General features: G+C 42.5%; 2 protein-coding genes across 5 annotated transcripts in view; both read left to right on the plus strand.

The window, feature by feature from the left end:
* Window positions 1-3,231: 3,231 nt before the first annotated feature.
* On the plus strand, window positions 3,232-95,566 carry LOC129815643 (vitamin D3 receptor B-like). Of its 4 annotated transcripts, none has more exons than XM_055869628.1 (11): window positions 3,232-3,461; window positions 4,054-4,133; window positions 44,719-44,866; window positions 53,844-53,974; window positions 56,127-56,323; window positions 57,267-57,366; window positions 64,640-64,823; window positions 76,321-76,472; window positions 79,310-79,426; window positions 80,130-80,374; window positions 93,673-95,566. In XM_055869628.1, the coding sequence occupies exons 1-11, from the start codon at window positions 3,451-3,453 to the stop codon at window positions 93,694-93,696; spliced, it is 1,389 nt and encodes a 462-aa protein (XP_055725603.1). In that variant the 5' UTR covers window positions 3,232-3,450; the 3' UTR covers window positions 93,697-95,566. The 4 variants fall into 4 exon arrangements, with proteins under 4 accessions (XP_055725603.1, XP_055725604.1, XP_055725605.1 ...); XM_055869630.1 differs by having other exon boundaries at window positions 3,233-3,807; XM_055869629.1 differs by lacking the exon at window positions 93,673-95,566 and having other exon boundaries at window positions 80,130-80,383.
* A 43,848-nt stretch (window positions 95,567-139,414) lies between these two features.
* The window catches only part of LOC129815644 (histone deacetylase 7-like), a 67,715-nt gene continuing 62,950 nt past the window's right edge, over window positions 139,415-144,179 (plus strand). Inside the window, exons 1-2 of the mRNA XM_055869632.1 lie at window positions 139,415-139,819; window positions 140,124-140,192. The gene's annotated coding sequence lies outside the window, so the exon portion shown is untranslated. The remainder of the gene's footprint in view (window positions 139,820-140,123; window positions 140,193-144,179) is intronic.

Genomic DNA, 144,179 nt, shown 5'->3' on the forward strand with positions numbered 1-144,179 from the left:
GCAGAACGAGCGAGAGAGCGCAATGATGTGGTGCAAATATCTGCACATATGTGACGTAGTACCACTTTTGGCTTGTGAGCCGCTATTTTCTGAAATACTGGCTAAAATGTATACAAAAGTACCGGAGAATCTCTTTAAGGATGTTTTCCCTGAAAAGACAGATATCCATATATCATAATGATATTACCATAGAGAGATACCTAACTTTAGAAATGTGTCATGTGGTCATGTTTTCGCAGACCAATGCATGTCTACATATTGGTGCTTATAGGGGTATACAGATCTTTAATTCATACAGTTCATTAATGTAATATCATTCCCCTCTCCTGAGGTTTTGATAATGTCCAATGCAAGACAGAGATTGTACTGTAGTATCCTAATTTTGTATGATTGATAAACCTAGAGATAATGACTCAACATACAGAGCTATATATTTTCATACTAATTTATTTGAATAGGGACAGATACAATTAAAACGCTGACACATGGAAACAAGATGCATAACACCATAATGCTTTTGTAGTAATTCCCAGTCAGACCCTACATTAAAATTACTTTGAAAATAAATTGATGGTACCCTAGATGGGATTTAAAATATTTTTATTTAACCTTTATTTAAACAGGGAGTCACATTGAGATTCAAATCTTTTTTTCAAGAGAGCACTGTACACATGACAATAAAAACATAATATTAAAACATACACGTGTATAAAACAATAAAATTGATCACAATAAAAAAAAAAAAATCATCACATTCAACTACATACACAATCAATAATTTAAACTGCCTAAGTGGCACCAGCACATCTAATTGCAGTGAATTTTGCAGATTATTCCACACATTTGTGGCAAAAGAAGAAAAGAAAACAGCATGTTATCAAATGGTTCACAGTGGCACATATGCTTACCATTCTTTAAAACCAGTTTTGTTCCCACTTTCTGTGAAAAATGTATCTAACTCTCGTAGAAGTTTGAAGTGATCTGGAAGGGATTTCCAGAAACAGACTCGATTTATATTTCCTTTCACACGTGTCCCAGCATTAGCCCCACCCATTAAACTCTGGCAAGCTAGAGCTTATTTCGTCACTCCATGCCACGTTAGGTTACTCCCTGCCAACCTGCTTAACGGCCAACCTGGCTACTGGGTATTTGAGGACACAAAATGGCTGTGCCAGAAAATATGTCTGACTGAGGTGGCATGGAGACAAATAAATCCCCATTAACAGAAAAGCTTGATCCTGAGCTGGTGCCAGTTTGAAGGCAACCCAAGCCCCAGGACAAGGATCAACTCTCCACTACACACTTTCCAAGGCTTCTAAACTTCAACACTCATAGTTATTAGATAAACCCTAATGTATTAACATACTCACTCAAATCCAGATCCAGTATTTCTAAAGTTTAGGATGAGATTAAAAATAATGAATTAATAGATCATTCTAAACATGTACTTATAGGCCTAGTAGGTTGGCGTTGCACGTCACATACGATCAATTATATCTATGGATGAAGTGATTCCATTTTATGATTTGAATTGACGTGATGTCCCTTCACTTTAAACCACACAGATGTCAGGCTGAGAATGTGGAATCTAATGGAATTTGTTATGTTGCAGAAAATGGCCCAGGTTCCAGATGCAAGTGGAACCTTCAATCAGTGGTGCCCGAAGCAGCAGGGGGGACATATAGCCCCCAGCATTGTGCTGAGGATCAATACTATCTGGGGTCCTTGGGACGTGCCTGCCCTTAAACCCTTACCCAAACCTTAACCCTTTACCTTTACCTTAACCAAAACCCATACCTAACCTTAACCTTAATCATTTTACATTTCAACTTCAATGGAGTAGTAATGTCCCTAGGATAGCACGGACCTTGTGCTGATGGTTGGATCGTTCCTGAGATAAGTGGGAAGGTGATGAGGCTGCAATATACTTGATGGGTGTTGGAGAAACACAATATGGCACAAGTAGATTTGAAAGAAGATATCGCTGCATTTGGTCCTCTTTGGAGTACATGGTGCATTAATAAACACACAATATGAAGACACTATCTTATTTGATTAGGTGAATATGTCATCAAAATAGACCCCAGAATAAAAAATATTAACCAGTTTGATTAGGCTATGAAAGCTTCAATGTATTACTGTATTGTTACATTGACCTGGCATTTAAATGTAATAACATTTAATTGAAAGACACAATTCCCAACATTCCTTAAATATGTAGCCCCCTATTCCTTAACAAATCATACCTTCTAGTAGCACCTATTCCGTGCCCTGCCTTTAATTCCGTTGACTTTGTAGGGACTAGGGAGTTTAGATTCGAAGGGTATGTATGGGCCGATGGGGCCCCTCTCCTTTCTTTATGTCGCATTTGCTGTGTTTACACAGTCGACACACCCTAGACTTTCAATCCCCCCCCCCCCCCCCCAATCCTGTCACACACACTACGTGTATGTCACTGACACAATAAATCAATAAACTCTATAATCAATCATGACGATGCAAGTGAACCGAACTGAAACCACCTAGAAATATAAATTGCAGGATGTAACGTCGTATTTGAGTCCTTACCCTCCTTCCGTGGGTATCCTGGTCTGTCCGAAAGGAGAGGGAGAAAATATCAAGGTAAACTATAGTTTTAACCATTTACATAACAATCTTGGCATCAAAGCATGTTTCTGCTACTTTAGGCAGCTGACACGACATCCGCAGCACACTGCAGACACACCCCTCTTGCTCTCATGCGCACACGCTTCTGCATACGCACAATGCTGAGTAAGATTAAAATAATAATACATACACAGAGACAATGTAATGATCGGTGTCTTGCTCTCATGCGCACACGCTTCTGCATACGCACAATGCTGAGTAAGATTAAAATAATAATACATACACAGAGACAATGTAATGATCACTACTATGTTCAATTCCTAGCATGTAACGCAATACTTTATTACAATGCTGCCACCTCACAAAACATGTGGCCACATAACAAATAATAGTGCATAGCACATATTTGTGGCAGATAATCATATCGTTTTCTTTTCAATGCATATATTATCATATTGTTACAATGTTATAGTAGCACTGTAGCAGATCAGTGCTTGCGGTGAAACAATGTTGCTTAAAAGCTCACGCGGTCAAAGTTGTTTACCTCTTCGTTACCTCTGACGTCATGACACACCCCTGGGTTTGGGGGAAGGGGACTTGCTCGCACACGTTACGAACATTTGGCTCGACCAAGCATAGCAGGGCTGGTGTAAAATGCCACCAACCAAAACACGGGATTAACGCAGATTGCACCTTTGATTGGCTATTGGAGAGTTTTACGGAACATATTATATACTGTGGACGTCCAGGGGCGGGGCATAACAAAAGTAATGGCCATTTATTTAGGGTCTGGCAAGACAGTGGATTTCACAGTTATTCTATAGAATTCGCCGTTTGTAGAGCATGACAAAAAGGTAAATACCTAACCTTTATTATTAGGCGTTTTCGTTCATAGCAGTCGCGTTTTGTCTGAATACAATTCATACATCGCCTAAACTTGATTGCGCAATTAGGGTTAACCAGCCAGCTACACGCTAACGACCAGTATCAGCTCTCGAGCCAGCATTTAGAGCCTTCGTTTGGGCGTGATAGTTTTGACATTTCGAGTCGATCACATACGGGTCTTTGTAATACGCAGTTATTACACAGTATCGAACATATTTACTGCAATTCAACATGGAGAGGATTTTTTTCTCTAGATATTGACGACGAAAAACGGATTATTAAGGGCAACTTGGTCTTGGGAAAAGTTGTACACAGGTATGAAACTCGCATGCAGAGAAGGAATGTGAAAGCTAAAACTATTCTGCTGCTCGAGCTCAAAATGAACGCAGTGTTACAAGGATGTCAGTGTACCAAAATAATCTTTACAATCCAACCATTGCACGCTTGTTGCTCAAATAATTGTCTTACATTTTCTTTACAGAGATACAAATTGTATTATTCAAGTAACCAAACTGTCTGAAACAAAGTCTGAATTGATTAAGCCAATTTCTACTTTTTCAGGATTAGAGATATATTAATGGTTAAGAGAGTTGTCAAGTCTTTATCCGCCATCTACAAACAAGGGCATGCCAAAATCTCAGGTAAGGTACTTTGATCTGATTTAAATCCATGCATTCATATATATTCATGCAATACATATATCCATTCATGCAATTAAGCTCAGCTCGACATTCCCGAAATATTTATTATCTGTCATAGCTTTGAAAAAATTTAGCTAGATAAGCTCTTTTTAATTTAAAAGCTGGAGTGTATTGCAGACACCCTTGCCCCAAATATGCCAGACTACTACTATTTGACATAACATGAGTTACATTTTAGGCTTCTGTTACTAGACCTTCAAAATGGGCCTCTCGTGTCTCACACGGGCAACTTTTTTTTCCTGATTTAACGTCAACCATGTTCTTAATGGGTTCAATACGTAGGTTAAATCAAATCCTCAATCCCTCGATAGAGATGATCAAAAAATACTGTATAAAATAAATAATACAAATACTGAGCTATATTGTATGCTCCAAAAGCGAAAACAATTATATTATTTTATACTAATACAATTGTGCTGAAAAATAGGTGTTGTTTAACAATTAATACAAAAAAACCCTAAGAAGGTAGGGGTCAAAATGATTGGATCCCCTGTTTCCACCATCCGCTAGCGAGGATAACAACATTGAGCCTTTTTCTAAAATGTTTTATGAGATTGGAGAATATTTTGGGAGGGATCTTAGACCATTCCTCCATACAGAATATTTCCAGATCCTTGATATCATTTGTCTGCGCTTATGGACTGCCCTCTTCAATTCAAACCACAGGTTTTCAATGGGGTTCAAGTCTGGAGACTGAGATGACAATTGCAAAATGGAAGGAAACGGGTAAACCTACCTGAATTTGTCCACTAGAAACTCTCGTTTGCAACTGTTTGGACATCCTAGATCAGCTAGATGCAGGCAAGAGTGTTCAAAGCAATATTGAATGTGTCACTATCTGTCACCTTGATTAATCCAATTTGTCTCTCGATTTGTTTCTACCTTATAAACTTCCATTCGTAGGCTAGGTTGTAGCAACCTCATGATGGGTATAGGGAACATTTGAGTATCATGTAGTAGCCTAAACCTATTGATGCTACATTGAGCTGGGTGAATGGAATATGAATGACAGTCATTCAAATGCTTTAATAGAAATAAGGCCATGCTGATAAAACAAAAATGTTTTCCTCCCAAACATTAAACAGCACTGACTGCCACTGATGTGTAAATAAAAACAGTAAGGGCTTATATTTGTTTTTCTTGTCAAATGTATCACCATATGCCTAAAACTATCCTGGAAATAGATGACGTGTAAGTAACCTTACCTCACATTTGTTTTTTTCTGTCATAGTTGTGTTTTTAGTCATAGTAAGACACAATGTCGGAAAACGATTTCAAACTGAAAACAAATCATTGCTCTTATTGGACACGTTCACATGCAGCACCTTTTCTGTTTCAAAACGTTTTGTCCCATTTGCTCCTACTGAACATGGCCCCGGTTTCCATTTAGAAGTGGGTAGTGTCGTTTGTTTTCCTTCTACGCAGCCTTTGTAGCCAAATGTGTTGACGAGTGATGCCGTATAAGTATTCACTATTTGAAATGATGAGAATTCAAAATACTGCCTCTCTCTAAGGGAATTGAGTCAACTGACCCAACAGGTCATGTTATTGTAGGTAGCACACTTTCGTTGGCACTAATGAATCCAACGAAAATGTGAATTTATATTTCCACCGAGCTATTAAGATTAGTGAAGCGATATCAGGGTACCGTTTTTGTGCTTGAGCTCTCTGATTTTGATATGTTATTTCTCTCATGCTGACTCTGAAAGATCTTTACTCAGGCCTAGAAGATTGAAAAGGTTTAGACCAATAAACCTCTTCAACCAGATTAGAATATCCTCGTTTATTAACACTTTAAATAACCATGTTCTTATTCCTGTGTAAATATTTCTGTAAGTACAGTAAAGAGCATCAGGCCTACTCATTGTTCTACTGTATTACAACAGTATACCTAATCTAAACCTTAGCCCTACCCCAACCCCATACCTTAATCCTACGAACAGTACGAGTACATTGTAACAATAAGTCATGACAATAGCATTTACCCTGTACTCTGTGTACACTTACTGTTAGTAATTACAGCGAGTCCTAAGAGCACTGTAATGTAAAGTGTGGCCCCCTTGTTTTCTTGATGATGCACAATATGACATCAGCATCATCAATTCAAGGGATAGGCCTACTGCTGGCTAAAGTTCTATGTTACCCCCTAGAGATACATCTCTATGATGTGTATGACGGGTAACACCTTGACCAAACCGGGCCGGCACGTGCGGTATCGTGTGCATGTTGATTGAAGCAAATGTGAACCAACTATGTTCATTTGGGGACAGGTTGAAACGCACATTAAACATTCATGGACATTTGGCTAGCTTGCTGTTGCTAACTAATTTGTCCTGGGAGGTGAACGTTGGGTTGTTATTTTACCTTAACCTGTGTGTCATGAATGGACCTTTTGGGTGTTGGATCTTTGTAGAATTTTGACCTCGAGTCTCTACTCTGACAATGAATCCACAGTTAAAGGGGAAACCTAGTAAGTAAGTTTCTAGTTAGTTTCTAGTTCATTTTCTATGAATAAGCTCTCACCCAGGTGGGTTTGTATTCTCCTGAAAACCAATGAGTAAATGGGAGAGGCAGGACTTGCAGCACGTCTAGCGTCTCAAATATAAGTAAAATGTTTTATTTTAGCGCCTGGCTATGCAGACGCCCGTGAGCAGTTTGGATGAAATGATGGAATAACATGTATGTTTACATTTATTTTGCAATGATCGCGCACACGACGTGGCTGGTCTAGTCAGGGTGTAACATGCAATATAGGCTTGCGTTATGTATATGTCAAGTGTGGGATGTACAGAGTGGCATGTTATAGACACTTTGAATGAATTAGGCTGTTTGAAAAGGTTTGAATTATGAGTGTGCTGATTAGTCGGACAAAACAAGTAACGGATATGGGCAATTTTGTGGATCTGTTTATGAGCCGAGTATTGTTTGTATTCGGGTGCCAGCAAGCATCTTTCTCATGTCAGTCACGGCGTTTCTAAACCATACTGTACTGTCTTTGCGTCAATCATGTGTGAGGTTCTACGTGGTCGAAATTAGAGGTCGACCGATTAATCGGAATGGCCGATCTGCAGGTTTTTTGCAGTGAGAATGTGCGGTGAGTAATTTTGCCAGCATCTAATTAGGCATATTAGAACACTTATGTATCATCCGATCCGACTATCAACTGTCAACTTGCGGATACGATTCCGAATACGAGTATGGCCATGTCGGCACACCCAGAGTTTGAATCCTAAGCAGCCTGCCTACACATAGTTTGAAGTACAATAGACCAACATAGCTGCTGTAGTAGGTCAAAGCTGTGTGCTGGAAAACCTTGGTAGAGCATGGGTGGAGTAGTTATTGTGGTGCACGCGAATTTCCTTTCTTTTTCGACCAATGCCTACCTCTCACTTTAAATATATATTTTTGTTTTGAATAGTGTTTATGTTTTATACAGCAGTAATCTGTGTCCAAGACAGTTTCTCCCTCGGGGACAATAACGTTTTATCCTATCCTATGTAACCCATTTTGGAGGTGGAAATTGCCATAATGTAATGGTTCTACTGCCAGTGCCATCGGCTGCCATCACTATCACCTCATAATGCCCTCGAGAGCATTTATAAGCGTATGATAACGTACTGACAAGATGCACCATACACTGCGGCACGCCCCTAATTAAGTCGGTGGCACACAGCAAAACTTGGAACCGCCACTGTTGTTGTAGAACGTGCAGTTCCTGGTTGCTATGTACAAGACCGTGTAATAAGATTATCTGAACCTAGTCGGGATGCCACATTTCTCCCCAACACACTCCCTCACTCCCTCGCTCAACCACATTTCTCCCCAACACATTCCCTCACTCCCTCGCTCAACCATATTTCTCCCCAACACACTCCCTCACTCCCTCGCTCAACCACATTTCTCCCCAACACACTCCCTCGCTCAACCACATTTCTCCCCAACACACTCCCTCACTCCCTCGCTCAACCACATTTCTCCCCAACACACTCCCTCACTCCCTCGCTCAACCACATTTCTCCCCAACACACTCCCTCACTCCCTCGCTCAATCACATTTCCTCTGCCAAAGAGGTGATGAGGGAAGTAGAGAAGTCAAGTCGTCAAGTGTTTGGAGGCCTGTAGGATCAATGTATGATACATGCAGACCTAGTCTAGAGAATGGGAGATCTTGGATAAACATGATACGATCGAAAGAAAGCAGGATGAACAAAAACAGCTCTTTGGCCTATTCCCTTCCCCTAGGTCCCACGTCTTCAGTTTTTTCAGATCTGACTGAGTGGATAAGTGTAAAGGCATCCGGTTGATTCCCAGTCAAAACAGTTCGGAAGAGTTTGCATATATAATGTAGACATTTTGTGATGTTTTTGTTCGTTATGTACTTTGGTAAGGATTTTTTGGGCTCTTCAGGCACACATTTTTTCTTGAGGCAAGTCTAAGTCACTAGCTAAAGTCTATGCCCTTTTGTTGGTGACTGGTCAATAGTATGGATTTTTCAATAAAGACTTTGTTGTCATTCAATGAGAGACAAGTCATTTCCATTCACAATTTTTCATTGAGAAATACTACACCAAACTAAGATCTCCTCGGCAAAAACTCTGAACAGTTCATTTTGAGATGTGTCTGTTACTTGAGCTCTGTGAAGCATTTATTTGAGCTGCAATTTCTGAGGCTGGTAACTAATGAACTTATCCTCTGCAGCAGAGGTAACTCTGGGTCTTTGTTTCCTGTGGCGGTCCTCATGAGAGCCGGTTTCATCATAGCGCTTGATGGTTTTTGCGACTGCACTTGAATGTCACGACCGTTTAAAGGAGTGGACCAAGGCGCAGCGTTTTGAGCGTACATATTTATTTATTTACCGATGTCGCCAACAAAAACAATAAATATCAAACTGACACGTGAAGCCAACGTAGTGCATCCAGGAAACTAACAAGGACAACTACCCACAAAACCAACTTGGAAAAATGGCAACCTAAATAGGCTCCCCAATCAGAGACAACAATAAACAGCTGTCTCTGATTGGGAACCCATCCAGGCCACCATCAACCTAATTACCTCTAGACAACAAAAACCCTAGACAAGACAAAAACCCATAGACAATACAAAAACTAAACAAACCACCCTTGTCACACCCTGACCTAACCAAATAATAAAGAAACCAAATATAACTAAAGTCAGGGCGTGGCATTGAAGAAACGGACAAAGTAATGATGGACTGTCCTTTCTCTTTGCATTTTTGAGCTGTTCTTGCCATAATATGGACTTTTACCAAATAGGGCTATCTTCTGTCACCTTATCCCATATCACAACACAACTGATTGTCTCAAACACATTAAGAGGGAAATAAATTCCACAAATTAACTTTTAACAACCTGTTAATTGAAATGCATTCCAGGTGACTACCGCATGAAGCTGGTTGAGAGAATGCCAAGAGTGTGCAAAACTGTCATTAACCTGTTGAGGACATAGGGCGCTGTTTTCACTTTGGGGGAAAATCGTGCCCAATTTAAACGGCCTCGTACTCAATTCTTGCTCGTACAATATGCATATTATTATTACTATTGGATAGAAAACACTCTCTAGTTTCTAAGAACTAGTGTATCTATCATTTCCTATACAACATGTATTTTTTAGTTATGTTTATGAATAGTTATTTGGTTAGAATATGTGTGTCAGAAAAAGTGTCAGAAAAATATCCGGACGTTGTGGGAAAAAGATGCTACGTTAGCACAATGTATAACCACTGATTTCAGCTCTAAATATGCACATTTTCGAACAAAACATAAGTGTATGTATAACCTGATGTTATAGGACTGTCATCTGATGAAGCTTATCAAGGTTAGTCAAAAATTATATATCTTGTTTATTCGCTAACGTGCCTATTGCTATCGCTAACGTGCCTTGATGAATGAATGCGGTAGTGTGGTAGGCTATTGTAGTAAGCTAATATAATGCTATTGTAATGAAACAGGCAGGGAGCAGGTCTCGAACCCTCGACCTTCTAGCCCGAAGTCCGGCGCGCTATCAACTGTGCCGCAAAAGCATGCTCAAGCGGCAGAGTCGATTTCCGCGCTTATAAACCCAGGGTCGTTACACTACTCCCTCCTTTCAAAGAGCGCGTCCTCGCGCTAGCTTGCGACTTTACGTCTTACAGGAACGCGCTCACCGGCCAAGCACGCGCACTGTCGTGGATGCGAGGTCCGATCACTTCCGACACCAGTGTAATGAAACAGCAGGGAGCAGGTCTCGAACCCTCGACCTTCTAGCCCGAAGTCCGGCGCGCTATCAACTGTGCCGCAAAAGCATGCTCAAGTGGCAGAGTCGATTTCATCGCTTATAAACCCAGGGTCGTTACACTATATTGTGTTTTCGCTGTAAAACACTTAAAAAATCTGAAATATTGGCTGGATTCACAAGATGTTTGTCTTTAATTTGCTGTACACCATCGATTTTTCAGAAATGTTTTATGATGAGTATTTAGGTATTTGACGTTGGTGTCTGTAATTACTCTGGCTGCTTCGGTTCTATTTCTGACGGTAGCTGTGATTGTAGCTGCAATGTAAAACTGATTTATACCTCAAATATGCACATTTTTGGAACAAAACATAGATTTATTGTATAACATGTTATAAGACTGTCATCTGATGAAGTTGTTTCTTGGTTAGTTTGGTTGGTTCTTGGCTAGTTATGTTGGCTTTGTGCATGCTACCTGTGCTGTGAAAAATGTCTGTCCTTTTTTGTATTTGGTGGTGAGCTAACATAAATATATGTGGTGTTTTGGCTGTAAAACATTTTAAAAATCGGACATGTTGACTGGATTCCCGAGATGTGTATCTTTCATTTGCTGTATTGGACTTGTTAATGTGTGAAAGTTAAATATTTCTAAAAAATATATTTTGAATTTCGCGCTCTGCCTTTTCAGTGGAATGTGGGAGGAGTTCTGCTAGCGGAACGCCAGAGCCAGACAGGTTAAGGCAAAGGGTGGCTACTTTGAAGAATCGCAAATAGAAAATATATTTTGATATGTTTAACACATTTTTGGTTACTACATGATTCCATATGTGTTATTTCATATTTTTTGATGTCTTCACTATTATTCTACCACGTAGAAAATAGTCAAAATAAAGAGAAACCCTTGAATGAGCAGGTGTGTCCAAACTTTTGACTGGTACTGTAAGTAAGTGGGTGAAGGAATAAGATCACGGCGCATCATATTGTTTTAGCTTGCTGCCGTGTTTGAGAGGTCAAAGACCTTTGGATGAGTTATCTGTACAGCTGCCACTGCAGCTTGATTTCCTTGTGTTTTCTCCTCTCAGTTCTGGGCCCATATGCTCCTCCCCTATCTTCTCCGAGCAGAGCAGGCAGGCCCTTTGTTCTAGCGACTCCCAGACTCCAAACAGAAACAATGTGTACCCAGTACTGTTCTTCCTTCAGACAAGCTTGCCTCAAAACTTTGTTAATTTTCACAATGTATCTCATTCACACTCACCAAAAATGACATTTGGTAGCTCCTACCTATATATGTAAAATCTATCTATAATGTATAGCTGGATTGCCTGTCTTTGCAATTTGTTTATTTTCGTCTATGCTCGTTAACATATTTAGCTAGCAGCCTCCATGGAAATTCCCCATTTACTTGTGCACATTTTGTTAGCATTCTTGTAGTAGCCTGCCAATGGGATTTTTTTCGGAGAGTTTTGGAGCCCCTTGTGTACTAAGCCGGTAATACCGTAAATCTCGGAGTGAGAGAAGGATGGTATGAGGATATGAACGTCTGGTTACCGCCCAACCCTACTTTGGGAACTACTTCCCAATCCATTTGACTGTGATCCTGGCTCAATTGAACATGCCGGCAAGTGAAATCAAACAGCTGGTCGAGCTGTCATGTGACCGAACGCATTCACGTGTCACTACGGAGTTTTGGTTCCTGACTCAAAGGGAATATACCCTGGCATCTCCCTCTAATCATTAATGCCACGTTCAAGACAACTGGGAACTCTGAAAAAAACAGACTAAGACTGGGAAAAATCATTTTTTGAACGGTCATCCAACTGAATTCCAACTCGGGAACTCTGGCCTCTTTCTGGAGCCCTGACTTTCTGACTTTCTGACCTGAAGACCACTGATGTCATGATTTGATCTCGTATTTTTCAGAGTACCCAGTTGTTTTGAAAGCACCATCAGTGCTCTCGTCTGCATTAAAACCAAATATCGAACCAGGTTGGATGTGACTGCAGAGATGAAGTGCGCACTGTTGACCACACACGCCCCTTGACTTTTAGAAGCTCCGACGTGACATGCATCAAGCATACCCATCTCAGCACACCCATCTCAGCACACCCATCTCAGCACACCCATCTCATTAGTGGTGGTGAGATAAGATACATTATGTCAGACTCATTTGTAATTGACTGTCGTAGCCCCACATTAAAAGTATGTGATGGTGAGTCGAGAAGACAATCGGAAATACTGTTAGAATGTTTTTCAATTGACTGCGCTAGCCCCAAATAAAAAAGTACACATTGGTTGTTAATTGCATAATTTCCAGATGTCAAAATGGGGTCGTAGGCCAAAAAGCTGGACAACCAGAGCTGAACCTAGAACAGTAGCCGAGGGCATTGTAATGCAGGCTCACGTTCCAGCCAGTCACAGCCACAACAATGGCAGGTTGTGTACGAGGGTCGAGCAGTCGTGTTGGTACAGTCTATTAGCTTTCTGTCCACCCTGCGACAGCAGTACAGTGATCCAACCCACCCCCCCATGACCACTGTAATTGGTTGCTTCCTCCTCTCCCATATGTAACAGTTTAGGCCTCCTATAGAGCTACCCTTTATTTGACACAGAAAGCTGGGCTTTTGTGTGGGTGTATGCCGTATGCTGTATATAGTGCACGTGTTAAGTTGTTGTTGGGAGTAATGACGCGTTAAGTTCCACCTATTAGTGTTGGGCACACATTGAAATGTCCAGTGGTTGATGGTTCGAACACTCGACACGTCACAGGTAAAGCATACTTGTGTGTAAGTATATCCGGGTTAGTCATGTAGAATAATGCGACTTCTTGGAAACTTGTTGTATGCAGGGCCCACCAGTGGGTTGAGAAAAAGGAGAAACCCACTTGGTTTGGTCCCTGTATGAGTTAGAATGAGTGAGTTAGTTACATTGTAAATAGTATGAGTTAGTGGAAATAGAATGCTTTAGTATGCGGCCATAATGATGATACAAAGAAGGTGTTACGACATCATTACCTGCAGGTGATTGAGGCATAGTACACGTTGCCGAGGTTTGTACTTTTTGGGTTTTGGTTATGTAACTGGGACCAGAGCTAAGTGCTTACACACCCACATCAACCACATGTCTGTTGTCTGTCCGGTCATCTCCTTGCTAGTTCAGAGTGTGTGTGTGCTAGTGTGTGTGTTTGCGAGAGAGCGATAGCACTTAATCGCTCCCAAGCTCTGGAGAGACAGGGCTGTGTGTGTGTGTCCAAGCGGGCCTCTTCGTCTTTCCCCTCTCCAGAGTCCAGCGAGGGACCCAGCAAAAGGACAGGCCGCCCCTGCCTCTCTCGCTTCGCGCTGTGGCCTGGAGAGGGTTGTGTGTGTGTGGAGACCAAGGTTATTATAGTAAATGTAAACTGAAACAAATCATTTTTGGGGGGGCTTAAACATTCTAGTAAAATAAATTAAAATAATGAAGAAAAACATTTGAAAAACTATTATCTTCAAAAACTAAATAAAATAAAAAACATAATTTCTGTTTAGTTGTGGTGAAATCTAATAGGCTTTTCAAGCATTTTTTTATTATGGTTTTTTTTACCTTCTGAATCTGGCGGGTAAATTCTACCAGTAGATGGTGATGTTTCAAGTAGGCCTAGCTTGTGCATCACTATCACTAGCTAGTAGTAATTCATTGGGTGAGCGAGGAGCATGAGCGTGAACCATAGGCCTGAACAATGGCAGCAAATGATTTTCTCGCTCGTTGGAATAATGTGTAGAATTGCAGGAAATTAGCTTTTAAAACGGCAAAATATGACACGGGAGGTTGTATGACAGAGGGAAATGAAGGCGAGAGGGAGAGGGGAATCACCAAGTACTCTTTTATTCCGATTGCAATTATGCAATTTAACAAATGTTGGACTAATTGCACTTAGCACTTGTACTATGAAATTGCACTTACCCTTTCTATTTTTTTGTAAATATCCTTTGCTATTTATTTTACATTTTTCAATGTTATATGTTTTATGACTGCTGCAAGATGAATTGCGGACATTTGAGGACATTCAAGTTTTCTGAATCTGAATCGCTGGTGTCTATCCAGGCCTATTCTGTTGTTCCAGTTTCTCTTTCTATTGTTCTTTTTTCTCTCTTTTCCCCCATCAGTCGATCACTGTCTTTTTAGGGTTTCTTTACTGCATCCTCTCCCTCTTTCTGACACTTCTATCACTGTTTTTATGTATTCCTTTCTTATTTTCTCTCTGTTTGCTTCTGTTTCTGACTCGCTTTCTTTCTCGCCGTTCCTCCCCCTCCCCCCACATCTCTTCGCCTTGTAAAGTTGCTTATTTCTCTCTCTCTCTCTCTCTCTCTGTCTCTCTCTCTATCCCTCTCTCTCCCCTCTCTCTTTCCATGGAGAGGGTCATTCCAGGTCTGATTTGTTTTATGTTTGTTCTGTACTTGTAGTGACCCAGCCAGAGTATGCAGTAAAACACATCTCTCTTACTCTGTCTCTCGCTCTCTCTCTTTCCTTTTGGGAATATCTTGGCAGTCGGGAGCCATTTCTGAGCCATTTTTGGTATTGCGTCATGTGATGTGATAGGGATCCAGCCGCTCATTGGGCTCCGTCGTTTCGTAGAATGACCCCTTCTCTCTCACTCCACCAGCATTCCGGCCCCTCTCATTTTTCCAGCTCTGTTATAGGTCTGGACGTGATTCCGGCTCTGACTTTTGTGTGTCGGGATGTGGTCCGTAAGCTCATTGCTGACATTCTTGAGACATGATGCCGTGAAGTTTTTTGTTCCTTCTCTTTCCTGCTTGTCTGTGAGCAGTTAAGGCAAATGATCACTTTTAGAAAATCCTCTCTGCATCCTTCTACCTCTTCCCCTTCTTCTTTAGTTAAAGGAAAGGGTGCACAATATATATTTCACAAATTACACTGCTCAAAAAAATAAAGGGAACACTTAAACAACACAATGTAACTCCAAGTCAATCACACTTCTGTGAAATCAAACTGTCCACTTAGGAAGCAACACTGATTGACAATACATTTCACATGCTGTTGTGCAAATGGAATAGACAACAGGTGGAAATTAGAGGCAATTAGCAAGACGCCCCCAATAAAGGAGTGGTTCTGCAGGTGGTGACCACAGACCACTTCTCAGTTCCTATGCTTCCTGGCTGATGTTTTGGTCACTTTTGAATGCTGGCGGTGCGTTCACTCTAGTGGTAGCATGAGACGGAGTCTACAACCCACACAAGTGGCTCAGGTAGTGCAGCTCATCCAGGATGGCACATCAATGCGAGCTGTGGCAAGAAGGTTTGCTGTGTCTGTCAGCGTAGTGTCCAGAGCATGGAGGCGCTACCAGGAGACAGGCCAGTACATCAGGAGACGTGGAGGAGGCCGTAGGAGGGCAACAACCAGGCAGCAGGACCGCTACCTCCGCCTTTGTGCAAGGAGGTGCACTGCCAGAGCCCTGCAAAATGACCTCCATCAGGCCACAAATGTGCATGTGTCTGCTCAAACGGTCAGAAACAGACTCCATGAGGGTGGTATGAGGGCCCGACGTCCACAGGTGGGGGTTGTGCTTACAGCCCAACACCGTGCAGGACGTTTGGCATTTGCCAGAGAACACCAAGATTGGCAAATTCGCCACTGGCGCCCTGTGCTCTTCACAGATGAAAGCAGGTTCACACTGAGCACATGAGCACATGTGACAGACGTGACAGTCTGGAGACGCCGTGGAGAACGTTCTGCTGCCTGCAACATCCTCCAGCATGACCGGTTTGGCGGTGGGTCAGTCGTGGGGTGGCATTTCTTTGGGGGGCCGCACAGCCCTCCATGTGCTCGCCAGAGGTAGCCTGACTGCCATTAGGTACCGAGATGAGATCCTCAGACCCCTTGTGAGACCATATCCTGGTGCGGTTGGCCCTGGGTTCCTACTAATGCAAGACAATGCTAGACCTCATGTGGCTGGAGTGTGTCAGCAGTTCCTGCAAGAGGAAGGCATTGATGCTATGGACTGGCCCGCCCGTTCCCCAGACCTGAATCCAATTGAGCACATCTGGGACATCATGTCTCGCTCCATCCACCAATGCCACGTTGCACCACAGACTGTCCAGGAGTTGGTGGATGCTTTAGTCCAGGTCTGGGAGGAGATCCCTCAGGAGACCATCCGCCACCTCATCAGGAGCATGCCCAGGCGTTGTAGGGAGGTCATACAGGCACATTGAGGCCACACACACTACTGAGCCTCATTTTGACTTGTTTTAAGGACATTACATCAAAGTTGGATCAGCCTGTAGTGTGGTTTTCCACTTTAATTTTGAGTGTGACTCCAAATCCAGACCTCCATGGGTTGATAAATTTGATTTCCATTGATAATTTGTGTGTGATTTTGTTGTCAGCACATTCAACTATGTAAAGAAAAAAGTATTTAATAAGAATATTTCATTCATTCAGATTTAGGATGTGTTATTTTAGTGTTCCGTTTATTTTTTTGAGCAGTGTATATTCCATCTAAAAAATGTCAAAAGTTTAACATTTTTAAAATAATTATACACTTCTATTTTCGCATTTTGAATGACATTTATGAAAAACTCATATACAGTACCAACAATACATTGTGGCTTTGACATGAAGAAAGAAACAGCCTGCTGGTGGCTTTGGTGATGGAGTGAATTGGATAAGTAGGTACTAAAGTACCCAAAAAGTTTTGTTATGTTGCTAGTTGATGATAAAAATCAAAGATAGCCAGCTATCTAATTGCACCGGTCCATGCAAAATGAAGTGGCAAACTCGGATCTAGCATGCTAGCAAGCTACAACAACTCCATCAACATTGCACTTTTTGCAGAAATGAATGGTCAAATACAAATCTGATTAATGTAATTGTTTATTTCAAGGTATGTCTTTATTTTAGTTGAACTGCCTGATCTTCATTGGCCAATATAACTTGTAGGATATCATGGTTGCCAATGTTTGTGTTAGCCATTATACCTGGATTTACGATTACTGCTGCTAGTAACATTAGCACTCAGGTTAGCATGTGGGTAGCTATAGCTACCATCAGCTAACAACAGAGTTTTAGCCAGTTTGGTCATAAGCGTTCAATGTCTACTATGATGATAAAGGTTTAGGAGAAATGCTGATGTGCTGAACTGCTAATAAGTGATGTGTTTCAAGGCTTCTAGGGGTAAGCCAGCAGGGGTGTGAAAGGGGCCAAGCTAAAAGCCTGTGCGCTGTATAAGTGAAACCAATATTTTTAGCAGATACAGAATAAAGAAATCCCAGGATACGGTCATTCAGAGTGCCCCTTCCTTGCTTCCTTGTCTCCTTTATTGCTTGACCACAAGCCTGAAACGACTGGATAGGTGAAACCAATGGCTAGTTTCCCTTTACCTGTCCATTTTTATATGCTCAGTAACAATAAAGAGACAAGGAAATGAGGTGTTTTGTGAGGGTTGGAACACTGCCATGGTCAGTTTTGAGCCTGCCCACAACTACACCGCTCTCCTCTTTGCAATAGGAGCTTGCAACAGTGCCAATGGCTAGAAGATACAGCGAACAGCAACAATGTTTGGAAATGTATACACCTCCGTACAAGATTCAAACCACCATGCACTCCTGATTTATTGACCGTGTTAAATTGGTCGGAATTGTGGGAGTGCTTCTACCATTTTCATTGAATGTCTTCAGGTGTTTGATATACTACTTTTCAGTTTTAGCATAAATCCAGCACCTAGACTAAAGCCTATTAGTTGACCATTTTAAAGGAATTGCATGAGTTTTAAAGGGATAGTTCATCCGTTAGTCAAAGTTTGCCAGATGTTTACAAAAGTGGTCCTAGGTGTAGCTGAACGCTTAACCTGTTATTGCCATCTGTTGTGTAGGCCTATATGATCCTGCTATTTGTATTAGGAGACATGGAAACTAAAGAAATTATAAAGGTTGGCCTAATTTCATCTAATTTCATCTAATTAGATGGTGTCAAACTTTCTCTTTCATTTTGTAATGAGATATGCATGTAGCAGAACCTACATAACTGATTGTGCAACAAACATACGTTCCTGGACCTTTTCTTGAGGTATGAAAACATCAAAGATTTCCATTTTTTTTTAATGAACAATCCCTTTACTTCCTCCAAGAGTAGAATTCTCGCCTACAAACACCACCACTGCCTGGTGTTGTTCAATAATTCAGTACGATAGTTAGGCTCTATAGTAATATGGCTTACATAATGTAATAAATTATTGGTTCTCACAATCCCAGTTGCTGCTAATGAACAGCGTTTAAGTGCTGGTCTAGGTTCAGCTGTCCCGTGAGTCCCATGTCCTCCAAAGCTCAAAGTATCAGAGCAGAGTGCTTATCTAGGATCAGTATTTTAGAACATAATTCAGTAAATTAGGCTATAGGGACCTGGAGGACCTGATCCTAGATCAGCACTTCTACTCTGTCACTGTTTTTCAATACCAGCCCAGATCATCTTTGAAAACATCCAACTGATCCAGATACAGTTCATAATATGCTTCCGGATACCATTCCTTAGTCTTGGCCATAGATAATTATGCATCATTATGGTTGTGACGCATGCATGTTATTTCAGTAATCTGAATGAAGAAATCAGAAGCGGAGAGGATGAGTCACTCTGTCGCAAGCTAAGCTCTTTACTGTCGACTAGTCAGTCGGTGCTGCCAGATGGACTACCTGGGCCTGGGGTGTATTCAACTGACTTCAAGCGTTCAGAATGTTGCAGATGGGTATGTCTTATTTTGTTGCTTTCACCACTCACTCCAAATGGAACGTTGTGGTCAAATTTACAGAAGGGAAAGGGAAAACCCAGCCAGTTGCACAACAATGCATTCAACTGAAATGTGTCTTTCAGGTGGCTGCCTTCATTTATGTCCATGTCATCGGCGCCCAAGTAGCAGTTGTTGTTTCGTGTTAAATAGTGGTGGAAAAAGTTGTTGTTTGGTGTTAAATAGTGGTGGAATTAGTACCCACATATCATACTTGAGTAAAAGTAAAGATACCTTAATAGATAATGACTCAAGTAAGGGTGAAAGTCACCCATTAAAATGCAACTTGAGTAAAAGTCGAAAAGTATTTGGTTTAAACTATACTTAAGTATCAAAGGTAAATGTAATTGCTAAAATATACTTAAATATCAAAAGTAAAAGTAGAAATCATTTAAAATTCCTTATATTAAGCAAACCAGACGTGTCACGATCGTGTGGAGGATTGATGGACCAAAACGCAGCATTAGGAAAATAAGCCATCTCCTTTTATTGACGAAGAAGGCAAAAACGAAACAAACACACTTACGAACTAATCAAAACAATAAACGATCGTGAAGCTAAATAAACGATGTGCACACACAGGCTACAAACGTTTAACATAGACAACTACTCACAACAAATGAAAGCCTATGGCTACCCTAAATATGGCTCCCAATCAGAGACAACCGAAATCAGCTGTCTCTAATTGGGAACTCATTCAGGCAACCATAGACTCTCCTAGACAACTAAACATACATAGACAACGCTAGACACATGTACTCAACACAAACCCATATACTACACCCAACAACCCCTTTACCATAGAATCACCCAAAACCAACAAAACACAAACATTCCCCATGTCACACCCTGACCTAACTAAAATAATAAAGAAAACAAAGAATACTAAGGCCAGGGCGTGACAAGACGGCAACTTTTATTTAAAAAATGTAAAAATGATTGACGGATAGCCGGGGCACATTCCCAACACTCAGACATAATTTACAAACAAAGCAGATCAGAGGCAGTAGAGATTAACAGGGAAGTTCTCTTGATAAGTGTTACGCCCTGACTTATGTCTCTTTTTGGTTTGGTCAGGGTGTGATTTGGGGTGGGCATTCTATGTTTTGTTTTTCTATGATTTTCTATGTTTTGGCCGGGTATGGTTCTCAATCAGGGACAGCTGTCTATCGTTGTCTCTGATTGGGAACCATACTTAGGTAACTCTTTTTTCCACCAGTGTTTGTGGGAAGTTGACTTTGTTTAGGGCGCATAGCCTTTGAGCTTCACGGTTTGGTTTTGTTGTGTTTATTGTTTTTGTACTGCATTTAATAAAGGAACATGTTATAATAAATAAAGGAACACGCTATACCTTGGTCCTCATCTTTCAACAGCTGTGACAATAAGTGCGTGAAATTGACAATTTTCCTGTACTACTTTTGGGTGTCAGGGAAAATGTATGAAGTAAATGATTTTCTTTCGGAATATAGTGAAGTAAAAGTTGTCAAAAATATAAATAGTCAAGTATCGATGTTCCCGAACAGATTTCAGAAGGAATGTTTTGCAGGACCAGGGTTGGAGAACCCATGGCATACAACATTTGGGGCGTAATATCACTTGTTGCGCAATGAGAGCATGCTCCTCAAAAAGTGGTTGATGTGTGGAGTGAAATAAGTATAATATTTATTTCTCAGCTGCTCATATTAAACAAATGTTCCACTATAAAACCCAAGTAGCTTGGTTGGAAAGCGCACAGCACCATGTCTTTTCCCCCCTGCACATATTCCTTCCCATTTGATAATGGACCATTCTAAATCAAAACTAATTTGGCATATTAGTAAAGACAAGATTAAATTGAAAAAAAGTCTGATGGGTGAAAATATGATCACTTGATGAGAGAACAGGATGGAAGAACAGATCCCAAGCTTTTTTTGCTACTTTCTCAAATCATCAATCGCCTATAGTCACATCATGCAGCTCATATATGTTTTGATTTCTAAGACATTCTAAGGTTTTTATCATTCACAACTAAAGTTTCCAAATAAGTCTAAATCTAGCATATAGGAGCTGTTTCAAATGATCACGTATGCTCAACATAGCGACTCATATGCGTACTCACTCCGGAATGGGAAAAATATCCTTTCTATTTTATTCAGCTTTATTCAAGTTCAATTCTAATCTTCTTACTATAAAATCATATAATATAAAATAATGGCACGGCACTAAATCAACAAGCCTTCAGCCTATGACAGGAGCACAGCCAGATAACATACAGTAGACCAACTCATATTCTGTTCTTCTGAAATACCTTTTCTTTATATCATAATGTTTCTTAGACCTGACTACAATAAATAAGGGATTTATTGTGAAGGTGTATATTAAATAGATTTATTAGACTTTTTAAAATGTAGATGTTCCAAAGGCCCGTATCAGCAGCTTGTGCCTGGAGATGATAAACATGTTTATGTTAATTAATGGTCAATTACCGTGAGACCAGAAGTATTTTGCATGACAGTAACCGACTGACAAAATTTCATGGCCCCTGTGTGCCCTAGATCGGCCAGCTCCTTCCTGTACAGTCCTTCCTGTACAGTCAATGTACACAATGGCCGGATTGGCCAGGGTGTGGAAGAAAAGAGGCCTCTGTCTGCATCGCATTCCGTCAACTCACATCGCACACATTAGACACACAGCACAAGACCAGTCCCATCACATCACACACACATCACACACACCACAAGACTAGTCCCATCACATCACACACACATCACACACACCACAAGACCAGTCCCATCACACACACACATCACACACACTGCAAGACAAGTCCCATCACATCACACACACATTACACACACTGCAAGACAAATCACATCACACACACATCACACACACTGCAAGACAAGTCCCATCACATCACACACACATTACACAAACATTACACACACTGAAAGACAAATCACAGACACATCACACACACATTACACACACCACAAGACAAATCACATCACACACACATCACACACACTGCAAGACAAGTCCCATCACATCACACATTACACACACTGAAAGACAAATCACACACACATCACACACACATTACACACACTGCAAGACAAATCACATCACACACACATTACACACACTGCAAGAAGAAGAGGTCAGATACAGAGGGAGCTAGAGAGAGGTCAGATACAGAGGGAGCTAGAGAGAGGTCAGATACAGAGGGAGCTAGAGAGAGGTCAGATACAGAGGGAGCTAGAGAGAGGTCAGATACAGAGGGAGCTAGAGAGAGGTCAGATACAGAGGGAGCTAGAGAGAGGTCAGATACAGAGGGAGCTAGAGAGAGGTCAGATACAGAGGGAGCTAGAGAGAGGTCAGATACAGAGGGAGCTAGAGAGAGGTCAGATACAGAGGGAGCTAAAGAGAGGTCAGATACAGAGGGAGCTAGAGAGAGGTCAGATACAGAGGGAGCTAGAGAGAGGTCAGATACAGAGGGAGCTAGAGAGAGGTCAGATACAGAGGGAGCTAGAGAGAGGTCAGATACAGAGGGAGCTAGAGAAAGGTCAGATACAGAGGGAGGCTAGAGAGAGGTCAGACACAGAGGGAACTAGAGAGACGTCAGATACAGCTAGCTAGCTGCCTCTAGCTTCTGCTCTGTATCTGCTTTGGGGACACTGGGGCTTTGTGACACACAATGTCCCTGAGACAAGGAGGTCACCACCGCTCCCTCTCCGTTTCTCTCTTTGATTTGGAATTTCTCTATCTTTTTTCCCTCTATCTATCCGACTCAATCTCTGTTTCACTCTGTTTGCCTTCAACACCTGTCTTTCTCTTTGTTTCTAAATCGGATTTGTTTTATGCCCTTCACTCTCTCACTCTGTGATTCGGACTATCTTTTGTTCCATCCCTTGTTCTTACTCCCTTTCTGACGTCTCTCTAGTTCTCTCTGTATCTGACCTCTCTCTAGCTCCCCCCGTCCTACTCTGTATCTGACGTCTCTCTAGCTCTCTCTGTGTCTGAACTCTCTCTAGTTCCCTCTGTATCTGATCTCTCTCCAGTTCCCTCTGTGTCTGATCTCTCTCCAGTTCCCTCTGTGAATGATCTCTCTCCAGTTCCCTCTGTGTCTGATCTCTCTCCAGTTCCCTCTGTGTCTGATCTCTCTCCAGTTCCCTCTGTGTCTGATCTCTCTCCAGTTCCTTCTGTGTCTGATCTCTCTCCAGTTCCCTCTGTGTCTGATCTCTCTCCAGTTCCCTCTGTGTCTGATCTCTCTCCAGTTCCCTCTGTGTCTGATCTCTCTCCAGTTCCCTCTGTGTCTGATCTCTCTCCAGTTCCCTCTGTGTCTGATCTCTCTCCAGTTCCCTCTGTGTCTGATCTCTCTCCAGTTCCCTCTGTGTCTGATCTCTCTCCAGTTCCCTCTGTGTCTGATCTCTCTCCAGTTCCCTCTGTGTCTGATCTCTCTCCAGTTCCCTCTGTGTCTGATCTCTCTCCAGTTCCCTCTGTGTCTGATCTCTCTCCAGTTCCCTCTGTGTCTGATCTCTCTCCAGTTCCCTCTGTGTCTGATCTCTCTCCAGTTCCCTCTGTGTCTGATCTCTCTCCAGTTCCCTCTGTGTCTGATCTCTCTCCAGTTCCCTCTGTGTCTGATCTCTCTCCAGTTCCCTCCGTGTCTGATCTCTCTCCAGCTCCCTCTGTATCTGACCTCTCTCTAGTTCCCTCTGTATCTGACCTCTCTCTAGTTCCCTCTGTATCTGACCTCTCTCCTTCACTCTGTATCTGAACTCTCTCTAGTTCCCTCCATCCTGCTCTGTATCTGATCTCTCTCTAGTGCTCTCTGTATCTGACCTCTCTCTAGTTCTCTCTGTATCTGACCTCTCTCTAGCTCCCTCTGTATCTGATCTCTCTCTAGTTCCCTCTGTATCTGACCTCTCTCTAGTTCCCTCTGTACCTGACCTCTCTCTAGTTCTCTCTGTATCTGACCTCTCTCTAGTTCCCTCTGTATCTGACCTCTCTCTAGCTCCCTCTGTATCTGACCTCTCTCTAGCTCTCTCTGTCCTACTCTGTATCTGACCTCTCTCTAGCTCCATCTGTGTCTGACCTCTCTCTAGTTCCTTCTGTATCTGATCTCTCTCTAGTTCCCTCTGTGTCTGATCTCTCTCCAGTTCCCTCTGTGTCTGATCTCTCTCCAGTTCCCTCTGTATCTGACGTCTCTCTAGTTCCCTCTGTATCTGACCTCTCTCTAGCTCCCTCTGTATCTGACCTCTCTCTAGCTCCCTCTGTATCTGACCTCTCTCTAGCTCCCTCTGTATCTGACCTCTCTCTAGTTCCTTCTCTATCTGACCTCTTTCTAGTTCCCTCTGTATCTGACCTTTCTCTAGTTCCCTCTGTATCTGACCTCTCTCTAGCTCCCTCTGTGTCTGACCTCTCTCTAGCTCCCTCTGTATCTGACCTCTCTCTAGCTCCCTCTGTATCTGACCTCTCTCTAGCTGCCTCTGTATCTGACCTCTCTCTAGCTCCCTCTGTATCTGACCTTTCTCTAGTTCCCTCTGTATCTGACCTCTCTCTAGCTCCCTCTGTATCTGACCTCTCTCTAGCTCCCTCTGTATCTGACCTCTCTCTAGCTCCCTCTGTATCTGACCTCTCTCTAGCTCCCTCTGTATCTGACCTCTCTCTAGCTCCCTCTGTATCTGACCTCTCTCTAGCTCCCTCTGTATCTGACCTCTCTCTAGCTCCCTCTGTATCTGACCTCTCTCTAGCTCCCTCTGTATCTGACCTCTCTCTAGCTCCCTCTGTATCTGACCTCTCTCTACTTCCCTCTGTATCTGACCTCTCTCTAGTTCCCTCTGTATCTGACCTCTTTCTAGTTCCCTCTGTATCTGACCTCTCTCTACTTCCCTCTGTATCTGACCTCTCTCTAGCTCCCTCTGTATCTGACCTCTCTCTAGTTCCCTCTGTCTTAATCTATTACTGTTGTTTTCTCTCTCTCTCGCTCTCGCTCTCGCTCTCTCTCTCTCTCTCTCTCTCTCAAGTCAATACATTGGGCTTTGTTGGCATGTTAACGTTGCCAAAGCAAGTGAAATAGATTATAAACAAAAGTGAAATAGACAATTAATAATGAACAGTAAACATTACACTCACAAAAGTTTCAAAAGAATAGAGACATGTTATATTATGGCTATGTACAGTATTGTACCAATGGCAAGATGGCTCCGACAAATATGGTAGCCTCGCCTCAAACTCATACAAAACGCTATAGGCTTCTTTTCATAGTGTTTTTTCCCAGTGTTTTTCTCTAATTGTCTTACTCCGTTTGTTTTTGTTCATTACTTCATACATCCGGGTAGAACTATTGGTATATGAATCGCTATGTACTCACCTTCCACCCGACCTTCCCTAATTCCGGAGACGGCGGAACAATGGTCTTGCCTCTTTGGTGAGGCACCGTTTAGCCTGGGAGTCTTACCTGAGAGAAGGAAACAAAGTCGCCGACACTGACCATGCTATTTGCCAATGTTCAATCATTAGTGAATAAACTTGACAAACTCAGAGTGAGGATCTCCTTCCAGAGGGACATCAGATTCTGCAACATACTCTGTTTTTCTGAGACTTGGCTTTCCTCCAACATCCAAACAGATTCTATACAACCAATGGGTTTTATAATTCATCGAGTGGATAGGAAGCAGGCACTCTGGCAAGAACAATGGTGTATGGCTTTGCTTTATGACCAATAGGTGGTGTGATGGGGGAAACTTACAGGAACTTGCAAGCTTATGCTCTTCCGACTTGGAATACTTGGTCATCAGATGTCACCCTTTTTTACCTTCCGAGAGAGTTCTCAGAGATTTTCCCCACAGTTGTGTATATCCTGCCCCAAGCTGACACCAAAAATGCTCTCATGGATCTTCATTGGATCTATCAACACATTGACTGTCCAACACATTGACTGTCCAACAAAACTACTCATGAGCAATTCTACACTGCATTTTTTCGACATGGGTATAAGGCCCTCTCCCGTCTTTCTTTTGGCAAATCGGACCACGACTATTTTGCTCCTCCTGCAAATAAAGACTTGAGGAAAGTTCCGGTGCCAAAGATAGGGAATGTAACTGAACTGAATGACTAGGCTTCCTGGGCGGCAGGCTGGACTAGTAACTGAAAGGTTGCAAGATTGAATCCCCGAGCTGACAAGGTAAAAATCTGTTGTTCTTCCCCTGAACAAGGCAGTTAACCCAGTGTTCCTAGCCCGTCATTGTAAATAAGAATTTGTTCTTAACTGAATTGTTAAATAAAGGTAAAATAAAAAATATAATTATTGACCAGCAGCACTCACTTCGGTCATCATAAAGTGCTTTGAGAGGCTAGTCAAAGACCACATTACCTCCTCCCTCCCCGACACACTCGACCCTCTTCAATTTGCTCACCGCCCCGACAGATCCACGGATGACGCAATCGACACTGACCTGCACACTGTCCTCACCCACCTGGACAAGAGGAATGCATATGAGAGGATACTGTTCATCGACTACAGCTCGTCCTTCAATACAATAGTGCCCTCTAAGCTCACCACAAAGCTCACAGCCCTGGGACTGAACTCCTCCCTATGCAACTGCGTCCTGGACCTCCTGATGGGCCGTCCCCGGGTGGTGAAGGTAAGCGACATCACTTCTTCCACACTGGTCCTCAACACGGGGGCCCCACAAGGATGCATCCTCAGCCCCCTCCTGTACTCCCTGTCTACCCATAACTGCGTGGCCTTACACAGGCCTTACACATAGGCCTGATTACCAACAACGACGAGACGGCCTACAGAGAGGGGGTTAGCACTCTGACGGCGTGGTGCCAAGTAAACAATCTCTCCCTCAATGTCAGGAAAACAAAGGAGCTGAATGTGGACTTGTGGAGGAACCAGGCTGGGCACACCCCCATCCTCATCAACGGGCCACCATGGAGACGGTCAAAAAGTCCCCCCCTTCAATGGACATTTATTTACCCTGCCACCACCCCCCAATGGACATTTATTTACCCTGCCACCACCCCCCAATGGACATGTATTTACCCTGCCACCACCCCCCAATGGACATTTATTTACCCTGCCACCACCCCCCAATGGACATTTATTTACCCTGCCACCACCCCCCAATGGACATTTATTTACCCTAATATTTAAAATTAGGAACAGCTGCTCTTTCCATGACAGACTTACCAGGTGAATCCAGGTGAAAGCTGTGATCCCTTATTGATGTCACTTGTTAATTCCACTTCAATCAGTGTAGATGAAGGTGAAGAGACAGGTTAAAAAAAATATTTTTAAGCCTTGAGACAATTGAGACATGGATTGTGTATGTGTGTCATTCATAGGGTGAATGGGCAAGACAAAATATTGAAGTGCCTTTGAACGGGGTATGGTAGTAGGTGCCAGGCGCACCGGTTTGAGTGTGTCAAGAACTGCAACGCTGCTGTGTTTTTCACGCTCAACAGTTTCCTGTGTGTATCAAGAATGGTCCACCACCCAAAGGACATCCAGCTAACTTGACACAACTGTGGGAAGCATTGGAGTCAACATGGGTCAGCATCCCTGTGGAATGCTTTCAACACCTTGTAGAGTCCATGCCTCAACATATTGAGGCTGTTCTGAGGGAAAAGGAGGGGAGGGAAACTCAATATTAGGAAGGTGTTCATATATTATTATTATTTTGTATTATTGTTTCATTCACTTCCCTTTGACCTGCCCTGCTTCAGAAGGTCATTGTACCATGCTATTACGTCTCAGACCCTGTGCATGTGACTAATAAACTCTAATCTAATCTAAATAGTTGAAGTACAAAAGAGAAAATAAATACATAGATAAATATTAGTTTTGTTTGTGCTTCACTGGTTGCCCTTTGCTTGTGGCAACAGGTCACACATCTTGATGCTGTGATGACACACTGTGGTATTTCACCTAATAGATATAAAATATTATTTTGTTTTCAAATTCTTTGTGGGTCTCTCTTTCTCTCTCGGTCGCTCTCTTTTTCTATCTCTCTCTCTTCAGTTTTCTCTTTCCCCCCTCTCTTTCTTTCACTCTCACTCTCCTTCCTATGCTAGCTCTGCCCTGGCTGCAGTCCATGGGCCGCCACTTTCTCTCCCTGGCTGTCAACAGTGAGAGGCCATTTGGAGGGCAGCAGCTTAGGTGGAGGGCTAAGGCCAATAGTCCCTGTAGAGAGGCAACGGTCCCTGGCTGGTCAAAAGTAGTACACTATTCAGGAAAAAGGGTGCCATTTGGGACGGAGACCCTGAAGTCCTGACTCGTATCTCATTGAAGCATTAGTAGAGTTGTTAGGAGGAGCACTGTGTCCCTGTGTCTCATTCGCAATTCATTTATAATGTGATGAAGGGATTCTAAAGAAATGAGGTATGAATTAACGTTTGAATCAATGCAGTTTATGTGTGGGAGGAATTCCTAGTGTTTAAACTCAAGGGGTGCAAGAGATGGAATACGTCCTAAATGGCACTTTGTTCCCCATATAGTGCACTACCTTTGAACAGAACCCTATGGGCCGTGGTCAAAAGTAGTGCACTATAAAGGGAATGCGATGTCATTTGGGACACAACTATGTTATCTTGAATTCTCCACTGGGCTGTGAAATGATACATTCACCGCTCCACTTTGACCACAGCAGTGAGATACAGAGGTATTCATGAGAGTGAATATTCACGGCAACGGAATTGATTGATTCCACGATGTGGTCTACATTTATTGCTTAACATAAAACTATCACAGCTGTTTTTCAAATTGGGTTCTTCTAGTACGTTCAGAGATCCAACCACCTACTGCAAGTCTATCAGGCAGAAATGATACAGATGTTTTTGTTATTACGAATGCATCTTGGAATATTGTTCCATTCTTTATGTTTTTGTTGGTGGACTCTGGCCCAATTCTTCTGTGGTAATCAAATCCTACAGAGTGTATCTTTAACACTGTTATCACACTGTCTTAGTGTCAGTCCAGTCTCCAACAGACCAAGTATCCACCTGCTGTAGAGATACCTGAGCTAACTCAGAGTAGCTCGCCAATCAAATAGAAAATGTGTAACACTAAGTGACCGGGACACACTTTATATAGATGACCGTAAGGCTGCATTATCTTTCGTAGCTCTTTGGCCTAGATTCAAGCCAAGATCCCAGGCAGTCACTCTAAGTGTGTCACTTTCTGTGCATCTCTGCAATGTAACGTTCAAGAGCACAATTACGCAATGCTTCGCTAACTCAAACCAAAGACACACTCTCGTCTCCATCCTTGGACGGTGGATCTCCACGACGTGTAGTTGTGTATTTTCATCGCTATCCCTGACCTATACCTGAGCTGGATTAGCTCTGCTTATGATGGCCATTGATGGTCAATTAGCTGTAGGTATCATCCAATTACATGTGATAACGCAGTAGAAACCAGTAGGGACTTTCCACCAGGCAGCACTAAGTAGCCTCAGGACTCCATGATAAAACACTACATATCAATAATTATGCAGACAGCACATGAACATCCCGACCAAGATTCCAACAGATTTGCAGTGAATTCCCATGAATAAAAACAGAACAGTCAAATATTGCAGGATGTCCGCGGATATGCAGTAACAACAACCAGTATTTCAGTTCTCAATCATCCACATCTCCTGCGCCTCATTTATAAATCAGTTGGAACTGGGAGCATAACAGAGTTAAAGCCATAGGCTCCATTCCCTTATCTGTCCAGAATCGGATCCAGTGAGATGTGCTGTTTCATTGGCATAAACATGCCCGTTCTTCTTCCAAGGGAAATCCCAGAAGGCTTTGTATTGTAAACAGAGCAGGTAGACTCCTATTACAGTTAGACTACATGGCATACAGTAGTACTACAACCTGTTTGTGAGTTGGCAGTAGTTGTTTAAGCAAAGCCCCTGCATAAACATACACTGAGTACACAAAACATTAAGGACACTGAGTTCACAAAACATTAAGGACACTGAGTACATAAAACATTAAGGACACTGAGTTCACAAAACATTAAGGACACTGAGTTCACAAAACATTAAGGACACTGAGTTCACAAAACATTAAAGACACTGAGTTCACAAAACATTAAGGACACTGAGTACATAAAACATTAAGGACACTGAGTTCACAAAACATTAAGGACACTGAGTTCACAAAACATTAAGGACACTGAGTTCACAAAACATTAAGGACACTGAGTTCACAAAACATTAAAGACACTGAGTTCACAAAACATTAAAGACACCTGCACTTTCCATGGCATAGACTGACCAGGTGAATCCAGGTGAAAGTTATGATCCCTTATCGATGTCACTTGTTAAATCCATTTCAATCAGTGTAGATGTAGAGGAGAAGACAGCTTAAAGAAGCCTTGAGACAATAGAGACATGGATTGTGTATGTGTGCCATTCAGAAAATGTCCATATACACAAAAACGAATTTCTCTAAAATTTTATGCACAGATTTGTTTACATTTATGTTTGAGCATTTTTCCTTCGCCAACATAATCCATCCACCTGACAGGTGTGGCATATCAAGAAGCTGATTAAACAGCATGATCATTACACAGGAGCACATTGTGCTGGGGACAATAAAAGGCCCACTCTAAAATAGTGCTGGGCGATATGGCCAAAATATTATATCACGGTATTGAATAAATATATATATTTAGTTTTTGAATAATAAAAGTTGTACATTTGCTTTATGAGTAGTGAGTGATCCTAGGGTGGCAACACACTAAGTGATTTCAATGAGTCTTTCTTCATTCTGATTGTTTTATACTGTTCAATTCAACCACAACCCAAAATGATTTATTTGGAAATCTAGGCCTTATTTTTTAACCAAATGTTGCAATTGCGATTTGACTTGCGCTTTAGAGCAAAACACTTGGGAGAACTTTCGGAATCATGGAAATAGATTGTTTATTCTAATAGTTAGACTATAATAGTGGGCACTTTGAATACAGTGTTGTTTGACATGACAACGAATGAAAATGCCAGGGAGGAGTTATTGTGACAGGGTAGGAACTAAAGTGTTGATAAGTTTTCCCTAAGGGACACTATAATCTTTGGCTACATTGTAGTGATGGGCATTCTGGCTATTCTGCTGGGGCTATCCCTCCCTGATGCTAAGGTTATTCTTTGAAGAGCCTGATCAATCGCTCTGGCATCACTGAAGGCTAACTTCTTAAACCTGGGGTCAAGTGCAGCGGTTTCTGATAGCACGTGATTATATTCCATTCTGTGGAACTTTCTGTCCATTGATGGGTGTCCATCAACTCTGTCACATGTCCTGTAGTTACATTTGCTTCTCTCTGGCGGCTGTCTGTGATTCGCTGCAGACCCTTACACAGGAGTATCATTTTTGAGGCTGGCACATAGCTGAAAAGAGAGAACAGTAACTTATTAGTTCAGGTTCATGTTTTGTCTACTGATACTACATTCTAATCTACTGCTCATATACATATATAATACTGGATTAAATAATATGTAGTAATAACTACTTACTGTACCTCTCTCCACTGATCTCCACAGTGACCTGCTCAAAGTGTTCAAGGACTCTGCACTTCTCCTCCACCACCTCCCATTCCTTTTGGGTCAGAGCATCAACAGGTGCATTGACAATGGCCAGGGTAGAGATGATGGCATCCTTTGACTCAAGAAACCACTTCAACATATAAAATGTTGAATTCCACCTTGTAGTGCAGTCTTGTTTAGGCCTCAGCTCAGGCATCCTCATCTGGCTTTGTGTAGACTTTAGTTTTTCAGCACCTACTGTGCTCCTGTGGAAGTATTCTACAGCTGCTTTCACTTTGTCCACAGTGGGCTTCATCGCCTTCAGAGCGTCTCTTACAATCAGGTTGATTGTGTGGGCAAGACATGGATGATGAGTCCATTTTAAAATGTTCATGGCTTTGGTTGTTAGCTGCATTGTCGTTAACACAACAGACCACTTTTCCATCTACTTGCCATTCTCTGGCCACTCTGGCCTCTGCCAAGTTCACTGAGGTGTGTCTGTCGCTGAACTCAAAGCAGTCCAGAAAACAGCTAGACATTGAAAAATCTTCAATGAAGTGACATGTAACTGACATGTAAGATGTCCAGTAGTCAGTGGTAAGACAAACTGCAGTAGTTTTTTGGACTCTTTCCCACACTGAAGCCTGTGTGCTCTTGTACAGTTGTGGAATACGTGATTTGAAAGGGTTTTTCTGCTTGGTATTGTGTACATTGGATTTAGACCATTGCTCTAATTTCTAAAACCTCTGTCCTCCACGATCGAAAATGGCTGGAAATCGGTGGCAATCATTTTAGCCAATGCAATATCAATTTGGCCTTGTTTTGCTACAGACATAGACTTTGGCATAAACTGGTCCATAGAAGACTGCGTTGCTGTGGGTGGCAGAGTAGGCCTACTTGACTGAGTGGATACATCTCCACGTGTGGAGGTGCTGGCTCCACCACTATCACTAGCAGGCCCGCTAGTTTCTCAAAGCTCTGCTACAGCTAGCTTCACAGTTGGATACACAGTTCGCATATGCCGGTGTTGGTTGTGCGTAGAACCGGCTTTATATTAGATTTTGTTTTGGCAAATTCTACACTGTGCTCTAACATTGTCTACATTATTAAAATGCATCCAAATGCTACTGTGCTGCCGACTCATTTTCCAGCTGTTGTTTTCACAGCTGTCCTTCCTCTCTCTCCTCCTCTGCTAAGTGTGTGACTGAGTGAGTGGGCTCGGCCCTCCCTCATGCATCTTTGGTTCATTGGTTGACACTGTGTGTCTGATTGACCGGAACAACAGGCGCGGCTGTTAGTCTGAGCAGACAGTCAGAACAAATGTGTGCGCTTGATCATTTAGGCCTATATTATTTTATTTATTTTTCTTTCTTTGAATTAGTTAATTGTATTCATTTAAATCTTTTGATTATTCAAATCTTAATTATTTTATATTTTTATAAATAGATTCGGCTCTTCTGATATGCGAGCCGGCTCCCAACGTTCACCTGCAAGAGCCGGCTCTTAGAGCCGACTCGTTCGCGATTGACCAATCACTACTACGTTGAATGTTTCTCTTAGCTACTTCATGGAGCAAACATATTCTTGGTTCGCGTGTGCCTCTTTGATTTAGAAGATACTGTTACACAAACAGCATGCTGATTCAGGTCTACACCATCACTGGTATTTTCAGGCTGTATAGTTTGCCCTGACTCAATATATTTATTAGCTAGTTAGCGATTAGCATTAGCGTCTAACAAATTTAGGCCCAACTTGCTAAGAAAAGACAAGCTAGCTGTTTGCCGATGTAAGAAACACAAACTAATTATAGAACACTTGTGGATTTATATTAAAACTTCTTATGGCTCAAATCCCGTTAACGGGATCGATTTGACAACATCCTGTGAAATGGCAGAGCGCCAAATTCAAATTTAATTATTAGAAATATTTAACTTTCATACAATCACAAGTGCAATACACCAAATTAAAGCTTTACTTCTTCTTAATCCAGCCACCGTGTCAGATTTCAAAAAAGCTTTACGGCGAAAGCAAACCATGCTATTATCTGAGGACAGCACCCCATCAATCAAACACAGAAAATTATATTTCATCCTGCCAGGCACGACACAAAACTCAGAAATAACGATATAATTCATGCCTTACCTTTGACGAGCTTCTTCTGTTGGCACTCCAATATGTACCATAAACATCACAAATGGTCCTTTTGTTCGATTAATTCCGTCGTTATATATCCAAAATGTCCATTTATTTGGCACATTTGATCCAGAAAAACATCGGTTCCAACTCGCGCAACATGACTACAAAATATCTAATAAGTTACCTGTAATCTTTGTCCAAACATTTCAAACAACTTTCCTAATACAACTTTAGGTATTTTTTAACGTAAATAATCAATACAATTAAAATAAAATTTAAGACGGGATAAACTGCGTTCAATAACGGATAAAAACAAAATGGAGCGAGCTTTCAGGTCCTAACAAACAGTACACTAGACTCGACCCTCGTTCTGAACAGCCCTACTTCTTTATTACACAAAGGAAAGACATCAATCAATTTCCACAGACTGTTGACATCCAGTGGAAGCGATAGGAACTGCAAGCAACTGCCTTAGAAATCTAGATCCCCATAGAAACCCCTCCAAAATTTTTTTTCCTGGATGGTTTGTCCTCGGGGTTTCGCCTGCCAAATAAGTTCTGTTATACTCACAGACATCATTCAAACAGTTTTAGAAACGTCAGTGTTTTCTATCCAAATCTACTAATAATATGCATATCCTAGCTTCTGGGCCTGAGTAGCAGGCAGTTTACTTTGGGCACGCTTTTCATCCAGATGTGAAAATACCGCCCCCTTGCCTAGAGAGGTTAAGAAGCAAAGTGAAAACAGCATTGTTGTAATCAACATTGTTGCATGTGCTGCATTGACCATGCAGACTGAACACAAGTGTCTCGTGGTTGAGCAGCAATAAATTCGCTCCTTGAGTCACAGGAGGCAGAGCTAGGTCTGTGTGGAGAGCGGCAAGGAGAGAGAGCGGAGAGAGATGACTCAAGTAGTGAAGTGAACTATAAAAATGTACGTTAAACGCGATATATCACATTTAACAAACCAAACATTCAAATACCAGTATAGAAGGTAAAGTAAAAACCCAAACCGGTCTGTGCATAAATACCGGTATATTCTAAAATACGGTATACCGCCCAGTCCTACTTTAAAATGTGCAATTTTGTCACAACACTATGCCGTAGTTCAATTGGCATGCTGACTGCAGGATTGTCCACCAGAGCTGTTGCCAGAGAACTGAATGTTTATTTCTCTAGCAACATTGTTTTAGAGAATTTGGTAGTAAGTCCAACCAGCCTCAGAACCAACGACCACGTGTAACCACGCCAGCCCAGGACCTCCACATCCGGCTTCTTCACCTGCTGGATCATCTGAGATCAGCCACCCATACAGCTGATGAAACTGTGGGTTTGCACAAATCTGAGAATTTCTGCACAAACGGTCAGAAACCGTCTCAGGGAAGCTCGTCTGCATGCTCGTCGTCTTGACCTGACTGCAGTTCAACGTCGTAAACGACTTCAGTGGTCAAATGCTCACCTTCGATGTCCACTGGCACGCTGGAGAAGTGTGCTCTTCTCGGATGAATCCCAGTGTCAACTGTACCGTGTATGGTGTTGTGTGGGCGAGCTGTTTGCTGATGGCCCATTGTCATGCCATTTATCTGCCGCCATCATCTCATGTGATCACCCCATGGTAATGCACGGCCACATGTTGCAAGGAACTGTACACAATTCCTGGAAGCTGAAAATGTCCCAGTTCTTCCATGGCCTGCATACTCACCAGACAGGTCACCCATTGAGCATGTTTGGGATGCTCTGGATCAATGTGTACAATAGCGTGTACCAGTTCCTGCCAATATCCAGCAACTTCAAACAGCCATTGAAGAGGAGTATTCCACAGGCCACAATCAACAGCTTGTTCAAATATATGTGAAGGAGATGTGTCGTACTGCATGAGGCAAATGGTGGTCACCCTAGATACAGACTGATCTTCTGATCCACGCCCCTACCTTTTAAGGTATCTGTGACCAACAGATGCATATCTGTATTCCCATTCATGTGAAATCCATAGATTAGGGCCTAATGGATTTTTTTTAATTGACTGATTTCCTTATGTAAACTAACTCAGTAAAATCTTTGAGATTGCTGCATATTCCATTTATATTTTTGTTCAGTGTAGGTGCCAGGCTCACTGGTTTGTGTCAAGCACTGCAACGTGGTTTTTCCACACTCAACAGTCTCCTGTGTGTATCAAGAATGGTCCACCACCCAAAGGAATTACAGCCAACTTGACACAACACGGCATTGGAGTCAACGTGGGCCAGCATCCCTGTGCAACGTTTTCGACTCCTTGTAGAGGCCATCTCTCAACAAATTAAGGCTGTCCTAACGGCAAAAGAGGGTGTAACTCAGTAGTAGGAAGGTGTTCCTAATGTTTGGTATAGTCAGTTTATATTAGGAACTTTTTTGATACTGCTCCAATGTCCGGCCAGACCAATCATCATATGCATATTAATTCATCTATACTGGGAAAGTTACAATGGGGGCACCGGTTTTCTTAATATTATTCACAGTTTCCTGTGTTCCGTGTGTCCACTCGAATGGCAGTGGATTCGCTCTAATAGTGCACTCATTCATTATTTAGAGCTCCTCTGTTTGCTATTGTGAGTTTAGTGTAATAGGTTGTCAAAGCCGAATGTAATCGCAATTTATCAACTTTCTCTGATAGAGTAGAATGATATTTAGTAATATTTTCATAATTGGTGTCTGTTCACTGATTTGGGGGTCAGTCAGAAAGTTAGACCTAAGTATGTGCTGTGTGTATGTGTGGTTGTTGCCTACGTGTTGCTAACCTAATGTTAGGTTGTGGTTGTGCAAGTATATAGGATATGTTCAAATGGCGAACCATTCCAAAACTCAGCAGGACTCCGGATGACCTCCCGCTTTGCATTGTACGTGAGACAGTTTCTGATGTCAACTGTTTATTGTAACTAGATAAAAGGCCTAAGTCTTTAAACTATTTTGTTATAGGTCTAAACACTAGGCTACACTTGACTATATTACTGTGTAGTTTTCCATGATATGGTTTGATTGTTGTTCTTTCGTAATATCCATGGAAACGATCATATTGTAGGCTAAATACTGTCCTTATCTATATTTGGCCACAGATAAGCCATATTATAAAGTTACCATATAGACATAGTGCTCTTTAAACATATTAATGTTTAATGTATGATTGATAGGCTTTGATTCCACTATTTGCCAATTAGTCACCTGCCCTAAAATGGCCTCCCGGTGGCTTGGTGCACCCAGCGTGTTGTTGTTCTCTGTGACCATTAACCCTTTGTGTGTACTTTTAACTCTGCACTCGTGGAAGGTGAGGGTTACGTGGGAGTTGAGCTGGGGTGGGGGGCAAGCAACAGATGACGAGAATCACAATATCTGTACGGTAAAATAATCTGGGAAAAATAGAAGATATAACCTTGACTTGTCCACCATAAGGCCCAGTCCTGTCACCACCGTAACACAACCTTGACTTGTCCACCATAAGGCCCAGTCCTGTCACCACCGTAACACAACCTTGACTTGTCCACCATAAGGCCCAGTCCTGTCACCACCGTAACACAACCTTGACTTGTCCACCATAAGGCCCAGTCCTGTCACCACCGTAACACAACCTTGACTTGTCCACCATAAGGCCCAGTCCTGTCACCACCGTAACACAACCTTGACTTGTCCACCATAAGGCCCAGTCCTGTCACCACCGTAACACAACCTTGACTTGTCCACCATAAGGCCCAGTCCTGTCACCACCGTAACACAACCTTGACTTGTCCACCATAAGGCCCAGTCCTGTCACCACCGTAACACAACCTTGACTTGTCCACCATAAGGCCCAGTCCTGTCACCACCGTAACACAACCTTGACTTGTCCACCATAAGGCCCAGTCCTGTCACCACCGTAACACAACCTTGCGCAGCAACACCACCTGATGGGGAGCTGCGCACTGTGAGTGGAGTGCTGAACGATTTGTTTTTAGAAGCAATGCGCACAGGTATGAAAGTTGGTCAAATTTACTCAAGTCTTCTAAAGTAAAACTTTGTCTTCATGTTTCTTGGCTATTTACATTGTTTAGGTAGGTTGATTTTCAAAGTTTGAGTTTGCTTCCACTGCTAGCAAAGATACATCATCGGCCTCTACTAGTGAGATTGTCACAGGCACAAATGAGGATTAGAGGCGCCCCATTACCAAGTTAACCTTAAAGGGGCAGCTGAATTTGTTTTTCTCATCTGTGATATTTTGGTTAAAAGACAAAAGTCACAGAATATTACATTAAATTGAGTAATATATCACATTACTTCTTACTAGTAATACATTTCTTGTTTTAGAAGCATTACTAAGCGTTCTCATCTGTTTTTGTTGTGATTTTTGTTGTAATTATGGCAAAAAAATATATTTTGTTTGGTAAATAATCTGAGTGGCTGGTAGATTTTTAAATACAACAAAGATAGTTTCTGGCCCTGGTGGTGTTGATGAGTAGAAGTCTCATGCTGTGTCATGGTAGTAGAAGTCTCATGCTGTGTCATGGTATTGATTATTGCTCACTATCTGGGCCATGATATTGACTGACTCTTCCAATCGGTGTTACAGTGTTGAGTAGAGCTGTCATTCTGCATTACGGTGTTGAGTCAAGCTTCTAGCTCTTCTGTCGTTATTCGTTGTAAAAACAATCTGCCTCATCGTTGTGGTTCTGTAAAGTGTTTCCTCGTCAACATCGGGTCTTTCCTTGCCAAGGTTTGCATAGCAAAGGCTAGTTCAGACCATCTTTTAGCCATATTCCCACAAATATGTGTTTATTTTTCTGAGGATGCATCTTTCCCTCATACAGCCTACACCCAGTCTGTATTTATCAGAGTGATTCCCTTTTCATCTGAGCATGTTTTTATGCAGTAACACTAATTATGCAGTTCCGCTGGCTTAGTGGTCAAATTCTGTAAACGTAGGCTGCATCATCTTTTTAAACCTAAGTGCCTTGTATTTGGTACAAATCATTCCAGAAGTTCTAAACTTCAGCTGAATCTGGTAATAAATGGTTTGGCTGTTGAACAAGTTGATGATCTGGCTTTTTTATGGCGGTTTTGGAGCAGTGGCTTCTTCCTTGCTGAGCGGCCTTTCAGGTTATGTCGATATAGGACTCGTTTTACTTTGGATATAGATACTTTTGTACCGGTTTCCTCCAGCATCTTCACAAGGTCCTTTGCTGTTGTTCTGAGATTGGTGCAAAAAGTGCAAATCAAAGTACGTTCATCTCTAGGAGACAGAACGCATCTCCTTCCTGAGCAGTATGACGGCTGTGTGGTCCCATGGTGTTTATACTTGCATACTATTGTTTGTACAGATGAACGTGGTACCTTCAAGCGTTTGGAAATTGCTCCCATTGATGAACCAGACTTGTGGAGGTAGACAATTTGTTTTCTGAGGTCTTGGCTGATTTTTTTGTTTTTTCGCATGATGTCAAGCAAAGAGGCACTGAGTCTGAAGGTAGGCCTTGAAATACATCCACAGGTACACCTCCAATTAACTCAAATGATGTAAATTAGCCTATCAGAAGCTTCTAAAGCCATGACATAATTTTCTGGAATTTTCCAAGCTGTTTAAAGGCACAGTCAACTTAGTGTATGTAAACTTCTGACCCACTGGAATTGTGATACAGTGAATTATAAGTGAAATAATCTGTTTGTAAACAATTGTTGGAAAAGTTACTTGTGTCATGAACAAAGTCGATGTCCTAACCTACTTGCCGAAACTATAGTTTGTTAACAAGAAATGTATGGAGTTTTAATGACTCCAACCTAAGTGTAAACTTCTGACTTCAACTGTACCTGAGGCGTATAATGTATTAGCATAGCCTATGTGTATGTTACGTTTGCTATGACATGCTGTGGCTGTGGTTTTTGAGTGTCTTATTGCCTATTGGTCCAAATTTTCATTACAGTGATTGTGTTCCCCATACACTTACATACAAACATATATATCATATAGAGTATGTAAACTTCCGACTTCAACTGTATATGGGTAGGAGCTACCGAATGTGATTTTAGTTTCTGGGGAACTACGGTAAGCTTCATAATGTCAAATAATGAGACAGGTCAAATGAAGAATGCAATCTGCTTCATCTTCTAACATATTGCACAAGTTGACTCCAGATATTTACTTAAAGAGTTGCTACAAATATTAAAATGTATTTAAAAACTTTACAAAAAGAAATAGTTTTGATGGTATTGAAAAACCATCCTGTGGCTTTTTCCAAATTCCCCGGTATACAGTATATATGGGATAGTGCCCAAGTCTAACACTTACGCTGTCACGTTCTGACCATAGTTCCTGTGTGTTTTGCTTGTTTTAGTGTTGGTCAGGACGTGAGCTGGGTGGGCATTCTATGTTGTTTGTCTGTTTCTATGTTTGGCCTAATATGGTTCTCAATCAGAGGCAGATGTTTTGTGTTGTCTCTGACTGGGAATCATATATAGGTGGCTTGTTTTGTGTTGGGGTTTGTGGGTAGTTGTTTCCTGTCTTTGTGTTTTCTCTGCACCAGCTAGGACTGTATCGGTTTGCCACATTTATTATTTTGTTATTTGTAAGTGTTCACAGTTTTCGTAATGAAACATGTTGAGCACTGGCTACGCTGCGTGTTGGTCCGATCCTTGCTACACCTTCTCTTCTCGTGAAGAGGAGGAAGGCTGCCGTTACATACGCCACCAAACATACCACCAGGGGTCTTTTCACAGTCCCCAGTAAGACTAGCTGTTGCCATTGGCGTTGGCTAATGGGGATCCCCAGTAAGACTAGCTGTTGCCATTGGCGTTGGCTAATGGGGATCTTAATAAATCTAAGCTTCAATGGATGTTTCTCAAATATCTTTATCAAACACATATTATCACCCTTTACATTTGTATGTATAGAGCATCCATGTAATCTTATTGTTTGTGATCTAAAAGGCAAACCTGATCCTGCTCTGTCATGCTTGATACATATAGCCCCATATGTGTTTTGGAGGAGTTTAGCACCCAGGCTTTCAGACACCTCTGGCGTATTCACTTTGCTGCAAGTGGTGATGGAGAGCTCTGTCAAAACAGCTTACATTATTCAGCTTGCCTCCTTACCTCATTGCTCGTGATTTGTAAGCGTGTTTATATTCACATCAGTACAGTATTGAGATTGTCTCCCCTCTATCCCTCCTTCCTCCATCCCCCCATCTCTGCCTCTGCTTTATTTTCACTCTGAGGTGGTGGTGGAGGAAACGCTACCCCTGCGTTGGGGATACTACCCCTGCTACTCTTGCTGCGGTGGAGATGCTACTCTTGCTGCGGTGGAGATGCTACTCTTGCTGCGGTGGAGATGCTACTCTTGCTGCGGTGGGGATGCTACTCTTGCTGCGGTGGGGGATGCTACTCTTGCTGCGGTGGAGATGCTACTCTTGCTGCGGTGGAGATGCTACTCTTGCTGCGGTGGGGGATGCTACTCTTGCTGCGGTGGGGATGCTACTCTTGCTGCGGTGGGGGATGCTACTCTTGCTGCGGTGGGGATGCTACTCTTGCTGCGGTGGGGGATGCTACTCTTGCTGCGGTGGGGGATGCTACTCTTGCGATGGGGGATGCTACTCTTTCGGTGACATGCTTTTTTTCCCCCTCCCGGAGATTCTTAAGTGAAGTAGATACTCTGTGCACTATGTAATCAAATGTAACTCTTTGTCGTGTAATCCGTTGGGTAATATTCTAAGCCCCCAGGCAGACGAAGACACTGGAGTTCACCTCTCCACTGTGTCAATCGACGACTCCATGATAATGGCAGTATAGATACAGGCCGTTTTACTGACAAAATGTCAACACAGCCTACATAAAGTGGCCTCTCACCTTCCTACCCTGTTTTTAGTCGTTATTTGGAGGACAAAGATTTGGCCTTTGAAAAATGTTTGCATCATGTCCCTCTACACACATAGTTAAGCTGGAAATGACATTTGTTCAGAAATGTGAGTGGAGGTCCATGGTATTGAGGGTTAGGCCATCAGAAACATGTTATACAAAATGTGGATCTGGGTTTTGAGTCACCACGTTCTAACAAGTCAATTACTGCGTTCTGAAGGTATCGAACCACCTCAGAGGTCTAAATTCAATTCAATTTTTTTTCTGTAGTCTTTGATTTAATCAGGAGAAAAACAACTCTCACACTGTTGCTGAAAAGGTTTCTGGCAAACGTGACTTGCCTGTGGGATATTGGCAACTGGTGGCCTGTGACACTGTTCTGCGTTGACTATAAGATTTTGGGCAAGAAATAAGACTCGTTACGTCAAACAATTTGCACCTGGAAATGTACTACCTTCTTCTCTGACACACACACACACACACACACACACACACACACACACACACACACACACACACACACACACACACACACACACACACACACCAGTGGCATAGCCAGAAATATAGGTAAAGCAGCGAATTGCTGCAATTTGACACATTTTGCCATGGGGCAATGACAAAAAATGTGTAGTTTTATAGCTAATCTCATGCTATTCTACACATTCTGCTATTAGGCTGATAGAACATTTTGCTGTTTTGAAGCTAATTGAAGCTATAAATATACATCTGTTGAATGATAAAAGCTCTGGATTATGAGCTATCTTGTTTGCTAAATTAACAAATGAAATTTGCAGTGGCATGGTGCATATAGCCATAGAAGCACAGTGACATATGCTTCAATGTAGTCATATTCATGAATTATTGGTGGTATGGCTTTCAGTTAGTTATTTGTGGCAACCCATCTCGTGAGAGTGAATGTTATTCCAGTTCACCTGTTTTGATATGACAAACCAGTGCACTGCTTGCTATACATTCAATCCTAAGGTGTTTGCATGTTTAGTTAAAAATACAAGTAATGTCCCCTTTGGAACATAAACAAATAAAGAGCATAAAAAAATATAGCTCCCATGCCTACATCCCTGACACACACACACACACACACACACAACCTTTGATATTCTTGTCTGTTTGTGCTACAAGCTTGGCACACCTGATTTGGGGTGTTTCTCCCATTCTTCTCTGCAGATCCTCAAGCTCTTTCAGGTTGGCTGGGTAGTGTTGCTGCACATCTATTTTCAGGTCTCTCCAGAGATGTTCGATCGGGTTCAAGTCCAGGATCTGGCTGGGCCATTCAAGGACATTCAGAGACTTGTCCCGAAGCCACTCCAGTGTTGTCTTGGCTATGTGCTTAGGGTCATTGTCCTGTTGGAAGGTGAACCTTCACCCCAGTCTGAGGTCCTGAGAGCTCTGGAGCAGGTTTTCATCAAGGATCTCTCTGTACTTTGCTCTGTTCATCTTTCCCTCAATCCTGACTAGTCTCCAAGTCTCTGCCGCAGAAAAACATCCCCAGAGCATGATGTTGCCACCACCATGCTTCACAGTAGGGATGGTGCCAGGTTTCCTCCAGACATGACGCTTGGCAGTCAGGCCGAAGAATTCAATCTTGGTTTCATCAGACCAGAGAATCTTGTTTCTCATGGTCTGAGAGTCTTTAGGTGCCTTTTGGCAAGCTCCAAGCGGGCTGTCATGTGCCTTTTACTGAGGAGTGTCATTCGTCTGGCCACTCTACCATAAAGACCTGATTGGTGGAGTGCTGAAGATGGGAGAACCTTCCAGAAGGACAATTATCTCCACAGAGGAACTCTAGAGCTCAGTCAGAGTGACCATTGGGTTCTTGGTCACCTTCCTGACCAAGGCCCTTCTACCCTGATTGCTAAGTTTGGCCGGGCGGCCAGGCCAGGTCTAGGAAGAGTCTTGGCGGTTTCAAACTTCTTCCATTTAAGAATGTTGGACGCCACTGTGTTCTTGGGGACCATCAATGCAGCTGAAATTTACCCTTCCCCATATCTATGACTCGACACAATCCTGTCTCGCAGCTCTACGGACAATTCCTTCCACCTCATGCGTTGGTTTTTGCTCTGATATGTGTGTGCCGTTCCAAATCATGTCCAATCAATTGAATTTACCACAGATGGACTCCAATCAAGTTGTAGAAACTTCTCAAGGATGATCAAAGGAAACAGGATGCACCTGAGCTCAATTTTGAGTCTCATCGCAATACATTTGCAAACATTTCTAAAAATCTGTTTTTGCTTTTGTCATTATGGGGTTTTGTGTGTAGATTTCTGAGGATTTATTTAATATATTTTAGAATAAGACTGTAACGTAACAAAATGTGGGAAAAGTCAAGGGGTCTGAATACTATCCAAAGGCACTGTGTATACAGGAGCCACAATGCATCCACCGGAGGTCATAGGACAGATCACATTCTGACTAATCCACCGGAGGTCATTGGACAGATCACATTCTGACTAATCCACCGGAGGTCATTGGACAGATCACATTCTGACTAATCCACCGGAGGTCATTGGACAGATCACATTCTGACTAATCCACCGGAGGTCATTGGACAGATCACATTCTGACTAATCCACCGGAGGTCATAGGACAGATCACATACTGACAAATCCATCTAAGGACAGATCACATTCTGACTAATCCCCCGGAGGTCATAGGACAGATCACATACTGTCTAATCCACCGGAGGTCATAGGACAGATCACATTCTGACTAATCCATCTAAGGTCATTGGACAGATCACATTCTGACTAATCCACCGAAGGTCATAGAACAGATCACATACTGTCTAATCCACCGGAGGTCATAGGACAGATCACATTCTGACTAATCCACCGGAGGTCATTGGACAGATCACATTCTGACTAATCCACCGGAGGTCATAGAACAGATCACATACTGACTAATCCACCGGAGGTCATAGAACAGATCACATACTGACTAATCCCACTGTGTGCTTTTCAGGTCAATGGTCACAAATGTTCCTTTTTCTCTCTTTCCATCTCTCTCTCTCTTTCTCTGTAGTGATGGAAAATACGGCTGTGAGTACCTCCACTCTGGCCAATGAAGAGTTTGACAGAAACATACCGCGGATCTGCGGTGTGTGCGGGGACAAGGCCACCGGTTTCCACTTCAATGCCATGACCTGCGAGGGCTGCAAGGGTTTCTTCAGGTACGGACACACAACACACACACACACACACACACACACTCCTGGCAACAACAAACCATTTTGTTGTGGGTATACACAGCATTATCTCGCTCTCGCTTTTTCTTTCCCTACCCCTCACACACACACACACACACACACACACACACACACACACACACACACACACACACACACACACACACACACACACACACACACACACACACACACACACACAGACAGACAGAAAGCTACTTTACGCCCAGTCGTCCACGCTTACATAAGAGCACGCACAAACATACTGTGTCATACTATGCATGCTTGTTCAAGCGCCCAGACATGCATACATTTACAGTTCATCACACACTGAAGTACACACACTCAAGTACATACACGTACTGTACACTCAATTATTTAAAGTAATATGCACCAAATGACCTCTCCTCTATGTGTGTGAATGTGTGCATGTCTGTTTTCCTGCATGGGTACATTTTGCCACAGCTCATGTGTAACACCTCTTCTCAGAGTAGAGCAGGCAGGCCCGTTGCCCTAGCGACTCCAGACTCCACACAGCCACAGCTTGTAAACATGCTGCTGGAGAGCCATTAATGTTCTTCCTTCAGACAAGCCTGCGTCAACACAGTTCATGTATAAAGACAAAGAGTGAAAAATAAGTATTCTTTCCATACTTAGTGGGGCGAAAAAGTATTTAGTCAGCAACCAATTGTGCAAGTTCTCCCACTTAAAAAGATGAGAGAGGCCTGTAATTCTCATCATAGGTACACTTCAACTATGACAGACAAAATGAGGAAAAAAAATCCAGAAAATCACATTGTAGGATTTTTTATGAATTTATTTGCAAATTATGGTGGAAAATAAGTATTTGGTCACCTACAAACAAGCAAGATTTCTGGCTCTCACAGACCTGTAACTTCTTCTTTAAGAGGCTCCTCTGTCCTCCACTCGTTACCTGTATTAATGGCACCTGTTTGAACTTGTTATCAGTATAAAAGACACTTGTCCACAACTCCAAACAGTCCCACTCCAAACTCCACTATGGCCAAGACCAAAGAGCTGTCAAAGGACACCAGAAACAAAATTGTAGACCTGCACCAGGCTGGGAAGACTGAATCTGCAATAGGTAAGCAGCTTGGTTTGAAGAAATCAACTGTGGGAGCAATTATTAGGAAATGGAAGACATACAAGACCACTGATAATCTCCCTCGATCTGGGGCTTCACGCAAGATCTCACCCCGTGGGGTCAAAATGATCACAAGGACGGTGAGCAAAAATCCCAGAACCACACGGGGGGACCTAGTGAATGACCTGCAGAGAGCTGGGACCAAAGTAACAAAGCCTACCATCAGTAACACACTACGCCGCCAGGGACTCAAATCCTGCAGTGCCAGACGTGTCCCCCTGCTTAAGCCAGTACATGTCCAGGCCCGTCTGAAGTTTGCTAGAGAGCATTTGGATGATCCAGAAGAAGATTGGGAGAATGTCATATGGTCAGATGAAACCAAAATAGAACTTTTTGGTAAAAACTCAACTCGTTGTGTTTGGAGGACAAAGAATGCTGAGTTGCATCCAAAGAACACCACAACTACTGTGAAGCATGGGGGTGGAAACATCATGCTTTGGGGCTGTTTTTCTGCAAAGGGACCAGGACGACTGATCCGTGTAAAGGAAAGAATGAATGGGGCCATGTATCGGGAGATTTTGAGTGAAAACCTCCTTCCATCAGCAAGGGCATTGAAGATAAAACGTGGCTGGGTCTTTCAGCATGACAATGATCCCAAACACACCACCCGGGCAACGAAGGAGTGGCTTCGTAAGAAGCATTTCAAGGTCCTGGAGTGGCCTAGCCAGTCTCCAGATCTCAACCCCATAGAAAATCTTTGGAGGGAGTTGTAAGTCCGTGTTGCCCAGCAACAGCCCCAAAACATCACTGCTCTAGAGGAGATCTGCATGGAGGAATGGGCCAAAATACCAGCAACAGTGTGTGAAAACCTTGTGAAGACTTACAGAAAACGTTTGACCTCTGTCATTGCCAACAAAGGGTATATAACAAAGTATTGAGATAAACTTTTGTTACTGACCAAATACTTATTTTCCACCATAATTTACAAATATATTCATTAAAAATCCTACAATGTGATTTTCTGGATTTTTTCCCCTCATTTTGTCTGTCATAGTTGAAGTGTACCTATGATGAAAATTACAGGCCTCTCTCATCTTTTTAAGTGGGAGAACTTGCACAATTGGTAGCTGACTAAATACTTTTTTGCCCCACTGTATGTCCCAGCAACCCTTGGCTTACACTTTGTTTTCAGGCAGGTGTGTGTGTGCGCGTGTTTACAGATGTAGGATATTAATTTGATCACCCTATTGCAGGAGAATGTTCCTACAATGCAGGAAATGTAAAACGTGTGTTGTATTTGAGATTTAAAAAGGCTTCTAAACTTTTTAATTTCCACTTTGACATTTCAGACTTGATTTTCCCTTACGAAAAATGTATCAACCTCTACAAAAATGTCCATTATCTATTTTCCACATAATAATTCACATTTCCTTAATGCTGCAGGATTATTTTCCTGCCGTAGCGAACTGGCTCAAATTAAGATCCTACATCTGTCTGTGTGTCAGAGAAGGAGGAAGCAGATATTTCTTAACATATTTACAGTAATTAATGTGTGTGTGGGGGGGATATATGCGGTGGGGTCCGTGTGCACGTCCGTGTTTGTGTGTGTGTGTGTGTGGGGGGGGATATATGCGGTGGGGTCCGTGTGCATGTCCGTGTTTGTGTGTGGGGGGGGATATATGCGGTGGGGTCCGTGTGCATGTCCGTGTTTGTGTGTGGGGGGGGATATATGCGGTGGGGTCCGTGTGCATGTCCGTGTTTGTGTGTGGGGGGGGATATATGCGGTGGGGTCCGTGTGCATGTCCGTGTGTTTGTGTGTGTGTGGGGGGGGGGGGGGGGGGGGATATATGCGGTGGGGTGCGTGTGCATATCCGTGTGTTTGTGTCTGTGTGTGTGTGGGGGGGGGGGGGGGGATATATGCGGTGGGGTGCGTGTGCATGTCCGTGTGTGTGTGTGTGTGTGTGTGGGGCGGGGGGGGGGGGATATATGCGGTGGGGTGCGTGTGCATATGCATGTGTTTGTGTGTGTGTGTATGTGTGTGTGTGTGTGTGTGTGTGGGGGGGGGGGATATGCGGTGGGGTGCGTGTGCATATCCGTGTGCACGCCCGTGTGTTTGTGTGTATGTGTGTGTGTGTGGGGGGGGGGGATATGCGGTGGGGTGCGTGTGCATATCCGTGTGTTTGTGTGTGTGTGTGTGTGTGTGGAGGGGGGATATATGCGGTGGGGTGCGTGTGCATATCCGTGTGCACGCCCGTGTGTTTGTGTGTGTGTGTGTGTGGGGGGGGGATATATGCGGTGGGGTGCGTGTGCATATGCGTGTGTTTGTGTGTGTGTGGGGGGGGGGATATATGCGGTGAGGTGCGTGTGCATATCCGTGTGCACGCCCGTGTGTTTGTGTGTGTGTGTGTGGGGGGGGGGGGTTAGGGTTAGGGTTTGACTTTTTCCACTTGTGGTGTTACAGCCTGAATTGAAAATGTATTACATTTAGATTTTTTGGTCGCTGGCATCCACACCATACCCTATAATACCAAAGTGGAATTATGTTTTTTCGACATTTTGCACACAAAGCTGAAAAGTCGTCAGTCAATAAATATTCAACCCCTTCGTTATAGCAAGCCTAGATAAGTTCAGGAGTAAAAATGTGCTTAAGTTACATAATAAGTTGCATGGCATCACTGTGTGCAATAATAGTGTTTAACATGATATTTGAATGACTACCTCATCTCTGTACCCCACACATACAATGATCTGTAAGGTCCCTCAGTCCAGCAGTGATTTTCAAACATAGATTCAACCACAAAGACCAGGGAGGTTTTCCAATGCCTCGCAAAAAAGGGCACTTATTGGTACATGGGTAAAACATTGAATATCCCTTTGAGCTTGGGGAAGTTATTCATTACTCTTTGGATGGTGTATCAATACACCCAGTCACTACAAAGATACAGGCGTTCTTCCTAACTCAGTTGCCGGAGCAGTAGGAAACCGCGCAGGGATTTCACTATGAGGCCGATGGTGACTGTAAAACAGTTACAGAATGTAATGGCTATGATGGGAGGAAACTGAGAATGGATCAACAACATTGTAGTTACTCCACAATACCAATCTAAATGACAGAGTGAAAAGAAGGAATCTTGTACAGAATACAATTATTCCAAAACTTGCATCCTGTTTGCAACAAGGCACTAAAGTAATACTGCAAAAAATGGGGCAAAGCAATTAACATTTTGTCCTGAATACAAAGTGTTATGTTTGGGACTAATCCAATAAAACACATTACTGAGTACCACTCTCCATATTTGTAAGCATATTGGTGGCTGCATCATGTTTTGGGTATTAGTATGTATTAGGGATTCCCATTAGATGTTGCCAAGGCAGCAGCTACTCTTACTGGGATCCAAGCACATTAGGTCACTTACACTACATATATAAAAAGATAAAACAGTATCATATAACAGTATTACACATCTACATACAGTTGAAGTCGGAAGTTTACATACACTTAGGTTGGAGTCATTCAAATTTGTTTTTCAACCACTCCACAAATTTATTGTTAACAAACTATAGTTTTGGCAAGTCGGTTAGGACATTTACTTTGTGCATGACACAAGTAATTTTTCCAAAAATTGTTTACAAACAGATTATTTCACTTATAATTCACTGTATCACAATTCAAGTGGGTCAGAAGTTTACATACACTAAGTTGATGGTGCCTTTAAACAGCTTAGAACATTCCAGAAAATGATGTCATGGCTTTAGCTTCTGATAGGCTAATTGACATCATTTGAGTTAATTGGAGGTGTACCTGTGGATGTATTTCAAGGCCTACCTTCAAGCTCAGTGACTCTTTGCTTGACATCATGGGAAAATCAGAAGAAATCAGCCAAGACCTCAGAAAAAAAAATGCCGACCTGGTCGGCATTCTGGTCTGGTTCATCCTTAGGAGCAATTTCCAAATGCCCGAAGGTACCACGTTCATCTGTACAAACAATAGTATGCAAGTATAAACACCATGGGACCATGCAGCCGTCATACCGCTCAGGAAGGAGACGCGTTCTTCTGTCTCCTAGAGATTAACGTACTTTGGTGCGAAAAGTGCAAATCAATCCCAGAACAACAGCAAAGGACCTTGTGAAGATGCTGGAGGAAACAGGTACAAAAGTATCTATATCCACAGTAATATAGAACATTTGTGGGTAGAACTGAAAAAGTGTGTGCGAGCAAGGAGGCCTACAAACCTGACTCAGTTGCACTAGCTCTGTCAGGAGGAATGGGCCAAAATTCACCCAACTTATTGTGGGAAGCTTGTGGAAGGCTACCCGAAACGTTTGACCCAAGTTAAACAATTTAAAGGCAATGCTACCAAATACTAATTGAGTGTATGTAAACTTCTGACCCACTGGGAATGTGATGAAAGAAATAAAATCTGAAATCATTATCTACTATTATTCTGACATTTCACATTCTTAAAATAAAGTGGTGATCCTGAATTCCTCATTCTACCTGGATTATGTTGGAGAGGCTTCCATTGAAAAAACACCCTCTGTGTTCTGTTAGACAGGTAACTCTTTATCCACAATATAGCAGGGTGTGTAAAGCCATAACCTGTTTTTCCAGCAGCAGACTATGATCGATAATGTCAAAAGCCGCACTGAAGTCTAACAAATCAGCCCCCACAATCGTTTTATCAATCTCTCGGCCTATCATTAGACATTTGTGTAAGTGCTGTGCTTATTGAATATCCTTCCCTATAAGGATGCTGAAAGTATGTCACTTTGTTTACTGTAAAATAGCATTGTATCTGGTCAAACACAATTTTTTCCAAAACAGGCTGACTGGTCAGCTATTTGAGCCAGTGAAGGGGGCTTTACTATTCTTTTATATATATATATATATATATATATATATATATATATATATATATATATATATATATATATATATATATATATATATATTTTATCCCCTTTTCTCCCCAATTTTTGTGGTATCCAATCGCTAGTAATTACTATCTTGTCTCATCGCTACAACTCCCGTACGGGCTCGGGAGAGACGAAGGTCGAAAGTCATGCGTCCTCCGAAGCACAACCCAACCAAGCCGCACTGCTTCTTAACACAGCGCACCTCCAACCCGGAAGCCAGTCGCACCAATGTGTCGGAGGAAACACCATGCACCCGCCCCCCTCGGTTAGCGCGCACTGCGCCCGGCCCGCCACAGGAGTCGCTGGAGCGCGATGAGACAAGGATATCCCTACCGGCCAAACCCTCCCTAACCCGGACGACGCTATGCCAATTGTGCGTCGCCCCACGGACATCCCGGTCGCGGCTGCGACAGAGCCTGGGCGCGGACCCAGAGACTCTGGTGGCTCAGCTAGCATTGCGATGCAGTGCTCTAGACCACTGCGCCACCCGGGAGGCCCGGCTTTACTATTCTTAGGTAGAGGAATGACTTTAGCTTCCCTCCAGGCCTGAGGGCGCACACTTTCTAGTAGGCTTAAATTGAAGATGTGGCAATATTGTCCGCTATTATCCTCAGTAATTTTCCATTCAAGTTGTCAGACCCCGGTGGCTTGTCATTGTTGATAGATGAAAAAATTCTCTTCCACACTCACTTTACAGAATTCAAAAGTACAATGCCTGTCTTTCATAATTTGGTCAGATACACTTGGATGTGTAGTGTCAGAATTTGTTGCCAATTAATATATTTTTTTTAAACATTCAATAAATGTGCAAAAATATTTCAATGAATTTGCTTTGTACTTAAGGGTTATTGTGTAGATGGGAGGGGGAAAATTTATATTTAATTGATTTCAGGCTGTAACACTACAAAATGTATAATAAGTCAAGGGTTATGAATACTGTCTGAAGGCACTGTATGTCCTAACATATTTACGGTAATATATGTGTGTGTTGCACTGATCATTGTAATGCCTTGAATATCTTTGTAGCATGACTCTCTCTCTCGCTCTTTCCCTCTGCATGCATGTGTGCATGTTTGTGCTTCTTTGAGTAGGAACCAGAGAAGAGGTGAAGGACATCAATATTTATGGAATGACACCGTGATTACACATTTTGGTCACTAACTGATTGATAGTAGTGCCGGGACGATAAACCGTAAATAACCCACACCAACCGAACAGACCACTTATCGAGCACCTTATGCTGATATTGTTAAATATAAGTAGCCTATACAAGAGAAATGTGAAGTTTTGAAATGAAATACGTCTGCTAATACAGTGGCTTGTGAAAGTTTTCACCCCCTTTGGCATTTTTCCTATTTTGTTGCCTTACAACCTGGAATTAAAATAGATTTTGGTGGGTATTGTATCATTTGATTTACACAACATGCCTACCACTTTGAAGATTAAAAATATTTTTTATTGTGAAACAAGAAATAAGACAAAAAAAAACAGAACTTAAGTGTGCATAACTATTCACCCCTAAAGTCAATACTTTGTAGAACCACCTTTTGCAGCAATTACAGCTGCAAGTCGCTTGGGGTATGTCTCTATAAACTTGGCACATCTACCCACTGGGATTTTTGCCCATTCTTCAAGGCAAAACTGCTCCAGCTACTTCAAGTTGGATGGGTTCCTCTGGTGTACAACAATCTTTAAGTGATACCACAGATTCTCAATTGGATTGAGGTCTGGGCTTTGACTAGGCCATTCCCCTTAAACCACTCAAGTGTTGCTTTAGCAGCATGCTTAGGGTCATTTGTCCTGCTGGAAGGTGAACCTCCACCCCAGTCTCAAATCTCTGGAAGACTGAAGCAGGTGTCCCTCAAGAATTTCCCTGTATTTAGCTCTATCCATCCTTTTAGTCTCATCTGACCCGAGTACATTCTTCCATATGTTTGGGGAGTCTCCCACATACCTTTTGGCGAACACCAAATATGTTTGCTTCTTTTTTTCTTTAAGCAATGTCTTTTTTCTTAAAGTGGTCCTATGGACAGATACTCTAATCTCTGCTGTGGAGCTTTGCAGCTCCTTCAGGGTTATCTTTGAACTCTTTGTTGCCTCCCTGATTAATGCCCTCCTTGCCTGTTCCGTGAGTTTTTGTGGGCGGCCTTCTCTTGGCAGCTTTGTTGCAGTGTCATATTCTTTCCATTTTTTTAATAATGGATTTAATGGTGCTCCGTGGGATGTTCAAAGTTTCTGATATTTTTTAATAACCCAACCCTGATCTGTACTTATCCACAGCTTTGTCTCTGACCTGTTTGGAGAGCTCCTTGGTCTTCATGGTGCCACTTGCTTAGTGGTGTTGCAGACTCTGTGGCCTTTCAGAACAAGTCTATATATACTGAGATCATGTGACACTTAGATTGCACACAGGTGCACTTTATTTAACTAATTTTGTGACGTCTGAAGGTAGTTGGTTGCAACAGATCTTATTTAGTGGCTTCATAGCAAAAGGGTGAATACAAATGCAATTTTTTCGTTCTACTTCACCAATTTGGACTATTTTGTGTTTGTCCATTACATGTAATCCAAATAAAAATCAATTTAAATTACAGATTGTAATGAAACAAAATAGGAAATACGCCAAGGGGGATGAATACTTTTGCAAGGCACTGTATGTGCTTGCTGTCAAATGATAGGTATAACATTTGAAGTAGGAGTTTTGAGTAACTGTGATGCACATGAATGTTATAAATGTATTGTTCTATTTGTCATTATTGTAATAATTCAGCTCAGATAGTCACAAGGAAGGTCATAGGTCATCCAGTATAACATGTGGCAAAAGGGTCACACTGCTTTCAGCACCATATTTATGGACATTCATCACATTCCTCCATCTCTCTCTTTCTTCTTCTCTCCCCCCGCCCCCACTCTCTATCTTTCCTCTCCCCCTCTACAGACGCAGTATGAAGCGTAAGGCTAGCTTCACATGCCCCTTCAACGGCAGTTGCACCATCACCAAGGATAACCGCCGCCACTGCCAGGCCTGCCGGCTCAAACGCTGCGTGGACATCGGCATGATGAAGGAGTGTGAGTGTCCGTTCTGCACAGATGTAGGATTAGGTTCCCCTTCCCCAAATCCTAATGTCAGAAACTAAGGGGGAACAATGCAAAACTGACCTTAGATCAGTACCTAGAGGCAATGTCATTCCCACTCCTCCTTCCTACTCAACTCTTCTGTCAGAAATGCTTTTTCGTTTTGACTGTCAGAGGATAGCCTTGCAGGCTAGATCAGTGTTTCTTTAATCCTGGTCCTGGGGACCCGAAGGGATGCACATTTCATTTTTTGCCATAGCACTACACCCCTAATTTAAATAATCAACTCATCATTAAACCTTTGACCAGTAGAATCAGGTGTTTAGTACTAATCTGGTGTGTAGACCCCTTGGTTCTAGGACCAGGATTAAGAAACACATTATTAGAGGTGTAAGATCACACATAATATGATCACGCACACACAAAGGAAAATATCATTTGACTCTGAAGAGCACTACAGGGAGAAATGTATTTTCATCCCATTGTTAGGCAACTGTTCTTAATAAGAAATGCACTAATTTCTCTCCCATGAGTGTCTGAATGATCTCTTGAATTTTGTAATGATGTTTTGAACCATGGAAGATGTGTGTGTTGAGCAGAGAAATTATCTTCTATCAGTCTGCTGTTAGGTAACTGTTAATGGGGTGTACTGGCACACTGATAATAACAGGAGATAATTCATCTCATGGAGGAAATGGAATTTCAGTCAAAATAACTCCTTTGTTATTAGAAGTCAGTACATGTCAGCTTTAAAACACAAATTAGCCTGCCAATAGCAATGACAAACAAACACACGCACACATGCACACATGCACACACACACACACACACACACACACACACACACACACACACACACACACACACACACACACACACACACACACACACACACACACACACACACACACACACACACAGAAAAAAACCACGGAATTTTGAACAAACAGGGCTCGTATCACCTCACTGTCTAACCCAGGGGTCAAACATCCGGCCCGCGGGAGGGTCCAATCCGTACTGCGGGTGAGTCTAATCCCGCCCCCGGGTGGTTTGAGTAAAAAACTAAACGAAGAGGAAACCTAACCAATTATTTGTGCGGCCCCACGGATCTCATTGAAGACCGAATGGGGCATCTGGGGAAAAATTAGTTTGACACCCCTGATCTAACCCCTCCCCCCTTCTTTTGTACCCATAGAGAGCAAGGCACACACCATATTTACCAATAGAAGCATTTGGACCCGGTCAAGACCTTCTAGGTCATTTCCCTCATAAGAATGTTTATAACATCCACCAGGAGTACTAGAGCATTCTGGGAGAGCCTGTACATCATGCTCCCTTTTGAACTTTAGACACCTGCGGATGTTTTCGCCACACTTCAAATGGACTCTGTTTTCAGTCTGTTAATAGAAGGTTTGGTTGTTCTTTTGTTTTCCCCATGAAATCCCGGTGGGTGTTTGAATTTGTATTTGAAGCAGTGAATTCCCAGAGAGTGAATTCACAGTCCTCCCAACACTGTACATGAATAGGAGCCAGTGCATTTATGCTGCTGCTGCTATGACAACAATCTGTTTTAGTGCGGAGAAGAGTGTGAGCTAATTCAGTAGCTGGAACAACAACAGGGGGAACAGAGTGGAGATAATGCTTTGTGTGTTGACGACAGGACGATGCATGTGCCGCGCAACCTAGTCACGTTGTAGAACACACGCTGGCTCGCGCTTGTGTACACACACTGCCACACACACATTTAAATACGCTCACTTTATCAAACACACACACACAACTTAAATACGCTCATTTTCTCAAACACACACACAGACACACACAACTTAAATATGCTCATTTTCTTAAACACACACACACTTACATATGCTAGTTCAAACACACACACACAGCATCTGCATTAACCTCTATTTTGCCTATGTCCCAATCATTTCAGTCTCAAATAGTCTGTGTGGTATCTGCATTTCTCTCTGTCGCACCACTTCTTTCTTTAGCGTTCCTCCCTCTGAAGCCTTCTTTCTGCTAATTCAATTAAACATGTTCTCTTTCTTTAACCCCTCTCTCTCCATCTCTCTCCCTTTCTCTCTCTCCCTCTTTCTTTCTCTCTCCCTCTTTCTTTCTCTCTCTGTCTCTCTCTACCTCCCAGTCATTCTGACAGATGAGGAGGTGCAGCGGAAGAAAGATCTGATCCAGCGGAGGAAGGATGAGGAGGCGCAGCGAGAGGCACAGAGGGAGGCGCAGCGACCCCGGCTGAGCGAGGACCAGAGCCAGGTCATCGCCACACTGGTGGAGGCACACCACAAGACCTATGACGACTCCTACTCCGACTTCAACCGCTTCAGGGTCCGTGTCCACTCCGTTACACAAGTTTCCACTCAATAATACCAGTGTTCAGTCTGTAACACCAGTCTCCACTCCGTAACACCAGTCTCTACTCCGTAACACCAACCTCCAATTTGTAACACTAGTCTCTACTCCGTTACACCAGTATACACTCTGTAACACCAGTGCCAACTCCATAACATACTCACTCCATACACTAATCTCTAATATTGTATTTAACACCAGTCTCCACCCTGTAACACCAGTCTCCACCCTGTAACACCAGTGCCAAGCTCGTAACATACTCCACTCAATCCAACTGGGCACAGGCATCAGTTCAACTTTTAGTTTCAATTTAGACTGGATTGCGTTGTCAACTAACGTGTGTGCCTTTTGTCCAATGGGATATCTGAACTTGAAGTTAAAGTATGCACTGTACATAAAGTTAGATTTAAGTTTATTGTCCTAGAACAGGAACATCTTAGCACACCTCATACATTACATACACAAACCACAAGGCAAACACAGCAGTAAACAAACAACAGTAAGAGTCAGACATGAATAGTTCCCCACACCGACACCTAAAGGAGGACACTACATACAGTTGTTCCTAATGGTGATAGGCCCTGATGTGACACTCCTCCCAAAGTGCGAAGCGCTGCATTTAATTGTCCGATCCTAATGATGTAGACTATATTGAGTACACGTGGTCCTGTATGGCTCAGTAGGGATAGCATGGCGCTTGCAACGCCAGGATTCTTTTTGTAGGGGTTGTTACAATTTTCATTAGGGAAAGTCAAGTCTGACATATCAAGCTTCAGAAGCCTTTTTAGTACTCAAATACACTGCAAGTTTGCATTTCCGCTGTGCAGGACAATTCTTACCAACAAACAAATTAAGATCCCACATCTGTAAATGGCATATATTACTATATATATTATATTACATGTATGTTTTCCTTTAGCCTCCAGTTCGTGAAGGCCCAGTGACACGCAGTGCAAGCAGAGCTGCTTCTCTCCACTCTCTGTCTGATGCCTCATCTGACTCCTTCAGCCACTCTCCAGGTAAACCACGCTCACAAAGTGAAACCCACGTCAGTGTGCTGCTAACAGCTCCTCTTCCTCCAATGTCCCTGTCCTCTTACTAGGCTCAAAACCGGTGGTCCTCTGATCGCAAACACAGGTGACCGCCCTCCTTGACAACATACCGATAGTTGTATTATAGGAAAGGATCCAATTCGAGAGCGCCATTTCAAGCTAGCTGTGGAGTGAGTTTTATGGCACATTCTTACCTCTGTTACGCACGCACGCACGCACACACAGACAGAAACATTTGCAAAATGTGAGAAATACAGAATCAAAGGGTAAAGCTGACACACATAGAGGTGGTGAAGGAGATCTCACAGGGAGGGAATGAAGGAGATCTCACAGGGAGGGAATGAAGGAGATCTCACAGAGGAGGGAATGAAGGAGATCTCACAGAGGAGGGAATGAAGGAGATCTCACAGGGAGGGAATGAAGGAGATCTCACAGGGAGGGAATGAAGGAGATCTCACAGAGGAGGGAATGAAGGAGATCTCACAGAGGGGGGAATGAAGGAGATCTCACAGAGGGGGGAATGAAGGAGATCTCACAGAGGGGGGAATGAAGGAGATCTCACAGAGGGGGGAATGAAGGAGATCTCACAGAGGGGGGAATGAAGGAGATCTCACAGAGGGGGGAATGAAGGAGATCTCACAGAGGGGGGAATGAAGGAGATCTCACAGAGGGGGGAATGAAGGAGATCTCACAGAGGGGGGAATGAAGGAGATCTCACAGAGGGGGGAATGAAGGAGATCTCACAGAGGGGGGAATGAAGGAGATCTCACAGAGGGGGGAATGAAGGAGATCTCACAGAGGGGGGAATGAAGGAGATCTCACAGAGGGGGGAATGAAGGAGATCTCACAGAGGGGGAATGAAGGAGATCTCACAGAGGAGGGAATGAAGGAGATCTCACAGAGGAGGGAATGAAGGAGATCTCACAGAGGAGGGAATGAAGGAGATCTCACAGGGAGGGAATGAAGGAGATCTCACAGGGAGGGAATGAAGGAGATCTCACAGAGGAGGGAATGAAGGAGATCTCACAGAGGGGGGAATGAAGGAGATCTCACAGAGGGGGGAATGAAGGAGATCTCACAGAGGGGGGAATGAAGGAGATCTCACAGAGGGGGGAATGAAGGAGATCTCACAGAGGGGGGAATGAAGGAGATCTCACAGAGGGGGGAATGAAGGAGATCTCACAGAGGGGGGAATGAAGGAGATCTCACAGAGGGGGGAATGAAGGAGATCTCACAGAGGGGGGAATGAAGGAGATCTCACAGAGGGGGGAATGAAGGAGATCTCACAGAGGGGGGAATGAAGGAGATCTCACAGAGGGGGGAATGAAGGAGATCTCACAGAGGGGGGAATGAAGGAGATCTCACAGAGGGGGGAATGAAGGAGATCTCACAGAGGGGGGAATGAAGGAGCTCACACAGAGGGGGGAATGAAGGAGATCTCACAGGGAGGGGATGAAGGAGCTCACACAGAGAGGGGATGAAGGAGTTCTCACACACTTATTGGTTATTTGCCATCAGTGACTGCTTCCTGTGTACTCATATGTGTGTGTGTGTGTGTGTGTGCGTGTGTCAATCCTTCATGCTGTTTTACTCAGAATCCCCAGAGGTTTCTCTGGACCCCCTGCAGACCTTTCAGACCACTGTCTGCCAGGAGTTAACAAGAGATCATTAAGACAACCACTCATAATGGAGCCACCACACAGAGAGTCACGGCCCTCCCAGCCTGCATCATGTCATTTTCTACCGTTTCTTCCCCCCCCCCCCTCTATCATTCTTTCTTTTTTTCTCTCCCTCCCTTTCTCTCACTATTTATTTCTCTCTCTCATCTAAGTTGTTTTCGACGGTCATCGTGATCTCTTCCTCCACGAACAAACCTTGCTCATTCATTAGATTTAAGTGTGTGGGTGTGTGTGTGTGTGTGGTTTACCACATGTAAGTTTGTCTCTGACCGACAGGGATGTCTTTCTTGTGTTTTCATGTTTTCACTCCCTAGCCTTCTCTCTCTCTCTCCATGTTTTCACTCCCTAGCCTTCTCTCTGTCTCCATGTTTTCACTCCCTAGCCTCTCTGTCTCCATGTTTTCACTCCCTAGCCTTCTCTCTCTCTCCTTGTTTTCACTCCCTAGCCTTCTCTCTCTCTCCTTGTTTTCACTCCCTAGCCTTCTCTCTCTCTCCATGTTTTCACTCCCTAGCCTTCTCTCTGTCTCTATGTTTTCACTCCCTAGCCTTCTCTCTGTCTCCATGTTTTCACTCCATAGCCTTCTCTCTCTCTCCTTGTTTTCACTCCATAGCCTTCTCTCTCTCTCTCCTTGTTTTCACTCCCTAGCCTTCTCTCTCTCTCCTTGTTTTCACTCCCTAGCCTTCTCTCTGTCTCCATGTTTTCACTCCCTAGCCTTCTCTCTGTCTCCATGTTTTCACTCCCTAGCCTTCTCTCTCTCTCCTTGTTTTCACTCCCTAGCCTTCTCTCTCTCTCCTTGTTTTCACTCCCTAGCCTTCTCTCTCTCTCCTTGTTTTCACTCCCTAGCCTTCTCTCTCTCTCCTTGTTTTCACTCCCTAGCCTTCTCTCTCTCTCCTTGTTTTCACTCCCTAGCCTTCTCTCTCTCTCCATGTTTTCACTCCCTAGCCTTCTCTCTCTCTCCATGTTTTCACTCCCTAGCCTTCTCTCTGTCTCTCTATGTTTTCACTCTCTAGCCTTCTCTCTCTCTCCATGTTTTCACTCCCTAGCCTTCTCTCTCTCTCCATGTGTTCACTCCCTAGCCTTTTCTCTCTCTCCATGTTTTCACTCCCTAGCCTTCTCTCTGTCTCCATGTTTTCACTCCCTAGCCTTCTCTCTGTCTCCATGTTTTCACTCCCTAGCCTTCTCTCTCTCTCCTTGTTTTCACTCCCTAGCCTTCTCTCTCTCTCCTTGTTTTCACTCCCTAGCCTTCTCTCTCTCTCCATGTTTTCACTCCCTAGCCTTCTCTCTGTCTCTATGTTTTCACTCCCTAGCCTTCTCTCTGTCTCCATGTTTTCACTCCATAGCCTTCTCTCTCTCTCCTTGTTTTCACTCTCTAGCCTTCTCTCTCTCTCCTTGTTTTCACTCCCTAGCCTTCTCTCTCTCTCCTTGTTTTCACTCCCTAGCCTTCTCTCTGTCTCCATGTTTTCACTCCCTAGCCTTCTCTCTGTCTCCATGTTTTCACTCCCTAGCCTTCTCTCTCTCTCCTTGTTTTCACTCCCTAGCCTTCTCTCTCTCTCCTTGTTTTCACTCCCTAGCCTTCTCTCTCTCTCCTTGTTTTCACTCCCTAGCCTTCTCTCTCTCTCCTTGTTTTCACTCCCTAGCCTTCTCTCTCTCTCCTTGTTTTCACTCCCTAGCCTTCTCTCTCTCTCCTTGTTTTCACTCCCTAGCCTTCTCTCTCTCTCCATGTTTTCACTCCCTAGCCTTCTCTCTCTCTCCATGTTTTCACTCCCTAGCCTTCTCTCTGTCTCTCTATGTTTTCACTCTCTAGCCTTCTCTCTCTCTCCATGTTTTCACTCCCTAGCCTTCTCTCTCTCTCCATGTTTTCACTCCCTAGCCTTCTCTCTGTCTCTCTATGTTTTCACTCTCTAGCCTTCTCTCTCTCTCCATGTTTTCACTCCCTAGCCTTCTCTCTCTCCATGTTTTCACTCCCTAGCCTTCTCTCTCTCCATGTTTTCACTCCCTAGCCTTCTCTCTCTCCATGTTTTCACTCCCTAGCCTCCTCTCTCTCCATGTTTTCACTCCCTAGCCTTCTCTCTGTCTCCATGTTTTCACTCCCTAGCCTTCTCTCTGTCTCCATGTTTTCACTCTCTAGCCTTCTCTCTCTCTCCATGTTTTCACTCTCTAGCCTTCTCTCTCTCTATGTTTTCACTCTCTAGCCTTCTCTCTCTCTCCATGTTTTCACTCCCTAGCCTCCTCTCTCTCTCCATGTTTTCACTCTCTAGCCTTCTCTTTGTCTCTATGTTTTCACTCTCTAGCCTTCTCTCTGTCTCTATGTTTTCACTCTCTAGCCTTCTCTCTGTCTCTATGTTTTCACTCTCTAGCCTTCTCTCTGTCTCTATGTTTTCACTCTCTAGCCTTCTCTCTCTCTCTCCATGTTTTCACTCTCTAGCCTTCTCTCTCTCTCTCCATGTTTTCACTCTCTAGCCTTCTCTCTGTCTCCATGTTTTCACTCTCTAGCCTTCTCTCTCTCTCCATGTTTTCACTCTCTAGCCTTCTCTCTCTCTCCATGTTTTCACTCTCTAGCCTTCTCTCTCTCTCTCCATGTTTTCACTCTCTAGCCTTCTCTCTCTCTCTCCATGTTTTCACTCTCTAGCCTTCTCTCTCTCTCTCCATGTTTTCACTCTCTAGCCTTCTCTCTCTCTCTCCATGTTTTCACTCTCTAGCCTTCTCTCTCTCTCTCCATGTTTTCACTCTCTAGCCTTCTCTCTCTCTCTCCATGTTTTCACTCTCTAGCCTTCTCTCTCTCTCTCCATGTTTTCACTCTCTAGCCTCCTCTCTCTCTTCATGCTTTCACTCCCTAGCCTTCTCTCTCTCCATGTTTTCACTCCCTAGCCTCCTCTCTCTCCATGTTTTCACTCTCTAGCCTTCTCTCTCTCTCTCCATGTTTTCACTCTCTAGCCTCCTCTCTCTCTTCATGCTTTCACTCCCTAGCCTTCTCTCTCTCCATGTTTTCACTCCCTAGCCTCCTCTCTCTCCATGTTTTCACTCTCTAGCCTTCTCTCTGTCTCTATGTTTTCACTCTAGCCTTCTCTCTGTCTCTATGTTTTCACTCTCTAGCCTTCTCTCTGTCTCTATGTTTTCACTCTCTAGCCTTCTCTCTGTCTCTATGTTTTCACTCTCTAGCCTTCTCTCTCTCTCTCCATGTTTTCACTCTCTAGCCTTCTCGCTCTCTCTCCATGTTTTCACTCTCTAGCCTTCTCTCTCTCCATGTTTTCACTCTCTAGCCTTCTCTCTCTCTCTCCATGTTTTCACTCTCTAGCCTTCTCTCTCTCTCTCCATGTTTTCACTCTCTAGCCTTCTCTCTCTCTCCATGTTTTCACTCTCTAGCCTTCTCTCTCCATGTTTTCACTCTCTAGCCTTCTCTCTCCATGTTTTCACTCTCTAGCCTTCTCTCTCTCTCTCCATGTTTTCACTCTAGCCTTCTCTCTCTCTCTCCATGTTTTCACTCTCTAGCCTTCTCTCTCTCTCTCCATGTTTTCACTCTCTAGCCTTCTCTCTCTCTCTCCATGTTTTCACTCTCTAGCCTTCTCTCTCTCTCTCCATGTTTTCACTCTCTAGCCTTCTCTCTCTCTCTCCATGTTTTCACTCCCTAGCCTTCTCTCTGTCTCCATGCTTTCACTCTCTAGCCTTCTCTCTCTCCATGTTTTCACTCCCTAGCCTTCTCTCTGTCTCCATGCTTTCACTCTCTAGCCTTCTCTCTGTCTCCATGCTTTCACTCTCTAGCCTTCTCTCTGTCTCCATGTTTTCACTCTCTAGCCTTCTCTCTCTCTCCATGTTTTCACTCTCTAGCCTTCTCTCTCTCTCTCCATGTTTTCACTCTCTAGCCTTCTCTCTCTCTCCATGTTTTCACTCTCTAGCCTTCTCTCTCTCTCCATGTTTTCACTCTCTAGCTTTCTCTCTGTCTCTGTTTTCACTCTCTAGCCTTCTCTCTCTCTCCATGTTTTCACTCTCTAGCCTTCTCTCTGTCTCCATGTTTTCACTCCCTAGCCTTCTCTCTGTCTCTATGTTTTCACTCTCTTGCCTTCTCTCTGTCTCCATGTTTTCACTCTCTAGCCTTCTCTCTCTCTCTCCATGTTTTCACTCTCTAGCCTTCTCTCTGTCTCCATGTTTTCACTCTCTAGCCTTCTCTCTGTCTCCATGTTTTCACTCTCTAGCCTTCTCTCTGTCTCCATGTTTTCACTCTCTAGCCTTCTCTCTCTCTCTCCATGTTTTCACTCTCTAGCCTTCTCTCTCTCTCCATGTTTTCACTCTCTAGCTTTCTCTCTGTCTCTGTTTTCACTCTCTAGCCTTCTCTCTCTCTCCATGTTTTCACTCTCTAGCCTTCTCTCTCTCTCCATGTTTTCACTCTCTTGCCTTCTCTCTGTCTCCATGTTTTCACTCTCTAGCCTTCTCTCTCTCTCTCCATGTTTTCACTCTCTAGCCTTCTCTCTGTCTCCATGTTTTCACTCTCTAGCCTTCTCTCTGTCTCCATGTTTTCACTCTCTAGCCTTCTCTCTGTCTCCATGTTTTCACTCTCTAGCCTTCTCTCTGTCTCCATGTTTTCACTCCCTAGCCTCCTCTCTCTCTCCATGTTTTCACTCTCTAGCCTTCTCTCTCTCTCTCCATGTTTTCACTCTCTAGCCTTCTCTCTCTCTCCATGTTTTCACTCTCTAGCTTTCTCTCTGTCTCTGTTTTCACTCTCTAGCCTTCTCTCTCTCTCCATGTTTTCACTCTCTAGCCTTCTCTCTGTCTCCATGTTTTCACTCCCTAGCCTTCTCTCTGTCTCTATGTTTTCACTCTCTTGCCTTCTCTCTGTCTCCATGTTTTCACTCTCTAGCCTTCTCTCTCTCTCTCCATGTTTTCACTCTCTAGCCTTCTCTCTGTCTCCATGTTTTCACTCTCTAGCCTTCTCTCTGTCTCCATGTTTTCACTCTCTAGCCTTCTCTCTGTCTCCATGTTTTCACTCTCTAGCCTTCTCTCTCTCTCCATGTTTTCACTCTCTAGCCTTCTCTCTGTCTCCATGTTTTCACTCCCTAGCCTTCTCTCTGTCTCCATGTTTTCACTCTCTAGCCTTCTCTCTCTCTCCATGTTTTCACTCTCTAGCCTTCTCTCTCTCTCCATGTTTTCACTCTCTAGCCTTCTCTCTGTCTCCATGTTTTCACTCTCTAGCCTTCTCTCTGTCTCTATGTTTTCACTCTCTAGCCTTCTCTCTGTCTCCATGTTTTCACTCTCTAGCCTTCTCTCTGTCTCTATGTTTTCACTCTCTAGCCTTCTCTCTGTCTCTATGTTTTCACTCTCTAGCCTTCTCTCTGTCTCTATGTTTTCACTCTCTAGCGTTCTCTCTGTCTCCATGTTTTCACTCTCTAGCCTTCTCTCTGTCTCCATGTTTTCACTCTCTAGCCTTCTCTCTGTCTCCATGTTTTCACTCTCTAGCCTTCTCTGTCCGTGTCCCTTTCTCCTTTTTCAGAAGAATCAATGGATACTAATCTGATGGGAATGTTGTTTTTCTCCTATGAGTTTCTAACTCCCTTCCTCCCTCCATATAGAGTCTGTGGACACTAAGCTGATGAACTTCAGTAACCTGCTGATGATGTACCAGGACCAGGGTGGCAGCCCGGACTCTAACGACGACGACGGCTCCACGCTCTCCATGTTGCCCCACTTGGCCGACCTGGTCAGCTACAGCATCCAGAAGGTCATCGGTTTCGCTAAGATGATCCCCGGTTTCAGGTGAGTGTGTGTGGGGTAATGGGTGGTTTGTGTGGGTGGGTGGGGTGAGGGGGGTAAAGGGTGAGTCTGTGTGGGATAATGGGATGTTTTGTGTGGGTGGGGTGAGGGGGATAAAGGGTGAGTGTGGGTGGGATAATGGGTGGTTTGGGTGGGTGGGTGGGGTGAGGGGGGTAAAGGGTGAGTGTGTGTGTGTGTTTAGTTACAGTATGATTTTTTTAAATGTGTTGAACTCTAAATTTACAGCACATTTAAATACCAAAAATGTAATATATACACTGCTCAAAAAAATAAAGGGAACACTTAAACAACACAATGTAACTCCAAGTCAATCACACTTCTGTAAAATCAAACTGTCCACTTAGGTAGCAACACTGACTAACAATAAATTTCACATGCTGTTGTGCAAATGGAATAGACAAAAGGTGGAAATTATAGGCAATTAGTAAGACACCCCCAAAAAAGGAATGGTTCTGCAGGTGGTGACCACACACCACTTCTCAGTTCCTATGCTTCCTGGCTGATGTTTTGGTCACTTTTGAATGCTGGCGGTGCTTTCACTCTAGTGGTAGCATGAGACGGAGTCTACAACCCACACAAGTGGCTCAGGTAGTGCAGTTCATCCAGGATGGCACATCATTACGAGCTGTGGCAAAAAGGTTTGTTTTGTCTGTCAGCGTAGTGTCCAGAGCATGGAGGCGCTACCAGGAGACAGGCCAGTACATCAGGAGACGTGGAGGAGGCCGTAGGAGGGCAACAACCCAGCAGCAGGACCGCTACCTCCGCCTTTGTGCAAGGAGGTGCGCCTGCAAAATGACCTCCAGCAGGCCCCAAATGTGCATGTGTCAGCATATGGTCTCACAAGGGGTCTGAGGATCTCATCTCGGTACCTAATGACAGTCAGGCTACCTCTGGCGAGCACATGGAGGGCTGTGCGGCCCCACAAAGAAATACCACCCCACACCATGACTGACCCACCGCCAAACCGGTCATGCTGGAGGATGTTGCAGGCAGCAGAACGTTCTCCATGGCGTCTCCAGACTCTGTCACATGTGCTCATGTGCTCAGTGTGAACCTGCTTTCATCTGTGAAGAGCACAGGGCGCCAGTGGCGAATTTGCCAATCTTGGTGTTCTCTGGCAAATGCCAAACGTCCTGCACGGTGTTGGGCTGTCAGCACAACCCCCACCTGTGGACGTCGGGCCCTCATACCACCCTCATGGAGTCTGTTTCTGACCGTTTGAGCAGACACATGCACATTTGTGGCCTGCTGGAGGTCATTTTGCAGGGCTCTGGCAGTGCACCTCCTTGCACAAAGGCGGAGGTAGCGGTCCTGCGGCTGGGTTGTTGCCCTCCTACGGCCTCCTCCACGTCTCCTGATGTACTGGCCTGTCTCCTGGTAGCGCCTCCATGCTCTGGACACTACGCTGACAGACACAGCAAACCTTTTTGCCACAGCTCGCATTGATGTGCCATCCTGGATGAGCTGCACTACCTGAGCCACTTGTGTGGGTTGTAGACTCCGTCTCATGCTACCACTAGAGTGAAAGCACCGCCAGCATTCAAAGTGACCAAAACATCAGCCAGGAAGCATAGGAACTGAGAAGTGGTGTGTGTGGTCACCACCTGTAGAACCATTCCTTTTTTGGGGGTGTCTTACTAATTGCCTATAATTTCCACCTTTTGTCTATTCCATTTGCACAACAGCATGTGAAATTTATTGTCAATCAGTGTTGCTTCCTAAGTGGACAGTTTGATTTCACAGAAGTGTGATTGACTTGGAGTTACATTGTGTTGTTTAAGTGTTCCCTTTTATTTTTTTTGAGCAGTGTATTAGTTTGCGTTTGTGTGTTTGTGTGGGCCTGTGTGTGTTTGTTTGTGCGGGCCTGTGAGTGTGTGTTTGTTTGTGCGGGCCTGTGTGTGTGTGTGTGTGAGTGTGTGTTTGTTTGTGTGGGCCTGTGTGTGTGTGTGTGTGTGTGTGTGTGTGTGTGCCTGCATGTGAGTTTGTATGTGTGTTTGTGCGGGCCGGGATGTGTTTGTGTGTGCCTGCTGGTGTGTGTATTTGTTTGTGCGGGCCTGTGTGTGTGTTTGTGCGGGCCTGCATGTGTGTGTGTGTGTTTGTGCGGGCCTGCGTGTGTGTGTATGTGTTTGTGTGTGCCTGCTGGTGTGTGTATTTGTTTGTGCGGGCCTGCGTGTGTGTGTGTGTGTGTGTGTGTGTTTGTGTGTGCCTGCTGGTGTGGGTATTTGTTTGTGCGGGCCTGCGTGTGTGTGTTTGTGTGTGCCTGCTGGTGTGTGTGTTTGTTTGTGCGGGCCTGTATGTGTTTGTGTGTGCCTGCTGGTGTGTGTGTATTTGTTTGTGTGTGCCTGCTGGTGTGTGTATTTGTTTGTGTGTGCCTGTATGTGTTTGTGCGGGCCTGCTGGTGTGTGTGTGTGTGTTTGTGTGTGCCTGCTGGTGTGTGTGTGTGTTTGTGTTTGCCTGCTGGTGTGTGTTTGTGTTTGTGCATGTATGAAGTTTCCCCTGAATTACAGGATTTCCAATAATGGATTCATAAAGTCTATTTGTCACGAATATAAACCAGGCCTTATTTGTGGGTTTACTCGTTTAACACTAGAAGTGCCGAGGCAGTAATTTTGACTGCATTGGCAGGTTCAAATTTAAATATATCAGCATTTTTTTAAGTCATGCCCCCCTCCGTTCTTGACTTTAACCGGATAAGTCTATTTAACAGAGATATGCTGTTAGAATTTCTGTATCACAAATATAATTTTTTTTAACTTCTTATGGCTGCATTCCGCTACCGGGATCGATATGACAACAGCCAGTGAAAGTGCAGGGCGCCAAATTTAAACAACAGAAATCTCATAATTAAAATTCCTCAAACATACATGTGTTATATCATTTTGAAGGTAATCTTGTTGTTAATCCCACCAAAGTGTCCGATTTCAAATATGCTTTTCAGCGAAAGCACTACAAACGATTATGTTAGGTCACCATAAAACCACAATAAGCACAGACGTTTTTCCAGCGAAAGATAGCAGTCAGAAAAAGCAGAAATAGAGATAAAATTAATGATTTGATTATCTTTGATTATCTTCATCAGATGACACTCATAGGACTTCATGTTACACAATACATACATGTTTTGTTTGATAAATTTCATATTTATAACAAAAAATCTGAGTTTACATTGGCACGTTACATTCACTAGTTCCAAAAACATCAAGTGATTTTGCATAGCCACATTGTTTCAACAAAAATACTCATCATAAATGTAGATGATAATACAAGTTATACACATGGAATTATAGATATACACTGCTCAAAAAAATTAAGGGAACACTTAAACAACACAATGTAACTCCAAATCACACTTCTGTGAAATCAAACTGTCCACTTAGGAAGCAACACTGATTGACAATAAATTTCACATGCTGTTGTGCAAATGGAATAGACAAAAGGTGGAAATTATAGGCAATTAGCAAGACACCCCCCAAAACAGGAGTGGTTCTGCAGGTGGTGACCACAGACCACTTCTCAGTTCCTATGCTTCCTGGCTGATGTTTTGGTCACTTTTGAATGCTGGCGGTGCTTTCACTCTAGTGGTAGCATGAAACGGAGTCTACAACCCACACAAGTGGCTCAGGTAGTGCAGCTCATCCAGGATGGCACATCAATGCGAGCTGTGGCAAGAAGGTTTGCTGTGTCTGTCAGCGTAGTGTCCAGAGCATGGAGGCGCTACCAGGAGACAGGCCAGTACATCAGGAGATGTGGAGGAAGCCGTAGGAGGGCAACAACCCAGCAGCAGGACCGCTACCTCCGCCTTTGTGCAAGGAGGTGCACTGCCAGAGACCTGCAAAATGATCTTCAATAAGAGCTTGGTTGAAAATCTGCCACCTCAGAAAAAATTCAAACAGGAAGTGGAACTTCTCAGGTCTTTGCCTGCCATATGAGTTCTGTTATACTCACAGACATAATTCAAACAGTTTTAGAAACTTCAGAGTGTTTTCTATCCAATACTAATAATAATATGCATATATTAGCAACTGTGACCGAGGAGCAGGCAGTTTACTATGGGCACCTCTGTGCACCTTTCATCCAAGCTACTGCCCCTGCAAGTTAACACACTTAGGTTGGTGTCATTAAAACTCGTTTTTCAACAACTCCACAAATTTCTTGTTAATTAACTATAGTTTTGGCAAGTCAGGTAGGACATCTACTTTGTGCATGACACAAGTCATTTTTCCAACAACTGTTTACAGACAGATTATTTCACTTATAATTCACTGTATCACAATTCCAGTGGGTCAGAAGTTTACATACACTAAGTTGACTGTCCCTTTAAACAGCCTGGAAAATTCCAGAAAATGATGTCATGGCTTTAGAAACCTCTGACAGGCTAATTGACATAATTTGAGTCAATTGGAGGTGTACCTGTGGATGTATTTCAAGGCCTACCTTCAAACTCTTTTTTTGCTTGACATCATGGGAAAATCCCCAAAAATCAGCCAAGACCTCAGAAAAGAAATTGTAGACCTCCACAAGTCTGGTTCATCCTTGGGAGCAATTTCCAAGAGCCTGAAGGTACCACTTTCATCTGTACAAACAATAGAATGCAAGTATAAACACCATGGGACCACACAGCCGTCATACCGCTCAGGAAGGAGACGCGTTCTGTCTCCTAGAGATGAACGTACTTTGGCGTGAAAAGTGCAAATCAATCCCAGAACAACAGCAAAGGACCTTGTGAAGATGCTGGAGGAAACAGGTACAAAAGTATCTATCCACAGTAAAACGAGTCCTATATCGACATAACCTGAATGGCCGCTCATCAAGGAAGAAGCCACTGCTCCAGAACCGCCATAAAAAAGCCAGACTACGGTTTTCAACTGCACATGGTGATGAAGATCGTACTTTTTGGAGAAATGTCCTCTGGTCTGATGAAACAAAAATAGAACTGTTTGGCAATAATGACCATCATTATGTTTGGAGGAAAAGGGGGGAGACTTGCAAGCTGAAGAACACCATCCCAACCGTGAAGCACGTGGGTGGCAGCATCATGTTGTGGGGGTGCTTTGCTGTTGGAGGGACTGGTGCACTTCACAAAATAGATGGCATCATGAGGCAGGAAAATTATGTGGATATATTGAAGCAACTTCTTAAGACATCAGTCAGGAAGTTAAATCTTGGTTGCAAATGGGTCCTCCAAATGGACAATGACCTCAAGCATAATTCCAAAGTTTGGGCCCAAATTGGTTTAAGGACGTCAAAGTCAGGGTATTGGAGCGGCCATCATACAGCCTTGACCTCAATTCTATAGAAATTATATGGTTAGATCTGAAAAAGTGTGTGCGAGCAAGGAGGCCTACAAACCTGACTCAGTTACACCAGCTCTGTCAGGAGGAATGGGCCAAAATTCACCCAACATATTGTGGGAAGCTTGTGGAAGGCTACCCGAAACGTTTGACCCAAGTTCAACAATTTAAAGGCAATTCTACCAAATACTAATTGAGTGTATTGTTAGTTCTGACCCACTGGGAATGTGATGAAAGAAATACAAGCTGAAATTAATAATTCTCTCTACTATTCTGACATTTCACATTCTTAAAATAAAGTGGTGATCTTAACTGACATAAGACCAGGAATTTTTACGAGGATTAAATGTTAGGAATTGTGAAACTGAGTTTAAATGTATTTGGCTAAGGTGTATGTAAACTTCCGACTTCAACTGTATATGCAGATTTAGGAGGATGTGTCATTTTTTTCTCAGTGCTCCAAAAAGTGACCTTTTCAAATAATCCTGCAGAGTCACATGCAGGTACTATGTTTTGATTTCTATATATTTTCAGAAAGAGCAGATTCTGAGGTCTCCAAAACACGTTCCTTTACCAAATAAATTTCAAAATACACTTTTTCCACAAATAACCTTTGCACACGGGAGAATAACCTGAGCACACGGCAGTAGATGCATTACAGTAACGTAAACTAATGAAAATGCTATCGTGTTCTTTGAAATACGTTTATGTTGCAGTCTAAATGGCTGCTCATTGATGGAGTACAGGGGGGTAGCGAGGCCCAGCAGTTTAAGTGTTAAGAGTTTGAGTGTTCCTTCACAGAAGGACAAGTGTGCCTACACATGCAATTATTTCTGTTATCTTTTGTTATCAGCAGATTATATGTCATAAAGATTGATGTTTGACACAGTAAAATGGCAAAGTAAGGTCGAGGATACGGTCAGGCATTGTTAGTAATGTTCATGTAGGTCTTCTGATCGAAGAAGAGCATTGAGGCTTGTCAGTGCTGCACAATTATATAGCCATTATATAGTCATTGCTTCTTGCAGAATAAATGTACATAATGAATGTCTTACTACAACTGATTCTTCGGGTTGTATTACTTCATTGTTTATGTTTTTGCTGTATTTGTCGTGCTTCAATATATGTTTAAAACTAGTCCTTGCATCCATAGCTACGTTTATGCATTTGAGAGTGGTTATGTTTCTCCAGTACCAAGTGGCAGAGGCAGTCTGTCGCAATTAAAGTTTGTGCCTTTAACCTTTCTAGCCCGCTAGCGGAACCCCCCCCCCCCCACATTCCACTGAAAAGGCAGGGCGTGAAATTCAAAAAATATTTTTTTGAAATATTTAACTTTCACACATTAACAAGTCCAATACAGCAAATGAAAGATAAACATCTTGTGAATCCAGCTGATTTTTAAAATGTTTTACAGCGAAAACACCACGTATATTTATGTTAGCTCACCACCAAATACAAAAAAGCACAGACATTTCTTTCACAGCACAGGTGGCTTGCACAAATCCCCCAAATAGAGAGAGAATTAGTCACTAACCAAGAAACAACTTCATCAGATGACAGTCTTATAACATGTTATACAATAAATCTATGTTTTGTTTGAAAAATGTGCATATTTCAGGTATAAATCATAGTTTTACATTGCAGCTACAATCACAAATAGCACCGAAGCAGCAAGAATAACTACAGAGAGCATCGTGAAATACCTAAATACTCATCATAAAACATTTATGAAAAATACATGGTGTACAGCAAATGAAAGATAAACATCTTGTGAATCCAGCCAATATTTCAGATATTTTTAAGTGTCTTACAGCGAAAGCACAATATAGCATTATATTAGCGTACCACAATAGCCAACCACACAACCGTATTCATTCACCGCAAAGGTAGCGATCGCAGAAAAACAGCAAAAGATATAAAATTATTCACTAACCTTGACAAACTTCATCAGATGACAGTCCTATAACATCATGTTACACAATACATATATGTTTTGTTCGAAAATGTGCATATTTAGCGGTACAAATCGTGGTTTTACAATGTGAATACGTAGCCAAACTGCACAAAATTATCCGGATATATTTCTTCACCTAATCAAATAACTCATCATAAACTTTACTAAAAAATACATGTTGTACAGCAAATGAAAGATACACTAGTTCTTAATGCAATCGCCGTGTTAGAATTCTAAAAATAACTTTAGTACGACATACAGCTTACGTTATAGCGAGACAGCGCCTGCAATGAAGGCGGAAAATAGTACTAAACATTTTCCACAGAAATACGAAATAACATCATAAATGGTTCCTACTTTTGCTGAGCTTCCATCAGAATCTTGTACAAGGAGTCCTTTCTCCAGAATAAATCGTTGTTTGGTTTTAGAATGTCCTATTCTCCTGTCGAATTAGCAACCAAAGCTAGCCAAGTGGCGCGAAGTTGTCCATCTTCACCAAACGCAGAGAACGGAAAACGCCAAAACTCCCGATAAACGTTCAATAATCTGATAAAACTATATTGAAAAAACATACTTTACGATGATATTATCACGTGTATCAAATAAAATCAAAGCCGGAGATATTAGCCGTCTATACCGAAAGCTTTTCAGAAGGCAATCCAGGGTTACTTCCCGCGCCTTGCTGGACAAAGGAAATTTGGGGTCACGTCATTCCAAGAGCTCTTGTTCGACCTCAGATCAAGCTAGACAACCCATTCCATACCCATTGTATATCCATAGATTTCAAGCAAATTAATAGGAAGACCCTGGAACAGAGCCTCGATTTCAGATTTTTCACTAACAGGAAGTTTGCTGCAAAATGAGTTCTGTTTTACTCACAGATATAATTTAAACTGTTTTAGAAACTTGAATGTTTTCTATCCAATAGTAATAATAATATGCATATTGTACGATCTAGAATAGAGTACGAGGCCGTTTAAATTGGGCACGTTTTTTCCCCAAAGTGAAAATAGCGCCCCCTACACACTAACAGGTTAACATCACACCGAATATGTGATTGGTTGATGAGGTCAAAGGTCATCATCGTATGTCAGTAAAGAATTACGTTTACCCTGAAGTAATACAACAAAATGTTTCAATTCAATGTAGTCAAAACAACTATGTTATCACTTGAGGGGCTATAATATCTCTTCAGAAGGGAAGGCCACTGAACACACCACATCAGCCGTAACCGGTACGACATGTAAATCCTGCCGTGGGGATCTGACAGAGTTTCTTGGAAACTCGTAACTCTTGCCATGCTGGATATGTCATGAGTTTCTTGGAAACTCGTAACTCTTGCCATGCTGGATATGTCATGAGTTTCTTGGGAAGCTTCTTTGATTGCTTTCTTTTGCCCCACGACGTATGGGCTCTGTTGTTGTACAGTGTTTACTCTTGTGGAGTTTGTCGACGGGGGCCATCACTCAGTGTCAGAGGCCAGGAATAGGGCACGTCCAGACTAGCTATGGCTTGTCTTTCCAGACCATCACCATTCCCTTCTCTCCTCTCTCTTGGGATGATGATGATGGATGCTACCGGATTAACTCTGGAATATGTTTACACATGTATGATCTGATATCTAAGCTTTGAAACCACCCAAAGTGTGTGTGTGTGTGCATATTGTTGTATGTGTGTGTGAGGGTGTACAGTCGTGGCCAAAAGTTTTGAGAATGACACAAATATACATTTTCACAAAGTCTGCTGCTTCAGTGTCTTTAGATATTTTTGTCAGATGTTACTATGGAATACTGAAGTATAATTACAAGCATTTCATAAGTGTCAAAGGCTTTTGTTGACAATTACATGAAGTTGATGTAAAGAGTCAATATTTGCAGTGTTGACCCTTTTACAAGACCTCTGCAATCCGCCCTGGCATGCTGTCAATTAACTTCTGGGCCACATCCTGACTGATGGCAGTCCATTCTTGCATAATCAATGCTTGGAGTTTGTCAGAATTTGTAGGTTTTTGTTTGTCCACCCGCCTCTTGAGGATTGCCCACAAGTTCTCAATGGGATTAAGGTCTGGGGAGTTTCCTGGCCATGGACCCAAAATATCGATGTTTTGTTCCCCGAGCCACTTAGTTATCACTTCTTCCTTATGGCAAGGTGCTCCATCATGCTGGAAAAGGCATTGTTCATCACCAAACTGTTCCTGGATGGTTGGGAGAAGTTGTTCTCGGAGGATGTGTTGGTACCATTCTTTAATCATGGCTGTGTTCTTAGGCAAAATTGTGAGTGTGCCCATTCCCTTGGTTGAGATGCAACCCCACATATGAATGGTCTCAGGATGCTTTACTGTTGGCATGACACAGGACTGATGGTAGCGCTCACCTTGTCTTCTCCGGACAAGCTTTTTTCCGGATGCCCCAAACAATCGGAAAGGGGATTCATCAGAGAAAATGACTACCCCAGTCCTCAGCAGTCCAATCCCTGTACCTTTTGCAGAATATCAGTCTGTCCCTGATGTTTTTCCTGGAGAGAAGTGGCTTCTTGACACCGGGCCGTCCTCCAAAAGTCTTCGCTTCACTGTGCGTGCACTCATACCTGCCTGCTGCCATTCCTGAACAAGCTCTGTACTGGTGGTGCCCCGATCCCGCAGCTGAATCAAGTTTAGGAGACAGTCCTGGCGCTTGCGGGACTTTCTTGGGCGCCCTGAAGCCTTCTTCACAACAATTGAACCGCTCTCCTTGAAGTTATTGATGATCCAATAAAGGGTTGATTTAGGTGCAATCTTACTGGCAGCAATATCCTTGCCTGTGAAGCCCTTTTTGTGCAAAGCAATGATGACGGCACGTGTTTCAGATAACTTTGCAGGTAACCATGATTGACAGAGGAAGAACAATGATTCCAAGCACCACCCTCCTTTTGAAGCGTCCAGTCTGTTATTCGAACTCAATCAGCATGACAGAGTGATCTCCAGCCTCGTCTTCGTCAACACTCATACCTGTGTTAACGAGAGAATCACTGACATGTCAGCTGGTCCTTTTGTGGCATGGCTGAAATGCAGTGGAAATGTTTTTTGGGGATTCAGTTCATTTGCATGGCAAAGAGGGACTTTGCAATCATACAAACTGAGGCAGCAGACTTTGTGAAAATTAATATTATGTGTAATTCTCAATTTTTGGCCACGACTTTACATGCGTGAAATACAGTGCCTTACAAAGCCCAGACAACTATTTATCTTGATTGCACAACACAAGCGCTCAAACCAATCGACATGCACTCAGTATTCAGTTTTATAAGGTACAACCATCTAGTAGCAGGTCGGACTCCCCTTTTCCTTCAGAACAGCCTGAATTCTTCTGGCATGGATTCTACAAGGTGTGGCATTCCACCACCATTCCACCACCACCAGCTTGTACTGTTGACACCAGGCAGGATAGCGTCATGGACTCATGCTGCTTGCTCCAAATCCTGACTCTGCGATCAGCATGACGCAACAGGTACCGGGATTCGTCGGACTAGGCAATGTGTTTCCACTCCTCAATGTGCCCACTGGAGCCACTTCTTCTTGTTTTTAGCTGATAGGAGTTGAACCGGGTGTGGTTGTCTGCTGCAATAGCCCATCCCTGACAAGGGCCGACGAGTTGTGTGTTCCGAGATGCAATTCTGCACACCATTCTTGTACTGCTCCTGTATTTGTCTGTTTGGGGTCCGCCTGTTAGCTTGTACCATTCTTGCCATTCTCCTTCGACCTTTTTCATCAACTAACTGTTTTCGCCCCCAGGACTGCCGCTGACTGGATGTTTTTTTGTTTGTCGCAACATTCTCGGTAAATCCTAGATACTGTTGTGCGTGAAAATCCCAGGAGGCTCGACGTTTCTGAGATACTGGAACAGGGGCGCTTGGCACCTGCGATCATACCACACTCAAAGTTGCTTAGGTCACTAGTTTTGCCCATTCTAACGTTCAATCAAACAGTAACTGAACAGTCTCCTAAATTAAAAATCTACAATCCTTTAAACATTTGTCTGACCATAAGCGGACCGTAAGCCCACTGTTTATGGCCACTGTCAAACGGAATATCTTTCTTTTCACAGAGGCCATCTTTCTGGGCCACGTTCATTAAGTACCAAACAGAAGAAACGGACTGAAACAGGAATATCTGAACTTGTCCAATGAGAAACATTTGTTTAGCTTTTTTTGCTATGGTGTACACTAATGAATACACCCCTGGTTGTAATCCTTCCAGGGAGCTGACGGCTGAGGACCAGATCGCCCTGCTCAAGTCAAGCGCCATCGAGGTGATCATGCTGCGCTCAAACCAGTCCTTCAACCTGGAGGATATGTCCTGGAGCTGTGGTGGGCCCGACTTCAAGTACTGCGTCAACGACGTCACTAAAGGTAAGACTGAGGCAGGCTAACACACACACCCTTTCCAACAATCAATGTTGAAGGTGAGTGAAAAAGGATAACACAAACACATACAGGTGCGTACACACAACACACACAGATACACATTTTCCAACTAGGAGTACGTACTCTAAAACGCTAAGACACTTGAGCAGCAGAGCCAGTCGGACCCATCCACAGACCCATCCACTGACCCCCAAGGCTTTCATCTGCTTTTCAAACAAGCCCAGGGCATTTTTACAGATCAAGCTAAGAATGTCACTCCTGACCTAGACTCTCTCACAAAGCATCTAGTGCAGCGTTCCCCAATCTCGGTCCTGGGGACCCCAAGATGTGCGAGTTTTGTTTTTTGCCCTAACACTACACAGCTGATTCACATGACCAAAGCTTGATGATTAGTTGATTATGTGAAATCAATATTAATTATTATTATTTTATCTTTTGGTATTTGTTTCGTTAGTCCATTGTTGATATATTCCCAAAATGTTTGAATGTCATGAATGTATGATTTACTGTTAATACATTTCTCATCTCATGAAACCACACAAATGCTTAGTTAGGGAAACCATATATCAACAGTGATTAATTAGCTGGGCCCTTGTTATATTCACATTCGCATTTCAGTCATTTAGAGACTTACAGGAGCAATTAGGGTTACTGGCCCAATCTCTTAACCACTAGCCTACCTGCCATTATATAGGAGTGCTGATTTAGGATCAGCTTCAATCATAATGAATGAGAGAGCTGATCCTGGATCCTACTCTGAGATGACAATCACTGTTTGCTGAAAATAATCACTGTTTGCTGAAAATAATCACAGTTAGCTGAAAACAATCGCTGTTAGCTGAAAACAATCGCTGTTAGCTGATAACAATCGCTCTTAGCTGAAAACAATCGCTCTTAGCTGAAAACAATCGCTCTTAGCTGAAAACAATCGCTCTTAGCTGAAAACAATCGCTCTTAGCTGAAAACAATCGCTCTTAGCTGAAAACAATCGCTCTTTGCTGAAAACAATCGCTCTTTGCTGAAAACAATCGCTCTTTGCTGAAAACAATCGCTCTTTGCTGAAAACAATCGCTCTTTGCTGAAAACAATCGCTCTTTGCTGAAAACAATCGCTCTTTGCTGAAAACAATCGCTCTTTGCTGAAAACAATCGCTCTTTGCTGAAAACAATCGCTCTTAGCTGAAAACAATCGCTGTTCATAGACATATGATATATCACACACATGATATACAGTGCCTTCGCAAAGTATTCAGATCCCTTGTTGTTACGTCCACATGTTGTTACGTTACAGCCTTATTCTAAAATGGATTAAATGTTTTTTTCCCCCTCATCAATCTACACACAATACCCCATAATGACAAAGCAAAAACAGGTTTTTAGAATTTTTGTTCAAATTTATGAACAAAATTAGAAAATAAATTCATTAAAAATCCTACAATGTGATTTTCTGGATTTTTTTCTCTCATTTTGTCTGTCATAGTTGAAGTGTACCTATGATGAAAATTACAGGCCTCTCATCTTTTTAAGTGGGAGAACTTGCACAATTGGTGGCTGACTAAATACTTTTTTGCCCCACTGTACATAAGTATTCAGACCCTTTACTCAGTACTTTCTTGAAGCACCTTTTAGCAGCGATTACAGACTAGTCTTCTTGGGTATGACGCTACAAGTTTGGACACCTGTATTTGGGGAGTTTCTCCCATTCTTCTCTGAAGATCCTCTCAAGCTCTGTCAGGTTGGATGGGGAGCGTTGATGCACAGCTATTTTGAGGTCTCTCCAGAGATGTTCGATCGGGTTCAAGTCCGGGCTCTGGCTGGCCCACTCAAGGACATTCAGAGGCTTGTCCCGAAGCCACTCCTCCTTTGTCTTGGCTGTGTGCTTAGGTTCGTTGTCCTGTTGGAAGGTGAACCTTCACCCCAGTCTGAGGTCCTGAGCACTCTGGAGCAGGATCTCTCTGTACCTTGCTCCATTAATCTTTGCCTCGATCCTGACTAGTCTCCACGACCTGCCGCTGAAAAACATCCCCACAGCATGTTGCTGCCACCACCATGCTTCACAGTAGGGATGGTGCCAGGTTTCCTCTAGACGTGACGCTTGGCATTCAGGCCAGAGAATCTTGTATCTCATGGTCTGAGGTACCTTTTGTCAAATTCCAAGCGGGCTGTCTTGAGCCTTTTACTGAGGAGTGGCTTCCTTATGACCACTCTACCATAAATGCCTGATTGGTGGAGTGCTGCAGAGATGGTGTTTCATCTGGAAGGTTCTCCCATCTCCACAGAGGAACTCTAGAGCTCTGTCAGAGTGACCATTGGGTTCTTGGTCACCTCCCTGACCAAGGCCCTTCTCCCCCGATTGCTCAGTTTGGCCGGGCGGCCAGCTCTAGGAAGAGTCTTGGTGGTTCCAAACTTCTTCCATTTAAGAATGTTGGAGGCCACTGTGTTCTTAGGGATCAATGGAAACAGGACTCACCTAAGCTCAATTTCGAGTCTCATGGCAAAGGGTCTGAATACTTATGTAAATAAGGTATTTCTATAAACCTTTTTCCCGCTATGCCATCATGGGGTGTTGTGTGTAAATGCTGAGTATTTTTATTTATTTAATAAATGTTAGAATTAGGCTGTAACGTAACAAAATTAAGAAAAAGTTCTTCTGAATTCTTTCCGACGGCACTGTACAGTACATGGTATAATATGAATACATGTCTTATCTCGTGAAACCACACATCCTTAGGTTTAGGCAAGTATATAAAGATACATTGTGATTGCTATCTGATCTGATCAACGTGTATTTGTGTGTGTGTATGTATGGGTTGCCTCCTGTAGCGGGCCACACTCTGGAGCTGCTGGAGCCCCTGGTTAAATTCCAGGTGGGCCTTAAGAAACTCAACCTCCACGAGGAGGAACATGTGCTACTCATGGCCATCTGCCTCCTCTCCCCAGGTACAGTGTGTGTGTGTGTGTGTGTGTGTGTGTGTGTGTGTGTGTGTGTGTGTGTGTGTGTGTGTGTGTGTGTGTGTGTGTGTGTGTGTCATGAATTGTTTATGTGAGTCTGCTTTTTTTTTGTGAGGATCAGTTCTCTTGTGGTGGACTGTTAAAATGTGAGTGTTTTTGTGTGTCTGTGCTGAAGTCAACACACTCCAGTCTCAGTGGCTGAGTGTGTATCTTGTCCATTTATTTTCGTCAGTGGGGTTGATGATAACGTGTGCGTATACACGCATGGCGTGTTTGTACATGACATGGTATGAATCGATTTTGATCATTTATGTGTATGTAGATTTCCCATTTACCGTTGGCTAAAATCTACATTCAAGTATGGTATGCCTGTTTTTTTGTACATGACATAATATCAGCCTAATTGATGTATTTTGTCATGAAACCACACATATGCTTAGTTTTAGGTATATGTTAGGATAGCATACACTTTTTCTCATGGCCATGGGCTTTAAAGTCTTACCAGCGATGTGTACTCCCTTCCTTCAAATGTAAACACTGTCTGGTATGGTGCTGGAGATGATGAATATGACGTTCAAAAGTGGTGAAGTGTCCCTCTTACCGCCTATGTCCTCCCTCCATTCACATAATAGACACTGTGGTGCTGGAGATGAGAAATAAAGTTTTAACATCTGTGTCTCCCTCCCTGCAGACCGTCCTGGCGTGCAGGACCATGGGCGTATCGAGGCACTGCAGGACCGTCTGTCGGAGACGCTGCAGGCCTACATCCGGCTGCACCACCCGGGCGGCCGCCTGGTGTACGCTAGGATGATCCAGAAGCTGGCGGACCTGCGCAGCCTCAACGAGGAGCACTCCAAGCAGTACCGCTCGCTGTCCTTCCAGCCAGAGCACAGCATGCAGCTCACCCCACTGGTGCTGGAGGTGTTCGGCAGCGAGGTCTCCTAAATTAACACATTTTGGTGATCTTTGACCTTTCATGGAGGTGGAGAGGTGGACGAAAGGTCATAGGAGGGGTGGGAGGAGGGTATGAGGTGGGAGCTATAGGAACGTGGTTAGACGTGTTATGGATGGTGTGAGTGTTAGTTTGTGAGGAGAGATTGAGGGAGGGAGATGGTGTGCGGGGAGTGTGTTGGGGAGGGGGGTGGTCGGTGGGTGGGGGAGTGCAAGGGGGGGATATGGAAGTGTGTGTGTGTTAGGAATTCCCCTGCCCTGTGTGTGTGTGTGTGTGTGTGTGTGTGTGTGTGTGTGTGTGTGTCTGTGTACCTTCGGTAGGTCAGACGCAGCGACCTGAGACTGGGTACATGTTCCAGCTGTTGACTGGAACATGCAAAGTGATGGCGATTGAATGATACAAACAGCAGAATTTACTTCAGAACCATACATACATGGAAATTCTGCTTATATTTGACATGTACGCTTACCTTCGTATTGAAGGGACAGTATATTGAAAACAGTATTGCATCTTGTATACCGGTATATACAATGCATTGTGTGCTTTTTGTGCGTGTCATGCAAGTGCTGCTTTATGCATGGCAGTGTATGATTACACACAGTCACACAAGCCTACTCACTCACTAATACAGTCAGTCATTACTTTGGAGCTACCTCTGATTTAGTTTTTGTATTCACAAATACCTTTCTGTTCACAAATACACAGCATAGAACCTTAAAAATGCATGAGGACATTTCAATCCAGGATAGCTATTTGATGCTAGAGCGTCACTGGGGCAAGAACAGTGCCAGTAAAGCATTTCCATTTGTTTCTCTCATCCTCTTGTTATTCTGCTCAAATGCTTTCCTCAAGGGCAAGTGTGTGTGTACGTATACGCCACAAAACACGCGCCCTTCACCTCTGCCAAAGGTATTGGCCGTGTTCGAGAGCATCAAAACAGTGTACATGGGTAAATTGTGACTGACTGACTTATTTATGACGCAAGGTGATTTGTAGATCAGTCAGTCACGACTTCATTTGAAGACGGCTGCAATGTCGAACACGGCCATTGTCTATGTTCTCAAATCAATCAATCAATCAAGTTTATTTTATATAGCCCTTCGTACATCAGCTAATATCTCGAAGTGCTGTACAGAAACCCAGCCTAAAACCCCAAACAGCAAGCAATGCAGGTGTAGAAGCACGGTGGCTAGGAAAAACTCCCTAGAAAGGCCAAAACCTAGGAAGAAACCTAGAGAGGAACCAGGCTATGAGGGGTGGCCAGTCCTCTTCTGGCTGTGCCGGGTGGAGATTATAACAGAACATGGCCAGATGTTCAAAATGTTCATAAATGACAAGCGTGGTCAAATAATAATCAGGAATAAATGTCAGTTGGCTTATAAGAGTTGAAAACAGCAGGTCTGGGACAGGTAGGGGTTCCATAACTGCAGACAGAACAGTTGAAACTGGAACAGCAGCAAGGCCAGGTGGACTGGGGACAGCAAGGAGTCATCATGCCCAGTAGTCCTGACGTATGGTCCTAGGGATGTATGGTCAAAGCTTCCAGTCTTCTACGAGTGTTGCCTTGTGACGCCTTCCATGAGCACACTATTCACCATTTGTGCTATCATCTAGGAATTGATGAAGGAAAAGTATACACTATACAGCATACAGAATATTTTCTGTAACCCGGACGTAGTTTGGTTGTGGAGTAGTGTGTGGGGGGTTGTGGTTGTTTAGCCACTAAAGCAAGCTGTCAATCAAACCAAGCCAGAGCTCTGGTTGGTTAGTTTCTTTGTTTCTTGGAGAAGGGGTCGGGGAAGAATTATGATAGCTGCAAATAAATGTAGCTGCAAATTCTATGTATCCCAAACACTACTAGACCACCTGTACTCAAGTGTATCTATTAAAGTATGTCTATGTTTAAGTTTCATCACCGTTTTCAAAGGGCTACAATGCCAAAATGTGATTGGAAATGCATAGTTAGGCCGGTTACTCTACTGTCCACGTCTTTTTGTATTACAGCCACAAACCCTGCGAGTAAGCTGGACAGCATCTTAAAACAATTACATGAATTGTTCATTTTTTCCCTCATATGTAGACTACAGTTTTTAGTAAGTGGAGTGTTTCAAAGCTGCTTGTTCTTAATCTCTCCACAGATTTCACTCCTTTCATTTCCGACTGGGATGTGTAATTATTTGAAAAGAATGTCTTGAGGACTCGGATGGACTGTTCTGTTTAGTTTTTTGACATATCCGAGTCCTCCGGTTTGATGTTGTATGCTGCGCAGCCCTCCAGTGGCTGCATACTATGTATCGATACAATAACCGCAGCTGTACATAGGGCTACATGCACAGTTTATTAGGTACACCCATCTAGCACTGGGTCGGACCCCTCTTTGCCTCCAAAACAGTTTGATTTCTTTGGGGCATTCTACAAGTTGTCGGAAACGTTCCACAAGGATGTTGGTCCATGCTGACGCGATGGCATCACGCAGTTGCTGTAGATTAGTGGGAGCAGCCCGTTCCAAAGATGCTCTATTGGGTTGAGGTCTGGGGACTGTGCAGGCCAACTAGCTGTCATGTTCCTAGCGATCGTTTTCCACTCTTCAATTGTCCAGTGTTGGTGACCGCGTTCCCACTGGAGCTGCTTCTTCTTGTTCTTAGCTGATAGGAGTGGAACCCGGTTTGGTCGACTGCTGCAATAGCCCATCTGTGACAAGGATTGACGAGTTGTGCTTTCCGAGATGCCGTTCTGCACACCACTGTTATTTGTCTGTTTGTGGCCCGCCTGTTAGCTTGTATGATTCTTGCCATTGTCTTTCGACAGTTGTTTTTGCCAACGGGACTGCTGATGACTGGATGTTTTATGTTTGTCACACCATTCTCTGTAAAGCCTAGACACTGTCATGCATGAAAAGCCCAGGAGGGTGGCCATTTCTGAGATACTGGATCCGGCGTGCCTAGCTCCGACGATCATACCACGCTCGAAGTCGCTTAGGTCACTCGTTTGAACATTCAACATTCAACATTCAATGGAACAGTAACTGAATGCCTCGATGCCTGTCTGCCAGCTTTATATAGCAAGCCATGACCATGTGACCACTGTCTGTGGGAACTAGGTGGTGTACCTAATAAATTAGCCGGTGAGTGTAGATATTACTACTACTAACTTTTAGTAAGGAAATTCTTGGATTATATATGCAAATAGCATGATATTGATGACCGTGTTTTACGACTTATTTTGACTTTCTCTCTCTGAAACACTGCATTCTCAACTTTCTATATACACTGAACAAAAATATAAACGCATGCAACATGCAACAATTTCAAAGATTTTACTGAGTTATGTACAAAGAAATCAGTCAATTTAAATACATAAATTAGGCCCTAATCTATGGATTTCACATGACTAGGCATGGGTGCAGCCATGTGTGGGCCTGGGAGGGCATAGGCCCGCCCACTTGGAAGACAAGCCCGCACACTAGGGAGCCAGGCCCAGCCAATCAGAGCTTTTCCCCACAAAATGGCTTTATTACAGACAGAAATACTCCTCATCATGCTGTTTAATCAGCTTCTTGATATGCCACACCGGTCAGGTGGATGGATTATCTTGGCAAGGGAGAAATGCTCACTAACAGGGATGTAAACAAATTTGTGCACAAGCCTTTTCTGCATATGGAACATTTCTGGGATTATTTATTTTACTCATAAAACATGAGACCAACACACAACTACATGTTGTTTTTATATTTTTGTTAAGTATATAAATATGGATCTATATATGTTTAGGTGGGGATGAGTGAGTGTTTGGCAATGCCTAGTGATCTAATCTCTAAATCAAATGAATTAACGTATTGACTAAGGTTGTGTCGTTGATGGACATTTGACGTCTTTGGTTAATCATTTGGGAGAATGAGGATGTTCTACAAGCTAAATATACAGTGCTGCTCTCTAGTATAAGCCATATGGAGGGAGAGAAAAACAAACAAAGCTAGTTTAAAGAAATGTCCCTCATATTGATTACATGGGGCTGGAGATACACAGTTAAATATTTAGAATGTGTATTTGTATGGCTCAGATATTCTATTGTACAAGTATAGAGTAGAACCGACTCCTATGCTTTCAATCATCTCATTCCCTTGTCCATACAAGAGCCTTGTGTGGTAAGGACACTGAAGTGGGTGCAACATGTTGGCTGCGCTTAAATCCAGTCCATTATTATTAACCATTAACTACTCTACAGAGTACTTAAAGGCCGTCATGGATACAATAGTCTTTAGGGGGCACCTGTTGACCACAATGAATGTCCTATCACCCGTTCCAGTGTTCTAAACGGCAGTGGCGTGCCGTGGGCCTGGGGCCTGGGCCTTCAGTGAGGTACTACACAGTCCCACCCGAATTAATCCACCTCTTACCATCATTATGATGCCATGGCTCTCGACACTATACATTTAGACAGAAACACAGTATAACCAGGCGTTGCGTCACCTTGAAATTGACAAATTTACATTTTTGGGTAAACAGTGTTTTTGGGTAAACATGACACAATCAATGAGTCTTTTCAATATTTCCCTTCACCTTTTCATTGTGCAGCTCCGTTGCCCTGTGCATTTTTTCGTTGAGCTGTAGATCCACTCCGGTGTCCCCAAAAGTTTTCAAAAGCACCATTGCTTGTAAGTGCCCAGCCGTACTTTGGTGTCTCGTTGCTGCCTGGTTAGACAACTCAAGTTTGCAAAGCCAGTGTGGCTCCAAACACCAAATCGATCACTTGCAAATAATAGGCATTCCCAGCAGTACAGTTTGCAGTGCTTCTCGGAGCCTGTGAGCCATTGATAGCGCTGTTGGTCGGCGTCGGGCGACCTCTCCTTACAATGTCTAACTTTTCTTGAAAAGTTCGTCTTGAGAATGGCGTTATAATTATATCCTCGACCAAATCGATATCTTCTCCTTCCGCCATCGTGGGTTGAAAAAACAGCTTAGTAGTACGCAAATTAATTTGTTTATCAAATTCAGTTTCCTAGATCTGCATAGACCTGCCCATAGGACCTGCCTCTCAATATTGGTAATCCAATCAAAAGACGTGCACGCACTACGCCTGCTAGCTGGCTCCTGTGTAACACTGGAGCCAGCCAGCAGGCGTACAATAGCCAACTCTAAAGCTGATTGGCTGACACTAAATTTTCATTTCCATTCACTATAAGCTACAAGCGCCTGCACTGTTGATTCTGAAGGCCTGAGGGCAGATTTTAGACCCCTGGCAACACATGATGGCTGAATATGATTGGATAAAAGATCTAACATAAAGACCAGCTCTCCAAATCTCAACCTGGGGCTGGAAGCAGTGCAACCAAGAGGAAAGCTATGAAATGAAGAGTATAACTCTTACTCTGGGGAATAATTTAATACATATTTGTGGGAAAATATATTTAAAAAAAAATTATATTCTGATGATGTTTAGGCCAGCAGAGAAGGCCTTGCTGGCCCTGACGGCCCACCACTGGGTTACTTTCTAAATGTAATCCTAATCCGTTAGTTACTAGTTACCTGTCCAAAATTGTAATCAGTAACGTCACTTTTGGATTACCCAAACTCAGTAATCTAATCTGATTACATTCCTTTGAATGACACCTATTGCTGGATAAATCAATGTTAAAGTTTACATAGCTGACCATATATATATATGTTAAATATTAATTTATGGGTTGGTTATATAGGCTTCTACTAACCCATCGCTTTCTACTACATATAATACGATTAAATTATATCTTTACATTAAAAGCTAAAGTCTGTCAGAATTCCAGTCATTCCAAAAAATGTTATACCCCTTTGATCGTCAAGAATAGGACTTCAAAATATGGAAGTATAGATTAGCCATATTGTTTTACCTGAGCATGACCCCAAAGCTAAAGACTTATTACCCAGCCCTCCTCTGTTGTTTATAATTTTGTGGTCATGGAGTACTGATTGGGCTCATTGATTTGAGTTGAAAAATAAATGCTGCGCTCATGGAATGGCATGCTTTGAGCACTACTGAAAAGTGCTATTTACATGTGAAAAATGAATGCCATATGCTGCATTTGCTATTGGCCTGTTGTTTACCTTTTTGTTGGTGACACTTTGATATCTTGATAATATGCAGTTGTTTAAAGGGCAAATCCACAGATGGAACAATAACAAAACAGGCACCCCACCTCTGTTTTGGTAAAAAGCTGAGGGATGGGCCTGGAGAAATGGGACCACTCTCAGATTAATAGACAGAGCTATGGATGCAAGGACTGACCATCCATGATATCAAATGTATTGTTTAAACCATGTCATGAGGCTACACAGTGTTTGTTTACATTGAACTAAGCCCATGAGACATTTATAAATGATATTCTTCAAGAATCAATGCATATATATACTATATATATATATATATATATATATATATATATATATATATATATATATATATATATATATATATATATATATATATATATATATATATATAATCAAAAAATGGATGTAGCAATTACAGATTGGCCCTTTAAGTCTATCAAAAGTGTGCATGTTTGCAAGAGTGCGTTTTTCACTGGTTGTCCACTGGTTTCAAAAACAATGATTGATAGGCAACATACATTTCTTGAATTCAACCATTATTGAGTTCAAATACACGTTTCGATTTATTTAGATTAATGAACAGCCATCCGTAAGGTGCAAATAGCTAAATGAGAGAGCAACAGTGTGATTCACATCAATACGCTATGTAGATATCAATAATAAGTGACATCCTTATTGACGTAGACTACACCACTGCTGTCATCCTGACCTCCAAGCATTTATTCAAGTTGGATAATCTGTGGATGCCGACAGCAGTCGCACCATTGGAAGACATAGCTTGGACTGTAGCCTACAAAAGCCTATTCCTGCTCTTTTCCTGCGATTGATCAAACACATTTATTGTGTCATCATTGTGGTCTCTGACTTGTGGTCAGACTCCCTCAGGTGGAACGAACTTAAATTTGGGCCTTTTTTCTAAGCTGATTTGAATGTCATTGAGAGAACAGAGAAGTTCTTTCTGAATATATAAGTAATCCTTGAAGTAATCATCTAGTTTTTCAAAAGCATCTGTAATCTGATTACAATATTTTAGCTGGTAACGTAACGGATTACAGTTACCATTTTTTTGGTAATCCTATACATGTAATCCGTTACTTCCCAACCCTGTGTATATCATATTGTAAAGCAAGTGAATAGAAACTGAGGACCGCTTTTCTGGACACAGATTGTTAAACCTAGTTGGAAAATGGAGATTGTCAATACATTTTTGTCAAACCTAGGGGCTAGATTCAATCTGGATTGCGGAAGATCCGTGTTATTGTGTGACTGAAATGTAAAGATAATTTCCGATTGAGCGGTCTATATGCAGCATTTACCGTGAAAGCAGTCTCCGCAAACACGGGAACATTGCCTTTAAATTCAGGCTATCGGGCTACAGCGCGGATCTTCAGGATTAAATCGAGCCTAATCTGTGTCCAGGAAACTGACCCTAAGAGGCTATAGCGAGATAGATCTCTGTGTAGGGTGAAGTTGACCTTAGATGCTGATCTTGGGTCAGAATTAGCTTTTCCCCCGCTAATGTGGAAAGGATTGTGTGAGACTGCGGTCTCTTGTACATTCTGTTCTTCAGTCCCTGTACGCAATTGGCCAAGGCTCGTTGACGAGTGCTACTTCTGCTTCAACTAACCTTGTGATTGGCTAACCAGAAACTACCGGGGCATTTAGTTGTGCAGCTTCATCACAATAGGCTACAGAGAGCACTATTATGCAGTCTTCTTGCAGATAGTGGGGGAGAACGAAGGACTATGGGTCTTGCTAATGTTGAAGGAACTTTATCAGAACATTGTGTTCTTAGCAGTAAACCTTGTCATTGCTTTAAAAAATCACCATCAAGGCGTTGTCGGTAAGCGGAGTACCTACCCCCTAAGACATCAGATAGTACTGTCAACAAATGGACCACAGCCAACTCAATCACACTCACCCCTCCTAGCCAACATAACACATTTTCCATTGGCTGACTGCAGAAAAATAGGCTATATAAGTTGTATAAAATCATATTGTTATGCAAATCACACTTAATATCTAGTGTGAGGGATTCACTTACATAGGCACCTGATGATTGGTGGAATTGTTTTTAGTTCTTACGAATGATTGACAAGTTCCTGGAAAAGATACTCTCTCTCCCAGGATGTGTTTCATGAAGGTGATGATAGGCTACATGATTATTTCTACTCAGTACCACTCGTGTTCAAGTCGGTTAGGTGAAGGTTATGGTGTGTTGTTTTGAGGTCACGGATGTAAGATGCCTTGTGAATTTTGGGCGGTTTTTGTTTTGGATTTCTTCATGCATAGCTCTTTGTGTAGATACAGAGTTGATTGTTTTCATTTGATGAGATATAAATATACAGTATTGATTTTCAATATGTACAGTGCCTTCGGAAAGTATTCAGATCCCTTGCCTTTTTACACATTTTGTTAGCTTACAGCCTTATTCTAAATTAATGAATGAAAACAATTTTTTCGTGTAAAATCACCTATTGGTAACCCATGAGATTAATTGACACACAAACAAACATTACAATCATTCACTAACGTAAATAATTATAATTCTTCTTCCGGTGTTCTCTGCATTGTGCATCACATAAAGAATGAAAAAATGTAAGGTAAAAATCAATACACAATAGTAAATATGGTTGTCTAAACAATAATTATATCCCTAGAGCAGTAAAATAATATACATACATACATACATACATACATACATACATACATACATACATACATACATACATACATACATACATACATACATACATACATACATACACACATACATACATACATACATACATACATACATACAGTTGAAGTCGGAAGTTTACATACACCTTAGCCAAATACATTTAAACTTAGTTTTTCCCTGTCTTAGGTCAGTTAGGATCACCACTTTATTTTAAGAATGTGAAATGTCAGAATAATAGTAGAGAGAATAATTTATTTCAGCTTTTATTTCTTTCATCACATTCCCAGTGGGTCAGAAGTTTACATACATACACTCAACTAGTATTTGGTAGCATTGCCTTTAAATTGTTTAACTTGGGTCAAACGTTTTGGGTAGCATTCCACAAGCTTCCAAGTTGGGTGAATTTTGGCCCATCCCTCCTGACAGAGCTGGTGTAACTGAGTCAGGTTTGTAGGCCTCCTTGCTCGCACACGCTTTTTAAGTTCTGCCCACAAATGTTCTATAGGATTGAGGTCAGGGCTTTATGATGGCCACTCCAATAGCTTGCCTTTTTTGTCCTTAAGCCATTTTGCCACAACTTTGGAAGTATGCTTGGGATCATTGTCCATTTGGAAGACCCATTTTCAACCAAGATTTAACTTCCTGACTGATGTTGCTTCAATATATCCACACAATTTTCCTGCCTCATGATGCCATCTATTTTGTGAAGTGCACCAGTCCCTCCTGCAGCAAAGCACCCCCACAACATGATGCTGCCAACCCTGTGCTTCACGGTTGGGATGGTGTTCTTTGGCTTGCAAGCATCCCACTTTTTCCTCCAAACATAAAGATGGTCATTATTGCCAAACAAGTTCATTTTTGTTTCATCAAACCAGACCAGAGGACATTTCTCCAAAAAGTATGATCTTCATCCCCATGTGCAGTTGCAAATCGTAGTCTGGCTTTTTTATGGCGGTTTTGGAGCAGTGGCTTCTTCCTTGCTGAGCGGCCTTTCAGGTTATGTCGATATAGGACTTGTTTTATTGTGGATATAGATACTTTTGTACCTGTTTCCTCCAGCATCTCCACAAGGTCCTTTGCTGTTGTTCTTGGATTGATTTGCACTTTTTGCACCGAAGTACGTTCATCTCTAGGAGACAGAATGCATCTCCTTCCTGAGCGGTATGACGGCTGCGTGGTCCCATGGTGTTTGTACTTGCATACTATTGTTTGTACAGATGAACAAACATGTTACCTTCAGGCGTTTGGAAATTGCTCCTAAGGACAAACCAGACTTGTGGAGGTCTACATTTGTTTTTCTTAGGTCTTGTCTGATTTCTTTTGATTTTCCGATGTCAAGGAAATAAGCACCGAGTTTGAAGGTAGGCCTTGAAATACATCCACAGGTACACCTCCAATTGACTCAAATTATGTCAAGTAGCCTATCAGAAGCTTCTACAGCCATGACATAATTTTCCAAGCTGTGTAAAGGCACAGTCAACTTAGTGTATGTAAACGTCTGACCCACTGGAATTTTGATACAGTGAATTAATCTGTCTGTAAACAATTGTTGGAATAATTACTTGTATCATGCGCTAAGTAAATGTCCTAACCGACTTGCCAAAACTATAGTTTGTTAACAAGACATTTGTGGAGTGGTTGAAAAACGAGTTTTAATGACTCCAACCTAAGTGTATGTAAACTTCTGACTTCTACTGTACACACACACACACACACACACACACATGCATACATAACGTGTGCAGATCAATGAATACAGAAAAAAAGAAACAGAAGGCATTGGAACCCAGTCTGACACAAAGAGAAGATTCATGTGGGAGACAAGCCTATACACAATCTATATACACACGTACCATTTACCACAGAATGGATTAAATCGTTCTTTCCCCTCACAATACCCCATAATGACAAAGCAAAAATAGGTTTTTAGAAATGTTAACAAATTTCTTAAAAATAAATCGCTGAAATATAACATTTACATAAGTATTCAGACCCTTTACTCAGTACTTTGTTGGAGCACCTTTGGCAGCGATTACAGGCTTGTGTCTTCTTGGGTATAATGCTACAAACTTGGCACACATGTATTTGGGAAGTTTCTCCCATTCTTCTCTGCAGATTCTCTCAAGCTCTGTCAGGTTGGATGGGGAGCGTTGTTTTCAGGTTTTTCCAGAGATGTTCGATCGGGTTCAAGTCTGGGCTCTGGCTGGGCCACTAAAGGACATTCAGAGACTTGTCCCAAAGCCACTCCTGCATTGTCTTGGCTGTGTGCTTAGGTTCGTTGTCCTGTTGGAAGGTCAACCTTCGCCCCAGTCTGAGGTTCTGAATGCTCTGGAGCAGGTTTTCATCAAGGATCTCTCTGTAATTCGCTCCATTCATCTTTGCCTCAGTCCTTACTTGTCTCTCAGTCTATGCCGCTGAAAAACATCCCCAGAGCATAATGCTGCCACACCCATGCGTCACCGTAGGGATGTTGCCAGGTTTCTTTCAGACGTCACGCTTGGCATTGAGGCCAAAGAGTTCAATCTTGGTTTCATCAGACCAGAGAAACTTGTTTCTCATGGTCTGAGAGTCTTTAGGTGCCTTTTGCTAAACTCCAAGCATGCTGTCATGTGCCTTTTACTGAGGAGTGGCTTCCGTCTGGCCACTCTACCATAAAGGCCTGATTGGTGGAGTGTTGCAGAGATAGTTGTCCCATCTCCACAGAGGAACTCTAGAGCTCTATCAGAGTGACCATCGGGTTCTTGGTCACCTCCCTGACCAAGGCCATTCTCCCCCGATTGCTCAGTTTAGCCGGGCGGCCAGCTCTAGGAAGAGTCTTTGTGGTTCCAAACTTCTTCCATTTAAGAATGTTGGAGGCCACTGTGTTCTTAGGGACCTTCAATGCTGCAGACATTTTTTGGTACCCTTCTCCAGATTTGTGCCTCAACACAATCCTGTCTCGGAGCTCTACGGACAATTTCTTCGACCTCACAGCTTGGTTTTTGCTCTTACATACACTGTCAACTGTGGGACCTTATATAGACGGGTATGTGCCTGTCCAAATCATGTCCAATCAATTGAATTTACCACATGTGGACTCCAAACAAGTTGTAGGAACATCTCAAGTCTGATCAATGGGAACAGGATGCACCTGAGCTCAATTTCGTTCCTTATAACAAAGGGTCTTAATATTTATGTGAATAAGGTATGTCTGTTTGTTATTTTTAATACATTTGCACACATTTTTAAAAACCTGTTTTCACTTTGTCATTTTGGTGTGTTGTGTGTAGATTGCTGAGGATTTTATTTAATGAATTTTAGAATAAGGCTGTAATGTAACAAAATGTAGACAAAGTCAAGGGGTCTAAATACTTTCCCTAAGGCACTGTATGTATAAGACTTGGTTATCATGTAAGTGTCACAGGCCAGGATGTTATCACAAATCTCCCCTTAGAGAAGTACAGGGTAAGGAGAGGTCTCTCTCTCAGGTCTGGTTTTGCACAGTTATAGCTGCTCAATTTTCAGTCAAATGTAGTGGATTTTCCTAAACGCTTTATGAAGAAAAGGCCTAATTTGGCTTCATGAATTAGTCAGTTGATTTCAACTCCAGACATTTCAAAAGCTGTTCAATAGCATTAATTATGAGTTGAAGAACGAAAGCAAAATCAGAATTTTATTTAATCCATTTTATGTCATTAGTCTTGGTGAAGCATTTTTTCTTTTCATTCATCGGTTTAGAACGTCTACAATTTTGTGACATTTTGATCGAACTCCAAACTGGAACATAGGAACCATTTAATGAAATGAAATTCAACTAGAACTTGGATCATTTTGAACTTGGATCATCACCTTACTTGTTTATTCAGCTATATCAAACGGGGCGAATACCTAGAATACAGGGTGTGGTGCACTAGCATCAGTTAGCATAACGGTCAAATTATTTGTTTTAGAGTGTGTTCTTTAATAAAGGTTGTACAAAGCATTTACAAATCCAGTTTGAGAAATGAATTGAAATGTAACTCACAAAAAAAGAATATGAATTGTTTTGATCGAGTGAGATTTGCCTTTCAATACATTTTCAGAATGTGAAAGGGATCGATATACAGTACCGTTGATATTCACGTGTAGTTTTTTTTTCTTCAAACATTAAAAGGAGTGTCAACAATGGATGTACACAACAATTATCTACCTCTTTTAGCTACAGATTATGCTTTAGCATTAAAGGAGTGTCCTCTGTTTTTACTTTTGTAATATGTGTTGGTATTTATTGCTGTCTAATGAATCAATGATTACCTCAAAGATGTCTCATCATGCAGACTGGGAGACTATATAGCTAATGAAGTCATTGGTATTTTTTTTTTTACAATATTTTTTTACTAAAAACATTGCCTTTTTTTAAAGTAACGAACAAACACCCACCAGAGGTTGTGTTTTAATTGTGCCTGCATTCTGACCAATGGGGGTCCAGGCTGGGTTCTGGTCGACCGGGGTTGTGTTTCATTCTAATACGTGGTTTCCTCCCTTTTTCTCTTAGTTCACTCGCGTTTCGCCCATCTGATACAACTGGGTAGTTGTATGTAAGGAATACCTCCACCTGGTTTCCGCCATATTCAGCTTACAGTGAACAAGGACAGAAGGGAGGGAGCAACTTCCTGGAATGAAACGCAGCGAGAGACTTAATTGTGACCTCTGTATAGAGGGGTCATGAGTCGTATGGTTTCGGTCGGAGAGTTGGTGTGTCTGCTCCTCTTGGTACAGTTGGCATGGTCTTTGCCCTTACTAGATGTTTCTCACTCTGTCCCCTATCCATCTCTCTTCTTTTCCTCTATCAGCTACTAAGTTTTCTCCACTCTCATATCCCCCAACCCACCTTTTTAGAGTAAACTCTTCTCTATAGATCTTCTTATTTTCAGGAAAGGGCAGAAGTTCTGACAGGACAAAGATCAGTATCCATTTAATGCTGCTTTTATCAAGAGCATCACAGATTGATCAGTGTGTTATTCTTACTAAAATTGCCACGGTTGGTTATCGCCCAGCAGATATATGCTAACCAGGACGTGAGGCCACAGTGTCTGTCATGTTATGACGTTTTTTAAAGCCAAGTAGTTTAGGTTGGTATAAAGCTATAGGAAGCTGGTTCTAGAAAAGCACACATGGGCAACTTCCTATTTGAACAATGTAGACTTGAGAAGGTTGATGTCCATTTATTGCCTTTGATTGAACCACTTCAATCTATCAATGAGGCGTCAAGTATTGTGTAATATTAATCACCAGCTACTCCACTTTCCAACATGAAGGCACTTTTGTTATTTTTTTGACCAGATATTCTAAGTCTTTGAGCATACTCCCTCTGCTGAACTGGATGTGCACCATTTGGTTGACATTGCTCAGTAAGTACCAATTCAAGATGTTGAGTAACTGCTACTAATATCTTTGAATACTGTTTTTGAATACTTTTTGACAATGCTTCCTACCATTTTTCCAACTAACTGTCTCGATTTTGACAGTTTGTATTCAAAAGGAACTTTAAAAAAAAAAAAAAAAAAAAAGTGTCCAGCAAAAGCAGTCAGATTGATAATCAGTTGTCGTGCTAGCTATTGGAGGTATGTAGACCTCGCTAGACATCAAATCGATATAAACTAATGCAAATAAGAGTACCTTAAAGTGACCTGCACGCACAAATAATTCCTTTTTCACAATGAAAATGGGGGAATTGGCACCCATGTACTCCTCACGCTACACTTTGGAGTACAAGGCAGGGAGTGAAAGTCAAATTAGCTAGCTTTGTATTAGCTATAGATATTGACAGCCAGCAGACACTGTGGTCCCTCGGAGCCTGAGTTGAGTGCCTATATGAACCTTCTAATGACTGGAGAGTGTTTCGCAAAGCAGAATTAGAAAGTTAGCAAACTAGCTTTTCCAAGTATCTTTTCCAAGTATCGTAAAACAACTCAAATTTGTTCTTGATTCTCGAGACAGCTAATTTCAAAGATTGGTCAATAGTATTTCCTTACCTATTATTCTAGCAGCTAACTGCGATTCTACTTTACCGATCTTTGTGGGCAAGAAAATGTAGTTTAAGAAGAATTGTTAAGCTAAAATGTTAGATTGTTAAATGAATAATCCTGTTTTTAACACACTGCACCACTTCACATGGAAAGCCAGAAACAACAGAAGCACTTAAGACATTGTTTGTAACACAGTGCATACATTTGGATGAATATGCTCTACATGAATGCCTGTCCATTTCAGCATTATATGGCTGCAATTATCAAAGTAATTCATCTAATTTCTTGCAATGTATATTTTTGTTTTCATTTAAAATGTTTTTTTCTTTCTATTACAACAGACATTATAAATGGGTGTTTATGTAATGTTATTTTTGTCAGATGTTTTGTAAATCAAATAATAAACAACTGTGTAGTGTTGTGTGTTTGATGTTTAATGTATTTTTGATGGATTTAATATAATTTAAAGAGCCATGTTTAATTTTTTCAACACTTGGACAGTGCTACATGAGTGAATAGTCTGGTCAGTACACCTAAATACAATTACAGTAGAAACAGATAACTATCAACTGAATGGATGGTATCGAAACATGGTTTGTCAAACACAAAAAAGTTCTATAAAATAGTATGAAACAACAGATCTCATGTGGTGAAATACTATACAAGCAGTGTACCAAACTATTGTGGTGGCAACTTTATCCAGTGTTTTAGTGATATCACACCAATGTGGGGAATTCCTATTTAATAGTCTACATACACATTTCAGTTGAGAACCATACTGTGAAGTATTATTGGAATAGATTAAATGTGTGTTTGATTTAGCAAAGCTTAATGGGGAAGACTGCAAGGTGTCAATTACTGTACAGACTACTTATCTCAATACTTAAATAATACATCTGACTTTTTTTAAATTGCTACATCCATTTTTGGACTTCTAAATTAGTTATATATACCCATTGATTATTGAAGAATATTACTTATAAATTCCTCATACGCTTAGTTCAACTGTCGTGCCCAGTCAAAACCCAAAATATAAGCTTACTCCAATCTTTGAAAACAAAGTAAATGCAAACCAACACTGTATAGCCTCAAAACATGGTTGAACTATAATTTGTATATCATGGATGGTCAGTCCTGACATCCACAGCTCTGCCAATGAATTTGAGAGTGGTTACATTTATCCAGGCCCATCCCTCAGCTTTTTACCAAAAAAGAGGTTGGGTGGCACTTTGTTATTATTTCAACTCCAGATTGGCCCTTTAAAGCTTTGGTGAGAGTTAATGTCACTTGCAAACATTTCTGTGCTCAAAACTACCTCAATTGCTGAGGTGTTTTCACTGTATCGCCGTCTGCACTCTGTATCATTTCATCTATTGTCCAGCAGAGGGCAGTCCTACTGTTAACTGTTTAACTTTTTAATAAATCCATGACCCTTTTTCAGCTTTGAGTTCAACAGAGGAATAGGTGTGTATACTGTGTTAATAAGGTGCCCAGTTACGCTATAATTTGGTGGTTAAACGAAAACACACTGGATGGCTCCCCTTTAAAAGCATTATACAAATTCCAGGGTTGTTCTGATTCTGATGTTCTGATTCTGATGTTCTGAAGGTGCTTCCATTCAGTCTGCATAAGGCCCCTTGTGGGTTTTCAGTTTGGCCTTGCATACTGCTGTGTGATTTCAGCGAGTATGTTCCAAGTACGTTGAGAAGAGATTTCAGGTCACTGGCCCTCCCTTCATACACACAACATCCACCTTTCTCTAGGAATGGAGAGAGCGGTTGCATATACAGCAGGAGGAAAAATACAAGTTTATCCGAGCATCCAGTCAGCGTTGTGTCGTTTAATTGTCAGTGTTTTAATAAAGGGGTGGCACTTGTTTGTGCACTGATAAGGCCGAGTATGTGCGGTTTGGTGGAGGGTGAACCGTTATACCTCTATAAGGGTTGGATGAGGCGACCATCTTCTAGGCGAGGCATTATCTTAAAACTGTATTTTCCTAGCGAAGCATTCATACCCACTGGGCTTTTGTACAGTGTGTTTCTGAGCATAGGCCTACAGACAGTACGAGCTATCTAGGCCTACAGACAGTACGATCTATCTAGGCCTAGACCTATAGGCCTACAGACAGTATGAGCTATCTAGGCCTACAGACAATATGAGCTATCTAGGCCTACAGACAATATGAGCTATCTAGGCCTACACCTATAGGCCTACAGACAGTATGAGCTATCTAGGCCTACACCTATAGGCCTACAGACAGTATGATCTATCTAGGCCTACACCTATAGGCCTACAGACAGTATGATCTATCTAGGCCTACACCTATAGGCCTACAGACAGCATGAGCTATCTAGGCCTACACCTATAGGCCTACAGACAGTATGAGCTATCTAGGCCTACACCTATAGGCCTACAGACAGTATGATCTATCTAGGCCTACACCTATAGGCCTACAGACAGTATGATCTATCTAGGCCTACACCTATAGGCCTACAGACAGTATGATCTATCTAGGCCTACACCTATAGGCCTACAGACAGCATGAGCTATCTAGGCCTACACCTATAGGCCTACAGACAGTATGAGCTATCTAGGCCTACACCTATAGGCCTACAGACAGTATGATCTATCTAGGCCTACACCTATAGGCCTACAGACAGTATGATCTATCTAGGCCTACACCTATAGGCCTGCAGACAGTATGAGCTATCTAGGCCTACAGACAGTATGAGCTATATAGGCCTACAGACAGTATGATCTATCTAGGCCTACACCTATAGGCCTACAGACAGTATGAGTTATCTAGGCCTACAGACAGTATGAGCTATCTAGGCCTACAGACAGTATGAGCTATCTAGGCCTACACCTATAGACCCACAAGGGGCCTTATGCAGACTGAATGGAAGCACCTTAGAATCAGAACAGCCCTGGAATTTGTATAATGCTTTTAGGGGAGCCATCCAGTGTGTTTTCGTTTAACCACCAAATTATAGCGTAACTGGGCACATTATTAACACAGTATACACACCTATAGTAGACATTTTAACTACTCACTGCTTGGAGCTATATTAGACATTTTAACTACTCACTGCTTGGAGCTATAGTTCGACATTTTAACTACTCACTGCTCGGAGCTATAGTAGACATTTTAATTATTCACTGCTCGGAGCTATAGTAGACATTTTAACTACTCACTGCTTGGAGCTATTGTAGACTTTTTAACTACTCACTGCTTGGAGCTATAGTAGACATTTTAACTACTCACTGCTCGTAGCTATAGTAGACATTTTAACTATTCACTGCTCGGAGCTATAGTAGACATTTTAACTACTCACTGCTCGGAGCTATATTAGACATTTTAACTATTCACTGCTTGGAGCTATTGTAGACATTTTAACTACTCACTGCTTGGAGCTATATTAGACATTTTAACTACTCACTGCTTGGAGCAATAGTAGACATTTTAACTACTCACTGCTCGGAGCTATAGTAGACATTTTAACTATTCACTGCTCGGAGCTATAGTAGACATTTTAACTATTCGCTGCTTGGAGCTATATTAGACATTTTAACTACTCACTGCTTGGAGCTATAGTTCGACATTTTAACTACTCACTGCTTGGAGCTATAGTAGACATTTTAACTACTCACTGCTCGGAGCTATAGTAGACATTTTAATTATTCACTGCTCGGAGCTATAGTAGACATTTTAACTACTCACTGCTTGGAGCTATTGTAGACTTTTTAACTACTCACTGCTCGGAGCTATAGTAGACATTTTAACTACTCACTGCTCGTAGCTATAGTAGACATTTTAACTACTCACTGCTCGTAGCTATAGTAGACATTTTAACTACTCACTGCTCGGAGCTATATTAGACATTTTAACTATTCACTGCTTGGAGCTATTGTAGACATTTTAACTACTCACTGCTTGGAGCTATATTAGACATTTTAACTACTCACTGCTTGGAGCTATAGTAGACATTTTAACTACTCACTGCTCGGAGCTATAGTAGACATTTTAACTATTCACTGCTCGGAGCTATAGTAGACATTTTAACTATTCGCTGCTTGGAGCTATAGTAGACATTTTAACTACTCGCTGCTTGAAGCTATAGTAGACATTTTCAGTACTGGGAGCTTCCACATGTTTTTTTTTGCAAACTCCAGGGTGCTGTCATGTGCCTTTTTCCTCAGGAGTTGCTTCCATCTGGCCACTCTCCCATAAAGCGCAGATTTGTGAAGTGCTGTAGAGATTGTTGTACTTCAGGCAGGTTCTCCCACCTCAGCCAAGGAACTCTGTAGTTCTGTCAGAGTGGTCATTGGTCCTTCTTGCCCGGTTGCTCAGTTTGGTAGGACGGCCAGCTTTAAGCAGAGTCTGGGTAGTTCCATATTTAAAAAATGTCCCAAAGATGGAGAGCACTGTGCTCTTGAAAACTTTCCACATTGTAGAAATTGTTTTATAAACTTCCCCAGATATACAGTGCCTTCAGAAAGTATTCAGCCCCTTTGACTTTTTCCACATTTTGTTAGGTTACAGCCTTATTCTAAAATGTATATATATTTTTTAACTCATCAATCTACACCCCATGACAACGAAAAGCAGGTTATTAGACATTTTTGCAAAAAATATAAAAATATTCTACGGAAATATCACATTTATATAAGTATTTAGGCCCTTTACTCAGTACTTTGTTGAAGCACCTTTGGCAGCAATTACAGCCTCGAGTCTTATTGGGTATGACGCTACAAGCTTGGCACACCTGTATTTGGGGAGATTCTCCCATTCTTCTCTACTTGACATTCAGGCCAAAGAGTTTAATTTTGGTTTCGTCACCAGAGATTCTTGTTTCTTATGGTCTAAGAAAGAGTCTTTAGGTGCCTTTTGGTAAACTCTAAGCGGGCTGTCATGTGCCTTTTACTAAGGAGTGACTTCCGTCTGGACACTATACCATAAAGGCCTGATTGGTGGAGTGCTGCAGAGATGCTTGTCCTTCTGGAAGGTTCTCCCATCTCCACAGAGGAACACTAGAGCTCTGTCAGAGTGACTATCTCGTTCTTGGTCATTTCCCTGACCAAGGCCCTTCTCCCCCGATTGCTCAGCGGCCAGCTCTAGGATGAGTCTTGGTGGTTCCAAACGTCTTTCATTTAAGAATGATTGAGGCCACTGTGTTCTTGGGGTCCTTCAATGCTGCAGATATTTTGAGTCTCACAGCAAAGAGTCACAGCAAAGAGTACTTCCATGCTGCAGACATTTCGAGTCTCATAGCAAAAAGTCTGAATACTTATGTAAATAAGGTATTTCTGTTTTGTTTTTAAAAGAAATTTGCAAAAACCTGTTTTCACTTTGTCATTATGGGGTATTGTGTGTAAATTGCATAGGATTTGTTTTATTGAATCCATTTAGAATAAGGCTGTAACGTAATAAAATGTAGAAAAAGTCAAGGGGTCTGATTACTTTCCCGAAGGCAATGTATACCTCATCACAATTCTCGGAGATCCACAGACAGTTCCTTGGACTTCATGGTATAGTTTCTGCTCTGACTTGCACTGTCAACTGTGGGACCCAACTGTGGACCGAATATAAACAGGGGTGTTTCTTTCTAAATCATGCCCAAACAATGGAATTGGTGGACCACAATCAAGTTGGCTTTTGCGACTGCACTGGAAGAAACTTTCAAAGTTCTTGCCATTTTCTACGTTGCCTGACCCACATGTCTTAAAGTAATGATGGACTGTCGTTTCTCTTTGCTTATTTGAGCTGTTCTTGCCATAATATGGACGTGGTCTTTTACCAAATAGGGCTATCTTTTGTATACCACCCCTACCTTGTCACAACACAACTGATTCGCTCAAATGCATTATGAAAAAAATAAATCCCACAAATTAACTTATAAGGCATGTTTCAATGTTTTGTTTGGTCAGGGTGTGATGTGGGTGGGCATTCTATGTTTTATGTCTAGGTTGTCTATTTCTGTGTTTGGCCTAGTATGGTTCCCAATCAGAGGCAGGTGTCAGTCGTTGTCTCTGATTGGGAGTCATATTTAGGTAGCCTGTTTTCACTTGTGTTTTGTGGGTGGTTGTATCCTGTGTTAGTGTTTTCACCATACGGGACTGTTTCGGGTTGTTTGTACTTTTGTTATTTTCGTTCAGTGTTCGTTTTGATTTATTAAATATATCATTATGGACACTTACCACGCTGCGCATTGGTCCTCCGATCCTTCCTACTACTCCTCGTCAGACGAAGAGGACGAAACCCGTTACACACGACTTCCGCCGAAGTCGGCTCCTCTCCTTGTTCATTCGGCGATCGACGTCACAGGCTTTCCAGCCATCACCGCTCCATTTTTCATATATCCATTTGTCTTGTCTTGTTTCCATACACACCTGGTTTTCATTTCCCCAATCAATCTACTTGTATTTAACCCTCTGTTTCCCATCATGTTTTGTGTGTAATTGTTTCATGGTATGTGGTGTTAGTTTACGCGCTTTACTTTTATGTTCTGTTTTTTGAGCGCGTTTGATTCATGTAGTGCTCTCGTTTTTGGAACTTTAATAAAAGTGCGCCTGTTCATTATACTCTGCTCTCCTCCACCTGACTTCGCCTCCAATACACCACTGACAAACTGCTCGGCCTCCTGTAGTGCGAACGGCCCAGTATATCACTGGGGCCAAGCTTCCTGTGTGCTCTAGGGCAACGGTGTCTAGATGGAATTTGTACTCGTTCTCCTGGCAACTGGACTTATTTTGGAACACCATCATTTTTGTCTTACTGAGATTTACTGTCAGGGCCCAGGTCTGACAGAATATGTGCAGAATATCTAGGTGCTGCTGTAGGCCCTCCCTGGTTGGGGACAGAAGAACCAGATCATCGGCAAACAGTAGACATTTGACTTCAGATTCTAGTCGGGTGAGGCCGGGTGCTGCAGACTGTTCTAGTGCCCTTGCCAATTCATTGATATATATGTTGAAGAGTGTGGGGCTTAAGCTGCATCCATGTCTCACCCCCCGGGCCTGTGGATGATTTAACCTCGCTTTCTCTGAGTTCTCAGTTCTCTTGAAAGCAACATGATCATCATGTACAGGTACCAACAGTTCAGTAAAATAAAAAAGCAAATTATTTGCAAATTATTTCATTTCATGCTCAACTGTGCCTCGCAAGTGCTACACCAACATCTATTTTGTTATCAAAGCTTGAATTTTGAAATAGAGAAGAATAATATTGGCAGGCCAGGCATATAGCCAATGTGCTGTGATAATGTGTTAGGCATGCTGCACAAACCACATTCCTACAGAACTGTTTTTATTAGTTTAATGTTACATTTTTTAAGTCATGTTTAAAAAAAATCTGAGTTTTAGATGTTGGCTTGCTTTTTGACTGTGAAAGTGATCTTGACTCAGAAAAGTTTGGTGACCACTGCCGTAAAGGTATAGTTCACCCACATAAAGAATATTCATATTTGTTTCCTTACCCTGTAAGCAGTCTATGCACAAAGTAAGAGATATTGATGCAATGGCAGCTAAAATGGGGAGAGATCTATTTGTGATAAAGTGCTGCTCTGCTTTCTTGACATCACAATCAACTAAACACGCCCTACAGGCTTTAGCTTTATCACACATGGACTATTGCCCAGTTATATGGTCAAGTCCCACAAAGAAGGACGTTGGCCCAGAACAGAGCAGCACGACTGGCCCTTAAAGGTCAACAGAGGGCTAAATATCAATAACATGCATGTCAATCTCTCCTGGCTCAAAGTAGACTAGAGATTGACTGTCTCACTACTTGTCTTTGTGAGAGGTATTGATGTGTTGAAAGCACCAAACTGTCTGTTCAAAGAGAACACACAGCTCAGACACCCGTACATACCCTACAAGACATACCACCAGGAGACTCTTCACAGTCCCCAAGTTCAGAACAGACTACGGGAAACGCAAAGTACTACATAGAGCCATGACTATATGGAACTCGAGCAGTAAAATCTGATTTTAAAAACAGATAAAGCAGCACCTCACGACACAATGCATAATGTGAAGAGGCACACGAACACACACACACACACACTAACACACACTCTACACACACACATTGTAATATTGTTGTATTGTAGTATTGTACATATGTTGTAAATGCTTTATATTAGAGTAATGGTGTAATAATCTATTGAATGATGTTCTGTTTTATTTCAGATTTAGGCTATTGCCATTTGTGCAATGTAATTGTTTTAATTTGGACACAGGGAAAGAACTAAATGGGGATGCTAATAAATATGAAATATTAAAGACAGCAAACTATGCTTTGTTTTTGTTTACCTGGCCACTGTCTCCAAATGCTAACTTTCTAGCATTTGTGGTACAAAACTAATGTAAGTCAATATCTCCAATATTAGCATGTCCAAATCAGTTTAAAGTGACTTCATTGAGCTACACAATCAATAGACGCCTGTGCGATTCTAAGTAAGCTACTCTTTTATGAGAAACCAAACAGATAGGACTACTCAAGACAGACAGACTGAAATATAATCACATGTACATACTGTGTATGCATATCCAACTCAGGAAGTTATTATGGTACTTGTTTCCACTGGTACCAAACTGGTAAGTAATAGTAAATTATGTTGTAACAATATATAAATGGATTGAATATGACTTTGAACACAATTGCTGACTTGCTGTTACATTACTAGGGGTACCAAATGTTGCCTAATGCTGATTGATTTAATACATCCCAAAGAAAGTGTCACGCCCTGACCTTAGTTATCTCTGTTTTCTTTATTATTTTGGTTAGGTCAGGGTGTGACGAGGGTGGGTATGCTTGTTTTCTATTGTCTAGGGTTTTTTGTATGGGGTTTTGGTATTCTAGGTATATGTATGTCTATGGTGGCCTTAATTGGTTCCCAATCAGAGGCAGCTGTTTATCGTTGTCTTTGATTGGGGATCATATTTAGGTTGCCATTTTCCCTTTTGGTTTTGTGGGTTCTTATTCTATGTTTAGTTGCCTGTCTGCACCAGCCATATTAGCTTCACGGTTCGTTTTGTTATTTTGTTCAGTGTTCATTCTTTAATAAAGAAGAATGTACGCTTACCACGCTGCGCCTTGGTCTCCTCCCTACGACGACCGTGACAAAAAGTCATTAATAGTTTGTTACCGATAATGTATAATACAGTTTTTCCCATGTAATTTCTTAGTAAATACCTGATTAGTAACCCTATAAATAAAGTAAGCTACACAAAATAATTGTATAAGCGTAAGTAGATGTGGCAAAATTATCTGCTAATTTGTTGTATTGCCACTTTCCACTTTTTAAATTATTTTTAACTTGTAAAAAAAAAAGTTAAATAAAACTTATACAAGAGGAATCAATCAGGATGGTGATGAAATTTAACTGTGTTGTGTTATGTTATGCCAACTTAAGGGGATATCCTGTAGTAAGTAGTCTCTCTTTCTAGTTGGTTAATACTGTATAATAAAAATGTTACCTTTTCACACCCCTTCACTTTTTCTGCATTTTGTTGTGTTACAGCCTCAATTTAAAATGGATTAAATTGATATTTTGTGTCACTGGCCTACACGCAATACCCCATAATGTCAAAGTATAATTATGTTTTTAGAGTTTTTTTTACAAATTAAATCTAAATAAATAAATCAAAATGAAAAGCTGAAATGTCTGGAGTCAATCAGTATTCAACAGCTTTGTTAAGGCAAGTTAAGGCAAATTTGCATGAACAAGTCACATAAGTTGCATGGACTCACTCTTGTGTGCAATAATAGTGTTTAACATGATTTTGTAATGACTACCTCATCTCTGTACCCTACACATTCAATTATCTGTAAGATCCATCAGTTGAGCAGTGAATTTCAAAAACAGATCTCAACCACAAAGACCAAGGAGGTTTTCCAATGCCTCATAAAGAAGACATTGAATATCCCTTTGAGCATGGTGAAGTTATTAACTACACGTTGGATGGTGTATCAATACACCCAGTCACTACAAAGATACAGGCGTCCTTCCTAACTCAGTTACCGGAGAGGAATGAAAACACTCAGGGATTTCAAAACTAAGGATGGATCAACAACATTGTAGTTACTCCACAATACTATCCTAATTGACAGAGTGAAAAGAAGGAAACCTGTATAGCAGGTGTGCCCAACCTTCTTTGACAGGAGATCTACTTTTTCATTTGCCAGTCTGACGAGATCTACCAGTCTACCAGTCTAAACCTAAACTAACAAACAAAATGTATGAAACGCAACACACCACTGAGTATGGCCCTGCCACTATGACACCCAAATATGTGGACCAATAACATGTTTTCACACATAAGTGCAACTAATTTCATTTCCAACCTTAGTGTGACTTTTGGCATTGGGTGGAGAACAGTAGTTTTTCATAGTCAGGGCTGTAGCAGCTTGTTTCCAGTCTCATGCAGGCCACAAGGTGGTCATCAGTCGTAGTAGATCTGTACCTGGACTTTATTATATTCATGTGAGAAATTGCAGACTCACAGAGGCAGGTTGATCCACAAAGGGTTGATAAGTTGAGAGCACATCTTCTTGTGTTGGGATACTTCTCATCTAGCAGCTCCCAGAACTCCTGCTTTATCTCAGCTGAATGTCATTTTGAAGGGTGACAATTTCAGTTTCTGCTATAGTTGTGTGTCCAACTGAAAAAGTGATTCCATTTTGGAGGCAATGACTTCAACATTTATGTCTGTGCCAAACGGAAAGCACATATAAGTGGCAATAGGCTCAAGTGGTGCAAAGTCAGCGAAACAACTGTCAAACTCAGATAAGATGCTCTGGACTTGCTCCACGTAACGTGCACTGTCAAACTGTGCTGTATCCTTGCCCTGACGTTCAGGTGCTGAATGCATGTGTTGACAGAAGTGCAGGTACTTACATTGCAGCATTCTTTAGAGCAGTTGTAGTTTGCATTTAAAAGTGTTCACAGAGCTGATCATGTCGATTACGTTTGCCTTTTCCTTGCAGCTCTACATTCAGTTCATTAAGCATGTAAATTAGGTCAGTGAGAAAAGCTCAATCCAGGAGCCACTGTGTGTCCTCTAGCTGTGCTTATTCTACATGTCTGACCTTGAGAAACTCCTTGATTTCAGGCAACAACTCACTGAATCTCCCTAAAAATTTCCCTCGGCTCAGCCACCTCACATCTGTGTGCAGTAGCGGGTCTGTGTGCTCAGCTTCAGTCTTTTCTAAGTGAGCCCAAACTAGCCTCCGCTGTAGGCTTCTTGCGCAAATAGAACACACAATCTTCATCGCAACATCCATCACCTCTTTCATGTTTAACATCTTCCTGCACAAAGCTTGCTGATGAATTACGCATTACGGGAAAGAATCATCTCGTTTGCACAATGCAATGAACCCACTAATGCGGCCTACCATAGCGGGTGCCCCATCGGTAGTAATGGAATCAAAAACCATTCTGATGAAAATGCATAACTGTGCCACATCTACCATATCTGTGGACTCATAGCTATTCCCTCACATATTCTTGTCACCGTATTTCTGGACAACTGAATGTCATTGATGGCAGCCATAATTTGTCTTATTCTTAAAATCTCCAAACAGCGAGTCAGCAGCCTCAATAAATGCTTCCTTGATCATCTCCCCATCTTTGAATTACTTTTTATGCTTAGCAAGAACGCGACTCACACAATAAGATGCTATGGTTGCCGCCTTCCCTTTGGTCACAGGCCTTGTGAAAATTGACTGCTGCGCTGCCAGTTGATGTTTTAGTTCTTGTACCTTTCTTCTTCGTAATTCAGTTTTTGCTGGAAAATCTCTTTCCTGGGTTTTGTGTGTGGTTTTAAAATGTCGTTCTGTGTTACCTTTCTTTGGGATAGCGATGCTATTATGGCAGATAATCTCTGAATGTAAGATAGTGAATGAAGCGGGATGGGATGAAGCGAAAGATGTAAAAGATGTGTAGCAAGTGCACCCAGGCCTGTGAATGTTACTGCACCTCTGGTTTCCAGAAGCCCTAGGCAGGACCTAGAAAACCCCAGAGCATTACAGTAAGCCATGGATGTTTGTGTTCTAGTGTGTGAACTAAGCGTCTGTGTGTGTCTATCTCTCACACGCTCTCTCTCTCTCTGTGTGTACGTGTGGTGTGTGTGTGTGTGTGCGTGCGTGTGTGTGTGTGTGTGTGCGTGCATGCGTGTGTGTGTGTGTGCATGCCTGTGTTTGTGTGTGCCTGTATATGCATATGTATGTGTGTATTGGCTGTGTGATATGGGCCTTGTGGCAGGGTGTTTTCGGTATAAAAACCACAGGCCTCCCTGTGCTTCACAGCTCTGGACCAGGACACCTGTAGAGATCCACTCCAGCCCTGTGGTTACACTGACCTACATAGACTGAGGGAGAGAGAGAGAGAGAGAGAGAGAAGGGGAGAGGGGGAGAGGGGGAGAGAGAGAGACAGATACATGCAAAGAGAGAAAGGCTTATGACAGGCGTCCTTCAAATAATCAAAGGTATTTTGCCAGTTTCAATTGACTCCATAACCCCTGACCTGACTGCCTGTATCATGTTCAGTAGGCACAAAACATTTTGAAAAGGTGAAACGGAGGTGCTATCTGAAGTTGTCAAATAACAACGCAAATGTCTCTTTTTTAACGTTCTGCTAAGTTATGCCCTACTGAACACATCCCAGATAAGACCCTTTTTCTCAATGCCATTGCCATGCCAAATGTTTGTACTTCAGTTGACTGAATATTGTACTTCAGTTGACTGAATATTCCCTTCTCTCTATTCACCATTTCACAGTGTCTTCCTCTGTCTTCTATATTTACAGTTTTTCCCAATTGCTAAAACACAATTTTGCAAACTAGGCTGGTTTTATCAAAATACTTAACACAATTCACAAAATCAGACACCCAAACTGCAAAATACCTCATATATCCTGCAAAATGAAGCACTGCAACCAAAACTACATATAGCATTATTGTTACGCACATCACCTCACAGCTGGGTCTGGTCACAACGCCTCGCCTCACAGCTGGGTCTGGCCACAACGCCTCGTCCACATCACAGGCAATATCTTCCCTTGCCAGACATTGAGGGAAGAAGCTCCTTGAGTGCCTTATCCGTCCCTGAATCGCACCCACATCAATCTCATCACATGCTTCTTCCATAGCCTGCACAAGAGGCATGCGCACAAAGGGCTGCCGGTCGTATACCTTCCACCGCAGAAAATAACTCTTCTATGGGGTTCAGAAATGGTGAGTATGGTGGGAGGTATTGCACGAGAAATGGTGGGTGGTCAGCAAACCAGTTTTGGACTGGGGCTGCACGATGAAAGCTCACGTTGTCCCATACTACAAGGTACCAGGTTCTTTGATGGTCTGCATCATTCATACACTCTGGTGGTATGAGAATGTTGTGGAGTCTGTCCAGAAATGTGAGAATATGGGCTGTGTTGTATGGTCCAAGGTTGGCATGACGGTGGAGGACACCATGCGTATTGGAGATGGCAGCGCACATTGTGATGTTCCCACCACGTTGGCCAGGAACATCTATAATGGCTCTGTGGCCAATGACGTTTCTCCCCCTTCTTCTGGTCTTTGCTAGGTTGAACCCAGCCTCATCTATAAAGATGAATTTATGGGGGATTGCATGAGCATCCATTTCCAGTACTCCCTGGAAACAAAGAACAAAAGCAGTTTATATGGTGTTATCCAGTACACTGGGAAACAATGTTGTGTGTAGTGTACTGCAGTCAATATTGTACTTACATCCACATATGCTCGTCTGACTTTTTCTTTGAGAGTTTCTCTCAAACGGCACCTTATAAAGTTGTTTCATTCTGATTTGGTTTTGCTTGAGAATGCGAGCCAATGTGGACAGACTGACTTGTTGAATTTTGTTGAATATGGTGTTGTCTTGGATGATGTGGCTTTGAATTTCTCGTAATCTGATTTCATTATTTTCCAAAACCAAGATTACAATGGCAGCTTCCTGTACCCCGGTGAACATTTGGCCCCTTCCTCCACCATGGTTGCGTCTCTCAGTCCTTTAGAAAAACAAAAAAACACAAATATAGGGCTTGGACAATGCAGCCTAAAAATATTTCCCCCACAGTAGAGTAAATTCTACTGGAAATTTGTGCAGTTAGTGTATGACATCAGCCATTCATGAAGTAAACAGGTGTCACCCAACTGATATACTATGACATGGGGTGTACTACATTGTGTGAAAGAAATTTTGGTTACATACCTGTATGTAGGTGCTCACCTGGTGCTCACCTGTGGTCTTTTCATAGTGCTTACTTCCTGATTGAAGTGGTAACAATTAACCATTGAGGTGTTTGGCCAGGTGGCACATGTATTGGCCAATTAGCTCATGTAGTGTCATTTTGAATGGCAGTGTTTTGAAATGGCAAACATGTGACTTTATGTCAGATTGTTGTGTCTTATGCAGAGAACCGTTTGCAGTGCATTTAAAAAGTGCCATTTTGAATTGCAAAATGTGTGTAAAGCAGAAAATGTGTTTAGACGTTTGGAGACATGAGAAGAGGTTTTGCTCTCTGTGTGTCAGTTTAAATAATCGTGCTGTGCATGTTAGCAATTGGACAAAACTGTAAGCTTTACTTCTGTCAAATACTTGAACGACATAACTGCCAATGGTAAGGCTGTCTATCAGAGAGTAACAGTGGGCGGGTTCAGAGACAGCAAGAGAGACAGAATAGTTTTGCAGGTTGTGTGTGTGTGTGTGTGTGTGTGTGTGTGTGTGTGTGTGTGTGTGTGTGTGTGTGTGTGTGTGTGTGTGTGTGTGTGTGTGTGTGTGTGTGTGTGTGTGTGTGTGTGTGTGTGTGTGTGTGTGTGTGTGTGTGTGGTAAGGTGGGGGGTGCATTTCCGGCAGTATGCAGGTGTGTCAATGTGTCGCCCCTGTTCCCCCTCAACCACACACAAACACATATGCACACACAAACACACACACACACATACTGAGATAAAGTCACAGCTACCACTGTAGGCAACACTAGTGGTTCAGTAGAACAACCATAGGGGGGATTTCACAGAGGTCTCAAAACCAAAACCTCTTTTGATTGCTTGGTGTGTGTGTGTTGGGGGGGGGGGGGGGGGGGGGGGTGCAGCTGCTCACAAGTTATTCACTGCTGCTTTCTTGGTAATGATGCTAAGAGTTAGAGTGTCGACCACAGACATACAGGTGCTCTCTACTGCTTATCTCCACTACACAAAAGGCAAAGCAACACAGAAGTAAGGAGAGCGAGCTCCAAGTGACTGAAAACGTTAGAAGGGAGGGGCTTGATAGAAAAATGAGGCAACACTGTACTACGGTGCATAGGCATTATGCCAGGGCAACTGTATGGGAACAAATGATGTAACACTGCACCATGTAGCTACAAAGTACTTATTGTTGCTAAATCTGTTGTCCAAGTAAAGACAAATCAAGTTATGAGTACTATGTAACTGCATATTGACTTAGCCTACTAGCCTGTTCCAATGTAATTAGTTATTTCACTAGTATTCAATTGTATGTAGTTGCGCCTATGCAATAGTGTAGCGGAATGTGTGTGTGTTCCGCTCGTCTGAGAGTGTGTTGTGTGTGCACATGTATGTACCACAAGTATATGGCTTTGTGCATGTATCAGTTTTTTCAGGTTACATTATGAACACATGTAGTACATTGATCAGTTTTCCAGGTTACAGTATTTATTTATTTTATTTATTTATACTTTATTTAACTAGGCAAGTCAGTTAAGAACAAATTCTTATTTACAATGACGGCCTACCCCGGCCAAACCCTAACCTGGACGACACTGGGCAAATTGTGCGCCGCTGTATGGGACTCCCAATCACAACCGGTTGTGATACAGCCTGGAATCGAACCAAGGTCTGTAGTGACGTCTCTAGCACTGAGATGCAGTGCCTTAGCCCCTCCTCAGGAGCCCCAATATAAACACATGTAGTACAGTTTTTACAGTATTTGTATTTATTATAGATCTCCATTAGCTGCTGCCAAAGCAGCAGCTACTCTTCCTGGGGTCCAGCAAAATTAAGGCAGTTTAAACAATTTTAAAAACATTACAATACATCCACAGTTTTCATAACACACTGTGTGCCCTCAGGCCCCTACTCCACCACTACCACATATCTACAGTACTAAATCCATGTGTATGTATAGTGCGTATGTTATTGTGTGTGTGTGTGTGTGTGTGTGTGTGTGTGTGTGTGTGTGTGTGTGTGTGTGTGTGTGTGTGTGTGTGTGTGTGTGTGTGTGTGTGTGTGTGTGTGTGTGTGTGTGTGTGTGTGTGTCTGTGCCAATGTTTGTGTTGCTTCACAGTCCCTGCTGTTCCATACGTTTTTAATCTGTTTTTTAAATCTAATTTTACTGCTTGCGTCAGTTACTTGATGTGGAATAGAGTTCCATGTAGTCATGGCTCTATGTAGTACTGTGTGCCTCCCTTAGTCTGTTCTGGACTTGAGGACTGTGAAGAGACCTCTTGTGGCATAGGTGTCCGAGCTGTGTGCCAGTAGTTTAGACCAACAGCTCGGTGCATTCAACATGTCAATACCTCTCATAAATAAAAGTAGTGATGAAGTCAATCTCTCCTCCACTTTCAGCCAGTTGAGATTGACATGCATATTATTAATATTAGCTCTCTTTGTACATCCAAGGGCCAGCCGTGCTGCCATGTTCTGAGCCAATTAGTCAAGGTGCGACAAAACTAGGGCCTGTAGGACCTGCCTTGTTGATAGTGTTGTTAAGAAGGCAGAGCATTGCTTTATTATAGACAGACTTCTCCCCATCTTAGCTACTAATGCATCACTATGTTTTGATCATGACAGTTTACAATCTAGGGTTATTTCAAGCAGTTTAGTCATCTCAACTTGCTCAATTTCCACATGATTTATTACAAGATTTAGTTTAGGGTTTAGGGTTTAGGGTTTAGTGAGTGTTTTGTTCCAAATACAATGCTTTTAGTTTTAGAAATATTTAGTGCTAACTTATTCCTTGCCACCCACTCTGAAACTAACTGTAGTCTCAGTAGTAGCTGACGTGTATAGTGTTTAGTCATCTGCTTACATAGACACTCTCGCTTTATTCAAAGTCAGTGGCATGTTGTTAGTAAAAATTGAAAAAAGCAAGGGGCCTAAACAGCTACCCTGGAGAATTCCTGATTCAATTGGATTTACCACAGGTGGACTCCAATCAAGTTGTAGAAACATCTCAAGGATGATCAATGGAAACAAGATGCACCTGAGCTCAATTTCGAAACTCATAGCTAAGGGTCTGAATACTAATGTAAAAAAGGTATTTCTGATATCTATTTGTAATAAATTTGCAAACATTTCTAAAAACCTGTTTTCGCTTTGTCTTTATGGGGTATTGTGTGTAGATTGCTGAGGAAGGCACTGTAAATGCACCTAGTAGTAAACTCCTTTATACTTTTACATCTATCTGTCAATATAAGTCTTATTATTATTATTATTATTATTATTTTCCATTAGGCCTTGAAACATTTTTCCAATGTGCCCCAAACTTTAGTGTTGAAATTTCATTTTTGTTTATTTGGGCTATAGTCTAGGGCAGGGGTTGGCAATACCCTGCAAGAAGCATTGCTCCAGGCTTTTGTTCCAGCCAGACAGTAGCACAATTGTTTCTACTCATCAACTCATCAGTCTCCAGTCAACCGATTCTACTCATCATTCTTCAGTCAACTGATTCTACTCATCAACTCATCCGTCTCCAGTCAACCGATTCTACTCATCATTCTCCAGTCAACTGATTCTACTCATCAACTAATCAGTCTCCAGTCAACCGATTCTACTCATCATTCTCCAGTCAACTGATTCTACTCATCAACTCATCAGTCTCCAGTCAACCGATTCTACTCATCATTCTCCAGTCAACTGATTCTACTCATCAACTCATCCGTCTCCAGTCAACCGATTCTACTCATCATTCTCCAGTCAACTGATTCTACTCATCAACTCATCAGTCTCCAGTCAACCGATTCTACTCATCATTCTCCAGTCAACTGATTCTACTCATCAACTCATCAGTCTCCAGTCAACTGATTCTACTCATCATTCTACCCCCACATTGCGAGCACAATATTTGAATGGCCCCACCTTTTGACAGCGGAGACTTGTTTTTAACATTTTGGAATTTATTTTGTGCAATTCTACACATTTTTTTGGCATGAGGCTGAGAGATGATTTGCAATTTTATAACTCAATTCACTCAATTTTACTAATTTTGACATGGGGCGGAGATGACAATTAGCTGTTTTACAGCAATTCTAGACATTTTTTCATAGGGTGGAGTAACGCTCGTCGTGGGTGGAAGAAGAGGAGGACCAATGCGCAGCATGGTAAGTGTCCATATTGTTTTAATAAGAATACTGAACACTGATCAAAAACAATAAAACGACAAACGAACAGTCCTGTACGGTGAAGCAAAACACAGAACAGAAAATAATCACACACAACACACAATGAAAAACAGGCTACCTAAATATGGCTCCCAATCAGAGACAACGACTGACACCTGCCTCTGATTGAGAACCATACTAGGCCAAACACATAGAAATCTAACAACAGAACAAAACATAGAAAAACAACATAGAATGCCCACCCCAACTCACGCCCTGATCAAACTAAAATAAAGACATAAAAAAGGAACTAAGGTCAGAATGTGACAGGTGGAGAGAAATGTTTGCAGTTTTTTATATTATATCTGAGTGAGACTGACCAACAAAATCAATGGAGCCTTCCCAGCAGGTAATTTAACCATGACAACAAGTTTAGACAGACTATCAGTGACTTACTTAACATGAGAAAAACTGCTGATGCGCAACCAAATTTCTAAATTGCACCTTGTGTGTTCTACTGCACCTTGTGTGTTCTATTTTTTTTATCTGAGGGCTTTCAAAAGGTAAGGGCCACCGGTTGAGATATAGGTTGGTGCAGTATGGTGCAGGTAGAGTATTGTGCAGTATTGTGCAGGTAGAGTATGGCACAAGTGGAGTATGTTACAGTATGGCACAGTATGGCGCAGTATGGTGCATGTACATTATGGTGCAGTATGGTACAGGTACAGTTTGGTGCTGGTATAGTATGGTGTAGGTAGGTAGAGTATGGTGCAGGTAGAGTATGGTGCAGATAGATTATGGTACAGTATGGTGCTGACAGTGTATGGTGCTGGTATAGTATGGTGAATGTAGGGTATGGTGCTGGTATAGTATGGTGCAGGTAGATTATGGTGCTGGTATAGTATGGTGCAGGTAGAGTATGTTGCAGGTATAGTATGGCACAGGTAAAGTATGGTGCTGGTATAGTATTGTGTTGGTATAGTATTTTGCAGGTAGAGTATGTTGCAGTATGGTGCAGATATAGTATGGTGCAGGTATAGTATGGTGCAGGTATAGTATGGTGCAGGTAGAGTATGGTGGAGGTAGAGAATGGTGCAGTATGATTCAGGTAGAGTGTGGTGCAATATGGTGCAGGTAAATTATGTTGCAGGTAGAGTATGATGCAGTTATAGTATGGTGCAGTTATAGTATGGTGCAGGTATAGTATGGTGCAGGTATAGTGTGGTGCAGGTTGAGTATGGTGCAGGTATAGTTTGGTGCAGCTAGAGTATGATGCAGGTATAGTATGGTGCAGGTAGATTATGGTGCAGTGTGATGCAGGTAGAGTATGGTGCAGTTATAGTATGGTGCAGGTATAGTGTGGTGCAGGTTGAGTATGATGCAGGTATAGTATGGTGCAGGTAGAGTATAGTGCAGTATATTGCAGGTATTGTATGGTGCGAGTAGAGTATGGTGCAGGTAGATTATGGTGCAGTGTGATGCAGGTAGAGTATGGTGCAGTTATAGTATGGTGCAGGTATAGTATGGTGCAGGTATAGTGTGGTGCAGGTTGAGTATGGTGCAGGTATAGTTTGGTGCAGCTAGAGTATGATGCAGGTATAGTATGGTGCAGGTAGAGTATGGTGCAGGTAGATTATGGTGCAGTGTGATGCAGGTAGAGTATGGTGCAGTTATAGTATGGTGCAGGTATAGTGTGGTGCAGGTTGAGTATGATGCAGGTATAGTATGGTGCAGGTAGAGTATAGTGCAGTATATTGCAGGTATTGTATGGTGCGAGTAGAGTATGGTGCAGGTAGATTATGGTGCAGTGTGATGCAGGTAGAGTATGGTGCAGTTATAGTATGGTGCAGGTATAGTGTGGTGCAGGTAGAGTGTGGTGCAATATGGTGCAGGTAGATTACGGTGCAGGTAGAGTATAGTGCAGTATATTGCAGGTATAGTATGGTGCAGGTAGATTAGGGTGCAGGTAGAGTATAGTGCAGTATATTGCAGGTAGAGTATGGTGCAGGTATAGTATGGTGCAGGTATAGTGTGGTGCAGGTTGAGTATGGTGCAGGTATAGTATGGTGCAGGTAGAGTATAGTGCAGTATATTGCAGGTATAGTATGGTGCAGGTAGAGTATGGTGCAGGTATAGTATGGTGCAGGTATAGTGTGGTGCAGGTTGAGTATGGTGCAGGTATAGTTTGGTGCAGATAGAGTATGATGCAGGTATAGTATGGTGCAGGTAGAGTATAGTGCAGTATATTGCAGGTATAGTATGGTGCAGGTAGAGTATGGCGCAGGTAGATTCCAAATCAAATCAAATCAAATCAAAGTTTATTTGTCACGTGTGCCGAATTCAACAGGTGTAGACCGTACAGTGAAATGCTTACTTACAGGCTCTAACCAATGGTGCGGGAAAAAAAGGTATGTGTGTGTGTGTGTGTGTAGGTAAAGTAAAGAAATAAAACAACAGTAAAAATACATTTGAAAAAAGAGTAGCAAGGCTATATACAGACACCTGTTAGTCAGGCGTATTGAGGTAGTATGTACATGTAGGTATGGTTAAAGTGACTATGCATATATGATGAACAGAGAGTGGCAGTAGCGTAAAAAGAGGGAGTGGTGGGTGGTGGGACACAATGCAGATAGCCCGGTTAGCCAATGTGCGGGAGCACTGGTTGGTTGGGCCAATTTAGGTAGTATGTACATGAATGTATAGTTAAAGGGACTATGCATATAAGATAAACAGAGAGTAGCAGCAGCGTAAAAGAGGGGTTGGGGGGGCACACAATGCAAATAGTCCGGGTAACCATTCGGTTACCTGTTCAGGAGTCTTATGGCTTGGGGGTAAAAACTGTTGAGAAGCCTTTTTGTCCTAGACATGGCACCGGTACAGCTTGCCATGCGGTAGTAGAGAGAACAGTCTATGACTGGGGTGGCTGGGGTCTTTGACCATTTTTAGGGCTTTCCTCTGACACCGCCTGGTGTATAGGTCCTGGATGGCAGGCAGCTTAGCCCCAGGGATATACTGGGCCGTACACACTACCCTCTGTAGTGCCTTGTGGTCGGAGGCCGGGGCAATTGCCGTACCAGGCAGTGATGCAACCGGTCAGGATGTTCTCGATGTTGCAGCTGTAGAACCTTTTGAAGATCTCAGGACCCATGCCAAATCTTTTTCGTTTCCTGAGGGGGAATAGGCTTTGTCGTGCCCTCTTCCCGACTGTCTTGGTGTGTTTGGACCAATCTAGTTTGTTGGTGATGTGGACACCAAGGAATTTGAAGCTCTCAACCTGCTCCACTACAGCCCCGTCGATGAGAATGGGGACGTGCTCGGTGCTCCTTTTCCTGTAGTCCACAATCATCTCTTTAGTCTTGGTGGATTATGGTGCAGGTACAGTATGGTGCAGGTGGAGTATGGTACAGTATGGTGTAGGCGGAGTATGGTACAGTATGATGCAGGTGGAGTATGGTACAGTATGGTGCAGGTGGAGTATGGTACAGGTAGTGTATGGTACAGTATGGTGTAGGTGGAGTATGGTACAGTATGGTGTAGGTGGAGTATGGTACAGTATGGTGCAGATGGAGTATGGTACAGTACGGTGTAGGCGGAGTATGGTACAGTATGATGCAGATGGAGTATGGTACAGTATGGTGCAGGTGGAGTATGGTACAGTATGGTGTAGGTGGAGTATGGTACAGTATGGTGTAGGCGGAGTATGGTACAGTATGATGCAGATGGAGTATGGTACAGTATGGTGCAGGTGGAGTATGGTACAGGTAGTGTATGGTACAGTATGGTGTAGGTGGAGTATGGTACAGTATGATGCAGATGGAGTATGGTACAGTATGGTGCAGGTGGAGTATGGTACAGGTAGTGTATGGTACAGTATGGTGTAGGTGGAGTATGGTACAGTATGATGCAGGTGGAGTATGGTACAGTATGGTGTAGGTGGAGTATGGTACAGTATGATGCAGGTGGAGTATGGTACAGTATGATGCAGGTGGAGTATGGTACAGTATGGTGTAGGTGGAGTATGGTACAATATGGTGTAGGTGGAGTATGGTACAGTATGGTGCAGGTGGAGTATGGTACAGTATGGTGTTGTTGGAGTATGGTACAGTATGGTGCAGGCGGAGTATGGCACAGTATGGTGCAGATGGAGTATGGTACAATATGGTGTAAGTGGAGTATGGTACAGTATGATGCAGGTGGAGTATGGTACAGTATGGTGTAGGTGGAGTATGGTACAGTATGGTGCAGGTGGAGTATGGTACAGTATGGTGTAGGTGGAGTATGGTACAGTATGATGCATGTGGAGTATGGTACAGTATGGTGTAGGTGGAGTATGGTACAGTATGATGCAGGTGGAGTATGGTACAGTATAGTGTAGGTGGAGTATGGTACAGTATGGTGCAGGCGGAGTATGGCACAGTATGATGCAGGTGGAGTATGGTACAGTATGGTGTAGGTGGAGTATGGTACAGTATGGTGCAGGTGGAGTATGGTACAGTATGGTGTAGGTGGAGTATGGTACAGTATGGTGTAGGTGGAGTATGGTACAGTATGGTGTAGGTGGAGTATGGTACAGTATGGTGCAGGCGGAGTATGGCACAGTATGGCGCAGATGGAGTATGGTACAATATGGTGTAGGTGGAGTATGGTACAGTATGATGCAGGTGGAGTATAGTACAGTATGGTGTAGGTGGAGTATGGTACAGTATGGTGCAGGTGGAGTATGGTGCAGGTACAGTATGGTACAATATGGTGAAGCCAGAGTATGGCACAGTATGGTGCAGTATGGTGCGGTATGGTAGAGTATGGTACAGTATAGTGCATGTGGGTCCCGTATGGTGCAGGTACAGTATGGTGCAGTATGGTACGGGCACAGTATGGTGTAGGTAGAGTATGGTGCAGTATGGTACGGGCACAGTATGGTGTAGGTAGAGTATGGTACAAGCAGAGTATGGCACAGTATGGTGTAGGTAGAGTATGGTACAAGCAGAGCATGGCACAGTATGGTGCAGTATAGTAGAGCACGGTACAGTATGGTACGGGCACGGTACAGTATGGTGCAGTATGGTACGGGCACAGTATGGTGTAGGTAGAGTATGGTGCAGTATAATACGGGCACAGTATGGTGTAGGTAGAGTATTTGTAACGGATGTGAAATGGCTAGCTAGTTAGCGGGTACGCGCTAGTAGCATTTCAATCAGTTACGTCACTTGCTCTGAGACTTTAAGTAGGGTTGCCCCTTGCTTTGCAAGGGCCGTGGCCTTTGTGGAGCGATGGGTAACGATGCTTCGTGGGCGACCGTTGTTGATGTGTGCAGAGGGTCCCTGGTTCGCGCCCGTGTCGGGGCGAGGGGACGCCGTAAAGTTATACTGTTACATTGGTGCCGTGACCCGGATCACTGGTTGCTGCGGAAAAAAAGAAGGAGGTTGAAAGGGGGGTGAGTGTAACGGATGTGAAATGGCTAGCTAGTTAGCGGGTACGCGCTAGTAGCATTTCAATCAGTTACGTCACTTGCTCTGAGACTTTAAGTAGGGTTGCCCCTTGCTTTGCAAGGGCCGCGGTCTTTGTGGAGCGATGGGTAACGATGCTTCGTGGGCGACCGTTGTTGATGTGTGCAGAGGGTCCCTGGTTCGTGCCCGTGTCGGGGCGAGGGGACGCCGTAAAGTTATACTGTTACATATGGTACAAGCAGAGTATGGCACAGTATGGTGTAGGTAGAGTATGGTACAAGCAGAGTATGGCACAGTATGGTGCAGCATAGTAGAGCACGGTACAGTATGGTGCAGTATAGTGGTGTATGGTACAATGTGACGTAGGTAGAGTATGGTGCAGTATGCTGCAAGTAGTTTATGGTACAGTATGGTACAAGTACAGTATGTTGTACAGTAGGTAGAGTATGGTACAGGTAGAGTATGATGCAGTATGGTGTATGTAGATTATGGTACAATATGGTACTGTATGGTATAGTTACAGTACGGTGCAGGTAGAGTATGGTACAGGTAGGGTATGGTGCTGGTACAGTATGGTGCAGGTACAGTATGATGCTGGTACAGTATGGTGCATGCACAGTATGGTATTGTTAATTTCACCATGCTGGCACACTTACAGTAATCTTGTGAATGTGGTTATGGGTATTCAGAACACAGCTGCTTTAACTCAACTAGCCACATTAACCATATCCTCACCAATGTTGACACATTTCACCAGTAACTGGGGCAGGTTTTTCCACTGTGTCAACACCCACACTTCTGTATTAACCTGTCTAGGATCAGCGTGGCGCTAGCGGCACACCCCCCCCCCCCCCACTGAAAAACCAGTGCCGCGAAATTCAAAAAAAATATTTTTTTAAAATATTTAACTTTCACACATTAAAGTCCAATACAGCTAATGAAAGACACAGATCTTATGAATCCAGTCAACATTTCCGATTTTTAAAATGTTTTACAGGGAAGACACAATATGTAAAGATGTACATCTATTACCTAAAAACACATTAGCATATTCCACCATCTTTTATTTGTCCACCAACACCAGTAGCCATCACCAATTCGGCTAAACTAAGATATTTATAGCCCCTAACCAACAAAAAAACTCATTAGATGACAGTCTGATAACATATTTATGGTATGGGATAGGTTTTGTTAGAAAAAAGTGCATATTTCAGGTATATGGCATAGTTTACAATTGCACCCACCATCACAAATGGACTAGAATAATTACAATGAGCAACGTGTTTACCTAACTACTAATCATCAAACATTTCGTAAAAATACACAGCATACACGAATCGAAAGACACAGATCCTGTGAATACAGACAATATTTCAGATTTTCTAAGTGTCTTACAGCGAAAACACAATAAATCGTTATATTAGCTTAGCACATAGCAATTAGCAGCCCAGCATTGATTCTAGCCAAAGTGAGCGATAAAAGTCAACATCGCCAAAAGATATTAATTTTTTCACTAACCTTCTCAGAATTCTTCCGATGACACTCCTGTAACATCACATTACAACATGCATATACAGTTTGATCGAAAATGTTTATATTTAGCCACCAAAATCATGGTTAGACAATGTGAAATGTAACTCGGCTGGTCAGAATTTGTCCTTGCGCCACTTAGACAGTGATCTACTCTTATACATAAATACTCATAAACGTGACTAAAAAATATAGGGTGGACAGGGATTGATAGACAATTTAATTCTTAATACAATTGCGTTATTACATTTTTTAATTTATCCTTACTTTTCAATACAGTTTGCGCCAAGCGAAGCTACGTCAAAAAACATGGCGTCCTAAGCCACTAAAATGTTTCGACAGAAACACGATTTATCATAATAAAAATGTCCTACCTTGAGCTGTTCTTCCATCAGTATCTTGGGCAAAGGATCCTTTCTTGGGAGAAATCGTCTTTTGGTGGAAAGCTGTCCTCTTGCCATGTGGAAATGTCAACTACGTTCGGGATGAACTGAAAAGCGTGTCCAACTTTTCACATCGTTGCAAAAATAAATGTCACAAAATCGCACTAAACGGATATAAATTGCTATAAAACGCTTTAAATTAACTACTTTGTGATGTTTGTAACTCCTATAACGAGTGAAAAGATGACCGGAGAAATATAACAGGCTAAACTAATGCTTGGAACAGGAGAGGGTCGGTGTCTTCCACGCGCGTTACGCAGCAAGAAAAGACTTGCTAGCTAAAGGTTTTTTTCATTTGTAGGGCCTGTGAACGAGCAATCGAGCCCGTTGGAATCGTCATCACGTAAAGGCATCCAGGGGAAGACGTAAGAAGTGTCCGTATAGTCATAGCAACGACAGTGCCCGTTTAAATGACTTCAGAAAAGTGGCCAACGTTTCTCAAATCTGACTCCATGTCAGGGAAATTGCTGTAGAATGGGCTCTGTTCCACTTAGAGACAAAATTTCAACTCCTATAGAAACTATAGACTGTTTTCTATCCAATAATAATAATAATATGCATATTGTACGATCAAGGATTTTGTGGGAAGCCGTTTAAAAAATTAGCCACATTAGCATAAATAGTCTAAACAGCGCCCCCATCCCCAACAGGTTAATAGTAGTAGTTACTCCTTATTACGATTGGTCTATGTTGTTGGCTATAGTTTAGCATTATTTGTTCTGTAGTTCAATTATTTCTTAAAGAATTAGTTTCACCAACATCGATTAACTTTTAAACTAGGTTAAATCAAGGTGTATCTATAAATTTTGTTGCACCAAACTTTAAAACTATTTATTTAAAAAAAAGATTGAGTGTACTTTTTACCCCTTTTTCTCCCAAATTTTGTGATATCCAATTGGTAGTTACAGTCTTGTCCAATCGCTGCAACTCCTGTACGGACTCGGGAGAGGCGAAAGTGGAGAGCCATGTGTCCTCCAAAACACGACCATGCCAAGCCACACTGCTTCTTAACCCGGGAAGCCAGCCACACCAATGTGTCGGAGGAAACACCGGCCCACCACAAGGAGTCGCTAGAGTGCGATGGGACAAGGACATCCCGGCAGGCCAAACCCTCCCCTAACCCGGGCGACGCTGGTCCAATTGTACGGCGCCTCATGAGTCTCCTGGATCCGCGACCGATCCGCGATGCAGTGCCTTAGACCGCTGTGCAACTCGGGAGGCCCCTAAACCTAGTTTAAAATTAATTCTAGTTAAATGTAAACCTTCTTTTAAACTAAGTTTAATTTTAACTTTAAACCAAGATCAAATGTAGTCTTGTTGCTCCATTGTTTGAAATTGAAATGTAAATGTAGTTTTTGGATTAGATTAGGTCTAATATAAGATTAATTTAAACCATGTTGGTGCAATCCACCCTAAAATGTATTATTTTTTACCTCACCCTGGACAAGTTTCTACTGAAGTCAACATTCTGCTGTTTCAAACCATGGAGTTTGTTTGTCTTGGGAGAATTTGAAACCAGGGGGAAGCCTAACCAAGAATGCTTTTGCTTCGCCAAGAGGACAAAACGTCAGAACCCACAAACACGGGTTGCCTTCATTTTTTCACAAAGGATTACATTTAATCAGCAGTGGCTAGCGCCTTAACGCGGAGAGCCAGACCACACAGAGGCCCAAGTCAGGCGAGTTCTCGACATTCACCGCTGCTCCTCTCACCTATCCAGGGGAGCGTTTGCTGTTTTAATCGACTGACAGAGAAAGTTCAAGGTCACGTGCTCCCTTCCAAAAAACGAAATAAAATTCCAAAATCCACAATAACACGGCTAATGTTAGCATTTGCAACGTGCCTGTCGTTAATTAGCCTAACATTGTCTAGTGTAGCCTTAGCATGGCAGTTGTTGTTGACTTGTTTTGTCTGTCACTGTCCTTGCGTTATGTCTGGCTAGAGTTGTTTGATAGGTGAGATGAAATCTGTGCAGTGTGTCTCAATGCAAGAGTGTATTACTGTGTGTATGTGTGCACATGTGTGTGACTGAGTCGATCTTTGTCCTTCATAATCCATAACCAGAGCACCTTTGAGGATCATATATAGTAATAACCGTTTGAGGATTATCTACAGCAGTAACCCAACCGAGAGAGGACTATTCCTCCATGAACTTCCAACATTTCTTCAATTGCCACTCTAAAAGTATTTTACAGTGACTTTGAGGCAAATATTTCTTTATAAACAAGTAAACCACATAATTTCAACAATTCCTAGATCCAACAAGATATTTCCTTGTCTGAATCACTACCACCAACTCCTGACGCCATCGTTTTCTCCCTATCACCCACACCCTCTCAACTTTCCCTATTGTTCACTTTCACTCATGCTGAAATGTAATTAGCGAAGTGAAAGAGGTTGCCTCGTGGTTGTGATTACACAATAAGAACTTGATTTATAAATGGTTTTATTTAACCCTTGTTTGACCAGGTAAGTTGACTGACAACACAGTCTCTTTTACAGAAACAACCTGGGGAATAGTTACATGGGAGAAGAGGGGGGATGAATTAGCCAATTGGAAGCAAACCAATAGTAATAGTCTACTACAAGATACACTGTAATGCCCGAGGGATATTACACTGTAATGCCCGAGGGATATTAAACTGTAATGCCCGAGGGATATTACACTGTAATGCCCGAGGGATATTTAAGCAATAAGGCCTGAGGGGGTGTGGTATATGGCCAATATACCATGGTTAAGGGCTGTCCTTAGGCACGACGCAGAGCTTAATTTTTTTTACATTTAACCTTTATTTAACCAGGAAGGGCTCACTGAGTTTTGAAATATCTTTTTCAAGAGCGTCCTGGCCAAGATAGGCAGCACCAAGTCAAATCAAATCAAATCGAATCAAATCAAAGTTTATTTGTCACGTGCGCGGAATACAACAGGTGAAGACCTTACAGTGAAATGCTTACTTACAGGCTCTAACCAATAGTGCAAAAACACAATGCAGATAGCCCGGTTAGCCAATGTGTGGGAGCCCTGGTTGGTCGAGCCAATTGAGGTAGTATGTACATGAATGTATAGTTAAAGGGACTATGCATATAAGATAAACAGAGAGTAGCAGCAGCGTAAAATAGGGGATGAGGGGCACAAAATGCAAATAGCCCGAGTAGCCATTTGGTTACCTGTTCAGGAGTCTTATGGCTTGGGGGTAAAAACTGTTGAGAAGCCTTTTTGTCCTACACTTGGCACTCCGGTACTGCTTGCCATGCAGTAGTAGAGAGAACAGTCTATGACTGGGGTGGCTGTGGTCTTTGACAATTTCTAGGGCCTTCCTCTGACACCGCCTGGTTTAGAGGTCCTGGATGGCTGGCAGCTTAGCCCCAGGGATGTACTGGGCCATACGCACTACCCTCTGTAGTGCCTTGCGGTCGGAGGCCAAGTAATTGCCGTACCAGGCAGTGATGCAACCAGTCAGGATGGTCTCAATGTTGCAGCTGTAGAACCTTTTAAAGATCTCAGGACCCATGCCAAATCTTTTTCGTTTCCTGAGGGGGAATAGGCTTTGTCGTGCCCTCTTCATGACTGTCTTGGTGTGTTTTGAACATTCTAGTTTGTTGGTGATGTGGACACCAAGGAACTTGAAGCTCTCAACCTGCTCCACTACAGCCCCGTCGATGAGAATGGGGGCGTGCTCTGTCCTCCTTTTCCTGTAGTCCACAATCATCACCTTAGTCTTGGTTACCTTGAGGGATAGGTTGTTATTCTGGCACCACCCGGTCAGGTCTCTGATCTCCTCCCTGTAGGCTGTCTTGTCATTGTCGGTGATCACTGTTGTGTCGTCTGCAAACTTAATGATGGTGTTGGAGTCGTACCTGGCCATGCAGTCGTGGGTGAACAAGGAGTACAGGAGGGGACTGAGTACACACCCCTGGGGGGCTCCAGTGTTGAGGATTAGTGTGGCAGATGTGTTGCTGCCTACCCTCACCACCTGGGGGCGGCCCGTCAGGAAGTCCAGGATCCAGTTGCAGAGGGAGGTGTTTAGTCCCAGGATCCTTAGCTTAGTGATGAGTTTTGAGAGTACTATGGTGTTGAACGCTGAGCTGTAGTCAATGAATAGCATTCTCACATAAGTGTTCCTTTTGTCCAGGTGGGAAAGGGCAGTGTGGAGTGCAAAACAGATTACATCATCTGTGGATCTATTGGGGCGGTGTGCAAATTGGAGTGGGTCTAGGGTTTCTGGGATAATGGTGTAGATGTGAGCCATTACCAGCCTTTCAAATCACTTCACAGCTACAGATGTGTGCTATGGGTCTGTAGTCATTTAGGCAGGTTGACTTTGTGTTCTTGGGCACAGGGACTATGGTGGTCTGCTTGAAACATGTTGGTATTACAGACTCAATCAGGGACATGAGCCCATCAAATTGAGTGCGCTGAGTTCTATCAGACAAATAGTTAGCAAACCATGCAACTGCATGCTCCGAAAGACCTTCACTCGACAATCTCTGCCTCAGTATAGCATGATCAACTGTATCAAAAGCCTTAGAGAAATCATTAACAAATGAGACACAGTGCTGTTTCTTGTCAAAGGCTTCAGTGATATCATTTAAAACCTTCATGGCTGCTGTAATTGTGCTATGCTTCTTCCTGAAGCCCGATTGGTACATTGATAAAATAGAGTTAGAATATAAAAACTATTGTAGCTGTTCACTAACAAGGGTTTCAAGTATTTTCACCAGGGGTGACAGCATTGAGATTGGCCTATAATTATTTAAAAGAGTTGGATCTCCCCCTTTTAAAAGTGGTAGGACAAATTCTGATTTCCAGATACTTTGAATGTAATTACTTTCCAGGGTTAGATTGAACAGAAATGTAAGTGCTATGAAATCAGCTGCCAGTTTTAAAAAGCAGGGATCAAGATGATCAGGACCGGCAGGCTTTCTCTGATCTAAGGATTTCAGGGCTTTATGTACCCCCTGCACTGAGAATGGCAAAAATATAAAAGTTTGACCATCCTTAATCAAACAGCCTACCAGATGATATAAAGTGCTCATTGAAACAATTCAGCATTTCAAGTCCTTCAATACACATGATGGTAATGCATTAACATTACTATTACCAGGCATAGACGTAATAGCCTTTCAAAACGTTCTAGGGTCATTCAGGTTATCAGTGGTAACAGACATAAAATATTCAGACTTGGCCTTCCTGAGAAGAAAATAACACTTGTTTCTCTAGCTGCATAAAAATAAGCCAATCAGCATCAGAACAAGATTTCCTTGCTTTAGCCCAGGCTAGATTACGGTCGTGAATAATACAAGACAGCTCAGAAGAAAACCATGGATTATCCCGCCATTTAACCCTGAACCTGCGGAATGGGGCATGTTTGTTTACTATTTGGAAAAAAACATCATGAAAGAATATCCAGGCAGTTTCCACATCAGGGATAAACTCAATCTTATTCCAGTCAAAATAAAACAAATCATGAAAGAAAGCCTGCTCATGTGAAGTGAGCATTCTGACATCACCAACAAATGTTCATGTGCCTCTCGATGTGAGCATTCTGACATCACCAACAAATGTTCATGTGCCTCTCGATGTGAGCATTCTGACATCACCAGCAAATGTTCATGTGCCTCTCGTTGTGAGCATTCTGACATCACCAGCAAATGTTCATGTGCCTCTCGTTGTGAGCATTCTGACATCACCAGCAAATGTTCATGTGCCTCTCGATGTGAGCATTCTGACATAACCAGCAAATGTTCATGTGCCTCTCGATGTGAGCATTCTGACATCACCAGCAAATGTTCATGTGCCTCTCGATGTGTGCATTCTGACATCACCAGCAAATGTTCATGTGCCTCTCGATGTGTGCATTCTGACATCACCAGCAAATGTTCATGTGCCTCTCGATGTGAGCATTCTGACATCACCAGCAAATGTTCATGTGCCTCTCGTTGTGAGCATTCTGACATCACCAGCAAATGTTCATGTGCCTCTTGTTGTGAGCATTCTGACATAACCAGCAAATGTTCATGTGCCTCTCGATGTGAGCATTCTGACATCACCAGCAAATGTTCATGTGCCTCTCGATGTGAGCATTCTGACATCACCAGCAAATGTTCATGTGCCTCTCGATGTGAGCATTCTGACATCACCAGCAAATGTTCATGTGCCTCTCGATGTGAGCATTCTGACATCACCAGCAAATGTTCATGTGCCTCTCGATGTGCCCATTCTGACATCACCAGCAAATGTTCATGTGCCTCTCGATGTGTGCATTCTGACATCACCAGCAAATGTTCACGTGCCTCTCGATGTGAGCATTCTGACATCACCAGCAAATGTTCATGTGCCTCTCGATGTGCCCATTCTGACATCACCAGCAAATGTTCATGTGCCTCTCGATGTGAGCATTCTGACATCACCAGCAAATGTTCATGTGCCTCTCGATGTGAGCATTCTGACATCACCAGCAAATGTTCATGTGCCTCTCGATGTGAGCATTCTGACATCACCAGCAAATGTTCATGTGCCTCTCGATGTGCCCATTCTGACATCACCAGCAAATGTTCATGTGCCTCTCGATGTGTGCATTCTGACATCACCAGCAAATGTTCATGTGCCTCTTGTTGTGAGCATTCTGACATCACCAACAAATGTTCATGTGCCTCTCGATGTGCCCATTCTGACATCACCAGCAAATGTTCATGTGCCTCTCGATGTGTGCATTCTGACATCACCAGCAAATGTTCACGTGCCTCTCGATGTGAGCATTCTGACATCACCAGCAAATGTTCATGTGCCTCTCGATGTGTGCATTCTGACATCACCAGCAAATGTTCATGTGCCTCTTGTTGTGAGCATTCTGACATAACCAGCAAATGTTCATGTGCCTCTCGATGTGAGCATTCTGACATCACCAGCAAATGTTCATGTGCCTCTCGATGTGCCCATTCTGACATCACCAGCAAATATTCATGTGCCTCTCGATGTGCGCATTCTGGTGCATGAATGGCTTTGGCTTGGTTTTTCCTCTCTTTGCATTTCTTCCCACACTTGTGTTGTTGTTAGTGCTAAATAATACCACACAACATATACAAAAAACTCAAAGGTGTTCAGAGGAAAAGATCATCATTGTTTTTCCTTCCTTTTTCCGACTTGGCACAGGGAGAGGGGAGAAAATTGGAAACAGACCCACCCACCCCTGGGAGTGAGTCCGCTCAGAACTAGGAAACAGAAAACACCAGTGTCAGGGAGTGTGTGTGTGTGTGTGTTAGAGAGAGAGAGAGAAACAGAAAGAGTGAGACACACAGGAAAAAAAGAGAGTACACAGGGTAAGGGGGATTTTCCTAATGGTCCGATTTGTTTTGATAACTCTGATGTGCTCCTTTGCCCCATACGTTAGTAAAGCTTGCAGAGTGAAAGGGGAGAGAGCGATAGCTAGGGGCATTGAGAGTGAATTGGGCTGCTTTCATAATCCGGCCAATATCTTTCCATGTGTCTCATAGCCCTGATGACTGCCCTACAGGTTCCTAAGCAGGGAAAATTAACACATCAACTAAATGTGCTTGCAATTTGTCCATATCATTTCCCCTCTCACCCTCTTCCTGTATATTGGCACACGTCTTCTTGTTCCTTTAAAAAACAATCTTTATGACAGCCATATCACAATTTGAAATTGTAACAGTAATGACACAAAACAGTAATGAAACCAAAGTTCTTAGTTGTATAGCTACAAAAGCTGTCCTAGTTGAATAAGTTGAACACTTGTGTACTTTACAACTGATAGTAATTATGGTGTGGGCCAATCTTCAGGTAACAAAACAAAAGTTGAAAATATAAATGAATCTTAAACGGGATAAAACGCCATCAAAAATACATAAATAGAGTGCAGAGCATTCCCGGCTCTTGATTTGTTTTTCCCCCCCTTGATTTTACAGTGCACCATACATAAATCATTTTTGATAAAAACACATGATTGAATGATTGGCTTAGCCTTTTGCTCGCTCTCTCGCCCAAAACACAAAAGTTCCTCTGTATTTTTACACTTCCCAGGACTACTCCATATATAGACCTATGTATTTGTGGTTTGTTGAGCTCCTAAATCAGAGTTTTATGTCCTTTTTGACAATAATGGTCCATAATGATGACATTCACAGGTTATTTTGCTCTGACTTGGAGGTGACAAACTCAAATTACAATCCAAGGAGTTGTCGTTGGTTTGAACTCTGGAGAGTTGAAAGCTCTTTGTATAGAGGTTTGGACTGATGTCATCTAAACCAAAATACGGCAGAGCAGCCAGAAAACATTAACTGGACTCAAGAAGACAGAAAAATTCATATTGTAGATGTGCACCATTTGATACATAAAAAAAATAAAATATTGGTCACATACACATATTTAGCAGATGTTATTGCAGGTGTAGCGAAATGCTTGTGATGCTCACTTCTCGCTGATGAAGCTATACGAGACATACAGTAGATTAGAATATATCGCATATAACAAACCAATGCAGTACTTCCATAACATAAATGGTCTCTCATTCCATATCAAGTGTTCCAGAGTTACAGAAAACAGCATACACTCATGAAACGGTGATGTTTCACAAATGTCCTCGGAACATAGTTATGAAAAGTAAAAATGGATAACGTTCGGTATTAACGCCTATGATTGCACTCAGGTTCACCATGTGTTATGCTTCTTGGACCTATGGTATGAGTTCTCAGAATATATAATTCATTTAAATTCAATCAAATCAAATCAATAACATTTTAGTGGAACAAAAACTCTCCCTGTGAAATGCCAGACTTGGCAATCGGCCTCCATTTGAATGACATATGGCCGGTGTTTCTGTCCCAGTGATAAATCGTCCAAAAGTTTAATCTGTGGAGGTCAAGATGTCAAAAGGTCACTGTCAGCCAGAAGTAGCCTACTGAGACATAACTCTCTGGGACAATAGTTGACTCTCAGTCTTAGTATAGCAGTGACCTGGACCACAGGTCAAATTCAGAGAGGGAAGTGGGGGCATTACGGGTCTGATGGATCATTAACAATATTACAAATGTGAATGTCAATACCGTAACAATGTGTGAATGTCAATACCGTAACAATGTGTGAATGTCAATACCGTAACAATGTGTGAATGTCGATACCGTAACAATGCTAACAGCAAGAAAAAGTGAGGTAAAATTCCTCATTGAAAATGTAAAATGACAAAATGGCTCTTGTTTCTTCGTTTGGCTCTATATTCCATGTTTGAATTTGAAATGATACAATGACTATGAGGTTAAAGTTCAGACTGTCAGCTTGAATCGGGGGAACTGTTTAGAAATTACAGCACTTTTTGTATGTAGTCCCCCCATTTTAGGGGAGCAAAAAAATCTGGACGAATTCACTTAATATGGATGCCACCATGATTATGGATCGTCCTGAAAGAATTGTGAATAATGATGAGTGATAAAGTTACAGACACAGAAATATCATACCCCCAAGACAGGCTAACCTCTCACCATTAAAATAACAGGGGAGATTAGCATTTTATATCATACCCCCAAGACATGCTAACCTCTCACCATTACAATAACAAGGGAGATTAGCATTTTATATCATACCCCCAAGACATGCTAACCTCTCACCATTACAATAACAGGGGAGATTAGCATTTTATATCATACCCCCAAGACATGCTAACATCTCAACATTACAATAACAGGGGAGGTTAGCATTTTATATCATACCCCCAAGACATGCTAACCTCTCAACATTACAATAACAGGGGAGGTTAGCATTTTATATCATACCCCCATGACATGCTAACCTCTCACCATTATTACAATAACAGGGAAGGTTAGCATTTTGGGGGGGTATAATATTTGTGTGTCTCAACTCTTTCATTTGGGGGGAGGCTGTTACAGGGTGTAGAGGTTTAGTTGGGTGGGTTGTTACAGGGTGTAGAGGTTTAGTTGGGTGGGTTGTTACAAGGTTTAGAGTTTTAGTTGGGGGGGTTGTTACAGGGTGTAGAGGTTTAGTTATGGGGGGTTGTTACAGGGTGTAGAAGTTTAGTTAGGGGGGTTGTTACAGGGTGTAGAGGTTTAGTTGGGGGGGTTGTTACAGGGTGTAGAGGTTTAGTTAGGGGGGGGGTTGTTACAGGGTGTAGAGGTTTAGTTGGGGGGGTTGTTACATGGTGTAGAGGTTTAGTTAGGGGGGTTGTTACAGGGTGTAGAGGTTTAGTTAGGGGGTTGTTACAGGGTGTAGAGGTTTAGTTAGGGGGGTTGTTACAGGGTGTAGAGGTTTAGTTGGGGGGGTTGTTACAGGGTGTAGAGGTTTAGTTAGGGGGGTTGTTACAGGGTGTAGAGGTTTAGTTGGGGGGGTTGTTACAGGGTGTAGAGGTTTAGTTAGGGGGGGGGGTTGTTACAGGGTGTAGAGGTTTAGTTGGGGGGGTTGTTACATGGTGTAGAGGTTTAGTTAGGGGGGTTGTTACAGGGTGTAGAGGTTTAGTTAGGGGGTTGTTACAGGGTGTAGAGGTTTAGTTAGGGGGGTTGTTACAGGGTGTAGAGGTTTAGTTGGGGGGGTTGTTACAGGGTGTAGAGGTTTAGTTAGGGGGGTTGTTACAGGGTGTAGAGGTTTAGTTGGGGGGGTTGTTACAGGATGTAGAGGTTTAGTTAGGGGGGTTGTTACAGGGTGTAGAGGTTTAGTTTGGGGGGTTGTTACAGGGTGTAGAGGTTTAGTTGGGGGGGTTGTTACAGGGTGTAGAGGTTTACTTGGGGGGGGGGGGGGGTTGTTACAGGGTGTAGAGGGGGTTAACAACTCACGCCCTGTTGTAAATCAAGGTAGAAGATTCAGGTCTCCCTCTCCAAATTCCCCAAAGGAATGTGCTTTTGTTTCAAGAGACTTTTCCCGCCAAAACTCTAACTATGCATTGTGCACGTAATATGAAAAATGATTAATGTTTTTTTGTGAAGAGAGGGATGTGATTTTAGGAGCCATAAGAGATAATTGTTTTAAACAAACTTTGCATAGTGAGTCATGCCCCTGGGTGAGGTCAGAGAGCGTGTCAGCCTGACGGAACCGCCCATTTCGAACAAATGGAATAAATTGGTGGGTTAAGAATGAACATATTAGACCAGAAAAGCATTGAGCTGCAGCTACACGTTTAAAGTGGTCTGAACTCTGAATCTCAACACGAGGTAGAGACGATAAACTCGCCTCCCGGACAATCACTGGTACGGCTGATTAGCTGTCCTAAGTAAATCTAGAAAAGCTAATTTAAGTAGGACCATTCTACTACTCTGCTCAAACCATCATATTACGCTACTTTCATCACCCCACTAGGAACCAACGACACAGCTGGCTAGCCTATCTACAAAGAGGCATCTTCAGGAGCGCATGGAAGGAAAATCAACTCTGTAGTTCTGTTCAGTACTACACGATAAGTCACCGGATACCAGACAACTACAGAGAAGAACAACAGTAGAAGACTTGTTGGAACCATTTTTGTACAATCAGAGCCTTACAAGCGTGCCGCAAAACGGCCCAACCCCCTTTCCAAGGCGGCCCGGTTCCGAGAGAGATACACGGCGAACCAAGGCATTTCACGAAATGTATTCATGATTTCTTACTCCAAATGGGCGGCGGTTCATGTGCAAAGTATAGGATTACTATGAGTGACAGTAGTTTCTAAATGTACTGTCGTGTCTTTGGCTATGCCGGATTAAGTGATATGACATGCTATTCTATAAAATAAGTTCTCTGCAAGATAATTAACTAGAAAGTCGGGGCACCACGAAATAATGTTTATAGAGCTGTTATCTTCCGGATAAACTCTTAAAGAGCTGGTAATCTTTTACATCAATAGTAGTCAATATTTAATCGTCACCTTGTTTAGTCTCATCTAAAACTGGTCAATTCTTGGTTATCTTCACGAACCCTGGCTAACAAGTTGAATCAGCAATACAAAATTTGGTTTAATTATTTATTTACTAAATACCTAAATAATCACACAGAATGGATCATACATTGATTACAAATTATGTCATAAAGAAAACGTCCCTGGTGGACGGAACAGATACGATGGCTGGTTACACAAAGAGAGGGGGTTGGGTTTGAGTGAAAGAGTGGGAAGACTGAGTAACAAAGTGAGAAACTAAGCTATCGTAAATACAGAATCTTATGCATTCTAAATAATGCAATAAATCTCTGAGCTGCGCTTCGGTAGATAGAAGGCCGGTTTGTCCTTTATGGATCTCTGGTCCTCTGAAGAATGTCTAGTGGTGAACTGGACCGTGGTAGAATGGATACCCTGTCTGTCTGGAGTGAATAAGAGTTCAAAGTTCATGCCAAGTTGCCATACTTTTAAGATCATGCTATATTCTGGCTGGTATAGTCGAAATTCATCCTTCCGGGGTGTAGGTCGTCACCTTCACATTGAAATTCGATGCTAATTTCGTTAGGTTCTCTAAGGTTGGCTTAGTTCTGTAGGTGGTCTTTGTCCTTTCAACGTGGGGATCTCAAGTCCACACGTCCTTGGAACATTTTATTATCTGAGCCCTTTTAACGTAAGTCTGTCGCTCTAACATCCTAGGAACAGAAAGTTACATTTTCGTCAAGGGCATTATGTAGGAGGGGAGAGAAGGGCGTGTTTCATAGTTTATAACCAATGTCTGTTCGCATGGGCAGGGCCACTGAGTTGAGCATAGTTCACTCATGAAACCCCAATTCTTTCATTTGGAAGCTAAAATTACATTTAATCTTTTCACAAATAGTTTAATATTTAAACATTTAAATTGCACAACAATTCCATGTGTATCTGATAACTATAATGTGTAGATTTTCCAAGATACAGTTTATGTCATCCTATCATCAGTAATAACGTCTCAGACGCCAACTGATCTGGCATCATATTCATTTAGTACCAACGCATATTTTCAGCTGGTTGGATTATCGAAATACGGCTCCATTCCCATCTTTTGAGGTCACCAGACTCTCTCTCAATGTTAACCAAGGGATTTTTAATAGTCACATCGGTAGAGTAGAGAGAGGAAAAAGGGGAAAGGCATTTATGGGGGTCATAAACCTCCCCCACTCAGGCCAACGTCATGACAGTACCATTGCCAAGTGTCTCTGTCCCTCTCTCGCCCTCCCCATGTCTTCTGTAACAAGCAGCCATATTGTTGTCATTCTGCTAGGGACCTGTTTTTAACGTATTAAGTGTGTTGGTCCTGTGTTACCATTTAATTAGCTAGTAAATAAATAATTAACCAATTTGTGTAATACTTAATCATAAGGCTCTGGTTTTGCAGATGCAATGAGGATATGACTGTTCAGAATGATGATATGATATGAGGTTATGATGAATAAGTTGACTGTTTATAGACGTGATAGGTAAAGACCTTTAGAGTTTAATTCAGGAGATGGTAACTCTTTAAAGAACCGCTCTCGTGCTGCCCCAAAACCTAGTTAGTTAATTGTTACATGATTAATTTAATCGGGTCACAATTATACATAGTTGATTAGATAAATAACAGCCATCAGATTAATGTTAAAGTCAAGTCACGAAACTGCCTTGCCATTGGAAAAGATTCCCAGTTCCACTCAGTGACACAGTAGTCATTACTCAGAGGCCGTGATTACACACAGTGGCACGGGAGACTGTGTTGGACATGGTTCGCCGCACTCACACGCTGTTCTGATCAGCGTGCCCACACACATAACAAATGCATGCACACTCACAGAGAGAGACAGATAGACTGACAGATTTTGCCTTTGGTTGATGATTTGGGGCAGGGGTGCTCTGCTCATACAGGAGTGATAAAGGCCTAGTGCACTAATTTGGAGGAGCCACCCCCCCAAAAGAAAACAAATAATTAAGTAGTGATTTATCAAGGGGTGCTCCCCTAATTCCAGAACTTAACAGAACAGATAAAAATAGAATAGACAGAGAGAGAGAGACTGAGATACATAGATGGAGGGTGGGGAACACAGCCTGTGCCTCTCAAATCGAGGATGGCCACCCAGGGATAGATTTTTCCCTATACCCATCATGAGGTTCCTACAACCTAGCCTATGTATGAAAGTTTACAACGTAGGTGCACAGGTCGAGAGAAATTTGAGTAATCAAGGTAACAGACATTGACACATTCAATACCGCCTTGAACAATCTTGCATACATCTATCTAGCTGATCTAGGGTGTAATCATTAGTCCAACAGTTGTAAACAAGAGTTTATATTGGACAAATCCAGGTATGTTTATCCCCATTTTGTTCCGTTGCTTCCGTTTAAGAAACGTTTTCAACAGAATCAGCGGAATGAATACACCCTTGATCACACGCAAACATAGTTCCCTTTCATAGCAGCCAGATACAAACACAGTTCACTTTCATAGCAGCCAGATACAAACACAGTTCCCTTTCATAGCAGCCAGATACAAACATAGTTCCCTTTCATAGCAGCCAGATACAAACATAGTTCCCTTTCATAGCAGCCAGATACAAACATAGTTCCCTTTCATAGCAGCAAGATACAAACACAGTTCCCTTTCATAGCAGCCAGATACAAACATAGTTCCCTTTCATAGCAGCCAGATACAAACATAGTTCCCTTTCATAGCAGCAAGATACAAACATAGTTCCCTTTCATAGCAGCCAGATACAAAGACAGTTCACTTTCATAGCAGCCAGATACAAACATAGTTCCCTTTCATAGCAGCCAGATTAAAACATAGTTCACTTTCATAGCAGCCAGATACAAACATAGTTCACTTTCATAGCAGGCAGATACAAACATAGTTCCCTTTCATAGCAGCCAGATACAAACACAGTTCACTTTCATAGCAGCCAGATTAAAACATAGTTCCCTTTCATAGCAGCCAGATACAAACATAGTTCACTTTCATAGCAGCCAGATCGTTGTATAATTCCTTCTCACATCTACGCAATCTCCTCCTCTCACCTTTTCCCTTTGCTTGTGGACTTCAGTGCACAAAACATCAGCTGTCTGTGAGCAGGTAAAAAAAACTTTCCAAGCCAAACCTTCATATCATAACCTCTACACACAGCCTACATCATTGTCACCATATTAGCTAACATCAAGTCAACAACATAGCTACTAGAACTGACTCATTAGAAACCCGCTACAATCATGCTGTACAGTGTACAGTTAGCAAGCAGTTTAGCAGTTACACCGGTGGGCCCCGGTGGCAATAAATTAATACATTAGTGTTGGATAGTCATAGCTAGCTAGGTAACATAGCATCCCTCTCTGTTTGAGCCGGATGTTTGAGTAGGCTAAACTAACTAGCTAGCTGCATGTGCTAACTAAGTAAGTGAAAGTAAAATTAAAATGTAAATTTTGCTAGCTCTCTCTCTCTCTCTTGCTTCTCCTTCCTTTTGAAGAAATTCATTTGTTAAAAACTGTTCAACTATTGTCTTTCTCTCTTTGAGTCAACTACTCACCATGTGTTATGCACTGCAGTACTAGCTGTAGCTTATGCTTTCAGCACGATACTAAACAAAAATATAAACCCAACATATAAAGTGTTAGTCCCATGTTTCATGAGCTGAAATTTAAAGATCCGAGAAATGTTCCATGTGCACAAATTTGTTTACATCCCTGCTAGTGAGCATTTCTCCTTTGCCAAGACAATCCATCCACCTGATAGGTGTGGCATATCAAAATGTGCAGTTTTGTCACACAACACAATGCCACAGATGCAATTGGCATGTTGACTTCAGGAATGTCCACCAAAGCTGTTGCCAGAGAATTGAATGTTAATTTCTCTACCAAAAGCTGCCTCCAGCGTCGTATTAGAGAATATGGCAGTACGTCTAACCGGCCTCACAAGTTCAATTATTTGGGGATGTGAATATATTTAGTATAGTTTTATCTAAAAAGGATAACTTTTTTAACATTTCTTTATTTTTATTTTTATGAAATTCACTGAGGATAATGGTCCTCCCCTTCCTCCTCTGAGGAGCCTCCATTGTTCCACATTCACAACTCTCACAATCCTGGTCATTCTCGGTCAGATCAGATCAGATCACTCCTTAGCTCTGTCCCGAAGAAACCAAATCCACCCTGTCTACAAAATATGCTGTTGGGCCGGTCCATGGAGATAACTCTAACATTATTTGGGACGATCCACTTCAAGGGTCAAATAGGGGGATTATTGCTTGACGACTCATAATCAATTTAATTCCACTACTCTATCTATCTCTACATACATTCAGTCTGAGACTGCCATTGTAGAAGTTCTTTCTCCTTTCTGCTACAAAACAAGTCATCAGCGATTGGATCGTCTCTAACCAATCAAACCAATTACTATTTCCGAAACACCGCTTTAGGCTCTAGCCCAACCCATCAGTTTCTGGGATCAATCAAAATGGTTTGAATGTGTTCACATTCAAGAAGTTTACAGGGAGGGGATCAAATCCAGACTCATCATGGAGAAGAAACGTGTGTGGCGTTTGGCCGCAGCGATGTGGAAGGGTAGCCAGGCAAGGGGGATTAAACCAAATACCAAGACTCAAATTAGATCAGTTCATCTTTTGGGATCATGTGACCCAGTCTGGCACCGTTTACACTTCGTCTCTCCTAAATTCATCTGAAGGGAAATTACAATTCTACTAAAAACAAAGTGATATCAACGAGTTTATCAAAACCAGAATACAACACAGCTAGTGTCTCTCTGGTCTTCTTGGCGAGGGTGTTCAGCCCTAAATCATGAGTTTGACTGTGGCCCCAATTCTAATTTAGGATATGTGCTTGTCATTGCCACGGAAAGTAGTTTGGGGTGGGAGGAGTTTTTGCCCGCACTGTAGACTGCTTTATCGGTCTGCTAATACCAGACTATTAAAGGCCCAGTGCACAACTTTTGTGATTTTTTTTAATTTATTTTTTACAGTACCTTCAGAAAGTATCCAGACCCCTTGACTTTTTCAACATTTTGTTATGTTACAGCCTTATTCTAAAATTGATTAAATAAATAAAAATCCTCAGCAGTCTACACATGATACCCCATAATGACAAAGCGAAAACAGGTTTTTAGAAATGTATGCAAATGTATTACAAATAAAAAACTGAAATACCTTATTTACATAAGTATTCAGACCCTTTGTTATAAGACTCGAAATTGAGCTCAGGTGCATCTTGTTCCATTGATCATGCTTGAGATGTTTATTCAAGTTGATTGGTGTCCACCTGTGGTAAATTCAATTGATTGGGCATGATTTTGGAAGGCACATGCCTGTCTAAATAAGGTCCCACAGTTGACAGTGCACGTCAGAGCAAAAACCAAGCCATGAGGTCGAAGGAATTGTCCGTAGAGCTCCGAGACAGGATTGTGTTGAGGCACAGATCTGGGGGAAGGGTAGCAAAACATTTCTGCAGCATTGAAGGTCCCCAAGAACACAGTGGCCTCTATCATTCTTAAATGGAAGAATTTTGGAACCACCAAGACTCTTCCTAGAGCTGGCCGCCAAACTGAGCAATCGGGGGGAGAAAGGCCTTGGTCAGGGAGGTGACCAAGAACCTGATGGTCATTCTGACAGAGCTCTAAGGTTCCTCTGTGGAGATGGGAGAACCTTCCAGAAGGACAACCATCTTTGCAGCACTCCACCAATCAGGCCTTTATGGTAGTGTCCAGAATGAAGTCACTCCTCAGTAAAAGGCACATGACAGCCCGTTTGGAGTTTGCCAAAAGGCACCTAAAGACTATCAGACCATGATAAACAAGATTATCTGGTCTGATGAAACCAAGATTGAACTCTTTGGCCTGAATGCCAAGTGTCACGTCTGGAGGAAACCTGGCAACATCCCTACGGTGACGCATGGTGGTGCAGCAGCATGTTCTGGGGATGTTTTTCACCCGCAGGGACTGGGAGACTAGTCAGGATCGAGGGAAAGATTAACGGAGCAAAGTACAGAGAGATTCTTGATGAAAACCTGCTCCAGAGCTCTCAGGTCTTCAGACTGGGGGGCGAAGGTTCACCTTCCAACAGGACAACGACCCTAAGCACACAGCCAAGACAACGCAAGAGTGGCTTCGGGACAAGTCTCTGAATGTCCTTGAGTGGCCAAGCCAGAGCCTGGAATTGAACCCGATCGAACATCTCTAAGGAGACCTGAAAATAGCTGTGTAGCGACGCTCCCCATCCAACATGACAGAGCATCTGTTTGTGTGTATAAACTCGAAATCCTCTTCATCCACTCAATACACCACATCCTTGATATAGCCTATTCGTTGTTATCGTAATGCAATCTCTAGATTCAGTGTGTGTATGTGCGTGTGTGTATGTGTGTGTCTGTGTGAGAGAGAGAGTGCCAGTGTGTGTTTGCTTGAATGTGCTGTTTCTGTATCACGTGTATGTGTGTGTGGTAGAGTGAGCTGATTCAGTGTCAATGTGTGGACATGAGTCAGACAGGTAGATCAATATGATGAGATGTACGCGCGCACTCTCGTACTCTCGTACAAACGAGCGAAGTATCGTAATGGGTTCAGCAGGTGGAGCCCTGAGACCGAACTGGTTCAGTTTACTGTTCCTGAAATGAGATGAACGTGAGATTGACAGAGCCGCTCAACAACAACTCCGCTTCAAGTTAGCTTCAACAATGCGATAGTTAGACAAATTATGTCAACAACTCTCGCTTACTTTTTAGTCTTGTCTTCAATCATAGACGCACATCGCTAAGCCGTGTATGTGGGAGAGAGAAGTTATCCATCTTTTTGGAGTTGTCAAAATATTTCATTAGTCTGTATCAACAACTTTTTTGTCAAGAGTGCTGTTGGACCATTCAAGCGGTGCACATGTTGCTCACTTGTTGATTGTATTTGCTAATTAATATCAGTGTGGAAGACGTCATTCGTCAAGATGGTAGAAAACTGATCGCAAAAGTGTCAAATAGCCTAGTGACTGAGGTAGGTTACTTATTATTTGGTCCACTCTTGTATTCTGTACAATTTTAATTTGCAATATCATCTTGAATCCTTGGTTTACATTTTAATGGAAGAATTGAGGCGATGTTTTAGCGTGTGTGGAATGTCAACGAGCTTTTGCATTTACACACGTTGTTGATAATGCATGTATAAACAATCAAACATGTTGCGCTGTCTTGTGCTTCAGAATTAACTCGAAAGTGATGATGCGCCTAAAGGATGCACCTCAAAACGCGCTCAGTGCTGAATGTTGTCAAATTCATGATTGTTTTTCCTTACATAACAGATGGACCTATAGAATCTGGCACTGAAATAGAGACAGACGGACCTGAAATAAGTTTTTCGACAGTGACAGGTAGGATTACATATTTCACCAATATCAAGGTATTTGTCTGGAGTTGTGGTAGGTGCCTCTGTAAACGAATGAAGGCTAAATATCCTACTGAAAGAATTGAGCTAACTGCGTGGTTGTATTCTACACAGTGTATTGTAGGTTAAGCTTGCCCTAATTAGTAGAAAAGTTTATATAGAAAATCGGTAATCGTTTAATTGTGCAATTACAGGATTACCTTAACAGAATATTCTTATTGTCAGTGAAGGTACTAGGTTTCTATGAGGCTGACTACTACCCATAACGTAATTGAAAATGTTGACTTATTCACTGGGCAAAAACGTGGTTCTGGAATAATGTACAGTAGTTTATGAGTATGGCTGATGTTTCATAGCAATGGGTGGGTGTGTGTGTGTGCGTGTGTGTGTGAGAGAAGAAAAAAACCTCGACAAATGAGAGTATTACACACACACACACAGACAATAGACAGGATGAGGTCATAGTCGTAGTGTGAGGAAATAGTTACACAGTTTGACATGTGCCATGCCAGAGGAATTGACACCACAATACGCCCCCTTCGTACCGTATAGCCGTTTAGATCTCTTTCTCTTCCTCTCTTTCTCCATCCCTCTCAGATAACCAACTTACTTCACTGTGTGTGTGTGTGTGTGTGTGTGTGTGTGTGTGTGTGTGTGTGTGTGTGTGTGTGTGTGTGTGTGTGTGTGTGTGTGTGTTTGGTTGTCTGCATTTGTGTGTAGATGAGATTTTTTTAAATTTTCTAAACAGTGTGACATTGTATTAGTATTACTTTACCTGAAATGTCAATGTGAGGGTTACAGGTTAGTCAAGGTAATTTGTATATGTAGGTAGGGGTAAAGTGACTATGCAAAGATAATAAACAGCGAGTAGCAGCAGTGGCAAAACAAAGGGGGGGGGGGGGGGGGTCAATGTAAACAGTCCGGGTGGCCATTTGATACATTTTTCAGCAGTCTTATAGCTTGGGGGTAGAAGCTGTTGAGGATCCTTTTGGAACTAGACTTGGCACTTCGGTGCCGCTTGCCGTGCGTTAGCAGAGAGAACATTCTATGACATTCTTTGGGCCTTCCTCTGACTCTGCCTAGTATATAGGTTCTAGATGGCAGGAAGCTTGGCCCCAGTGATGTATTGGGCCGAACTCACTACCCTCTGTAGCGCCTTACAGTTGCCGAGCAGTTGCCATACCAGGCGGTGATGTAACCGTTCAGGATGCTCTCGATGGTGCAGCTGTTTAACTTTTTGAGGATCTGGGGTCCCATGCCAAAATCTTTTCAGTCTCCTGAGGGGGAAAAGGTGTTGTCGTGCTCTCTTCACAACTGTCTTGGTGTGTTTAGACCATGATAGTTTGTTGGTGATGTGGACACCAAGGAACTTGAAACTCTCGATCCGCTCCACTTCAGCCCCGTCGATGTTAATGAGGACCTGTTCAGCCCTCCTTTTCCTATAGTCCACGATCAGCTCCTTTGTCTTTCTCACATTCAGCGAGAGGTTGTTGTCCTGGCACCACACTGCCAGGTCTCTGAGATCCTCCCTATAGGCCGTCTCATCGTTGTCGGTGATCAGGTCTACCACTGTTGTGTCGTCAGCAAAGTTAATGATGGTGTTGGAGTCGTGTTTGGCCACGCAGTTGTGGGTGAACAGGGAGTAAAGGAGGGGACAAAGCACTTACCCCTGAGGGGCTTCTGTGTTGAGGATCAGCTTGGCAGATGTGTTGTTACCTACCCTTACCACCTGGGGGCAGCCTGTCAGGAAGTCCAGGATCCAGGTACAGAGGGAGGTGTTTAGTCCCAGGTTCCTTAGCTTAGTGATGAGCTTTGTGGGCACTATGGTGTTGAACGCTGAGCTGTAGTCAATGAACAGCATTCTCACATAAGTGTTCCTTTTGACCAGGTGAGAAAGGGCAGTGTGGAGTGAGATTAAAATTGCGTCATCTGTGGATCTGTTGGGGCGGTATGCTAATTGGAGTGGCACTAGGGTTTCTGGGATAATGGTGTTGATGTGCGTCATGACCAGCCTTTCAAAGCATTTCATGGCTACTGACGTGAGTGCTATGGGGCGGTAGTCATTTAGGCAGGTTACCTTCACATTCTTGGCCACAGGGACTATGTGTCAGGACCCGGTGCGAGAAACAGTCACTAATAATCAGCAGAACCCAGAAGATGAGGCAGACACAGCAGTACTAAAGATGGTGGTTTAATAAAAGAACAAGATCTTCAGGCAAAGAATATATATCCACAATGTCCAAAATAAAGCCAAAAGGCAAAAAATGGATATCTTCCAAAATACAAAGAAAATCCACAAAGTGGTAAGAACAGCAAGGGAAAAAACAAACCTCAAAAGACTAATCCAAAAAACACAAGAACAAAACCAGAGAACCTCTGGAAACTCCAACAAGAGAAAATATATGTTCATAACAAGGCTTGGGCTGGGGCTGGGTGCTAACATACAAACACTGAGCAAAGAACTGAGGAACACACAGGGTTTAAATACTAACAAGGGAACGACATACAGGTGCAAACAATAATTAGAGCAAGGAAAAAACAAAAGGTTCAAAAAAGGTGCAATGGGGACATCTAGTGACCAAAACCAGAACAGTCCTGGCCAAAACCTGACACTATGGTGGTCTGCTTGAAACAAGTGGGTATTACAGACTCGGTCAGGGAGAGGTTGAAAATGTCAGAGACACTTGCCAGTTGGTCATGCGATTAGTCATGCAAATGCTAGAAGTCAGAGTGGAAAGGAGTCTGTGATTTAGGGTTCAAGTGAAATGTGTGTGTTTACCTTCTGTTAATTAAGTGCCACGCACACGCATACACACACACACACACACACACACACACACACACACACACACACACACACACACACACACACACACACACACACACACACACACACACACACACACACACACACACACACACACACACACACACACACACACACACACACACACACACACACACACACACACACTTGTTCTGTTAAGTGCCACTGTCTTGTGTACAGGGTTTGAATTACACTTTAAGTCATGTGTGGCATCACCATACTAGTACACTACATGGCATAAAGGAAGACACAATGCAGACACAACTCTTGGGGGTGGTTTCGTGGACACAGATTAAGCCTAGTCCTGGATTAAAGAGCATACTCGATGGGGAATCTCCATTGAAATAGCTTTTAAGCCCAGGATTGTCTGGGAAACCAGCCCATAGTCTTTTAGGAACATGGTATATGTAAAGTATTGTGTGCTATAGCTTGGAAAATGTACAAATTGGACAGGGTGACAACCGGAGGCGGTTTTCCTCATGGAATTAAGTCTGCTTCATGTTTTGTCTGCTTGTCTGAAACTCTTGTTTGATCGTCTATATGATTTCCGACAATCATATTATATTGTTTAAAAGAACATGGGGTACACACAAAACGTGCCAAGTTATTCATTAACAGTACATTTATTCTTGAATATCAAATGGATGGCCATTACCCTTTCTCTTTAGAAAGAAGACCACCCCAACGACTTTGGTTGCTAGTCATTTGATATGAATCAATTAAGTGATTGTTGTTTACTCAATAATACGCTTGTTGCTATTTTTGTGTTTCCCTACAGCAACTGAACATGCTGTACCGTCTCTTGGTAGACTTTGGGGGGAATTAAAGTTACTTTAGCTTGGTCACAGATCTGTTTGTGATGTCGTGCCTGAGACAAATCACTGGGGAGCATTACAGAGTGGCACCCATTGGGCTACTACACCTCACATTCCTGACACATTAGGCTATTGCAATTCTATGTGTGTATTTTTCCTTTTTCTACTGAATAACCACTGGCTAACCTAAAATCCCCAGTGTTTCCCGGCTGTGCAAGAGAGCGCAGTGAGAGAGAGCAGTGCTGACAATGGGGACAGTGTTGTGGGCTAGAAAGGACTAGAGGTGAACATCATTGTTGCCTCTTCCTGGTTTTACATCAATTCAGCTGAC

This window comes from Salvelinus fontinalis, chromosome 18 (assembly GCF_029448725.1).
Source record: "Salvelinus fontinalis isolate EN_2023a chromosome 18, ASM2944872v1, whole genome shotgun sequence".
NCBI classification, from domain to species: Eukaryota; Metazoa; Chordata; class Actinopteri; order Salmoniformes; family Salmonidae; genus Salvelinus; species Salvelinus fontinalis.

What these genes read in the sequence shown, in the direction of transcription:
- LOC129815643 (XM_055869628.1), top strand. An exon ending in AAGATGATCCCCGGTTTCAG is followed by an intron (nt 64,824 to 76,320) that starts GTGAGTGTGTGT and finishes TAATCCTTCCAG; the next exon opens with GGAGCTGACGGCTGAGGACC. An exon ending in CATCTGCCTCCTCTCCCCAG is followed by an intron (nt 79,427 to 80,129) that starts GTACAGTGTGTG and finishes CCCTCCCTGCAG; the next exon opens with ACCGTCCTGGCGTGCAGGAC.